Source organism: Peromyscus eremicus, chromosome 3, assembly GCF_949786415.1.
Source record: "Peromyscus eremicus chromosome 3, PerEre_H2_v1, whole genome shotgun sequence".
Classification (NCBI taxonomy): Eukaryota; Metazoa; Chordata; class Mammalia; order Rodentia; family Cricetidae; genus Peromyscus; species Peromyscus eremicus.
The window spans coordinates 138,649,784-138,793,962 of record NC_081418.1 but is presented as its reverse complement, the minus strand read 5'-3'; the positions used below and the strand labels follow the sequence as shown (position 1 = coordinate 138,793,962).

The following is a 144,179-nucleotide window of genomic DNA, read 5'->3' as shown; positions in this document are numbered from 1 at the left end:
GTGCTCAATGCTTGGTGAACTGTTCCGTGGGAGCTTGGAAGATAAGAATGTTGAGGGCAATGCAAAAGATAGAGGCCTGGCTTGTGAAGTCTCAGAGAGAAGTTTAAAGACTCTAACTGGGCCACTTGTTATTTTTTAATTTAGAGTCTGTGGTTCTGGTTAGCTGGGGCTGACGAATCAGCTGTGATTAACAAGATACCAGAACTACTAAAGTGGAACCTTTCCTTTGCTGGGATACTCGATGCTGGTCAGCTGGAGCTGAGAAATTAGCAGTGATTAAGAAGAGACAAGAGGTGAAATGTCCTGGGAAGTGTTTCCTGAGAACACACAGAATCTGTGTTCCAGAGAAGGCCAAGGTTGTACCTTGAGCTGGTACAGCCGAACTTTGTAAGGGTCACCCAGGTGGTTCTGGTTTTGAAGTTCGAAGGGGCCATGGAGAGTAATGGAGGCTTGGCGCTCAGAGAGGTCAGGAAGGGCCCTTGGCGAAGGTGCAGCCTATGGCAGTTGAAGGTCTGGGATTGAAGGGAGGGGTCATGCAGAGAAACTGAGGCTTGGCACCATGAAGAGAGCCCATGAGAGGCTATTGGTGAAGGTACAGCCCAGTTGCAGCAGAAGACCTCAGCGTTTTGGAGATGCCAGGACCATAGATGACCGCCAAGGACAGCTGCAGATGTGGAGTAGAGCTGGTCTGAGCCTGGGAGACCAGCTGTGTGTGCTGCAGAGGACAGAGCAGAAGTGACCCAGGCGCTTTGGAGGAGCCCAGAAGATCATGAGTGAATCCCAGACATTTGACTGTGTTATTTATACTGTTGGGAGTTTGGCTTTGCTTTGGTCCAATTGTAACTATGCCCTGGTTCTTCCCTCTTGACGTAAGAAAGTATTTAACTTAATTTTGATTTTATAGGAGCCCACAGACTTGAGAAACTTTGAATTATAAAAGACTTTGGATTTTAAAAGAAATTGGTTATTTTATAATTTTGGTTGTGAGCCTAGCCTTGGGCCATTTCTCCAGCCTGAGATTAGCCATTTTAAAAAGACTAACTTCTAATGTGTTTTGAGTTTGTAAAGACTATAGGACTTTTGAGTTATTTATATTTTTAACTGATATCTGGGGGATGAACAAGAAAGGAAAAACTCTGGCTTAAGGGTGATGTGTTTGTGTGTCAGGTTGACAGGTCAGTTGTACTGGACTGTTTTATGTCAACTTGATATACGCTAACATCATCCAAGAGGAGGGAAACTCAATTGAAAAAATGTTTTTATAAGATGGGGAGAGGGAGGGCCCAGCCCATGTGGATGGTGCCATCCTCTGGTTGGCAGTCCTGGGTTCTATAAGAAAGCAGACTGAGCCAGCCATGGAGAGCAAGCCAGTAAGCAGCATCCCTCCATGGCCTCTGCATCAGCTCCTTCAGTGTTTGTGTTTCTGTCCTGACTTTCTTTGATGATGAACTGTGATGTGAAAGGAGAAGCCAGATAAGCCCTTCCCTCCCCAAGTTGCTTTGGTCATGGTGTTTCATCACAGCAATGATAACCCTACCTAAGACAAACACACAGTTTTATCACAGCATAGAACAGTACTAAAAGGGACATATGATGTATGTATTTTTCACAGTCCTCATCACCTGGTTAACACATAACTGGGCTACTTTAAAACTAGTTATGTATTTTCCTAAATTAGGATCTATGGCAGTTACCAGTTAACCACAGACAAAAATAGCCCAAATGAATAATAAAGAGAAACAAAAATCTCCAAAAATTGTAGTTAGTATGATCAGAGCAAACAAATCAGTAGCAAATGATTCAAAATGTAATTAATGATTCAAATGTAATTAACAAAATTATCTAATCTGAACTACAAAATCATAATGGCATAAGTACAAATACAGCTGTTCTCTGATGCCCATGACTGTTAAGTTTTACTACATGACTCTCTTCTCAGCATCCAGTGGCTCTGTGTATAAGATGAGATTAGCTGGGAATTTGTGCTCAAGTCTCAGCCTAACCTCACATCTGTGGAACCTTGGTTGGTTGTCTGAGACCTGGCTGCTGTGGGCTGAGCTCCACCACACGTGGGACATGAACTCAGGGACCATGTGGTGGACACACTCATGTCTCCAGTTCTCAGGTGGCTTATTTATGTGGTCACTGGATAGATGTCCACTCAGAACTGTAGCTTGAGTTTTCCTGCCTGGCCCACAGTCAGTCCCCGCCAGTCCCACAGCCTCTCAGACCCGACCAAGTAAACACAGAGACTTATATTGGTTACAAACTGTATGGCCGTGGCAGGCTTCTTGCTAACTGTTCCTACAGCTCAAATCAATCCATTTCCACCAATCTATACCTTGCCACGTGGCTCGTGGCTGACCTGCAACTTCACATGCTGTTTCTCATCGTGGCGGCTGGCAGTGTCTCTCTGACTCAGCCTTTCACTTCCCAGCTTTATTCTCCTCCTTGCCCCGCCTATACTTCCTGCCTAGCCAACGGCCAATCAGTGTTTTATTGATTAATTAGCAACACATTTGCCATACATCCCACAGCACAGAACTCACGCCCCTCACATTCTGTTAGGTAAATCAAGTCAAAAGACCACCCTAGGCTCAAGGGTAGAGAACCTGCTATCTTGGTTTAGGGAAGGAGAGTCAAAGTCACCTTATAATTAGCATGGGTCCATGAGAAGAAGAAGAAGAAGAAGAAGAAGAAGAAGAAGAAGAAGAAGAAGAAGAAGGAGGAGGAGGAGGAGGAGGAGGAGGAGGAGGAGGAAGGAGAAGGAGAAGGAAAAGGAGAAGAAGGAGGAGGAGGAGGAGGAAGAAGGAGAAGGAGAAGGAGGAGGAGGAGGAAGGAGAAGGAGAAGAAGAAGGAGAAGAAGAGGAGGAGGAGGAGGAGGAGGAGGAGGAGGAGGAGAAGAAGAAGAAGAAGAAGAAGAAGAAGAAGAAGAAGAAGAAGAAGAAGAAGAAAAGAAGAAGAAGAAGAAGAAGAAGAAGAAGAAGAAGAAGAAGAAGAAGAAAAGAAGAAGAAGAAGAAGAAGAAGAAGAAGAAGAAGAAGAAGAAGAAGAAGAAGAAGAAGAAGATCCACCACCACAGGCTCCTCGGTAAGGGGTGGAAACCCTCGATCCCAGCTGTGCTGTAACCACAGCTGCTGGGAGTTCGTGAGTGCTGTGGCTGTGTCACGAGTGGAAGACAGTGTTTCGCTCACTCACTGGCTAGACACTGAGTCTTATTCTCAGCTCTTTGACCAGTTACGCATCTCTCTGTTGAGGGCTCTTACTGCACCAAGAGCTTCTCTGACCAAGGCCAAGAGCAGCCCAGGTCTGTGGGTATAAAACATACTTAGGAGGCAATTTGACAGCACAACCACTTAGAACAGTAACAACAGCAGGTTCACACAGGACAAAAGAAGAAGGTCCCGGTGTTTTCTACATTTCAGAATGCTGAATTCACAGCTGCAACTTTGAAAGCGTAGTGTAAGGAAGCAGGCGGGAAGGAGCAAGGTGATCGGGGCGTAGTTCACAGTGTGATTTTCACTAAAGGCCTAGTCTATTTTCCTTTCCAATAAGACTCATGTAACATTTCAATCTTGCCTGTTCAAATCTGCCCTGTCACTGTGGTCTCCTCATTCTTAATCTGTTACTTCACACTGCCTCCTGGTAGGACCCATCACTGCTGTTCAAGGCAGGAGACTCAGAGGCAGGAGAAATAATTGACCCCAAACAGCTGCCTTCTCTGTTACACACACACACACACACACACACACACACACACACACACACACACACACAGAAACTCAGACATTTGATCTTTTCATTGAAATTTTGATTTGATATATAAAACATAAAATCACTCTCTGCTCTTCCGAAGGATCCCAGCATCGATGTGGGGTGACTCACAGCTTCCTGCAACTCCAATTCCAGGGGATCTGATGCACTCTTTTGGCCTCTGTGGGCGCTGCATACACTTGGCACGCACTCATGCAAGTACACACACACACACACACACACACACACACACACACACACACACACACACCTTTAAAAAGACATAAAATTGTACACATTTATAGGATGCTGTCTTTAGATACATGTATTCACTGTATACTGTTTGAAACAGGGTACATGTAGCTACCCTCAAACATTTATCATTTCTTTACAATGAAAACATTCAATCATTCCTTTAGCTTTTTCCCTCTTTTAAGTACTTTATCATTATCTACAGTCACCCCACGGAGCACCAGCACAGGGACCTTGACACTCCTGCCCAACGGCATCCCAGTTCTCACCAACCCACCTCAGTGTAACCAAACAGGAAATACTGGCTCTTCCAAGCAGATGAAAAGCCCCATATCTTCAAAACTGTCTCCTCATGCTGCCTCTCAAAGCTGTATGTCTTGGTAAAGTCACAGCAGGAGAGCCAGGACTTGAACCCAGATCTCTCTCAAGCTACCAACTGTTGCTTCTTAGACTTCCAGCTGATTTACGTGTTAACTACTCACTTGCGAACTTTCTCGGGGCTGCCTGCCTTCTGAGTTACCTCACTCATTTCCTAGATCAGGCAAGGGAGGAAAGTATTTGCTTCTCAATGCAGTTTGGGTTACAGTAATGTTTTCACAAAAATTTAAATGAGAGTCTATCGCCACCTTGTGGCGATAATATACAGCTGCAACGTTGAAAGTGTAGCTCTTTAGGGGCATTTTCACATTTACCCAAATGATGGAGAACTTCAGTGGACACTGGTATCCTCCCCATACAGGCCCAATAATCATTATAGTTCTTTTAAATGTCTTTAACCTCCCTCTTGACTACTTTTTTTCTGAATTATTTGAAAGTTGTGCATAGGGAAAAAAACTGAGACATAAAAAGACCAACCTCACATTCTAAGATACATCTGAATTTTCCAAGTTTTACTAAACTGTTGTTAATATATTTTAGAACCCCGCTCCTCAAACAAGAGTCCTTTCCCAGGTTAGAGTTTGTAGTTGGTTGTTGACCCTTTGGTCTCTTTTAATAAAGAGTGATCCATCCTTCCCTTCCCCACTGGCCTCCGTTGATTGAAGAGTCCAAGACAGGTTCATCACAGAAATTCTGGCATTCTGGATATGTCTGACTGTTTTCTCCTCATTTCATTTTCAATTTTAAAAGTTGGGTCCCAAGTTCTTTGACATTTTCCACAGGGAAGAGTCCACGCTCCAGCTCTAGAACAGGATTAGACCTAATGGGGATGGAGGTGGGGGTGGGGGAGGTGCTGGGTGATACTGCCACACAACTCAAGGAGGCACTGCCGGGTCCTCCTGGGAAGCTTGTTTTTGGATCCCAACAAGAGAAATGAAGCTGCATGTACTGTGCTCTGGCCAACAGTCCCAGGTGAAGTTCAGGGTGACAGGCACCCTTCTTCACTGGCGTGTAAGTCAGGAAAGCCCCCAGCCAGAGCCGCCACCTGTGACTGTGACTCTACTGGAAACTATGAGAAAATCACCCGGTGGAACCCTGTGAGCCCCCCGTGCTAAAACAGACAGCCGTAAAGTAAGATGTTTCAATCTAATACATTTTGGGGGGATTTATTCAGCAGTAGATAGCACTTATTAATGCAACAAATAATAGGAACAAGTTTGTCTTCATTGTCCCTTCAGCTCCAAGTTCTGTTCATGAGGCTGATGGCCCTAGTGATGTTTCAGAATCATAGATTACTTTTCACACACATTAAAAAAGAATGAGATTTTTCCAGTCTAAAGGGACCCCTATCCCAATCATTTAAGCTGTTACAACATTTGATGTTTCCAGCAACTGTTTCGATCATTGAAGTCTCATCTTCCAATGTCTAGGTGAACCCTATTGGCTCTCCAATGTGAGCACCATTTCTTTCTTTTTTTTTTTTTAATTTTTATTTTGCAATACAATTCAGTTCTACATATCAGCCACGGATTCCCTTGTTCTCCCCCCACCCGCCCCCCTCCCCCCTCACCTTCCCCCCAGCCCGCCCCCCATTCCCATCTCCTCCAGGGCAAAGCCTTCCCTACAGACTGAGATCAACCTGGTGGACTCAGTCCAGGTAGGTCCAGTCCCTCCTCCCAGGCCGAGCCAAGTGACCCTGCATAGGCCCCAGGTTTCAAACAGCCAACTCATGCAATGAGCACAGGACCCGGTCCCACTGCCTGGATGCCTCCCAAACAGATCAGGCCAATCAACTGTCTCACCCACTCAGAGGGCCTGATCCAGTTGGTGATCCCTCAGCCATTGGTTCATAGTTCATGTGTTTCCGTTTGTTTGGCTATTTGTCTCTGTGCTTTATCCAACCTTGGTCTCAACAATTCTCGCTCATATAAACCTTCCTCATTCTCGCTAATTGGACTCCCAGAGATCCACCTGGGGCCTAGTCATGGATCTCTGCATCCAGATCCCTCAGTAGTTGGATGAGGTTTCTAGCACGACAATTAGGGTGTTTGGCCATCCCATCACCAGAGCAGGTCAGTTCGGGCTGTCTCTCGACCATTGCCAGCAGTCTGTTGTGGGGGTATCTTTGTGGATTTCTGTGGGCCTCTCTAGCACTTTGCTTCTTCCTATTCTCATGTGGTCTTCATTTACCATGGTCTCCTATTCCTTGTTCTCCCTCTCTGTTGTTGATCCAGCTGGGATCTCCTGCTCCCCCAAGCTCTCTTTCCCTCGACCCTCGCCCTTCACTACCCCCACTCATGTCCAGGCTGTTTATGTAGATCTCATTCCATTTCTCTGTCATTGGGCGATCCTCGTGTCTTTCTTGGGGTCCTGTTTTCCAGGTAGCCTCCCTGGTGATGTGAGTAGCAGTCCAGTCATCCTTGTTCCACATCTAGTATCCTGCTATGAGTGAGTACATACCATGTTTGTCTTTCTGAGTCTGGGTTACCTCACTCAGGATGATTTTTTTCTAGATCCATCCATTTGTCTGCAAACCTCATGATGTCATTGTTTTTCTCTGCTGAGTAGTATTCCATTGTGTATATGTACCACATTTTGTTTATCCATTCTTCAGTTGAAGGGCATCTAGGTTGTTTCCATGTTCTGGCTATTACAAACAATGCTGATATGAACATAGCTGAACAAGTGCTCTTGTGGTGTGGTTGAGCATTCCTTGGGTATATGCCCAAGAGTGGTATAGCTGGATCTTGGGGGAGATGGATTCCCAATTTTCTAAGAAAGCGCCATATTGATTTCCAAGGTGGTTGTACAAGCTTGCATTCCCACCAGCAGTGGAGGAGAGTTCCCCTAGCTCCACATCCTCTCCAGCATAAGGGAGCACCATTTCTTATTTCACTCTTTGTGCTTGCTGTAGGGACAAGGAAGAAGCTGTGACAGCTGTTACTTCTTTTTTCTAAAAAAAAAAAAAAAAAAAAAAAAAAGCCTCCTCCTTTTATGCATCCTGTATATACAGCCCTTGCAATAGAAGATTCTCTGGACCGAGGTCCTAATTCAGCCACCCAAGTTGGCTGATCCTTAATAAGCCATTGGTTGTCTTAGATGTCTAATTTACTCATCAATAATAAGAAAATCCAACGCAGTGATGATCTCTCTGAGGAAGATCTGGTTCCGTCCCATGTATGCATATATACAATGCCATCAGTATCGTTTATTATAAACATTCTGCTAGAAAAACTGTAATGTATATTTTAAATACTCCACAGTTTCTGTGCTGCTGATAGCAGTAGTAATAAGGTCCCTTCCTTCAAAGGATGGTGGTGGCTTTTGTTTTCGTGGTGTCTCTCTAGGAAAAGTAAATTCCCATGTTCAAGTCATGAAGGGCTGACTTGGGTGATTATTGCAGAAAAGTTGTTTCTACATGTTTAATGATAAGACTGTGTCAATAGTATTGATCTAGCATTGATCAATCTAGTTTTGATTTTAGATATTGTCATATCTAGTCACACTTGTTTTCCATAGGGATGTACCCTAAATACGGAGGTGTGGAGTTTTTCTCACCAATTTATGCAATAACTTCCTTTTAGGACATAGAAGATCTATAGGTTCTGAAACTTTGTTAACTTTGTTTTATGGTTTTGAGTTCTATTTTCTGCTGAATACTAGACATTGTTTTCATAAAGGATAAATTTTTTATAAAGTTATGTAGAGAGCCATGCACGGCCGTGCCTCAAAGATGGTGCCGGCATCCGGCTTCCGCCTTCCCGATGGCAGGTGCTCCTTATTTGGCTAAGGCTAGGATCTGGCTTGCTTCTGCACACCTGGACCTAATCTGGCTTGCTTGCATATGTCTGACCCTAGCGGCATTGATCATGTGGCACCACGGGGTTGATTTGCCCAGTGGCTATAAAGGACGGGGGCTGGCTTTTGAGGGCGCGAGAGTGAGTGAGAGAGAGAGAGAGAGAGAGAGAGAGAGAGAGAGAGAGAGAGAGAGAAAATGAGTGAGAGTGAGAGAGAAGAAGAAGATGGCTTTCCCCAGGGTCAGAAGATTGTTCAAGGTTCTTGAATAAACTGCTTGGAAAAGAGCCTGGCGTCGCGTCTTCCTTGCTGGTCGAGGCGGACGCGACAAAGTTATTTAGTAATATTTCCAGTGGAAAGCCATTTTCCAAGTGAGCGAGCAACAACCTAAAAAAAAAAAAAAAACTGAACACACCTCTATTTGTACAAAGGATGACCTTTCCCTTTTAGCCTGGAAATGTGGGGGAGGATATTAAATCAGTCACACAGACTGACTTGAATTCAGAGAGAAGATCATGTTTCCGGATTAAATTTGAATCTGTAATTGAATAGCCTCCTTGATACTTTAAATATGTTTTGTTTTTAAATCTATACTGTTATTAAATAAAATGAAATCAGTATTATTTGAAAGAACCTACAAAGGACCTGTGTAAAGACTAGGTACTTTTCTAATAAAGGTTAAACACTGGGAGCTTTTCTTAAGCAGGGTCAAGCACTCGGTGGGTTACAGTGGTAAGTAGTAGTGTGTGAAGACAGAAAAGATGTAAGAACCTTAATATCACTACAGGGTCATTACTTTAGTCCCAAAGAATAACATTTAAAATCCTAGAAATGAAACCTTTTGTGAAAAAGTCATATAGAAACTTATTATTTTATGGGATAATTTAAAATATACTTTTAAAAGGAGATTGAAATGGAGGATCCCTGCATGGGTGGATAATGCTGCTCCCAGAGTCATGGGTTTTAAAATTCAAATCCCAATGCCATGTGCAAAATACCACCCTGTGAATTTTTGGCCAGAGAGGCCTCCAAGGGTCCTCAAATAATACAAGCTAGTGTCATTATTCTTGGTTGGCCCCCAGAATCACATGGTAAGACCCTATTGCTGAAGACACCACATACTTTGGTTACAGGATACACAGAAATTTACCCAGAACAAAGCTAGTTGCTCCTTACTTTCTGGTGACCATAAATTTGTGCCAAAAGTTAATGGAAAAGCAGACTCATCAGTGATCTTACCCAGCTGTAGACTCAGCATGGTATAGATCTGACCTGCCAGGCAAGAGATGCCCACTGGTACAGTAATGGCGTGAGTGTTTAGGGGGTAACCAACTGCTTTCCAATTGGATTTGAGGCCTCTACAGGAAGGCACACATGCACGATCCTGTAAGCCTTGCCAAAATGGTAAATAGATATGCTGTCAAATTGCCTTCTCTTATACCCATAGGCTAGTGGAGCTTTCAGCTTTGCACAGAGAATCTTTTTTGCAGCAGGCAATGATTCATGCAGAGGCTTATTATTTGGCCAAAGTATTGAGAATAAGTGATAGTTGTGTGCTCAGCTGTAATAGGACATCGTGAAGAAAAAAAAACAGGATGTAAGAACTGGAGGGTGGGGAGGACTACCGTAAACACTGCCGTCTGGTTGTGCCAGGGCTGTACTGATCATGAGCAAACAGCAGCCAAGGATGCCTGCACAGGATTAGGCCCTTCAACATCCGTATGCATGGGGGAGGTGCCATGAGGCCCCACCCTTCTGTGAGGAGGTCGTTTTCTTCAGTGGTGTTGCTGCTGTAAGTTGCTCACACTCCTACAAACAACCCCCTATCCATGATCTTACAAGCAACCCTAATAAACTCAGTGAGTCAAAGAAAGGAAAGGGAAAAGAACGGAGGCACAAAAACAGAAGGGAAATTAGTTAGGTGGAAGATGTAATTCAAAGGAATAAAGGATAAGAGAGGGTAATGGAGGGTTAAATATAATCATAATATATTGTATTATGAAACTGTCCAAGAATAAGAAAATAATAAAAAGAACTCTCCATCCTTAACAACATCAGATAAAATTATTTTCTTCTGAGTTGACTTGTATAATGTACGAGTAAAATGATAAGATGGTTTGCCAATTGTGTAAAAATATTTAATATTAGACAGACAGACAGACAGTGTTATCTTTTGGATCAAGTACCTCATTTTATTCACTGAACTACTTAGGATTTATGATTTCCAGTGACTCAGGATTCATATTTTGTTTTGAATGAGTAAGAGACGGTATTGAGTGTTGTGAAAAACTTTAGTAAGTTGTGTTTAATGTGTAATTCAAGTTGATGGGAATGATTATTAAGCCAAGAGTCTTGTATATTATCATATGGCCAGCCTTAATAATATATTTCCCGGGGACTCAGAAGAAAAACTACGACAGTGAGAATTCTTTTCAGGAAATGAAGCTAAGCTCTTAGTCCATCTACTTTAATCCTCTAGGATAAAATCCTATCTACACAGCTTCAGTTCTGTTCTCATGCCTAGCTCCTTTCTTGCCTGATTTCTCTCTACCTTTATCTACTGTTCCCTCTAAGTTCTATCTTAATTCTCTCATCTTAGTTCTGCCTCAACTAGGTTCTTCTCATCTCTTTCTTACCCATCTAGTACTTCCCCATCTGGCTCTTCCTCATCTTCCATCTCATCCTCAAGTTCTCCATCTAGGTCTCCCATTCTCTTCTCTCTTCTCCATCTCCTCGTTCTCTGAAAATAAAACTGCCTTTTTATCCCTTTGACCCTTATCTCTCCAAGCTCTCTCTGCTCCTGCTGTTTCTGGTGAGTGTGCTCGGTCACTAGGCAACTTCCGTCACAGCTGGATGTACCTGTAAGTTGGAACCCTTAGTTCTGAGTTAATTGTTAAGGGTGGACCTAAAACTAGAGATAAGACTTTGGAAAGGAGAAAGTTAAGCTTAATTGGCACATCTGCCAGACCTTCTCAAACAGGTAGTCTGGACACTTAAGTCTCTTCTTAGAGAGTACAGAGGTATCTCTGATAAGGTACTTTTCTCCATCTGGGGATGGACCTGGCCAGATGCTGCCAATGACGATAATTACAGGGAGGCTTGAACTGGGGTTCTGGCTGTGCACAGCTGTCAGCGCACAAGGTTGTCTAAATATTCCATTAGTAAAGGGGAAATGGTGTCCAATAAATGATAGAAAAGCTACAATAGCACATGAGAAATTCATAGTAGGAAACGGCTGATAGTCAAAAGCCAATATCGCCAAGACTCTGTGACCTCAGCTTGACCTCTGGAAGGCCCTTGGCTTCTTCCAGGTATTAGCTTGTCATAATCAGCTGAGATCCTACTTCATATATTTTTGCGGCTTGCAGCACAGGAGTATGGTTAGAGAGCCATACTCCAGTTATAGAAGGTGAATGAAAGCATAACACAAGATGATTATGTAACTACAACATAAAGAATATTTGAAAACTAATCTATATTGGCAACATGTCACATTCTTCTTTCATTTTATTTGTTTTTTTTTTTTTTTTTTTTTGAGACTGGCTTTCTCTGTGTAGCCCTGACTGTCATGGAACTTGCTCTGTAGACCAGGCTGGCCTTGAACCCAGAGATCTGCCTGTCTAAAGGTGTGTGCCACCACTGCCTTTGGAACCCATCTCATACTCTGTATTTTTAAATTGAACTTAATCTGAAAAGAATAAGTCATTGTGGTTCTGCTCAAAGTCAATATCCTCTCTTCTCTCTCTGTCTCTGTCTGTGTCTCTCTGTCTCTCTTTGTCTCTCTGTCTCTCTCTCCTCTCTTCTCTCTTTTCTCTCAAAGGAAACACTGACCTAACATGATGAGATGTGCTACAGATACTTCAAAACTATACACTAAAACTCAGGGTAAAACTATGTATGAACTTTCGGCTAAAGTTATATTTGATCATGCATCAAAAACACTTGAGAATTTCCAGGGAGTCTGCCTCTTCCTAAAGTCCGTAAGCTCTAATTTTATGTGTTTTTAAGATAAATACAGTGGTGGCTGTTGGTTATCTCACAAGACTCTGACTGGCTCTGGTTGGCTAGTGCTCAGTAACTAAGTGGCAATAATGCCCAAATATCTCAAATTCAAAAGAAAAATTTGAGTGTGCTGCAGGAGTGTTTTTTAGACTGCTGTCTACAGCCTAAGGCAGTAGGTTTTGTTTTTGTCCATTAATTTATTATTGGTACAGAGGCTTGAGTAGAACATTGTTACCTCAAACTCCCTATGTAGTTTGAATGACTTGAACTCCCAATTCTTCCTCTCCCACCTCTTCAGTACTGAGTACTTGGATTTCAGGTGTGTGCCACCAAGCCTGGAAAATCCATATCTGTAGGCTTCATCTCTTCTCAACACTTCAGACCAATCCATTCAATTGCCTAGTTGACTGTGCTATAATATTTTAAAAGGTGTTTTTATTTTATGCATAGTGTGAATAAAGTAAGATTCTTAATAATTGGCTCATTAACATGCCACCCTATTCATTCAGCACCACAATCAATAACAAAGCATTAATTTCAGACTCCTGACCTTTCTTCCAGAGGACCTGGGTTCAATTGCCAGCATCCATATATCAGCTCACAACCATCTGTGTGACGGCTGTTCTTGGTTGTCAACTTGACTACATCTGAAATGAATTACAATCCAGAATTGGAGGACACACCTGTGAGAGATTTTTTTTTTTGGCTTGGTTTGAAGTGGATGAATCCACTTTGAGATGGGAAGATACATGCCCTTAATCCAGATCTTGATATAGGAAGACACACGTTTAATCTGGGCCACACCTTTTGCTGGAAGTCTAGATAAGGACATAAAAAGGGAAGCTTTTGTTCTTTGCCTGCTTGCCTACCCTTTCCTTGCCAGCACATCCATTCCTTCGCTGGCATTAGAGCCAACTTCTTCAGGACTCCAGCATATACTGAAGCTGAGACATCAGGTTTGTGGACTGAGCAATTACTGGAATCTTGAACTTTCCATTCACAGTGAGCAGTTGTTGGTTTAGCTGGACTGCATCCTGTAAGTCATTCTAGTAAATCCCCTTTTATAGTCAGAGGAAGAGTCATTCTATAAAATCTGTTACTCTAGAAAACCTTGACTAATGTAATCTGTAACTCCAATCCCAGGGAATCTGACATCCTCTTCTGGCCTCCTTGGCACTGCTAGCATGTGGTGCACAGACATGCACGCAGGCAAAACATCAATACGCATAAAAATAAAATTAATTTAAAGCTATTCTTACTGAAGAAGCTAAAGCAGTTATTTGAAAAATAAACTTTGTTCATAACTAGTAATTGAATAATTCACATCTGGTCAGTTTCTCCATAATATTAATATAAATAGCCATTTTTGTATAAATACATACTGAACAGTTGTCCTGTGCTTAGAAACAGAAAGTAGAAAAAGAAAAGTTTTGCTTTCTGCTATTAAGAAGAGGAAACAAATAAGGAATTAGCAATGTCAGAAGCAATATGGATGAAAAATCATAAGTGTGTCAAAGAGAATGAAAACAGAGGTGCTGAGGGAAGGACTTCTCCAGGTTGGCATTGTGCTCACCAGTACTGTCGTATGCCTTGGCTCAAAGGTACAGGCTTCCTAGGAAATGAGGGGTTAGATCATTTTGTGCACAGATCTTGATATGGGCAAAAAACTCTTGATAACAAAGTATCAAGTATTTGAAGTATTTGAGGAAGCCCACTGGGTCTGAAATAGGGAACACATTTTTAAATATTTGCTCTTGTTTCAGAAGTTGTTGGGTTCTGTGATTGTGAAACAGGGATTGAAAAGACAAAGATATGGAAATTGTGCATTAGTCTAAAGCTGGGTGAACGGAGCCCTTGTGAGGCAGACCACCCGGTCTTCATGACCTTCACGAGGCCTCCTCCTGCTTGTTCTGAAGCGGGACTTCCATAAACTCCACAGGCCTCACACAGGGTCAGCACGTCCTGGCCAACCCTGCTCAATTCAGAACTGACATTGGTCGTGCCATTTAAGTACTAAAGCAAATAGCCCAACATCCTGTGAGTCAGAAGCACGAAAATAGGAATCCAAATCTTTTTAATAAAAACTTATTTATTGTTCTTATTATATTACTCTTACTATTATTGTTTTGTTGTTGTTTTGGGGTTTTGTTTTGTTATTTGAGATAGAGCCTCTCTATGTAGCCCTGGCTATCCTGGAACTCACTATGTAGACCAGGCTGGCTTAAACTTACAGAGTTCCCCATGCCTCAGCCTCCTCAGTGCTGGGATTAAAGCAGCACACCACTAGCCTGCCTGGCTTATTTTTATTTTATGTGTATATATTTGCCTGCATGTATGTTTGTACGCCTGCATGTATGTTTGTACACCTCATGCTTGACAGAAGAGGGTGTCAGAGCTCCTGGAACTAGAGTTACAGACAGTTGTGAGCTGTCATAGGGGTGCTGGGATTTGAACTCTGGTCCTCTGTAAGAGCAACCAGTGCTCTTAACCACTGAGCCATCTCTCCAGCCCCAGATTCAATTTAATCTTAAGGACAAGTGTCTCTGATTCCCCTTCTGAGAGGCATACAAACTAGTGAATCTCATAGAAAAGAGAGTGGAATGGAGGGGGGAGGGATGGGGAGTTGCTGTCGATAGGTATAAAAATGTGATTATATGAGATGATAAATTCTAGAAATCTGCTATGCAACACTGCTAAATGAATGATATTGAATTCTGCACTTAAAACTTGTGAAGATGGCAGATTTCGTGTCAAGTGTTCACATCATAATAAAAAAAGGAGTTCAAGAAAAAGTAGGTTCAAATATGAGAAAATTGATTAGATTTCTTTATTAGATGTACAGAGGACTTATTTCTAATCTTACTGGTGTAATGGGATAGAACTCTGGGGCAGCAGAAAGAGCCACGTGTATCTGGACTCCACAAATGTCTTGTTATCTGAGGCATTAGTTTGTGTGGTTGCACAATTTCTTCAAAACCAAAATTACATGCTTTTATTTACATCATTTTAGTCAGGGCTATCTTGCATAATAATCATTTTACCTGAAGAATTAAAACCTCCATTTTTTAGAACATTTCCCTTTGACACGGGACGATGACATCCGTAGAGTCTCCCTGTACTTCTAATACTTAAAGGTATCACAGGTCAGTGTACAAAGGGAAGCTGGACACAGCTCAGATCATAAAAGGTTTAACAAAGACATTAGCACTACGTGGCCGCTCTAATATTTTCTAATCCCAAATAAGAACTTCCTTATTTATACTAAAAGAAAATGCTTGGCCTTTGAAAGATCTGAGTGACACTTAGATTTTTATTTTGGGGGAGGGGGTCGTTATAGAGTTTTTGTTCGTTTTTTTCAGTCTCTGCACCCCACCCCTCCCAAACTTTTGAGTCCTGGAAGACAAGGGAAGCGTGGAAGAATGTCTCTGTGCTTGGGGTGGAGTGAATTAACCAAACATTGTTGTAATCATTTGCACAGTGACAGATCAATTAGGCAGAGTCCAGGGCACAGCAAAATATTTATGGTCCTCCTTCTTCCTGGAACAGTGCGCACCACTGCCTGGCAGCCAGCAAGCAACCGCTCACTTTTCTAAGCAAACTGACCTTTTCTTTGGCTAGAAATTTCAGTTAAGCTAGCCACAGAGTAGGCTGTATAAGTCTGAATGGAACCATAGAGACAGAACAGTGTGCAGTGGTCACATTCTACAACAGCCAAAAGATCACCACGTCCAAGGTTGGCTTTAGGCACAAATTCTTTACCTATTCACCAATCCTGGGATTTATTGAGTTCCTGCAGCAGGCCAAGCCTCATTCTAAATATTTTGTCTTGAATGATTCATTTGATCTTTATTTAACACCCATGTTGTGGATACTGTTGTTTTTCTCATTTGACAGACAAAAACATCAGTTTTGCAAGAGGCTTCAACTTGCCCGATGACACTCAGTTTTACCCCTAAAATGAGCAGCAAATAGTTCTTTACAAATTTTATACTATAATATCCTATCATCTTTTCTAGTGAATAAATACTAACTAATCTTAATTTGCAATGAGTAATCTCCACCTTTTGAGACAGTTATAAAACTCCAGCTTCTTATTTGAATTTTTCAAGATGACCTTCTCCATGCTGGTACAGAGGGCACTCAGTCAATACAGTGAACTAATGAAGCCAGGGAAAGGGAACACTCAGGCAGTATCTGAGTCAGAGTTGCCTCCTGTGAAGTTATAATCTGGAAGTGTAATTCCCCAAAACAGAAATGGAAAGTATATGGGAGAAACCACTGCTGTTTTAAGATACAGGTAGATCATTGCATGCCTAGAAAACTCAAAATACCTTCAAATGCTTCTATGCAACATGGCAGTAAGATATGGAGAGAATATGCAGGACTTGGGACAAGTAGAACCAAAGCAAAATGCAATCCCCCTGTCCATTGTCTCTGTGCCCCCAGAGTCCATGTCTTCTGTGCGAGAATTCATGGACCAGGCAAACTAACTCATGAAGGATAACTCAGACTAATTTGCATGAAGGATAAAAATCTGATCATAGCTTTAAGATCTATGGAAATGAGATGCCCACCAAAGCATAGCTTTCTGGGAGACAAAGACCTACCCATGGGCCAGGGTGGGAGGCATAGGAAGACTTCCTGGGGTCTGTGGTGAATGATATCACCCAAGCAGCAGGTAGGAGTGCCAGGTGGTGAGGACAAAAAGTGCCCTCCGCTGAAGGACCTATTAGTGAGGTCAAGAGGGAAGACATCGGAATCCATCTATACAGTGGGGACCTGGGGAGTCCTCCTGGAAGCAGGCAGGGTACTGAGGCAGGGGAGGAGAGTCAGGCAGGAGCACCGTCAAGGGGGAGGGGGACTTGCAGATGGAGGGATGTCTTGGGGAAGTTTGAAGATTTATCGGACTGCAAATAATTAAATTGGTTGAGTCAATAAATAAAGGCATTGTTGATCATGAGAGTCACATTGCATTTTAATGGAAAATGCACTTGTAAACATGTCAAGTCAGTAGTCCAGAATAATTCTAAAGTATTAGATTAGAATCAGTGTGAACTAGAGAACAGATAGATATGTCCTTACCTTTTCTTGTTATCCTTTGTTTTTTGAGATAGGCTGACCTAGAATTCACCAGGCAGCCCAGGCTGACCTCAAACTCATGGCAATTCTCCTGCTTTAGCCTTTCAAGTGCTAAGATAATACGTGTGAGCCACCACACTGCATTGGCTTTTTTTCCCCACTCCCCTTCATTCTTTCTCTCTTTTCTCCTTCCTTGCTCTCATTAATCTGTCATCTAGTAGCTCGAAACAATGGTACTCCATTAGTCGTAACAGTAAAATCACCCCAAACTTGACGGCCAACATCTAAAGAAACCATAAGCTGAGCTGGAGCCTGGCTCAGTGGCTAAGAGCACTGACTGCTCTTCCAGAAGACCCACATGGCACTCATAAGGTTCTGTACCTGCAGTTCCAAGGGCTCTGACATCCTTTCTAGTCTCTAAGACATCTAAACACACAGCCAAAACACCCATACATCTAATTTTTTTAAGTTAACATTTCACTTTTCACTCCCAGAGTTTAAAGAGTTTCTTAATCACACGTGCACTTCTTTATAATCCCTAGGCCAACCACAATGAAGAAAACACGCAGAGAATGAACAGTGGGGCATAAATGAAAAGTGTCCCTGACTCAGGGGCCCACATTCTTTGAGAACCATTTTTCAAGCAACAAAATTTACATTTACTTATTACTTCAATTAACATACACTTATTGCAGTCTTGCTACGTTTAAGGCATTGTGTTCTTCCCTGGCACAATGTCCTGGTGATGAATTGTATTGATTCTGTCCCTGTAAGAAACAGCACAGTGAACAATTACTAAATAAAGGTATTCCAGTATAAATCTGTTGTAGAATATTAAGAGGGGTTACATTTGTTTAGGCTGTGGAACATTTGTTTAATGATGCAAAGATGTGTTGCATTCTTTTATGTTGCATTTGTTTAACTCTGTGAAGCTGTGTTACTTTGCCTGTCTAAAAAACCTAATTGGTCTAATAAAGAGCTGAATAGCCAATAGCAAGGCAGGAGAAAGGATAGGTGGGGCTGGCAGGCAGAGAGAATAAATGGAGAAATCTGGGAGGAGCAAGAGAACAAGGAGAGGAAGACACAAGGGCCAGCCACTCAGCCACACAACCAGCCACTCAGCCACACAACCAGCTACTTAGCCACACAACCAGCCACAGAGTAAGAGTGAAAGAAAGGTATATAGAAATAGAAAAAGATAAAAGCCCAGAGGCAAAAGATAGATGGGGTAATTTAAGAAAAGCTGGTTAGAAACAAGCCAAGCCAAGGCTGGGCATTTATAAATAATAATAAGACTCCATGTAGATTTATTCGGGAGCTGGGTGGTGGGCCCCCAAAAGAACTAAAGAGCAAAAGAGTAAAAAGAATAAAACAACCAACAACATAAATCTCCAGTGTTTTCTAAAGCAAAATATGTATCTTGTAATATAAGCATTGATAAGATACTGATAGGAATTTGAAATGCCCCAGCTATCCAAGGTGGATCCAAGCTCAGAGTCCCTGTCATGCAGTGGGCCAAGTGTCCTTTTAACTTGCACAGTGTCCAAATGTAATGTGTGGAGCTGGTGAAGTTCTGAGTGAATGTGTATAGTTGACATGGGCACAGCCATGTCAAGGACCTCAATGCCTCAGACCCATGGAAATGGCAAAGCCTTCCCCTGGTCCATGTGCCAATGTTAACAATGTATGCAGAAAGTGTAGACCACTGTTCCCTTCTCTAGGACTTCTACAGTCTGAGACTGCTCCCCTGCAGAGACCCCCTACTAAGATTAGTAAATCCTACTCTTACAATAAACCCACTTCCTCCATTCTAAAGTACAAAATAAGCATAGTGAGTTTCCAGTTGTGATTACATCTCCATCAGAGCACACAGCCCACCTGATCTCAGCCTTTTAGTGTGTGTGTGTGTGTGTGTGTGTGTGTGTGTGTGTGTATCTGCCTGCCTGCCTGTCTGTCATCTATCCTTTCTTCATTCCCTTATCACCCCAGTCATGTCAACCCCTAAAGCCGTGCAGAGCAAGGCAGTAATGCCTGCAAGCGTTTCTTGGATCAGAGGGAGAAAGAACTCCATAGTCAATTTAACCTGTGCAGTCCCAAAGAATGAAAAGCATCGCAGTGATGTACAGTAACATAAAGAAAAGCCAAATCAAATCAAATACTGGAACTGGTTTGTTTTTAATAAATCATGTCATATGGAAATCATTTTGAACTTTTCTACACTTTGGATTTTTTTTCCAAATAGTCAAATTCTTAAATTGCTTCTTCAATTTTTTTTTAAAAATATATTTAATTTTAACATGTATATCTGTACAACATGTGTATGCCTAGTGCTCTGAAAGGTCAGGAGAGGACATCGAATCACCTGGAACTGTAGTGACAGACAATTGTAAGCCACCATGTGGGTGCTGGGACTTGAACCTAGGCCCTCTGGAAAAATAATTGGTGCTCTTAACTAGTGAGCCACTCCCTACCCCCTGCTTCTTGAATCTTAAAGAACAAAATACCTAAAGTGTATTAAAATATGTGCTGTATAAACAAATTTACTTTGGCAATGATTTTTAGAACTTGAGTTAGAAATTGCTTCATCTAATAAGAGTCAAGGGCTGGAAGCTTTAGCAGTTTTGCTAACCAGTGGTGAGCACAGAAAACAGAACTCAAATGACCCTGACTGTCTGTCCAGTCCTTTCTTCTGTGCACACACAGCCCCTGAGGCTCTTGGCAGACTCTGGATTGAGAGCTGCAGAGGCCTGAGGCTTGAGACAGCAGGCTTTTCACACACAGTCCAGACTGCAGGTCTGGGAACTACAATTTCAACAGAGAATATTAAATAATACTAAAAGTCACTGTAGGGGTAAGTGGGTCTGACTATTAGTCTTTAATACTGATCTATGGAATTAAGTCAAATAACTGGTTCACTGCTATTTGCATCGAGATGTGGACAATTTGGTGAAAAAGAGTTTTACAGCCTCAGAGATTGATTGATTCATGTGTTGTTGTGCTAGAGGTGGGACTCAGCCTTCTGCATGCTAGACAGGCACTCTGACTCTGAGCTACAACCTCAGCCTTTGGTGCTTTTTGTAACAGGGTCTTGCTATTCGGCTTAGGCTGACCTAATACTGACAGGCACCCTGCCTCAGCCTTACATGTGCTGGTGTTGTACATATGAGTCACCAAGTCCGGCTAGAAATTTAAAAATCATCTATTACAGCACATATAAATGGAATGGAACGTCAAAGACTTTAAAAGGTAACTATATTCTTGCATCCAGAAAACTTGGTTAGTAAATAATAAATAGAAACACTAAACATTAGATAAGAAACACTAAATGTGTGTGTGTGTGTGTGAGAGAGAGAGAGAGAGAGAGAGAGAGAGAGAGAGACAGAGACAGAGACAGAGACAGAGACAGAGAGACAGAGAGAGAGGTGGGATGCTGGGGCTCAAACTCTGGGCCTTGGATGTGCAAAACAAACCCTCTGTCACTGAGTTCTATCTCAATTCTGGTTCAACAGTGTGACACTATGTAACATAGACTGGCCATGAACCTGTGCCTTATGGCTTTACCTTCCACTGGGGATTAAGGCCTCGCACATACTAGACAAGCACTCTACCACTTGGCTACATCCCCCAGGCCTTAGCTGGATTACAGGTGTATATAACCATGCCTGGCCTTCATCAATGTTTCAGTTACAGAAAATGTGGAAATCAAAATCAATGCTAGCAGAGCATTTAAAGCACCAAGAAGAGAAAACTTAAAGTGTACTTATCATTAAATGAAAATAGATGAAATAAATTGACCCAAAGGCTCAGAAACTATGCCTCTGCTCTCCTGAACAGGCTATACCTTGGCATCAACCTGAAAGAAAATATTCTTTCTTCACAAGAAGATGGGCAGAAGCCTTGGCTCCGTGAACGCCTAGAAGGATGCTCTCTGGGCTTCTGATGGTCACATTTACAACCTGGCTATGTTATGAGGACAAAGATCCCCTCTACCCAGTCAAAGGCCCCATTCTTGTCCATGTGTTGAATAGTCACTGTAGTCACTGTGCTTTTGAAGCCTCTTTTGAGCTATCTAATGAAACCACTTTTGACCAAGGGAGATTGTTAAAGGCCTCAGAGCAAGGTCTGTCCTCCATGAGCAAACAACAGCTTTTCCAAGGTGTCAATCCAAGGAATAAGCGAATGTTTGTGCAGTGAAGAGATTGGAAGGAGGGGGTGAATGTGCAAACCGAAGACTTGGCACAGTGAAGATATGGTTCCACTGGCCAAGCCAAGAACAGCGTATCTATGCTTTGTCCAGGTTCTTAGATAGTATAGACATGGCAGGTTGACACCAGCCACTTGTTCACGTGTCTGAATGCTCTTGTCCACGTTGTGTAGTGCGGTGGAACACACCGGGCACTTAAAGGACAGGCATGTTCTATGAGCTTTATTTAAATTATATTGGAAACTATTAGAGGCTAATACTCTAATTTTTTTTAAAAAAAGTAAATTTTGAATACTATGAAGACTATGAAAACCACAAGGTATTCATTTACTGAGAAGATGAACTAAATTTTCCTTTTAGGTTTTCTACAGAAATTTTCTACAGAAATCACTTCATAGGTCTCACCTTAAGAGAAAATTAGTGTAATTAATTCAATGTTGTTCTTCTGACACAAAATAACCCTATAGTTTTGTGTATCTAAAATCCTCACTGCTAGAAATGCTTTAATTTTGACTTCCAAGTATTTTCAATATTTACTTATTTTATGTTAAAATGCATTTAACTATCAAATAGCTGATGCCTTGGCCATTATGATCAGGTCAACTTACAAATGACCAAATGGGGACCTTTAGAGGAGGGTAGGATGGAACTATGATGTTCTAGGTCAAACAGTGCTATTTCCTATTGAATCAGAATTATCTGTGTATTTCTTTCAACATTTAAGGGCATTCATTTTTTGGAGAGATAGCTGTGAAATTACCTCTAAGATAATTATACAATACAATAATATAACATAAAAACTGGGAAATCAACAAAAGAGGCCTAACTTCCAATTCCTCCAAGTTAAGAAAAAAAATCTTTTGAAGAAAAGCCAGGAAGATGGCTGAGGGGGTACAGCACTTCTCAGTAGGACACGGGAAAGAAGACAGCTTTTATCTACAGGGAGTGTGCGCTTCTTCCTCACTCTAAGTAAGAAAAAGATTTCAATTGGTGGCTGAACAAAACCTTCCCCTCCCTCCATGTGTGGGGGCCACATCCAATCAACTGAGACCTCACAGAGCAAAAAGGCCAGGTTCTGCCTGACTTTTGAGCTGAGAGGTCAGGTTGTGTCTGCCTTGCCCTTGGATGAAAGCATCGCGGTCTTCGGATCTGAGGTGCTGGAATCGGGACTGGAGATAACCTCATCGGCTGTCATGCCCCTCGGGCCATTGAGCTTGGAATGGGACCCTGTACCAGCTCCCTGGGGCTCCAGCTCCCTGACTGCAGATCTTAGGTTTAAACCTCTCATTCTTTCTTTCAAATACATAACCAACCAAGCAAACAAATAACAACAGAGAGGGCGTGGCTGTTACTCTCACACCTAAAAACACTTTAATGGAGTCAAGTCACTATTAGTATAAAGTGAGAAGCAAGTGACCCCACCATTTGGTATCTCGGTTTGCTCACTGCATCCTACTCATTCCGCACGCTAGCCATTTTAGCTATGTGGGTTCCTTGCACTTGAGAGACTTGCTAATGAAAGTCTGCACAGGTTCACCTTCGCTACCTTTTTCTCCGGCAGCCGTCCCTGCTGGTACCAACGTCCATCCACCCTGCTCCGCACCTGGCTTTTAAAATGCCTCATGTTAGGTTGAAGAGCCTCAGAGTGGGAATAATATTTGTCTTGTTAATTAATGATTGAATACTCACTACCTTTGACAATGAATGACAGATTACTGTACAGGAATTATCCTGCTAGGTTTTATCCTTGCCCAGTTAATTTATCTGATGGGCTTTCAAAGTAATATTTACATGATAGGCATTGACAAGAAGCCAAAGATAAGAGGAATTAGTGACTTTGTGTTATCAGAACTTTATGGTCAGCAACAAAAGAATTGTAGAGCCATTGAAACTGATTGTAAATGATATCTTATTTTATACAACAGTCATAGCAGTTTGGCTGAACAAATCTGATATTTACTGTTGCAGGAATATGTCAGAATTGGTGGAAATTAGAACCAGCCGGTGGCAAACTCAGACTGAGCAAGAGAGTGTGTCCCCCTTAAACATATTATCACTGTGCCACAGTGATACGATACAGAGTGGTGGAAAGATCGGTGTGTTCAACACAAGTCACAGTTAAATGTAACCTTTCAAATATCACCAGAGAAATCGCAGTGAACTTAGCACCCAGGCTTGAAGGGTGATCAGGCCTATCTGAGACTGCCCAGACCCACCCAGCTAAGAATATTTCAATTTATTTTAGTTTTTTTTTTCATGTAGAAAGAAATAGAAAAGATAAACAGGAAATAGGACACAACTTCTCAGTATCTCTCCTGTCCTTCAAAGTATTAAAACTCAGTTTTATAATCTGGGAATTGATATGGAAAGAGTCTTACTCAGGGATCTCACTCTCATCTTATATACAGAGAGAAAGAGTCACACCTTTTCCTTCAAACTAATACACAGGCTCTGAGTTCAGCTTGTTTGTGGCCTTTGAGCGTCATTATATTATTTTCCTTACTTCTACCCAATCTCAACTTCTGAAATTCATATCTCGATGTGTCTTTGAGCCAACAAATAAGTCTGTGTTGAGAGGGCGGTGTTAGCTGAAGGTGAGTGTTTTGCTGAGTCTGTGTTTCTGTCGATCAAATTTGCAGCTTCCTGTGGAAGGATGGAGGTTTAGAAGATGAACTGCATGTTATAAATGATTCCTTATGTTTTCATGGTTCACAAACATAATTTCTCCAACTTGTGTATCCACTGCTCCAAGCTCTTGTTATTTTCTCTAGTGTAAAACCAAGGTTAGAGATTCAACATGTCTTCACTGATGTATTGTTGGGCATCTTTAATAAGGTTCCATTTCACATTTGTTGGTCTGCCTGGGTGGAGCGATACTTTGGATTAGGGCATGCTTGGCAAATGGAAGGGTTAAAAACTTGAACTTTGTTTATGAACTTGGGAAGCACTTGGCTCTGCACAAGCAGCCAGGTGGATGTACTTGACCTGCCTTGGAAGCACCTGTTTCTCCCCCAGTTACCTCTCTTCAATCACTTGTCCACAGTTGCACATCATGCCCGGAAATTTCTTGTCAACAATGATGAAGTGATGTGAGAGTTAAGCATCTGGGAGCAAAGGGGCACCTCGACTTGTAAAACAGCTTATTGTTCAAGAAGGAAAGGACTAGTTCCCTTTCAAAGGATTGCCACATGAGGAACTGAATAGTTTTGTTTAGTTTGAAGCATAATTAGCTGCCTATAGGTTACTGGTCTTGGGCAATACTGCAGTTGTGTTGACTTTACCATTTCATAAAGGGGAACTTGAAATTCAATGTTCTCAGGAATGCCAGGATAAACATCTATTTTCACTCTTAAAATGGACTGTGATTAATTATGCTGCTGGGAACACCAACAAAAGTTTTAAAGCAGGTAATTCCAGGACCACTTTGTGGTGCCTTGCTCACATTCACAGTGGCCAGGGAAACACACACATGCTCCCCTAGGCCTGCAGCTCTGACCAGCCAACTGATGACGCAGACTTCCCCATTCTCTATTCCTTTTCTAAATGGATGCATTATGCAATTATATCAATGCCATTGATGCTAATATCACCCACATGTTATAATGATTCCTGAATTTCTGTCTACATCTCTGTTCCCACTCACGTGTCTTGTTATGCATGTGGCCTACTGACGATAAATTCACCTCCTACTTTCTATGGACCCTAAGTCCTCTTTGTCTATTTTGGTCCTTGTCTTGCTGCACTAAGTGCAGTAGCATTCCCCTCAGTGCCTGCTTGACTTCCTCCTCTCTTCAATCCCTATCAGAACAGCTTCAATTCTAAGAAGTAGGATGAAAACCAAAGAGCAATTGCCCATGTTGAGGCCCTTGACCTTGCCAGCCAGGATTGTCTTTGAGCAGTTTCTGTGGTTTGAGGTTTTTTTCCCCCCACCATTCTAAGTCTAGCTTCCTGTTTTCTGTGGAATATAGGAATTATTATACTCATGACCTTTTTTTTTTTTTTAACATGGTCTTACTGTATATCCTGGATTGGTCTTGATTTTCTTTTCTACCTGCAAAATTTCTAATCATTCCAACATTTCCAATTCCAAAACACCTCCTTATTAAACTCTTTAGTAATGTTCTCATTCATACCATTAATGTGATTCCACAGAACACTGATTATAGTTCCAAAACAAATTATTGTTTGTATCAATTGGCATTGACATCTATGTTTGCATATTCCTCTGAATAGACAGCGAGTTATTCTTGGTATTGTTCATGGGGTTGTCACAATAATTTGATACAGCCCTAAAACCCTCACAACACGCATTCTCTCATACCCTGGAGTTATTTTTCTGCTACATCACTTATACTGGTTACAATCACTTATACTGGTTACCTGTGTGCTTAGCTATTAAATCTTTGTCTTTCTGGTAAGATGATTGCTTCAGCCATTTATATTTCCCTATTCATATCTACCACCTACCATAACACTAGTAGATTAGCAGATTAGTGTGCATTCAATAAAAAGCACCCTGAGTAAGTACAGCTGTGGAACACCAATGACCCTCATAGTATTGAATCTGTCAGGTGATTATAGGGACAGAAATTTGTACTACTGTCCTCACTGACTGTAGAGTCACAGTCAACACTTCTAAAACAAAAGACAGGCTGAGAAGAAGCATACATAACAGACGTACTCAACAACGTTATATATGACATGAGCGAGCTCAGAGATTGAGACCCAAAGGCCCTGAACTGCCCCTTTTAATGCTTAGATATGATGAGCGATGAACACAGAAATGGGACTGGACCAAATGTATGTGACCTCATGCTAACAGAGGAGATAACACAGCAAAGCCTGTGTGTGGTTCTTCTTTGTCTCTTTGTGTGATATAACTGGCTCCTAAGAACAAAGCAAGAATCCTAGAATGAGATCCTTAGGTCTACTATCCGTTGAGGTGAATCACAGGATTTTTTTTATAGCCAATGATTAGTCAGCTTTGCATCACTACCAAAAAATACCTAAGGCAGTGAATTTTATGAAGAGAAAGGGTTTATTTAGTTCTTAAGAGCGTCAAAGTTCATTGGTTTGACCACTGGTAATGACAGCACTCATTGAATATTCACCACACCAAGGCTGAGGTGCTTGTGTGTGGAAGATCTTAGATTTCCAAATAGGAAATCAAAGAGAGATATTGGTATTTCACAATCCCTTCTAAGGGGTATCTCCAAAACATAAGGACCTCCCACTGGGTCTTACCCAGCAAAGGTCCGCCATCTCCCAACAGCACCACCTTGTGGGCCAAGCGTTAGTTATAATGGACCCTTGGGAGACTGCTCACATTCAAACCAAAGCAGCCAGCCCTGAAAGCTTCAGGGCTGCCTTTTCGGAAGAGGGGCTCTCATTTCTATGACTCCTGTCAAGAGACAAGAGCCCTTAGATTGTATGGCCCTCTTTGGTGAGAAAAGGGAGCAAGAAAATGGAAGACAGCATTTGCGGGCCTGTGCTGTCCGGAGTGCGGTCATTCGGGACAGATTGCTGAGACTCAATGTGACAGGGTGTATCTGACTTTGTTCTTTTTCTTGTACATCCTTAGGCTCAACAGAACCCACTGAGAATACAAGCATGCTGCATAGTGCCCTTTCCTATGTTTATTTTAGGTATCATAGATACTTTATTTTATGTTAACTGAAAGTAAGAAGTTTGCATTCACCTCCTGATAACTTGGTGTAGTATAAAGGCCATTAACTCAAGAATCTATTCCTGAATGAAACACCTCCCTACCTCCCTCTTCTTTCCTTCCTTCCTTATCCCCTTTCTTATTTATTTCCACCTTCTCTTCTTTTCTCCACTCTTTCCTTCCTTCTTTCTGTGTTTATTTCTTTCTTAGTATTTGATTCATTATGCCTTTAAATACAGAAAATTGAACCCTATTTATAAATGATTTTCTTTTACGTTATGAGATTATAAAAGAATAACTTAGCACATTCAGTTATCCATAAAGTGAGTCTGTATTAAGATGTGTGATCCCCGAACACATTTTCCCTTTGAAAATCCGTACTGAGATAGTGTTTTGCAGAGATATTTTCTTCCAAGTGTTCCTCCCTCAGTAGTGCTGCATTGCAACTGCTGTCAGCCCCGCGTGCAGGATTTAAACAGTATGAACTCCTGCGTGTCACACAACTGCTTTCTTTGTTTTTCTCTTCTTCCTGTCCAACTTGCCCAGCCGACTCCACACGGCCAGCATCCAGCGCACTTTAGCAGGAAGTTACCCTGAGGTAACAGGAGAGGCAATGTAAAGTGATCAGTCTCCAAAAGGTAATTGATCTTCTATTCTATGAGACTATAAAAGCAACGACAGAGTTAGCACAAGAGGAAGGAAGGAAAGCGGAGCACCTAGGTAGCTGACTTCTGGTGAGAGGAGGAGAGAATGCTTCGTTTAGAGTTACCGGTCAGGCGCTGGGACAAAATGGTGCCTACCATTTTGCTCAGTGCCCTTCTGCTTCATCTCACTGATGCTGTGGCTTCAGAACCGTAAGGGAATTCTAAACTCTCTGTATCAAAGTACTGGCAATGCCGTCTCATTAAATAGATTCCACGTTAAAATCTGGTTGGTTCATTATTCTATTTCAACTTTAGTGAGTGTGGTTTTGCCCTTCAAGTGTTGAGCAAAAACCAAGTGTTGAGAATGGATGCCCTTAAGACACCATTGTGAGCATCCGTTTAATCATAATCCTGCCTGTGAAAACTGTACAGTTTGGGAACTCCTTCAATAGCTCAAGTTGCTGTTTGTGGGCGGTCGACTTGACAGAGTGCTGACTGTTCTCTTTGTGCAGGCAGTACGTCCTGTGGGTTTCTTCTGTGGTACAGCGCTTTTCCCCAGAAACAGCCTGCCTTCATCTTTCGAACCTCAACGAGTCCGTGTCCTTGAGCGTCATCCTGGAATATGATGGATCCACTACTACTATTTTTGACCAGTCCATGGAAGCGGGGAACTTCTACGCTTGCACAAATTTCAAAGTGAGGCACCAAATTTAATGCAGCAGGAGTGAAAGTGGGAATGTGAACTTACTCTCTTAAAGTTGCTTCTCAATAACTTTCAAATAACAAATTTGAAGTGATTTGCAAAATCTAGGGGGGAAATGTGAAAATTTCAAGAGAAACAAAAAAAAGGAAAAATTTTAATGTGCAGCATATATTGCTGCTGTTGTTGACAATTTTCTATTATAGGAAATGATAAGGTGATTGCTGTTTTAGAGAATGAATGTGTTTCATGGAGTCTAAAAGGAAAATGAAGGTTAGGGGTGAAGGGCTTTGGTTCAGGACAACATGAAAAGAAAATAGACAGCAAGAAGGCAGGAACCTGGATTTATTTTAAAATACCCTTATACTGAGTTAATAATTTTCAACAGGTGATCAATGAGGTTTTTGTTAGGAAGTAAGGAGTTTACAAGGCTTGGACTGTCTGACCATCTAAATTAAGACACACAATCTTCCCATCTCTGCTCTTCTACATAAACAGGTGTCTCAGACATCCTCGGAGCAGTTGGCCTTTGTGACATTACTTGCTCAGGGAAACACTCTTAAAATCTCGGAAAGGAGAGCTGTAGCAATTGCTGCTGAGGAGAATGCAACTTTTGTGCAGACAGACACACCCATCTACAAACCTGGAGACACCGGTAATTCCCTTTAAAAACACATTCTCCAAATTAACATATAAAATTTAGTGAAGCTCGTCTTTAATACCATTGACTGCTGCACTCCCATCATCTCTGGATCAGGAGCTGATGTTCATAAATTGTATACAGACCCTACTGACGAGGCTTCATGGTACAGTGGTTACCAGCACAGAATGCAATGTGCAATTGTTTCATCTAAACCACTGGTCCATAACATGCCTATTTGACAAGCTTGTTCATTTTCTTTTTCAAGACAATTATTTCATCCTTGGAGTAGAGATAATGAAAGTTTCTTGGGACTTTCAGGGAATAAATGAGAATCGTTGTATGAACAGTGCCAATCACAACAAAGCTCTCACCAGCAACATTTATGAGTTCTATTGTTGTATTTTTTATATTCATTGATATAACATGTGAAAGTTAGACCGAGCCTTTCTGCTTTCTTTACAATTGTTCCAAGCAGAATGTGGCATTCAGAACACCAAGCTATAATTCAAAGCAGCTTGCTTCAAATCTTGGCTCTGTTAATCAATGATTGACTTTTGACAAGTAAATTCTGATCTTTGAGATTTAATTTCTTCATTTGTAAAATTAAGGGTTTAGAGATGAAACCACCTGTGTATTGTCCTGATTTAAAAAAAATAGCTGAAAATAGACTTTATTTGTGCTTAAACAACAGACATTTATTTCTGGCAGTTGTAGAACCTACTGATGCGACAGTGTCAGAAGTGGTTTCCTCCAAGGAGTCTCTACTGGGCTCTCACTGACATGACCATGTCTGGGGCAGGGGAATTCCTCCAAGGACTCTCTACTGTGCTCTGACTGACGTGGCTGTGTCTGGGGCAGGGGAGTTCCTCCAAGGACTCTCTACTGTGCTCTGAATGGCCAGCTTATGCAGACTTCTTTCACTTTTTTTTATAATTAATTTTAAGTCGGCACATAGAACAGTGAATTTTATTATGACATTTTCACATATAATATGGCAAAGATAATCCTTAAAGGATTTTCACTTCCTGATATCCACTGTACTGCTCTTATTAAAATACTAGAATGAGTGGTACATTCACAAGAGCCAACATCTTTCATTTGTAGTTCTGTTAAAATAACTTAATTTTGCTAGCATCGTCTTCAAAGAAAATTATACTTATCCCCTCCCATAAATGTTTCATAGCTGTGCTTCTGTGGATTATTCTGTCACTAAGTCTGTTCCAAGATATCCCAGTCTTACATCTTATGGCCAATAGGGTAAAAGTTTCTAATGGTAGCTGGTGTCAGCATTGGAGACAACAGGAATCATTAACAAAGGGACAATAAACACAATAAGAGATTTTCCCCCATGGACTCCTAACTTCAAAGGGTCAAACGAGAGCTAGGGAGAAGGGGATGAAGTATTCTGTGATGGAAAAGCAATTAATGAAGTACGTATTTAAAAGCAATCATGGCTGTAAGGTGGGAATCACAAGAAGAACACTTTATGGCCTTGCCTTCTGTCCTTTTAGTTCGCTTTCGCATTGTGACACTGAACACCTGGCTCAAACCTGTTGACGACGTGGTGAGTCCATGATTTCTGATGGTACAATGAAATTCAAATCTATTAATCAAATCCATTGCTATACAACAGATGCCTGAACATCCATGCTTATTCCTGTACTATTCACGATAGCCAAGGTACGGAACCAGCCTAGACGTCCATCAGCTGACAGGTGGATAAAGCTGATGTGGTGTATGTACATGATGGAGTTTTATTCAGCCATAAAGAATGGAATTAGTCATTTGCAGAAAAATGAATGGAACTAGAGTTCATTGTGTTAGGTCAAATTAGCCAGACTCAAAAGATAAATACCATGTTTTCTTTCATATGCAGAGTTATATCCAAAACACACACACACACACACACACACACACACACACACACACACACTCACACACACGAAACAGGATATCATGAAGGTAGAGAAACGGTTCTAAAGGGAGAAGGGACAGAGAGAGTAGGGGAGAGAGGAGGAGAAAATACCGTGATTTCTCTCATATGGGAATCTAGACTTAGCTATCTATTTACACACACACACACACACACACACACACACACACACACAAGCAAGGGGGGAGGTGGACAGACAGGAGAGGGTATAATGAAGTGAACCCAAGCTCACTGGTTATATACATGTACATACAATGATATACATGTGTGAAAACATCATAACCAAGCCCATTGTTTTATACACTCACTAAAACAAAATAATTTAAAAAATAAACCTTGGGAGCAATACTATTTGGCAAAAGAATATCTCACTAAAGTGTTAATCTGTGTTTTTTCTTTCAGTACCCTTCAATCACCTTTCAGGTAAGACATCTACCTTCCATATCCAGTTTAAAACATCCAGATTAGGAATGGCATGATTTCAGTTTTTAGTTTTATGTAACTAAAAGTTAAGATGACTGAACCAATGGTTAGAAGTAGGTTTAAAATATAATTTTAAAAACCCTGAAGATACCTAGGAATACTGATTTCTTGTCTATGAATCCTGAAGAGTAATGTGCCAGGAATTTGAAAACAAAAATTTGTTTATTTTTCCCCACTGTATGTTATGGTTCTAAATCGTATCATCATTGATGAATAAACATATTTTGTTGATTTTTTATTAATGTCTTGCACTTATTATTTAATTGGTTGTGCTTACAGCTTGCTTGTAAATAGCAATCAATCCCTGTATTTTTTTTCTCTGCGTACAGTATGTACTGCCATTAATAGTTAATTCTGGAGGTTAATATGGAATCTAGGCTCATAATTCACAGTAATGTGGGCAAACACAGATACTCACAAACTTCCAACTGACCTATCTAATATTTAGATGCCTTAAGCTTTTCATATTGGTAACATCCTTAAAATAACATGAATCCCAGGTTAGCCAGTCTCCTGTTCTCTGAATTACTCAATAGTTTGCTTTAGCACCTGATCCGGCTACCGCTGTGTTCTGTTGAAAGAAACACAAAGCTCGATTAACGTTGACTTAGATGAGTAAACATTCACCATTCACGAGTCACAACATGTCCGTGTGGGCACTCAGAGCAGCATCCGTGTTACCGAGTGTGGTGGACTGTGGTGTTTTAGCCACAATGCACATGAAGTCTGGTGGTTTAAAAGTAATTTATTCTTCTCTGTGACATCCACTCACATCTAAGCCAGTGTGGGGTCTGGTGGACAGCCCTGAAGGAAAAAGAGGTCTAGGATATTGAATATTCCAAACTCTAAAGTGGAAGAAAACAATTCATTAAAACCTTTGAAATAGTCTGTGACAGTTTTGTTTCCTTACATAATCTGTTAAACACGATCTCTTTAAAGAAATCTTTTGAACATCCTTAATTAGAGTTGGAAAATGTAAAATATTTTTGGAAGTAAACTTGTGTGTGTGGCAAGGTGCTCACAGCAAATGAAGAGGATTGCATTCTGATAACTGTCCCTGCTTTTTAAAATCATAGAAATTCCACATGGTTGTTATTAGATAATCCATGACCAACTGTCCAGACCAGGTAGAAATTTCTGACAAAAATAATTTTCAATTTTATTTTTAATTAATTAAAAAATAATATTGTAATCAAATTAATTAAAATTGGTGGTTAATAAAGTTAATAATTGATAATATATTGATTTAACTGCATGGGTATTTTGCTGGCATGTATGTAGTTGCACTACATGCATGCAATACCTGTAGACGCCAAAAGGTGGCGTCCGATTCCCTAGAACTGGAGTCACAGATGGTTATGAGACACCACGAAGGTGCTGATAATAGAACCTAGGTCTTCTAGAAGAACAACTAGTGCTCTTAACCACTGAGCCATCTCTCTAGCCCCTGTGAGAGTCATCTGAAATGTTTGTTAGGATTAGTGTCCCCTTATATACTCATTGATTATGAGTCCACTCTGCTTTGGGAAGCACTGTTCTGGACTAAGTATGTTGAATTTTTAATTCCTTGATTATACTACTCTACTTTGGAAACATAAAAATCATAGGTGTCAGTTATAAATTACTTTTCATATGAATTTTAGTTTTAAGAGAAACATCGATAGAATTTGGATATGTTGGAGTAGTTACATGGATTTGAGGTCATTAATTAAGCATTATAGTAGTTCATTCCTTACTTCCAATAGCTATGAAGAACATTCACAATAAGGAAAGCATAATTTTCACACAAAACCTCTGATTGTCCTTTATTCACTGTTTTCAAGGATCCCGAAAACAATGTGATTTTTCAATGGAAAAACGTGACCACTGTCAGAAACATCACCCAGCTCTCTTTCCACCTGAGTCCAGAGCCAATGTTTGGGGAGTACACAATCATCATAAGAAAGCAATCAGGAATGACAGTGGCGCATCAATTCACCGTTAATCAAGATGGTAACCGAGTACTGCTTCTGGTTCTCCTACAGACGAGTTCAAAGCAACAGAACAAAACTTTTTGGACCCGGGAGAAAGTAGCTGAAGCCACATTGGGTCTCTGCTGCTTGCTTTTCTGTCACATCCTCAGTCTTTTTGCCCAGGTCTTGACTCTAATCCTCGCTTAAGGAATATCTCATTTTCTGAGATTCAGATACTCTCTAGAAAAGATCGAAGAGCTAAAACATAAAAAAGAATGAAGTTTTGAGGCTAGCCAAAATAAACAAAAATAAACAAGCCACCACCAAAGACAAACAAACAAACAAAACCCACAGAATAGTTGATCTTTAATGAGGTACCGTCACAGACCCCGGTGCGCCTCAGGGCTCGTGGAGGAAAGCAGCATGCATGGAAACAGTTTGCTCTAGATGCAGGAGCTTTGCTGTCCAGGGACTGTCAGCTGAAGTGTGTTTCTTTGTTTTCAGTACTGCCCAAATTTGAAGTTGAGGTCAGTGCGCCGGGGACAATAACTATTGCAGACGATCAATTTCAAGTGGCTGCATGTGCGAAGTAAGTGTTCACTCAGATTTATTCCCACAGGGTAAACTAATGTAAGTTTAATCATGAAATGCTAGTTATACACTTAGAGTAAACTTTTTGTAGAAAATTTTAAATTTTTGATAAATATAAAGAAAAGCCTAAAAACAAACTACAGTATATTTTACCAATTTCTATCATATTATAGCTGACTTTCCTCTAGTACTTTGTGAAAATTTCCCCCAGTTATATTTATTCTTTTCTTTCAAATTTATCTAATATTTAAAAAACACATGTCTCCACGTTTTGCTAGTCTATCTATTCCAGTTCCTTGCCTTGTAAGCATATCTTCGTATGCAAATGGCAATTTTACTTAATTATTGTTCTACTGTATAACATGTAATCTGTTACATTGTGCTTTCTAGTAATTAAAACATTGGTTGTAGCTGGAGAATTTCTCTCCAGCTCCCACCACCAAGTCCCGCCAGTCCCAGAGCCCACTTATAAAATAAACACACAAACTCTTATATTATTTAAACTGCTTGGCCATTAGCTCAGGCCTGTTATTGTCTAGCTCTTACTCTTATATTTAGCCCATTTCTATTAATCTTTACTTTGCCACATGGCTCATGGCTTACTGGTACCTTACATCTTCCTTGTCCTGATGGCGGCTGGCAGTGTCTCTCCCTCAGCCTTCCACTTCCCAGAATTCTTTTCCTTGTCCCGCCTATACTTCCTGCCTAGCCAATGGCCAATCAGTGATTTATTTACTGACCAGTCAGCAACACACTTGACATACAGACCATCCCACAGCACTTCCCCTTTTCTTTTCTTAAAAAGGAAGGTTTTAACTTTAACATAGTAAAATTACATATAACAAAACAATTATCAAGCAAGAATAACAGTTACAATATTAAAGAAGAGATCCTATCTATCTTATATTTGTAAGTTTAAGGTTTTATATCTAAGTTATCTTTTATTATAACTAAGGAAAATTGTAAGTATCTAGTCTTTAACCACATCAAAGACCTCAGAAGGATATAAATATTACCTGAGAAATGGAGAAGGATATAAGCAACTTTTAGGAGTCTTGTAGGGTAGACAGAGACAGCTGGCAGCCTGGACAGTCATTTAAAGTTCTCTTGTAAAGTTGGGGCATCTGTCTTCAGCCCACAGGCCTAGAGTCTCTTATTCACTTTTTTCTGTGTCCTGTAGAATGTCTCACAGTTTTCTCTGCAAAGCAGGAACCTGAAGGACCATTTTGTCAAGCAAAGTTCAGTGGTCACCTTTGTATGGGTCCTGCATGTCCAGTTGATCAGGCAGTCCAGGCAAGAACAGTTTCTTGCCCAAATGGCTATTTTTGTGAAGGTGAAGATAAACTCCGTATGGAGTGTCTTCGATGCCCATCCTCCTCTCTGAAGTAAATCGGTGCTGTCAGGAGCAGACATGTCTCATTGTCCAGAAAGTCTAAATTTTTAAAACATTTTAAATGCCATATTCTGTAGGTCTTTGAAGTGTTTGAAGACTACCTATCTATCTGAAATATATCTATGTATACCTAGAAGACTTAACTAACATGGCTACAAATATTATCATAGATGACTAACTATTAATCTATTTTTTAATTATCCATTACAATTTTAAATGAGTTACATAAACATAATACCTCAAACAAGAATAGAAATATATATACAGTATAACAAAATTAAGTTTAAATTTGTATCAATAAACTAAAATCTATAGCAATGTAAAACATTTTAAACAAGTTGTTACTCTTTAAAAGTAGGTTCATTAATCTACCCTTTCATCCTATCATATCTAAACTATCCCCCTTTTTGTTTTAGAAAGAGATTGTATTTATAATCAACCTGATTTAAATAAAAATATTGGTTTTTCTCTGTCCCACACCAGAGGGCTCTTCTGATTTGGGACACAAGAATCTCTTAACCATTTTTTTTTTTAAGCAATATGTCTGGGTTTAGAGGGGGAGTGAGCCAATTCCATCTCTAAAGCCAGCTTGGTATATTTGGGAATTTGGGCGTAGCTTCTCTTACTACTTCCTGCTGGAGGGGGGCGCTGTATCTTATGGAGACAGAAAGAAAATTTTAGGATCATGGAGTAGTCCGTGAGGCTGTATATCTGAGCCAGTTGACTTGAAACCATTCTGGATGTTGAATCATCTGGGCCATGGTGTCATTGGAGACCTTTCAGGGGGTCTTGGCTGGTCAAACCTGATGTATCTTAATCTGGAACAAATCCATAGTCTCTGGCTTTCTGTGGAAACAAAAGCAGAGACTCTTTTCCAAAGCAACATATCCTTATATCCAAATTTTGAAGTCAAGGTACCTTTAAAATATACATTTTGGCATAACTCAACAGCTTTTGTAATCAAATGTTTTTCTTCAATTACGAATATCAAAGAGAACATAATCCAGATTCTCTGTGTGGTAGCCATCTTTACGTGGTTTTTTTTTTTTATATATTAGCTTGAGCCTATTGCTTTAAACTGCAGCCTTCTAAGCCTGAAACGGCGCTGGCGCAGTGGCTGCTGGCTCCGCCCACTTCAGCTTCCCAAAATGGAGGCAGTACGTTTTCCGCCAGCTCTGGGAGCCATCAACTCTCAGAAATAGTGGGTCTACACTTTTACCAAAGTAGCGTGTAGCCCAGAAACCTCTTTTTTTGTTTTGTACTAGCAAAGGCTAAATCCACCACACAGTTTAATGTGCTACTTGCAGAGGTCTCATTCCCACCAAACTGCAGGTCGAGAGTGCACGCTAGGAACCCGCCAGTAGCTCAAACCAGCAGCTGCCGCTTATTTGAGAGAGACAATTAGGAAGCTGTTTTTAGGTCCGTTTTAGAATCTTTTTTCTAAGTTTTTAGGTGGAAACTCTTGCCCCACGTTGGGCGCCATTTGTAGCTGGAGAATTTCTCTCCAGCTCCCACCACCAAGTCCCGCCAGTCCCAGAGCCCACTTATAAAATAAACACACAAACTCTTATATTATTTAAACTGCTTGGCCATTAGCTCAGGCCTGTTATTGTCTAGCTCTTACTCTTATATTTAGCCCATTTCTATTAATCTTTACTTTGCCACATGGCTCATGGCTTACTGGTACCTTACATCTTCCTTGTCCTGATGGCGGCTGGCAGTGTCTCTCCCTCAGCCTTCCACTTCCCAGAATTCTTTTCCTTGTCCCGCCTATACTTCCTGCCTAGCCAATGGCCAATCAGTGATTTATTTACTGACCAGTCAGCAACACACTTGACATACAGACCATCCCACAGCAATTGGTAGTAGATGTCTTCTGAAAAATTCTGTAATAGCCTGATTTAGAACTGAAAATTGTTTACTTAAGAAGGATTTCACTAAAGGTAATTACCAAGTCAAAATGTATACTGTTCTTTTAGTCTTTTAAATGTCATGTTGCTTACCTAACTCCAGCTACTGGTATGAAAGAACGTACTGGCTTCACTGAATCTTTACCATCATTGAGTGTTCTCATATTTAAAAAGGAAGGGAGGGAGGAAGGAAAGAAAATTAGCTATCAAAATTTCATAGAAATAAAGAAGTTTATAATTTAGTTTGAATATATTTGAGTTCCCTAACATAAAAACATCTTATCTGCTCATGGGAACATTTACCCTCTCTTTGGGAAATTATTTCTGGCACTCTTTATCCTTTTTGTGATATCTTTTTTTAAAATTTATAACAATAATGTAAAACAGCTAATATTTATTAGGTGTCAGCTACAAAAATTATTCCCACAATGTCATGAGATGGGGATTGTCATCAACTCATTTTTATAGCGAAAGATAAGCCATGAGTATTGGGATAACATCAGCTTTGTGAATCTTCTGATGACCAGATAGTTACACCTGGGCACTTTAGCTTCACAGTTATTCTGTCGATTGGTAACTGCGCCATCCTATGAACACACACCTGGTGAGAGTTGTTGACTGCTTTAACAGGTGACATAGAAATACTAACCTTTGGATATTTTTTAATATATTGAAGTTGCAGTCTGGAAAGGGCTACCTGGTGAACACATGAGGGGGTTCTTCATAATCTCCCCCAAGGAATCTTGGAATCAGGTCTGTCTCTCTCAGAGAAGGATCATAACATTTCTGAGTTTCAGTGCAGAGTGTTCCAGAAAGCTCATTTTCCAATACTTCTGACAGATTAAATATACTTTAAATTTTTTTTTTCTTTGTTGGGTTTTATTTTTTTACTTTTTTTTTTTTCTTTTTAAGATTTATTTATTTATTATGTATACAGCATGTATGACTGCACGCCAGAAGAGGGCACCAGATCTCATTATAGATGGCTGTGAGCCACCATGTGGTTGCTGGGAATTGAACTCAGGACGTCTGGAAGAACAGTCAGTGCTCTTAACCTCTGAGCCATCTCTCCAGCCCTACTTTAAATTTTTACTCATTAAGTTTTTCTTCACTGATATTTTAAATCATCTAAAACTGAATGTAACTGTGAATTTGGTTTTGTTTGTTTGTATGTTTGTTTGTTTGTTTCAAAAATCAGTCATGTCCTCTTCATAAATCAAATGCCCAATTTTGCCTAAATTCTGTGGAGAAAATAGCCTCATAGCTGATTAGATGGAAGCACTCAGTTTCAAGGCTTCACGTGTGATTTCTGATGAAGTCCGTACATGTCACTATGATACTGCCCATTTGTGATCATGGATGCACATTTTCTCACTAGGTACACCTATGGCCAGTCTGTGCAGGGAAAAGCCCAGATCCGAGTGTGCAGAGAATTTTCCTCCTCTGGGTATTGCGAGAGTGATAATAAGGAAATATGTGAGCAGTTCACTGCACAGGTACAGTCCATGGGCTTGCTCCACAGGGACGTTCTCACTTCGCTTCTCAGAGTGATTTTATTCCTCTTACAAAAAGATTCACAGCACTTTCCTGTGTGGCTAGCGGAGGTTAGAGCTAAGTGAGGTGAAGAACATGGAGATAATGCAATGTTCAAAATAATGCCGTGGCTTCTGGGTGCTTTTACCTCTAAGTTTTTAGACCCACAAAGGAGCTCGTTGGTTTCCTTACATTCTGTACTATCTGGATGGTCTCCACAATCTTTCCTTGGAGGATCCTTTCTCAGGCAGTTCATTTGGAAACAGCTGCAATCCAGGGTGTTCTGTGTGCATAGACCTCTGTTCTCCTCCATTCTAAACCCTGTTTATGAAAACCTCACCTATTCTCCCAGGTTTTATCATCATTAATATATTTTTGTGCATGTCTATAAGTCATTGACCTTAATTTTCATCTTTTAAATTCTTTTTTAAAATATATTTTTTATCCATGTGCATGCATATGTCTACATGATGGATGCAATAATACTGCCTAGACCAAGTGATAGTTTTGAGGGTCAAATGAGTTGGTATACCCTTCTCATGTCTAAACTCTGAAGTTAGTACATATTTCTTATTTTAAAAAAATAACTAAATTTACAGTTTTCTAATTATTGTTGTTAGTAGTGAAAAAGTACATTTCCCCTATTTCAAATAATAGACCTTAACAAGTGTTGATGTCCTTCATTTAAAGGGTGTTAGTCGATCTGGTGTTAGTGTTTCTTCTGGGGTTGGGGGCTTCTTAATTCTTAGGATATGGTTAGCTTTATTCTCCTCCTTTAATTGTTTCATGCCTACGTTGCTTTGAGAAGAATGTCCTTGAGTCTGTAAAGCATGGATAGCTCCCTCCTCTTGATTACATCTTCTCCCACTCTGTCTTCCTGCTTTAACTCTTTTTTTATTGGTTCAGTAACTTAACTGAGGGAGACCTGGGTGTGCAGGGATGGGATGTACCCGTGCTGAAATTCCATGAGACTCTTGGATCCCTAACTTTTTTCATTATAACTCTTTTTTCAGCTGAAAGATGGCTGTATTTCTCAAATTGTCAATACAAAAGTCTTCCAACTGTACCGCTCTGGATTTTTCATGGCATTTAATGTTAATGTAATGGTTACAGAACTTGGAACAGGTAATGATAGTATTTTATGGACAACTTGGGAATACATGGTGGCCCACTGAGAAAAAAATATGGAGTTAATAACATCATTTATTAATTATGAATTAATTACTGCTCAAAACGGTAAAAAGAAGCGTCTTTAAAGGTGACTTTGTGGGGAATGGAACCACTGAATCCACAGCCTCACATCTGCTTAGGCAGCAAGCATTCTACCACTAAGATATATGCCCTGCCCTGACGGGGTTTGTGCAAATGATTAATTCCTTCCTGACACTATGTTTCATCATTTCTTACAGGTGTGCAGATCAGTAAAACACACCCTGTTTTTATTACATCAGTGCTTGGCAGCGTGAGCTTTGAGAACATGGACTTTTTCTACAGGAGAGGGATCACTTATTTTGGAACCGTAGGTTTGACTAGACTTTTAAGAGGACCTTGTTTGGTTTTCTTTGTCCACAGATTATCCCTTGAAATTTTCTAGACACTCTTTTCTAGGCTCACAATCCACTTTTAACATTACTATGTCTGGTATGTTTGGAAAGTTCTAGGCTAAACGAAAGCCGTGTATAAAATGGCAGCTTCTCCTGTTTCGTATGTAAACACATCTACATCATTGGTTGATGGATATTTCTAGTCACTGTAATTTCTGTTGAGTGATCACTATCATGAATTGAAATTTTCCTGTAGAAATGAGAAGTTTTGTGTCATAAGAGTATTAACTTTTCTGCTTTTGTACAGCTTAGATTTTCTGGTCCTGATAATACACCAATGGTGAGCAAGGTTTTGCAACTGGAGCTCAACGGCAAATTTCTAGGAAATTATACCACAGATGGGAATGGGGAAGCTCGATTTTCCATTAACACTTCAGAGATATTCGATGCACAGATCAGCCTGAAAGTAAGACATCCAAGGGTGGGCAGAGACTGTGAGGAATCCCGCAGAGGCGCAATGCTGGGGACTCAGAGCCTGAGAAGGCTCTTAGAGGGTAGGGTATTTTCTGTAACTTGCTTGTCCCTTACTGAAGGGACTTGGTAAGAGCAGAGTTCAGACAGTGAGATACTAGTGTTCTCTTACAGTGACTCTATCATGACCAACATTTCTGCTGTGGAATTAGAAGCAGCATGTAAGAAGAACTGGTCTTTTCCCTTACATAATTCTGTGCATAGATGGGAGATGCTATGAGACCTCCTTCCTTGAAACTTCCACAGAAGTTTGCAGTTAAACAGTTTGTCAGGGTTTATGTACAGGTGGAGGATACAGAACTTATGCCTAATTCTCTGACTAATTAAAAGTAAAAAGCCAGAACATAGTAGTGATGCCTGTAATTAAAAGTAAAAAGCCAGAATGTGGTAGTGATGCCTGTAATTCTAGCACCCAAGATGCTGAGACAGGAGAATCTCGAGTTGCAGGCCACACTGGGCTACATAGTCCATCATCCCCCAACCCTCCAGCATATGCGCATACAAAATACAAAACCTAACAGTTCACTGTTGGTCCAATTAGACAGTCACATAACCATGGTCATTTTTTATATACAAGAAAGAGAGAATGGCATTATTTCTTACTTTGCATGAGTCAGTTCTCTCCTTCCACCAGAATGGCCCCACAAATCAAGCTTGGATGGTCACGCTTGGTAGCAAGTGCCCTTGCATGCTGAGCCATCAACCAGTCTCCCCAGTAACAGCTATGAGCCAGGTTCCTTCCTGCTCTGAAGAGATGAGAAGCCTTGCTTGCTGAAGTATACCCCTGTCTTTGGAAGTGTCCGTCATTCTAAAGTCTTTCCTTTGTTCCTGTCATGTCAGGCCATATATGTCCGACCGAGAACCTGCCATCATCCCAGCTGGTTGGACCCTGAGTATTCGGACGGCTACTTCTCGGTCTCTCGCTTTTACTCCCAAACCAACAGCTTCCTGAAGATTGTTGCTGAGTCAAAGCAGCTCCCGTGTAATCAAGAGAAGATGGTTTCAGTACTTTACTCCCTAAACCCTGAGGCCTACAAGGATGACTCAGGTGTAAACTTCTTCTATTTGGTAAGTCTCAGCTGGTGGATCTGTCTACTCAGCACAATCTGGTTGAGGAGGTGAAATCTCAGGCCCTGTTAATCTGAGTGAGCTCTATCTACCCACTTTGCTGTTAAATACTCCTGGCTCCAAGAACACAGGAACAGGCTTGCAAAATAGTCCCAGGCAATCTGGGACTCATATTGCAGCACTTGTTTCTTCAACCAGTCCGGTATACTTCACATCAATTATTTATGAGCATGTGTGAGGGTGAGTAACATGGAAAGTTCAAAACGATGAACAGTAAAGGAGGCTGTTCTCATTTCCTCTCGTCAAGGCTTCCCAGAGAGAGAAACCATGCTTGGAAACTAAGACATCCCTACTTCCATCCCCCCACTCTCTCCATGTCAAGCATGTATGTTCACCTTGGACACGTTGTTCAGACTCTCTAAGCCCTGGTGTTCTCAGCTGTATATTCCTAACTGGAAACAATAGTGGAATCAATTAGACTCACCAACTAGAGTAGCAGGCTTGAGGCACTGTTAAAGAGTTTCATGTGTATCAAGTCACCTGGTCAGCCTTATGGGCATTCCTTCACAGCATGGAACAGCGGCAAATGGATAGTCAATGGGCAGGCTAAATCACCAGCTGCATATGAATTAGATGGCTTCACAAAGTTTCTGGTATTTTCTCTGTTCCAGCCCAAGATGTATGAAGTTCCCTTTTAATATTTGTTAGTGGAAGCTGCCTTGTTACAGGACAGAACAGTCACTAGATCAGTCCACGATGACATGATATGATGTTAGCTGCAATATTCACATGAAGTCAGTCCACGATGACGTGATATGAAGTTAGTGGCATACTCACACAGGGTCAGTCCATGATGACATATGTGTTGTTAGCTGCAATACTCACCCAGAGTCAGTCCATGATGACGTGATATGAAGTTAGTGGCATACTCACACAGGGTCAGTCCATGATGACATATGTGTTGTTAGCTGCAATACTCACCCAGGGTCAGTCCATGATGACGTGATATGATATTAGTGGCATACTCACACAGGGTCAGTCCACGATGACATGATACGATATTACAGCAATACTCACAGGGGGTTTTCTTTGTCTGGTACAGGTGATGGCGAGAGGAAGGATCTTCCTCAGTGGACAGAAAGAAGTCAGAAGCCAAGGTAGATACAATGTACTTGCTTTGAAATATGCATCTTATCTTCATGCTTTTTTCTAGAAGTTAGGAAGGGCATGTATTTCCACTTGCAGTTGGAGGGTAGTAGATAGCATGGCTTGAGATAACATACAGAATAGTTTGAACAAGGAGATTGCTACCTTTCTATCATTGTTCTAGTTTGCTTGCTGTTGCTGTGATAAAACACTGACCAAAAGAAACTTGGAAAGGAAACTTATATGTCCATCATGGAGGGAATTGGGGGCAGGAACTCAAGGCAGGAACTTGGGGCAGGAATTGGAGCAGAGACCATGGAAGAACACTGCTTACTGACTTGCCCAGCCTGCTTTCTTATACCTCCCAACTCTACCTATTCAGAACTGGCACAAACCGGAGTGAACTGGGCCCTCCCACATCAATCATTAGTCAAGAAAATGCCCCTACAGATATGCCCACAGGCCAATCAGATGAAGGCAATTCCTTAATTGGCTTCCTCTTCCCAGGTGACTCTAGTTTGTGTCAAGTGGACTAGAATTAGCCGGTACCATTTCTATCAGTTAATCGTGTATGTTATAGAGTGACGTCTAAGACTTTCCTATTGTAATATTGTCTTCGTCTGCGTATAAGTCCCCGAGTCTTATCTGCATTTGAAGAAGGCCCAGTTTACTTTTTCTGTCCACAAACCATTCTCTTTCATCTAAGCAAACTCAGAGATGTGAGTTAGAGCCAACACCATGTCGTCTGTGAATTGCCTGTTTCCACAGCCTGGAGTGGAAACTTCTCTTTCCCAATCAGCATCAGTGCTGATCTGGCACCAGAGGCTGTCCTCTTCGTCTACACCCTCCACCCCGGTGGGGAAATCGTTGCAGACAGTGTCAGACTCCAGATTGACAAGTGCTTTAAAAACAAGGTGATGCTTCTTATATCAGCAGGGTGAGCATTTTGCTTCCTGCCACCTCCTTTGTAACATTGGTCTTTACATTAATTTGCTTATTGAGTGTGTATGTGTGTGTGTGTGCATGCACACATGCATGCGTGCCCACGAAGTGAGCGTGTGGAGGACAGGGGACAATTTGCAGGACTCCGTTCTCTCCTTCCGCTGTGTGGCTTCCAGAGATCAACCTCAAGCTACTAATAGAGCTTGGTAGCAAGCACTCTTACCTACTGAGCCGTTTTGACAGCCCTGTCTCTGTCTGACCACCTCATAATCTTTACACAGTAACCTCATGGTTAAATTACTGAAGGATGGGCGTCGTGAATAGTTATCTTGAAGATGACTGATCATGAGAAGCTGGGGCATGGTGGAAGGAGATATTCCTACAGGGAAATGAGAATGGACAGGAAAACGTCAGGATTTGTTTGGAAACGGCAAGATTTATTCGCATTTTCTTCATGGGTAATGATCTCTATCCTCACCGCTTTCCTTCCTCTACCCCAGGTTAGCATCAAATTCTCAAAGGAGCAGGACCTGCCCGGCTCCACCACCCTTCTACGTCTTCAAGCAGCCCCCGACTCCTTCTGTGCACTGCGAGCAGTGGACAAAAGTGTCCTTCTACTGAAACCTGAACAAGAATTGTCACCTGAAACTGTAAGCACCCTCATTCCTCAGTGTCCCCGAGCTGTGTGGATGCATGCCTTGCCCTTCATAGGATACCTTTACTTGTGATGGGACATCCTGAAAGCATCAGTCTTTGCTTCTATGCTCCTTCCTCAGTTACTAGCATAGGTCATTAACTACGCGAGTTTCCTGTCTAGCATTCACAGTAATGCAGAACACTATAGATGATTATAACAGGTTAAGAGTTCTAGCCGGGCGGTGGTGGCGCACGCCTTTAATCCCAGCACTCGGGAGGCAGAGCCAGGCGGATCTCTGTGAGTTCGAGGCCAGCCTGGGCTACCAAGTGAGTTCTAGGAAAGGCACAAAGCTACACAGAGAAACCCTGTCTCCAAAAACCAAAAAAAAAAAAGAACTGTTTTCTTTTATTTTCTGGGAGCCCTGGTTCTTTGAATATGAAATATTTGTCTAGTTCATCTTTTTTTAGGTAAAATATATCCAGTTGACATATTATCTCTGCTCAAGTGACATGAGACATGGCCCTGGACTGCATTTCTATTTATTATGTTTATTTCTCAGTTTTACATTCCATTCCACTGGTTTCTCCTTTCCTATGTAGTCCCACAGCTTTAATGATAAAGATTAATTTTTCAGTAGGAATCAACTCCTTTGGCCAGGGAACTCCAAGCATCTCAACTCCAGGCTGCCCCTTGCTATCTAGTTGATTTTTAATGTCAACTTACTTCTAACTTCTCTGGCTCAAGGAGGGAACGCTGACTGGTATTTTCCTGGGATTGCCTGGGATTTACAAGTTAACTTCAGCATTGCCCCCTGATAGTCTAACTCAGAATTTGGCTTTTTATTTTTCCAAGTATGTTTTTTTCTGTCACTTATGAACTAAATTTTAAATAGTTTCCTTATGTAAATTCTTTGTTTATTCATAAGGGTGTCATAACGACTCTGTTGCTGTTGTAAAAAGGTTTTCTTCTACTACATATTCTATTGTTACTTATGTGCCCAGCAGCTGTTCTGAATAATAATTTACATTTTGCTAAATTGCTAAATTCCTTTATTAATTGAATTATATTTTCATTGGTTCTCTGTTTCTGTGTATTACATTGCCATCAAGTAGAAAGTTTTCTTTTTCTCACACTCCCTCCCTTTTCCTTCTTTCCTTCCTTCTTTTCTTCCTCCCTCCCTTCCTTTCTTCCTTCCTTCCTTCCTTCCTTCCTTCCTTCCTTCCTTTCCACACCTCCTTGCACAATTCCAGCACAGTATTCCATGGTGGGGACAGCAGCATCCTTTCCTCATTCTTACCTAAGTAGAAACCACAGTGGAACTTGAGCTCCTAGTGACTTATGTCACTTATTCACAACTTTCCATGCTTGTTTTATAAAAGTTGGTTTTGTTGAAAATGAAGGAAGTCTTTATGACTTAAGAAATATGTTCTCGCCGGGCGGTGGTGGCGCACGCCTTTAATCCCAGCACTCGGGAGGCAGAGCCAGGCGGATCTCTGTGAGTTCGAGGCCAGCCTGGGCTACCAAGTGAGTTCCAGGAAAGGCACAAAGCTACACAGAGAAACCCTGTCTCGAAAAAAAACCAAAAAAAAAAAAAAAAAAAAAAAAAGAAATATGTTCTCTGTATCAACAGTTATGTTCCTTTATGTTTAATTATATTTTTATACTTTTTTCCTTGTTACTGGCTGGCCCATTATTTGCTGAGTTACCAGCTACATGTAAAGTGGATTTTGTAGGGGGTTTGTTTGGTTTGAGTTTTGATGCTCTGCCACATTATTCTTACTTATATTTTGTTGTTGCTGTTTTTAACCAGGATTTTAAAAATCTATCGCTTGCATTAATGTAGTAAAGCAGGTTAGATGTCTAAGCCTTTTTCTCCGCTATCATTGTCTGTCTGTTGTTCGCTGTGGTGGTGGGATTGGAGCCAGAATGGTGCATGCAGAGCAAGGACTTCATCACTAAACTTCGTTCCTAGCCCTGTTCCCCACCTTCAACTCCCCTGGAGACCCCAATGTGTAGTGATTGCTCCATTTTTGTTTTTCAGAAATTTCTTTTTCTTCTGTTTACAGTTACGCTTTTATGCCAAAAATTCACATACTGGGACTTTGTAATTACATGTAAAAGACAATTTATCTTGGATTACTCTGTTATTTCAGGTTATACTGCTTCATGTTCAGTAATATTTCTATTTTATAAAACCTCCAGTGTATTGCTCTGCTCAGATATAAGTTTTGAAATGTTTATGTGTGTTAAGAAGATGTCATTCCCGCCGGGCGGTGGTGGCGTACACCTTTAATCCCAGCACTCGGGAGGCAGAGGCAGGTGGATCTCTGTGAGTTGGAGGCCAGCCTGGTCTACAAAGCGAGTTCCAGGAAAGGAACAAAGCTACACAGAGAAACCCTGTCTTGAAAAACCAAAAAAAAGGGGTGTCATTCCTATTATCAGCTTATTTTATACCTATGATATATGAATATATGTATGTAATGTGTATATATATGTATATATGAGAGAGTCTCACTATGCAGCCCTGGCTATCCTAAAACTGGCTATGTAGACCAGGCTGGCCTCAAACTCACAGAGATCCACCTGCCTCTGCCTCTGAGTGCTGGGATTAGAGGTGTGGGCCATCCCGCCCAGCTTTGAAGTTTTATTGTAACAACTTTCTCAAGAATAGTATGGCTTCACTTTTTTCTTGTTTAACCTTGAAACCCAGCCAGTCATTCCAAGTAACAGCCACTGACTGCCACCAGTGACCAGCTCAACCATCAATAGTCTTGACAGCTTCCTTCTTTCCTTTTCTCACATCTTAAAGTTGTATCTTTCCTTCCTTGGAGAACATATCATGCTTAGAACTTTGTTTCTCTCTTGTTCCCTGGGCTATCCCAATTTCCAAGTCATCTTTTGGTTACCTACATTGTATTCTCTGCTAGCTCCCTCAGAAGGGCACATGAATTCCGTGACACTGTATTCCTCAGAATCACTCTTCTAACACCTTGACATAGAAAGAAGATGGGCATGGTGGTGAACACCTGTGACCTCAGCACATGGGAGGTAGAAGCAGGAGGATCGGGAGATGAGGGCCAACCTCAGCTACTTGAGGCCTGTCTCAAAAAACAAAACAAACAGAAACTTTTAAAAATAAAGAACAATGCCTTACTATGTGAAAGACAGGCTAAGGGACTATGTGCTTTTCTTTAGGGTTCCTGAGAACCCTGCCCCGCTATACCTCACTGTGAACATTGTTTTAAGGAATTGTGCATTCAGACTAACTTATTTTCTGTGGTAGATTATTTGATTTTTTTGCCTGGGGGCCTTGGAGGGCTTCCACCCACCCTTTTATAAATTTTAGTAAAATATCACTGAGGATTTATTGTGTGAGGAAAATCCAAAGCTTAGCCTGAGTTATGACTTTAAAATTAAGCTTTTTTTAATTCTTCCCTGTCTTGAAATTTTTCACTCATGTGTTGGCTCTTTTTTATGTGCTCTCATGCTCTTGTGTTGGCCTGTGACCTGCTTTGATTCTCTCTTTTTTCTTTTGTTTTCTATCTCTCTTCTATCAGCTTGGTGTGCTGGGTGTGGTGGTGCGCATCTGTATCCTCTTTATTTGGGAGACAGACACAGGCATTCACAGCCACTCAGAAAACAGAAGCAAATAAACAATGGATGATTTCTGTCAGTCGTTTTTTTCCTTGGGGTCTTTAGTCTTTAGAGTTCATGTCTGATGTTTTTGTCATTTCTAAGTTCATCCTCAATTATTTCTTCCTTGCTTTTGCCCACTTTTACCCTTTCTTTGTTGAATTTCACATTCATGATCTTTTAAAATACCTTGCGTGTCAATTTGGGAATATTTCCTTTATTCTGAAATATCTGAGGAATGCTTGTCTCTATTTGTTAATCATTTGGGCTGAGAAGTTTCCTTAGCTACAGTGTGTCCTCTGTTTTATCCTGTTCCATCCTTCCTTCCCTTCAGCACCAGCTCTGAGGGCCAGGGCTCTCCTCTGCTCACACCACTGTTCTCCATCAGTTATACCCACCTGATAGCCGCCACCCGTCAGTCATGCATTTCAGTGAATGGAAGCTGCCCCTTCACTCCAGGTCCTTCCCATTTACTAGGAGCTATTGTGTCCAGGGAAGATGGTTCATATTGTGACACAAGCTGTTCGAGTATTTGTTGTTGTTGTTGTTGTTGTTGTTGTTGTTGTTGTTGTTGTTTTCAGAGCTGAGGACCAAACCCAGAGCCTTGTGCTTGCTAGGCAAGTGCTCTACCACTGAGCTAAATCCCCAACCCCGAGTATTTTTTAACCAGAGTTAATTTGGTATGTGTTTCTTCTCATTTCTTTGTGTCATTCTCCCTTTGTGCACGTAGTTTCTTAAACTTTCCTCCAGTTTTACATACCCTCAATTTTTTTCAGTCTTTCAGAACATGGCATGCATAATTCTACCAACAACTAGAAGATTGCAGGGATAGTCACCATCCCTCATAATGGCAAAAGTATAAGTCGTTTATCTCACTCCTTGTTCACTTTTTTATTGGTGCATATTTGTTGCACATAGCACCGGGCTTCATAAGAATATTTTCATACTGGTATATAAAGTACTTTGACTGCTTGTTCATTCCTTTCATTCCTTGATGCTGTATTTCAGCTGGATGGTTTTAATATGTTAATACTTGGATTCAAGCAGCTGACATCACCCTCCAGGTCTGAGAGCTCTACTATTACAACTTCAGGTAGTTATCTGTGTGCTAGGCTTTGGAACAACCAAGAGTTCTCCAAGACCTCATTCTTATTTGCTATCCCAAATCCTGCACCATCAGCCAGAAAAGCTTGCAAATAACATTGACTACGTAAAACAAAATTAGTCTCCTCATTTGAATTTTTGGAAAGTTGACTCAGAAATAAACGATTATGACACAAATTTTTCCAATCTCACAATTATGCAAGGGATGCTTAAAATCACCAAGGACCATATCTTCCTCTCCTAGGTATACAACCTGCTCCCAAATATCTATCAATATGGTTACTTCTACCATGGTCTCAACCTGGATGATGATAAAGTAGATCCATGCATCCCTCAGAAGGATTTGTTCCACAATGGACTGTATTATACACCTGCAAGCAATGTTTGGGATGGAGACACTGCTAATCTTCTTAGGGTAAGATCACACAGATGAGTCTGCAGAACATCCCTATGGTAGCTTTAGTGGTCAGCCCCCCCCCCATGTCTCTCTCACTGTGCAGATTCTTTCTATACTGTGCTGATAGAGTACTCATAAAAAAGACATGCTAGTCCCGTTGGCTTTTTTCTGTTTGCTAGAAAGAAATTATGTGGCAAAAAATCATGGAACCCAAGATGAGAAGCAATGAGATGGTATTTAATGTATCGCAATACCTCTCATGAATCATAGTTAAAACAAGAAGATAACTCACAGTCTGTATTCCACATAAACAGAGACTGTCAGCTACATGTGCTCAGGGGTCATCCAGGATCTTTATGATCAGAATCCTAGGGTTTAAGAAGAGCACACTGAGTCAGACAGGCTTTAGTTCCAAGTCTCAATTCTGCTGTTTACTGCGTGTGTACTGTGTATAGACATGCATGTGCATGTGTGCATGCGTGTTTGCTGTTAATTAAGACAGTAGTGGTGCTGATTTCTTGTATTCCCTTAAGCATAAGTGGAGAAAAATGAAAATATTAGCACATTAATAATAATAAAAATAATAGTGATTATTGGTTTTCTTCCAAATTATGAATTTTTCTGTAAGTCAAATTAAGGAGACTTATTTCTATGGCACTGGATCATGGCTAACACAGAAAATATTATATTTATTGTCTGTTTGCTGTGACTGTAGGCCTTTCATGGTTTCCCAGGAAAGGAATGTATAACTTTTCGTTTCTTTCTCTGAAAGGACATAGGTCTGAAAATCTTTACTAATTTCCATTACCGGAAACCGGAAGTGTGTTCATCCCAGGAAAACCTGCACTTGCCGAGGACATTTGATGACCCAAGAGAACCGGTGATGATGTACGGCGGAGGCGCTCTGGCTGCTTCTGCCTGTGGGTAATCTAGAATTTCCTGTTGGAGTAACATTCAGTAGAATTCTTTGGATTGGGTCTATATAAGATAAAACCATGTCAAACACAGATCTTGTAGATGATTTATGATAGTTTGGAGCAGGGACTAGAATGACCACTATTCAACAAGACAGACTGGAAATAATTTTGGCCATAAAGAATAATTAGCTTCTGACAGAAGAAGAAGAAGAAGAAGAAGAAGAAGAAGAAGAAGAAGAAGAAGAAGAAGAAGAAGAAGAAGAAAATGGCTTCTGCCCTTTTTTTCCAAGACATGGTTTCTCTGTGTAGCCCTGGCTATCCTAGAACTCGCTCTGTAGAGGAGACTGGCCTCGAACTCACAGAGATCTGCCTGCCTCTGCCTCCTGAGTGCTGGGATTAAAGGCGTGCGCCATTGCCGCCCAGCTCATTACCTCTTTAAATTTTTGTTTGTTTGTTTCTTAAGATAGGGTCTTTCTCTGTAGCCCAGGCTGGCCTCAAAATAGCCATGAAGACAACTATACAGGGTAACACAGGCACCAGCTAGACACGGTGTAAGACAGCTCAACAACACTTACTTGTTTGTATTGAGAAAGGGTCTCACATAGCCCAGGCCGGCCTCAAACTTGTTATGTAGTCAGGGATGACCTTGAACCTCTTGACTATCCTGACTCCACCTCTCAAACACTGGGGTTCACAAGCATATACCACCATGCCCAGCTCTATAGTGGCTATTTTGATGTAAAAACACTGACTAAGTGCATCATACTCAGCCTACAGGCCACTCTTGTAAAGGAAAATGTTCTGGAGAATTAGCACTATTAATACCACTGAAAAATTTCCACAAAAATAATGTCAGTGGGCAGAGTTGGCAGGTACTGGCATGTCAGCCAAGAGTCAGGGCAGAGATTTAATTCATCCAGATTTGGCTCTAGGTGATTTGTTGTTTGGTGTAGCTTTTAAACAAATACAGAAATTTGACCATCAAAATAGCTGATATTTGATTTTATCAGTATTAAGCCCTAGGAACAAATTTCTGTATCACCTCATGTTATGATATACTAGGCCTGATCTAGTTAAGAGGTCAACTCCAGGGCCTGGGAGATGGCTCAGCAGCTAAAGTGCCTGCTGTGCAGTCCTGAGGACCTGAGTTCAATCCCTAGCACCCACATAAATGCCAGCCATTCCAGTGCACATCTGTCAATCACCCTAGTGCTCCAGTGCACATCTGTCAGTCACCCTAGTGCTCAGGAGCAGAGATGGGTAGTCTTCAGGGATTATTGGCCAGCCAGTCTAGCTGACACTCTAAGTGCAGGTTTATTGAGACCCTGCCTCAGAAGTCAAGAGAGAAAAGCAAGTGAGGAAATCAACCTGTCCACTGGCACCTTCACAGGTGGTCATACTACACACACACACACACACACACACACACACACACACACACACACACAGCTTAATTAGGCATGTGGCACTGAAGTCCAGCACATAGTTTTGCTCTTTCTACATAGGACATTTCTTTGCATCTCTCGTTTTAGCTCGTGACGCCGTAGACAGCATCAACCACGCAGAACTGGCCATCAAAGAGACAGTCAGGACACACTTCCCCAAGACCTGGATATGGGACCTCGTCAGTGTAGAGTGAGTTTTATTTTTCTGTTACTTCTTAGTGTTTTTATTAAACAGATTTTTCCCCTGTATGCCTCTATCTCTTTTTCTTCTCTTGATTTGTCAACTTTTATTCCTGGGCAATAAAGTAGTGAAGTATTTTTTTTTTTAAAAAAGTCATTCATATGTACATCCTGATCATATGTTTGATGGTTTGTTTGCTTATTTGTTCTATAAAACTTTACTTTTTCACCAAAACTTCACTCCTATAAATTTTATGCAGGTAGATATATGCTACCTCAAATTTTTAAAAAAGATATTTATAGAAACATGACATTTCTAAGGTTCTACAGACACTTGGACTAGGGCTATGTAACGGTGCCTTATCTAAACACCTGAAATCATTTTCCAAACCTTCAGTCACCGTGTTTGTGTGTGTCCAGCATAAACTCGGGTTCTCACTTAGAGGACATATGTCATCCACAGCCTATCTTTTCAGTTCCTCAGGTTCAGCAAACGTCTCATTCCTTGTCCCCGATACTATAACCCAATGGGAGGCCAGCGCCTTCTGTGTGAACGGTGACGCTGGGTTTGGCATTTCACCCAAAGCATATCTACAGATCTCCCGGCCCTTCTTTGTTGAAATCGCCTCACCCTTTTCTGTCGTTCGAAATGAACAGAGTGACGTGGTAGTCACTGTCTTCAGCTACCTGACCACGTGTGTAGAGGTAAGTCACCTCCTTTAATCTGGAGACAAAAATCCAGCAAGCTAAATTATTCACTAATTTTTTTCATTAAATATCACCACAGTCTATTGACAAATGAAAATTCATACTATAAGGAAGTCATTTCTTTCCATAATCTTTAGAAATAATTATTTAAATTTCTAATTTTATGTTCTGAGTATGATTGTTGTGCCTACATGTATGCACACGCACCATGTGCATTTCTGGTGCCCACAGAGGTCAGAAAAGGACATCAGATCCCCTCAAATTGATGTTATTGGCTGTTGTGAGCTGCCACATGGATGCTGAGAACTGAACCCATGTCATTTGCAAAAACAACAAGTGCTCTCACCTGCTGGGTGAACTCTGCAGCCCCAGAAATAATTGTTTTACATCACAACAATGACTTGAAATTTTAGTGAGAATGACATTTTGTGATGATCCACATTCTACTATTTTGTGAACTTGTGAATGAGTCCTTGGGCATCTTTTCATTTTGCTAAGTTAAAATAAAGAAAACCTTACAATGAAAAATGTCAGGTTCTTTGAAGATGTTGAAGAAACCATTGTGCGATAAACTGTAGAATTTCAGGCAAAGGAGAGCGAAAACTTAAAGTGCTACCCTTGTGGCCATTATTCTGTTCTCAGATTTCTGTTCAGCTAGAATCATCTGAGGATTATGAAGCAAATAGCAACACCCTGAATACCAATGGCAGTGATGTTCTCCAGGCTGGAGAACGGAAAACGTATATCTGGACCATTATACCAAAAACACTGGGTAAGCAGCAGTCCTTCATGGATTGACCCACATTTTATCAACCTATGTTTTTCTTAGATTTTCTAAAGAAACATGATTTTCTTCAGCATCATATTTTTAATTTCCTTTATTCATTTCTCTATATTCAAAATTCTTATAATTTGTTTAAAAGTATTTTTATTTTCTGTGTGTATATATGTGCCTGCATGTATATATGTGCGCCATGTACGTGTAGGTGCCTAGGGAATCGGGAACAGGGTGTTCCGTTAGAACCTGATGGTTGTGAGCTGCCTTATGCGGGGTGCTGGGAACAAACCCAGGTCCTTTGCAAGAGCAGCAAGTGCCCTTAGACACCGAGCCCTCCCTCCAGCCCTACAGCTCCGCGTCGCTACTACTCTGTGGAACAAAACTCCATTCATTCACATAAAAAGTATAATACGATTAAAATATGGTACAAATGCTAATTTGTGTGATTTATCAAATCCGCATATCATATTCCCAAATAAAGACCATATCTCTTTAAGGCTACCCTGATTCTGGCATTCGCTGCTTTTCCTAACAATCACATGAAATGCCACTTTTATTCCACAAAATGCCATAAAAATTTCTCCTCAGCCACCATCATCAATTATAAGAGCCACTGTTTTTTTTTTTCTAACTAAATGTACTAAATAGGTCACCAACTACTAAAATCCAACCATCAGATCAAATACTGAGAACTTTGCTCTATTGCCTGGCAGTTTAGGAAAGTAACTTTAGAAGTCTCTTGCTAGTGACACGGGAGAAGAAGAAAATTAATAGTTTAGTGAACCAGAAATACAAAATGTAGATGATTCTTAGTTTGAGAAGACTTTTAAAAATTATGTTATTAAAATTCTTTTATTCATTTTCTTGTATTATTATGTCAGTGGAGAATATAAGATGTTTTTAAATTCAGCTGTGATATTGATTCACCTCAGACCATTTTTCTATTAGATTTAAACTTTAACTCTTATGCTATGTAAGATCTTCAAATATTTTGCTCTGGAAAGTGGGGCAGAATAGTGCACTTGCTACTATGTCTTTGTGGTGTTCAACAGCTGTGCAAAGCAAAGAAAGAAATGAGCAGAACTCACAACAAAGAAACAAAAACAATATGTTGGTTATGTTTATAGCACACGGGTGATATTAAGCCTTGTGAGTAGCTTTCCCAATCCTCCAATTTCTACAAACAAGGAAACTGGAGATCAGTTTTGATTACATACTGATACCACAGAAATTAAAATCAACGGATTTCTTGCCAGCATTCAGTTTATATCTGGTGGCCCTTGTGCTGTATCATATTTTACTGTTTTTCTTTTATCTTAGAAAGCATTAGAAACCCCAGTTATTACCAGGTGTGGTGGTATTTTTCTTTGATCCTGGGAAACATTAGAAGCCCTAGTTATTGCCAGGAATGGTGATGCAGGCCTTTAGTCCCAGCCCTAGGAAGGAAGAGGTGGGCAGATCTCTGTGAATTCTAGGCTTGGTCAATGTAGTGAGCTCCAGGTCAGCCAGGACTACACGGTGAGAACCTATCTCAAAAAAAGAAAGAGAGAGGAAGGGATGGGAAGGGAGAGGAAGAGAGGGGAGGGAGAGGAAGAGGGAGAGAGAGAGAGAGAGAGAGAGAGAGAGAGAGAGAGAGAGAGAGAGAGAGAGAAGAAGAAGAGGAGGAGGAGGAGGAGGAGGAGGAGGAGGAGGAGGAGAGAAGAGAGGAGAGGAGAAGAGAAGAGAAGAGAAGAAGAAGAAGAAGAAGAAGAAGAAGAAGAGAAGAGGAGAGGAGAGGAGAGGAGAGGAGAGGAGAGGAGAGGAGAGGAGAAGAGAAGAGAAGAGAAGAGAAGAGAAGAGAAGAGAAGAGAAGAGAAGAGAAGAGAAGAGAAGAGAAGAGAAGAGAAGAGAAGAGAAGAAAGAGAAGAGAAGAAGAAAGTAAAGTAAAAAAGAAAGAAAGAGAATGCCCAGGTATCTGATGTTATATCGTCCAATGTCATCTTTATAAACAATATCAAGGTGGTGGCACAGGTTCATAGAATGTTACCTTTCTTACAACTTTAAGTTGGCCGCTGGCTGTTGCTGCGTCAGGGTCAGCTGTGAGGTCGGCATTCGGTGCTCTATTGTTGGCTGGCCGCTTGGCCGTTGGCACTCCTCCATCTGGGGCGGCCATGGCAGGGTTTGCAGGGCTAGTGCGGAAAGCTCATGAATATGTAAAAACCAAGGAGTTCCGGGATTACATAACCAGCACCCACTTCTGGGGTCCGGTGGCCAACTGGGGCCTTCCACTGGCCGCCTTCAAGGATATGAAGGCGCCTCCTGACATCATCAGCGGCCGCATGACGACGGCGCTCATCTTCTACTCCATGGCTTTCATGCGCTTTGCCTACCGAGTCCAGCCTCGAAATTACCTGCTGTTGGCATGCCATCTCACCAACGTGGTGGCTCAGACCATTCAGGGTGGCCGTTACGTGAATCACTACTTCTTTGGTGGGGCCAAGGCCAGCAAACCTTTGGCCAAACAAGCTTGATGACTGGGGGATGGGAGGAGTAGCCTAACCCAGACTGTTGAGCACTGGACTCTATTCCTCCTAAAGAAAATACCAAGGAAAACGTTGGTTCGGACTCTAAAACAGTGCAACCCCAATTGAAACCTGAAGTTTGATTAATTAATTAAAAAAAAATAAAAAAAAACTTTTGTAAGTTCTAAGGGAGTAAATGAGTGACTTACTATAGGGAATCTTGAAATAAGTAGAACAAGACATATTTCTTGCCTTATCTCCAGGCAGAAGAAGCGGGTAGTTTGATCTAAACTTCAGTGTGATGGTAGAGTTTGGTGTATCCCATTCAAGACAAGACTGACAGGCCTGAAGCATCTCCCATTGGAGAAAGTGTCAGTATTCTTTATCTCATGCTTGGCAATGTTTTCCAGGCAAAGTGAATATTACCATAGTGGCTACGTCCAAACAAAGCAGGGGCTGCCCAAACGATGCCAGTAAGCAGCAAGATGTCAACTGGAAAGACACCGTGGTCAAAAGCTTACTGGTAGAGGTATGTACATATGAAATCCCAAGTTCCTCCTGATGGGAAACAGTGTCTAACAGATAAACTAGGACATTCTTCTTGCAAATGCTTAACTGACCAAAGTTATTTTTGACACAAACCTTCTGCTTTGAACAAATTACGATATTATACATCCATCAATACCTCAGGCCTTCCCATAGGCCTCAATGAGAAAATATTCACCTAGCTGTGCAAGGCCCTGGGTTCTATTCTCAACAGCTCTTAACCCAACCAACCAAACAGAGCCTCACCAAAGATGATGAGCCCCCTTGAAACATGCTTTACGCTTTCTGGACTCCCTTCTTGATGTGAAGCACCCTATAGATCTCCCCACCCCTTTTTTCAACTAATCCCAAAGTTCAAGAGTCAAATCCATTTGCTCTATGCTCATGAGCAGTTCCTGTTATCATCAATAAAAAATAAATATCAATAGAGCAGTTGAAAGTGTCACTCAATGACACAGGATTATCTTTGCAGAGCCTATGGGAGCCAAGGGCTTGAAGGAGTGTTGGTACTGTACAGAGACTTCCACATAATAAGGACAGGGACAATGAATGGTTCCAAGAAAAACCCTGAGTCAGCCATGCCTCTGGTAACTGAGGTTTGGTCTCTTTTTCTTCATGGAAAAATGATCCAACTTACTATTCTGTTCTTGGTTTTGTTTACAATCTAACAGCCTGAAGGTATTGAAAAAGAAACAAGCCAGAGTTTCCTTATCTGCACAAAAGGTAAGAGGGCTCTCCACGTGGTCAGTTGGTCCTAGAGAAATCTGTAAGTAGGGCAGATTTACTTCCTTGACCTATGCACAAGCCACAAGCCACGAGCCCACTTGCCATGCGGATGCATTTTGAGTTCCTCTTGGTGGTTTTACTTTATTTCATGTTTTATCTTCATTGATATATAATTTTTAGCAAACAAATGTGTATTAATGAATTACATTTATTTATTTGTCTAATAAGATTAGTCTACCTTTGCCTTTTTCTCCATCTTATATATTTTGATTTCTTTGTTCATAAGACTGCCTCACAATCTTGATCAATGGAAAACTTGGGATTTTCAAATTAACACTAGCATAGTGGTTGCTTTTATATTCTTGGTACGAAATAGTCTCTGAGGAGCCCCCATGGTACTGGACTAGGCCCTCTGGATAAGTGAGACAGTTGTTTAGCTTGAACTGTTTAGGGGGTCCCCAGGCAGTGGGACCAGGACCTGTCCTTAGTGCATGAGCTGGCTTTTTGGAACCTAGTACCTATGCTGAGACACTTTGCTCAGCCTTGGTGCAGGGAGGAGGGGCTTGGACCTGCCTCAACTGAATGTACCAGGCTCTGCTGACTCCCCAGGGGAGACCCTGCCTTGGAGGAAGTGGGAATGGGGGGTGAGTTGGGGAAAAGGCTGGGAGGTGGGAGGAGGGAGGACAGGGGAATCTGTAAAATGAGTAGAAAATCTCTTAATAAAAAAATATAAAAAGAAATTTTAAAAAAACACGAAATAGTCTGTTACCTGATTTGTGGTCATCCTGAGTATTGTTTTAGCTGGTTATCGGTAATCTGATTTTAATGTTTACTCAGTCTTTGAGAATTCCTTCTATGAGCCTATCTTCCATTTTTTTTCATACACAGTTTAAGTACTGGACTGATAGAAAATGAAGATCACTGTCGAAGACAAAGTATACATCATTTTCTGAATGGACTGTTATTCTAAACTAGCTCAAATCCTCAGTTTATTTTAAAAACCTTTATTGCATTTATTTGTGTGTGTGTGTGTGCACTGCATGTCACTGGGGGAGTGTGGAAGTCAGAGGACAGCCTTCAGGAGTTCCTTCTCTCCTCCTACCCGGTGAGTCCCAGGCATTGAACTCAGACCACCAGGTTTGGTGGCACATGCCATTACCCTCTGAACCATCTCACTGTCCCCAATTCACAATTTCATTTTGTCCAATAGGCAAAACTAACCAATGGCCTTTTCTCCTTAATACAGCTATTCCAAAACTCTGCTGCTGTAACTTATAGAGGGAAGTCTTTGCATTATCTGTATGGGTATTTTCTTTCAGGTACCAAAGCCTCAAAGCAAATACTTCTGGAATTGCCACATGATGTAGTGGAAGGGTCAGCCAGATCCTTTGTCACGGTTGTGGGTGAGTTTATCAAATTCTGTGTCGTGGTGATTTGAAAATCTTCATTGAGGTTGTCTACAAAAAGTCCTAAAATAACTGAATGGAGATAATTTTCTTAAGCCATCGGGGCAGGAAGTGTGTTCAGACCACCTTTTCTGCCTTTTTCCATGTGGGATCTGAAGGCGTGGGAGTTTCCAGACCTGAATCTCTATGAGGCACTCACACTGGTGGGTAATGGTAGATGCTCAGGAAATGGGAGACCCTGTTATGACATGTAAATATGAATGCTAAATTAGCCTCTTGGAGATTATGATATGTTGTGATACTGGGAATTTTCTTGGTTAAAAAAAAAAGATATGTTTCCTAAAATAAAGTCATTTGTCTATCATCAACTTTCAAGCCTGAGGTAGAGGGATGGGTTATAGTTTGTATTTCATTGGGTCAATATCTAAAACCACAGAGTAGAAGCAAGCCAGTAAGGAGCACACTTCCTAAGCATCCACTTTACTGTGGGATGAAATTTTCAGGAACATTTCATACTCAAAGCCCCTCTAATTCCACACTGCCTTAGATTCCCTCTAAGAAACTTGGACTTGTTTACAGTTTTATTTATTTTGTTTTAAATTATGTGTATAGGGGGCAGTATGTGCACATAAGTGCAGTGCCCAAAGAGGCTAAAGGCATTGATTCCCCAGGAAGGGAAGTTAGAGACAGATGTGAGCCACCTGATCTGGGTGCTGGAAACTGAGTTCAGGCCTGCTTCCAGAGCAGCATGGGCTCTTAACCACTGAGCCACCTCTCCAGCCTCCTGTTTATACTTCTTAGAGCCAACTTTAAATGTTTTCTGCCCCACCATGCATTAACAACCACAAGTTATAATGCTGGGGCAGCAGCTCGGCATGAGCGTGAGTGAATGACTCTCCTTTTCTGTCTTTAGGAGACATTCTCGGAATCGCAATGCAGAATCTAGACAGCCTTCTCCATACGCCCTATGGGTGTGGCGAGCAGAACATTGCTCAACTAGTGTCTGACACTTACATTCTTGACTACCTGAACGCTACCCAACAGCTGACAGAAGAAGTCAAATCCAAGGCTCTACTGCTCTTAACTGATGGTGAGTGGATAAGGAGTTTCTGCCAACAGAGATGAAATCAATTGCAACTGATGTTAAACATGGTCAACCTTACTCTGTGGTCCCCTGGTGAGACAAAAGTGAACCTTTTAGGTACTCTGGGTCCTAGCTGTATGCTCCTTTTTAACTTTAAAATCTGTGTCCGCTGGGCAGTGGTGGTGCACGCCTTTAATCCCAGCACTCGGGAGGCAGAGGCAGGTGGATCGCTGTGAGTCAGCCTAGTCTACAGAGTGAGTTCCAGGACAGCCAGAACTGTAACACAGAGAAACGCTGTTGTGAAAATAAATAATAATATGTATCTATCATTTAACCTTATGATATAGAACTGTTGTTTCAAATTGTAAACTCATTTTTATTTTAAATGTTCTTTTTTTTTTTTTTTTTTTTTTTGGTTTTTCGAGACAGGGTTTCTCTGTGTAGCTTTGCGCCTTTCCTGGGACTCACTTGGTAGCCCAGGCTGGCCTCGAACTCACAGAGATCCGCCTGGCTCTGCCTCCCAAGTGCTGGGATTAAAGGCGTGCGCCACCACCGCCCAAAATGTTCTTTATTCATATGCGCATACAACAAAATATGGTCATATCCATCCCTACATCTCCCCTTCAACTCCCACCTCACCCTCTCCAACATGCTGCCTCTCATCTTCATGTCTTTTTTTTTTTAAAATATAACCCACCAAGTCCAGTTAGCACAGCCCATATGTGCATGGGCGTAGGGCCCTCCCCTGGAATAGGAGACACCTACCAAGTGGCCACACCCTCAATAAAGAATGAGTCTTCCACCTGCAGCAGCTACTCACTGCCAGTAGCTCCTTAGTATAGAACTGAGTCTGGAGATCAACTACCCCATCTATGCCAGGAATTTGACTGGCTTGATCTTATGTAGATCTTGTACAGGTAACCACAGCCGATGGGAGCTCACAGTTGTAACAGCTGCATCATGCTCTGAAGACAGCATTCCACAGCACTCCTCCCTACCCTCTGGCTCTTGCATTCTTTCTGTCTCCTCTTCCAAGATATTCCCTGGACCTTGGTGGTAATGGAGTTAGCATCAATGAACTCATTTGTAAATTCATCATAGTTACCATAATATCTTACTTGTTTTGGTTGTGAATAGCGGCTGAAAATGATTCATCTGTCAGCTCCTAGACCTGCTTGCTTGGCTGTGCTCCAATGCAGGGAGGTGATTGGATCTGAATGTTCAAAGACATTATACAAGCAACATAAAAATGTGATATTGAGGACAGGTCCAGGAGGAAATGCAATTTGGGTTTTCTTCTTAGGAAGGTAAAACTGAGTGAAGTAAAATAACTTAAGGGAAAGGTACTGATCGGTGAGCACAGCTTTTAAATAAGGCATTCTCTGTCTACACAGAGGTGGACAACCTGAAGTTTCAGGAACCAAAGTTGAAGTGATCATGATAGCACATCCCAGGGCTTACATTCACCCAGTCTACGCCATTCTTTTCCTTCTCTCTCAGGCTAAAAATCAGCTTCCTCCTGTGTTGTGTTTTAGGTTACCAGAAGCACTTGTCTTTCAAAAACTATGATGGTTCATACAGCATGTTCTGCCAGAGCAATCAGAAAGGAAGCATATGGTGAGAGATAAAAACTTCGTTTTCAATAGTATAGGGTTTTTTTCTAAGCATGACTTGCAAGAAGGTGAGAGCAGCTAGTGCTCAGTGGCGGATTTCCAGCCAAGTGAGTTTCAAAGTGGATTTACAGAGACTAAAACAAACCCAAAAATATATTGTTTGCAACAATATCCCCATAGTCTCATGCAACTTGCTCGGTTGTGTGATCATTTAGTGATGGCTCCCTGTGATGTCACAGCTCATCAGCTCCATGGCAAGTGTCACATCTTACTCTGTGCCTCTCAGTCTCATTTAGATGTCAGGAAAGGAAGCTAGAAGGCCCCATAGCATCGGGTTATAGATCATACCAGTCCTGTTTCTGGGTATGTGCATCAAATGGACTATACAGCCAGAACTTTGGGTGGCGAAAATCCACCTGCTCTAATTTCTGCAGATTTGCTCTCCATCGTGTTTTACTGACCCCAACGAAAGGGCTACTGCCAATCAAGACTAGTAACTGTCGACATGGACAAGTTATATGAATGCATTACCCAAAGGGAACATCACCGATGAACCCGACATCAACTTTCCCCCTAACTTCTGCTTTGATGATCCCCATTACAGGCTTAGTGCCCTTACTTTCAAGACATTTGAGAGAATGAAGGAATATATTTTCATTGAAGAGTCGGTCCCCAAACAGACCTTAATCTGGCTTTCAAGCAAACAGAGACCAAATGGATGCTTTAGAAGGGACGATGAGCCTGTCAACGCTGGGGAGGTAAGGGACTGACAATGAGTCGTTCTTTCGTTTCTCTGTGGCATCTGCCTCCATTGCCTCCCTCGTCTGGGGCGCTTCATCCTTGTGAATGTCGTGCCTTTTGAGTCTGCTCTAGTCACAGGTCCCCTGCATCCTCTCCATGAGCATCAGTCCTGTTTCATGAATGTTTAACCAGAGCCTAGACATAACCCTACATGAGTCTTGTTTGCCTTCTTCAGCTTTTAGTCTTTCTACAGAGCCAGGCTTCTGCAATTATTAAACCGGGAAGAGGAGAAAAAAAAACAGGAATCAGCTGAGAAAGCTTCCGGGAATTTGGAGTCAGACAGGAGGGAGTCTTGAGTGTGTGGGGAATTCCTTTCTGTGCCTTAACCCTAAGGTTTAAATCCCAGTCTCAAGGTAGGAATGCAGCTAGCTCAGTTGGTAGAGTGTGTCAACACAAAAACACAGCTCTCACCCCAAAGAGAATGAGCGAGAATTTATTCTGAAGCCAAGCATGAGTGACCATGGTCCAGGAACACAGATTGAGGTTACTCAAACTTCCATCTTCCAACTCTGTAACAATTTGATTTAGTTTTTAAGTAACAGAACAAAGCAAGCCATAACTCAGAGAACTTTTCAAATACAGTGGGAACACTGATGAGGCGGTCACAGCAAAGCAGGGAAAACTCGGTGACCCCAGGACTCAGATGCTGTCTGATGACACTCTTAGCTGTTTGTTGGTGGAAGCTATGGATTTGTTAAGTCAATATATTCCAAACAGTTTTTATCTGTTAGTCACAGGATGTTAGGTCAGACACAGAGGTGCGCAAGGAATGACTATTTAGGAGGTTAAAGAAAGCTGAACAGGGTTCTGGAACTGCTACATTCCAACCTCTCCACGACCACTGATGGTTTAATCAGTTAATGATCCCTGTAGAAAGTTCTGTGGCAGGTGTGACTTCCTTCTGGGGACTTTGTTCACAAATGCTTGCAGTGTGCATGAAGCCCTGGATTCAACCCCTCGTCCCACACAGATCCTACCAGGCACACACCAGATTTGGTGGCACATCCCTGTAATCACAGCATTTGAGAAATTTGGAGAGACAGGAGGGGCAGAAGTTCAAGGTTATCCTCAACTAACAAGTAAACTACCTGAGAGTCTGTTTCAAAAAAATAAAAGTAAGGCATGGCGGCCTACACCTTAAATACCAACACTGAAGAGGCAGAGGCAGATGGATATCTGTGAGGTTGAGGCCAGCCTTATCTGCTAGGGAGCTCCTGGCCAGCCAAGGCTACATAGCAAGACCCTGTCTAAAAAATAACAGCACAGCAAAAACAAAAACCAACCAAACTGCAACAACAAAAACATCAAAGTCATGGTTTGTTTAATGCTGATTTTCTCCAGGGCTTTTTATGCATGATCAGTGTACAATTCATGCATTTTTAATTCTTTTCTAATTTGCACTATACTCATATGAGTCCTAATAACCTGTACTGGCTAGTTTTATGCCAACTTGACACAAGCTAGAGTCATTTGGGAAGAAGGAAACTCAACTGAGAAAATGCCCCCACCAGATTGGCCTGTGGGCAAGTCTGTGGTGCATTTTCTTAACTAGTGATTGATGTGGGAGAACTCAGACCTTTGTGACTAATGCCACCTCAGGGCAGGCCGGGCAAGTTTGGGGGAAATAAGCCAGTGAGCAGCATTCCTCCATGGCCTCTGCTTCAGCCTGGAGTTTCTGCCCTAACCTCTGGGACTACAGTCTGTGAGTTAAAATAAGCCCTTTCCTCCCCAAGCTGCTCTTGGTCATTGTCTTGTCTTAGAGTTTCTATTGCTGTGAAGAGACACCTTGACCACGGCAACTCTTATTAAAGGAAAATATTTCATTGGGGTGGCAGCTTACAGTTTCAGAGGTTCGGTCCATTATCATCATGGCAGGCAGTGTACAAGCAGACATGGTACTGGAGAAAGAGCTGAGAGTTCTATATCTTCATCCACAGGCAACAGGAAGTGAACTGTCTACACTGAGTGTAGCTTGAACATAGGAGACCTCAAAGCCCACCCCCACAGTGACACATTTCCTCCAACAAGGCCATACCTACTCTAACAAAGCCACCTAATACTGCCATCCCCTATGGGCTTATGGAGGTCAATAACATGCGAGCTACAACAGTCATAGTGTTAATCACAGCAGTAGAGCCCCAGTAAGATGCCACTGTAAATGACTTGGCAGGAGTTTCCACGAAGTCTTTCATCTCCTTTCTGTCCAACCGCATCAGCAAAATGTTTCTTTGCTTTCTTCAAATTAATACCAAAAGAGCCATGTGAGCTGCTCAGAATTCAGGCCAAACACCGGGACACATAATACCATATACTTATGCACAATTCACATATGTTTAACATTCTTATGTTTTATCTAATTACTCCATTGAGTGTTAATGGAATCTCACTCAGATAGCACGACTATGATTTTTCTAACTTAAAAACTATGTGTTAGTGTTTTTGTGAATAACAATGTTTGTTCAAGCATTTTTTCCTAGTTAATCTCAATTCAGAAACAGCTGTTCTTTTGTGTTCTGCTATCCTGTCTGGCTCACTGTTCCTTCATTTTCAGGGCAGTGATGAAGAGGATGTTGTGCTCACTGCATATGTCGTCGGGGCGTTCCTTGAAGTTGGATTCGATTCCAGTGTATGAATTCCCATCATCTCTCGCTTCACTTAGCTGAAAGCACCTTAAATAGAACCTGGATTCAGAATGACTTGAAATTTGTAGACAGGATAAGATACCAAGACAATATGTAATCCATTACCATCCTTTAAACTGATGATACTCAAAATTCTTTTGATGTACTGATAGGATTGAGGTCTCTCCCAGGTTGGATACAGTCATGAAAAAAATACTTTATCATAAGATCTCAGGTATTTATATGCTCCCTGAACTGCAGCCATGGACTTCAGATTATGAACCTCTGCTGTGGTTCATAATCTCGAGTGTTCATAAAATCAAGGCAAAAGGATCACAGTGTTTGAGGCCAGTCTAGCCTATGTAGCAAGAATCAAAAGCAAAGGCAACTATCAATGAAAACGAACGTCTGCCCTCAGTAAATCCATGGTCTAGAAGTCTGTTTTCAAGTCACAGAAGCATTTTCAATATGGTTTCAGTCCACAGACTATCCATTTACAAAATCTGTTCCTGAAAGAGATACTATGTGTTTTCAGGGTGGTTAGTGTATCTTGAAATACAAACCTCTATTTAAAGCATGAAAGTAAAACATTTTAGGTCTAAAAGAACTGTGTGTGATCTGGGGAGATCACTCAGTAAACTACCTGCCTCACATGCGTGAGGAAGACCTGAGCTCTGTTCCTAGAATCTGTGTACAAATGCAGGTTAACATGGTGGCATATGCCTGTAATCCTATTTCTGAGGAGACAGAGAATGGCGGGGATCCTTGGGACTCTCTAGCCATTGTCTCAAATGAGGTAATTGGTGGTCTTCAGGTTGGCACCCAAATCCATCCTCTGACCACCATGACACATACACAACACGGATACACACACACATCCACACACATACAGTTGTATGTTTTGAGACATGAAAGAAGTTTATATTATAGGTAAAACATCGCCGATCTAATATCAAGACTCACTTTATTCCTTAAATTTTGTTTCCCCCATACTAACAATAGTCCAAATTAATTTTTCTGATGCTTAATAAAGATAGATCATGTGAATACATGATATTTTTGTAAGTAAAAGTAGAGTATGTGAATAGATATGATAGGTTTGTATGTAAAATGTGCTTTGGGGATATACAATGTACATTGTAAACTGCATTATAAGCAGGGGTTAGCTTAAGTATTCAGCAAACTCATGAACTGTTCAGGTGTCATTTACGAGCATCTCTTCCTTCCCGCCAGTTTCCCGCCCTCCGCAATGGTCTCTATTGCCTGGAGGAGGCATTTTCAAATGGTGTCACCAATGGCGACACACAAGCTATTCTGGCTCACGTGTTTGCACTGGCTGGAAAAGAGCAGCAAGTGAAATCCTTACTCCAGAGCCTGGATCAATCTGCCACAAAAATCAGTAAGTCTTATTCCATGTGGCTTGGCAGGGGAGAAACGACTGAAAAGGAAGCGTGATTCTCGCTGAGGGCTCAGATCAGAGCCCTCCCTCCACCAAGGAGCCTCTGCTTCTCCTGCAGAGCGCGTCAGCAGCACCGTGTCTTAAAGAGTGTCAGATATTTAATTTCTCTCTTTCTCTTTTCCACCATTTTTTTCTCAAACTGATGAAGTAAAGGAAATTAAGCATGCTGCAGACAATAATTACTTCTGAAACCACTTATGACCCTAAGGAGACACCGTACTTATTCCCAGGGTCTGTATGGAAAAATACCACAGCCTGGCTAACTTAAACCTCAGAATGCTTTTTCTCTCTTAGAGGGTAAAAGTCTAAGATCCAAATAGCAGGAAGTGTGGGGACTTTGCCCTTTGCCTTCATGTGGTGTTTCCTCTGTATGTGGACAGCCTTAGCACCCTTTTGTATGTCCATATTTCCTCTTCTCATAATCACCATCAAACTGGATCATGTAGCACCTTAGAAAACTCATTTTAACTTTATCTCTTTAAAGATCCTATCCCAAAATCCAATCACATTCTGAGGTAAAGACTTCAGTATATGAATTTAAAATTCAGGCTACAACAAGAATCCAAAGACTAGAACCTGTCCCCTCTGAATGGGTAACTTATAGGAGCTTGTTCTAAGGACTGTGAAAATTCTTTTTATAGAGACCCATTTCTCCGTTTTCTCAGATAATATGATACATTGGGAGAAAGAAGAGAAACACGAAACAGAAAGTTCTCCATCGTTCATTCCTTCGGCACTTTCTGGTGAGACAGAGAAGACGTGCTATGTGCTGTTGGCTGTCATTTCTCAGGTCGCTCGAGACCTTGATTATGCTAGTCAGATTGTTCAGTGGCTCGCCCAGCAGATGAACTCCCACGGAGGCTTCTCTGCCATACAGGTGATTAGCCTGATACGAGGTGAATGTGTTTAATGCGGAAGATGCCACTCTAGATGACAACAATAACGGTCATGCAAACATAGATTCTGGGATGAAGAACGTTTGATATTCTCTGTAAAGATTTATTTATTTTGCTTTATGTGTATGAATGTTTCCTATGCATGTGTGTGCACCACATACATGCCTGCTAGATTACCTTGATCTGGAGTTGGTTGTGAGGCACCATGTGGGTTCTGGGAATCAAACCTAGGTCCTCTGCAGGAGCAACAGTGCTCTTAACCTCTGAGCTCTGGATGAGGACAAAGAGGCCTCCAGTCTGAGGAAACAAGACCAGCTGAGGATCCGGCGAGGTGAGGTAGCTGTGGCTTGTTCTGTCTCTCTGACCTTCCAGTGTTCACCCCAATACCTGGCTCAGGTTTGATTTTATTAATAAGAACTTTTAAGATTCCTGCTACACTGAGCCATCTCTCCAGCCTCCACACTTGATATTCTGAATCCTGTTTTATTTAGTCATGGGCTCATCATTGTGTTTCAGACACTCTTTCAAGGAGATTCTATTTTAGATGATGCATGAGACCCTCCCTTTAAGGAATTCAGGCTGTCTGTCTCTCCACTGCACAGAGGAATGTTAGTCTAGAAGAGATTTCCTGTGTAAGAACAGAGTCTTGGTACAGTTGATATCTGATGGTACTATGGTTAAACCACATGTCAGTTAGGAATAAAGATCTTTCCTTGCTTCTGTGGTCCCCACATCAGAAAAAAGAAAAAAGAGGGAAAATGAGTGGCCATGAAGCAGTGGATGCTTCCTTCCCTAACAGGAAGAATTGAAAGTCAGGGGAGTTGCAGGTTCATTGCATGAGTTTCCCTTCTCTCTCCTTTAAGGCTGAGTCCCCATGAGATGGCAGGCTGAGGAATTTCCAAAGACCTCTTCTGACTTTGGTCCCTCTTTAAGTCATCATATTGTACCACACCTTTACTTTCTGACTACACGTTACATGATTTTCCCCAGTGGGGATGGTTATTTATCTTTAGAAAACTAAAATCAAATTAAGTTTTGCTAAAGAAAATGAATTGGCAGCAACTCACACGTGTAAACATTCTCTATTGTTCGGGGCATCATTTCCTGTCCTATCTCCAGCTTCAGGAATGTTTGTAGGAACTGGCTGGAAGTCCATGGTCAACCATGACTGACCTTGCACCACTGTTCTGTGCAGGACACCACGGTGTGCCTTCTCGCCCTAACTCGATACATGAAGTTAACTGGCTCTAACTCACAAAACACCGTCACCGTGAACACTGAAGAATCTGAGGAGGTTTTCACTGTTGACAATGATAACCGCCTTGTGGTACAGCGCTCAAAATTATCCAAAGGGCACGGACAGTACATGGTGGCTGTAGAAGGAGAAGGCTGTGCGTTTATCCAGGTAATGGAAGCCCTCCTCAGAGGGAGAACTGAGCTTGCCTGTAAGAATTCAGATCCCTGTTCAGTTACATGTGAAGTGTTTTGTCATTTTGACTCTTCCTGTAACTATCTCTACTTCCCTCACGTTTTTATAATCAATAGCAGAAAATACAAGCTATGTTATATAGAAGTTATTGACATTTTTATTCATTTTAAAGTTAAGACACAGAGGGACTAGAGGATGATTCAGTGATTAAGAGTACTGGCTACTCTTGTAGAGGACACTGAGTTTGATTCTCAGCGCCTACGGTTACGACTCCAGTTCCAGGAGATCTGATGCCCTCTGCTGGCAGCCTTGGGCACTGCACATAAGTGGTGCATAGATGCAGGCAAAACACCCGTACACATGAAATAAAACAAATAAGTCTTTAAAAAATAATAAAGTTGGCATGCAGAGTAATAGGTTTCATGATAGCACTTTCATGCATGTTTTGTTCTTATTTGTCTTTCTTCTCTTTTATGTCATATGTACTCCATTATCCCCTCCCAAACAAGAGCTCTCCTCTCCATTTCATGATCCTCTTTCTAGTCTCCTCTCTCCCTCCGTCTTTCTCTCTCCATACACATGTACACTCACATAAGCACAGATATACAAATTAAACCATTTCATGATCCTCTTTCTAGTTTTTTCTCTCTCTCCCCCTCCCTCTCTCCATCCCTCTCTCTCACTATACACATATACATTCATATAAGCACAGATATGCAAATTAAACATTTTTATGAATTAAATTCGTTCTTAGTTTTGCATAAGCACAGCTATCTAACAAGTTTCTTGAGGAATCCTGCTGGTAGGAAGTATTCCATCCTCATCAAATTACATCATCATGCTGTGTCTCATGAAAACTACATTTAGTTTATCCTGGTCCCCTGATGGTAGCGATGTAAAGCACATTAGTAATGGAGTTAGATATTCAACAGGTCCTTCGGTTCTTAATACAGATTCTGTGTAAAATGTTATCCTTTCCAGGCCACCCTCAGGTACAATGTGCCACTTCCTAAGAAGGCATCAGGATTTTCCCTTTCTTTGAAAATGGGGGAAAGCAACTCTTCAGATGTAATCCAGACTAAGTTTGACGTCACAGTGACCCTCGAGTAAGTATAACATCTTGATATCCACTTCTAGGTTAGAGAATTACATCAAAGAATTATTTCAAGTAGGACTGAAGAAAAACAAGTTTGAATGATGGTAACTATGGTGAGTCACATGTTGACGGGTGATATTCTACACCACAGTTACTTCACTCCTGGTTCAGTAGCAGATCTTCAGCAAGGTCCATCTATGCATTTGTGGTTCACACTCCTCAGCTACAACCTGGGAGCTGTTACCTTGCTGACAGATCAACAGTGTGGAAGATCTCCTCCGGTATTGGGCAAATCTAAAGCTGACAGGAACCTACATAACATAAACATGGAAATTTTGTCTGTAAATTCCGACTTTGCGAGATTGAGCAAACTTTGTGTCCACAGACTTCATCTGTACCAGCTAATCTCAGGTCATACACTTGCCATCTCGTCCACTGTGATGCAGCTGTGATTATTCTTTGACATTGGAGAATGAAGTTTTCCAGTTCCTTCCCTTCCAGCCTTTCCCAGCTCTCCAGACACCATGCTTATTGGTGTATCTGTCAGCCTGCCACCCTCACTGAGAGAGCTCATGTTTCTAAATCCATGTAGAAATGTGTTTGCTTTTTCGTTCCAGATATACAGGAACTCATGAAAGCTCCGATATGGTCCTTGTGGATGTGAAGATGCTCTCTGGGTTCACTCCTGTCCTCTCATCCATCCAGGAGGTAAATAAGAGTGGCCCTGTTCACTAGCACAGAGAAAATGGGAATACATAAGAAAAAAATCAAACTAAATAATGGAATCCTTCATCCAAGCATATGTCTTCAAATTTCACATGTGTCTTTTGTCTGTACTGGAAGAGGAGAAACTATATTCTCCCCCCCTCCCCCGACAGGGTTTCTCTGTGTAGCTTTGCACCTTTCCTGGAACTCGCTTTGTAGACCAGGCTGGCCTTAAACTCACAGAGATCCACCTGGCTCTGACTCCCGAGTGCTGGGATTAAAGGCATGCGAACTATATTCTTATTCTGCAGTAATGTACAGTCATTATGCCCATGGTTCATCATGTATTTCCTTACCCAGTTCCCTCATATACTCACAGAAACACTGAGGTACCAAGGGACATTTCCCTAAATAGAAGATGCAGTGTTCATTTCTAGAGGGGGACTCTCAGGTATTCTAATGCCTGATCCTTATCCCTTCCTGTCAATCTCTTCAAAGCTTAAACACAACGGCCAAGTAACGAAGACAGACATAAAGAAAGGCCACGTTCTTCTCTACTTGAAAGATGTAAGTTCAGCAGCAATAGTTTTTTCTTTCATGCTTTGTCTCTGAGTTTTATTTCATTGTCTTCTGAAGGATGTTTGAAAACTTCTATTTATCATAGCTGTGTGTGAAAGAGTGTATTGTTTTAATGAGACATTGAGTATAGTCAGTGTTCTGTCTCGCTAATCATGTCCTTTGTATTAACCAGTTATTTCATGTAAGCATGGTTGCCTGACTAGATAGTTCTCATATTTAGAGGCATCTTCATTCCTTACAGAATGTAATGGAGTCATTTACACAGACAAATAATTAATTCTTCTACAGCTTGAACTCCAATGAAGGATAACATCATTTTTTTATTGTTTAAACTGTGTATATTTAAAATGTATACTGTGACATTTTGATATACATATGCATTTCAGATTATTATAAACAAGCAAACAACCCTCTCTTCATATAATTATCTTTTTAGTATAATACTTTACAATTTATTCTTACTGAGTTCCATACACATATACAACATATTTTAATCATAGTCACTCTTTATTCCCCACACCACCTCCCAGGAACCTTACACACACACACACACACACACACACACACACACACACACACACACTCCCTCCAAACTTCATGTCCTTTTTTTAATAACCCATGGGTCTAATTAGTGCTACTCATATGCACATGGGTATGGAACATGCATATTGTAGCATGGTCAACCTACCAGAGACCATACCCCTAAAAAAACTGACTCTCCCTGACCTAGCAGAATTCCTTTGTCAATAGTGAAAGGTGTTCTTCTTCTAACATGCCAAATAATTTCCTATTGTATGCATACCACAGTTTCTATATCCACCAATCTGTTGATAAACAGACGTGGGTTATTTCAGGTTATTTCTATACCTTGGCAATTGTGACCAATGTTGAAGTGAGCATGGCAGTGCCTTTTCAAGATAATAATCTAATTTATCTTGGATACATCCTCACAAATAGGCTTTCTGAGTCATATAGTAATTCTTCTTTTATTTTGGGGGTTGAGGAACTCCAAACCGTGATGTGAATTTTAGAGCCTTCCTTTTTATGCACACATCATTCCTACTCACACAAGCTGACAATTCTCTAACGTGTTCACCTAGGCAGTGTGACTTAAGTGTTTACATGATTTAATGTCAGCTGACTCGCTATTTTGCTATTCTATAAGATAGTGATGGGCTTTCTGGTTTTAATTAGGTAAGTCATGAGCTTGTGGAGTAAGTTTCTCAGTGACTTTGTTTGTTCAGACCTACTAGGACTTGCTTATCATTCATGTCTTTTTAGCTTCCCAGGGCACCAATCAGTTTCACCTTCTCTGTTGAGCAAACCAACATTGTGTCCAACATCCAGCCAGCCCCAGTCACGGTCCAAAGTTATGAGAAAGGTAAGCAACCATGTCACAGCTGTACATGTCTGTAGCTCACACTCTAAGCCACTGCGTTCCCCCAAATCATCACTGTCTGTCTTCAAAAAGTGAACAAGTGATGTTTTCCTGTTGTGTAACATTTTTTTAATTCCATGAAGTGGATTCCGACTGTGCCAGTTCCCAAGGTATCCTAACACTTGGCATCTCTTTGATGAATTGTGAAGACTCACCCTTCACTTGAAATATAAACGATGCTAACCTTCTAAGCCTTTCTCTGTTGTCATTACTGGATCAAAGATTGACTATTGCATGCGGCTTCTCTGGTTTTGACTTAAGAATGGAAGTGAAAACCTTAACAGAAAAAAATATATTGGATTATGTTTCAAAACACTTAGTGTGTTGTGGAGACCATGACACGTCCCCTGGAAGGTCAGCTCGGAAAAATCTGTCAAGGAGTAGATAACACACTCTGTCCTTGCTAACTTAATGGATTCCATTACAGAACTTACCTCAGGAGAATATTTAAGGATTGACAAATGCATGAGGGATTACTTCTCTTGAAAAAGTATTGGAAAGATACAATTTAACGTATTTGTATGCCCTGCCACAGTCTAGTTACACACAGTTGGAGACTTGATAAAGACAGATACTCTTCTTATTTTTCAGATGAATATGCCCTTGATTCTTACAGCATCGATAACACTTCGGATTCCCAATAAGACAAAGCAGAGCATAGAGAAAAGTAAGGATATTGTGTTGAAGCCTTCACAGCGATGCATATGCTTCTTAAAAATCTCTCATTTTATGAATAATTTGACAGGTCATAAATATATATGTACACATACTTATATATCAGCATGCATGTTATATTTATAGATTCATATATATGTATGTATGTACATATAGAGACATATACATTTGTGTATTTATTGTTAAAACTCTCTTAAATTCCAGGTAGGAAACTATTTCTTTGAATAAACTATTCTTCTGGTCACCATCCTGAAAGAGAGCCATGACCAAGCACCTCACATCCTGAAGAGTCTTCAATCACAGTGACTTCCTGACAACTTCAGTTCCTTTCTTCCCATTAAATGACATCATTTCAAGTCTGGGGCCATTGTTTTCTGTTCTTCCTACTTTTCATTATGGAAATCTCAGGGCTTTGTGAGTGCCACTGAATAATCTACTTCATTTTTTTTTTCAGCTTTAAACTCAAGTTTGGGCACCTCAACTATACAGAAATAGACTCCTCCAAAACCCAAAGAGGGAGAGGACTAGGTAGAAGTGGAGGTGGGGAGATTCGGTTAAAGTTAAAAAGGACTCTGTCAGCTCGACACAGAAACACACACAATAAAACGTTCTCTGGGAATGATCAGAAATCAGGACAGGTGGGAAGCAGAGAAGAATCCCGAATTAAGTGATTTATTGAGTACAGGATTGAGAGGCTAACTGTAGGGCATTTTGTCATTTTAAAAACTGTTGTAAGGCTTCAAGCGTAACACTTGTACCAGGAAAGTGATACTGTATGTCTACTCTTGGTCTGACTTAGTGTTCCTGCTGTGGTAATAGATTTCAGGTGAGGACAAGAAGGTGGGAAGAAGCTGGAGAAAATGCTAGAAACAAAAAGTTTCTGTATCAACTTTAACATGGGGTTCTGGATTCACTAAGATTCTTTACAGACGAGAGTAAGCTACCAAGTTCTGCAGTTGTGCAGTTAAAGATTTGGAACCAAGATCTCCTAGAGCAGAGGTCCTCAACCTTCCCAATGCTGCGACACTTTAACACAGCTCCTCATGCTGTGCTGACCCCCAACCATAAAATTATTTTGTTGCTACTTTATAACATCATAGTTTGCTGTAGTCATCAATTGTAATGTAAATATCTGTGTTTTCTTATTTTTTTAAAGATTCCCTTTTTGTTTGTCTGTTGTTTTTCGAGACAGGGTTTCTCTGTTGTTTTTCGAGACAGGGTTTCTCTGTATAGCCCTGGCTGTCCTGGAACTCACTATGTAGACCAGGCTGGTCTCAAACTCAGAGATCCACTTGCCTCTGCCTCCCAAGTGCTGTGACTAAATGTGTGCACCACCATGTCCGGCTAATGTCTGTGTTTTCTGATAGGTTTGGGCCACCCCTGTGAAAGGGTGGCTTGACACCCTCCAGGGAACCATGACCCACAGGTTGAGAACAACTGTCCTAGACTACCAGGATACAACAAAATTTGAAAATACAAAGTATTTAGGCAGTTAGCTGTGCTTCTTCGTGTAGTTCCTCTGCTCAGGGTATCATGGTCACAGTACATTTAACCTACACACATTTAACCATGTGCCCGTTGACTGCCATCACAGTGAGCACTTGCCCCCAACTGTGTAAGAGATTAAGCTTATTCCACTTAGTTAAGATTCGGTTCTTCTATTTTATCAAACACAGCAAGTCTAGCATGTAAGCAGGCCATCAGCACTCATAAAAATATCAAAACAAATAAACACAGTCTGCTTGAATACTCAAAGATTCCACTCAAGGAAAATATACCTCTTATAACATTTCCAAGAAAATTTAGGCATTTTGCTTTTTGTTGTTTTGATATGTTTATGGGAAACTTCTTTTTTTTCCTAAACGAAGGTCAGTTCTCAGTGTATTTGTGTATTCAGTAGTTACATCGGACATCCAATAGAGTGGTTTCTCAAATCAGAGGCATGGAAGGAGGGCCCAGTGATGGCAATAGACAGCTGGCCAATTGTTGATCTGCCTCCTGAAGGCTGATGGAGGGCTCTCTGCTTTTGTTGACCATGTCATGCTGACCTAGTTACAGAGTCCTAGTCTTGAGTATTGACAGTGGATGAACACTCCCTTGATGTAACATGAATTGCTAAAAGGTCTTATTAATAAAAAAAAATTCAGAGCCAAATATTGGGGTTAAAACCTGAGAGATCAGAGGAATAGGAAAAGCCATGCCAACCTCACCTTACCAGCCCTCAGTCTCCAAAGAGACCTACTTCCTGTATACCCATGCCTATATGCCTTTCTGTTCTGCCATCTCATTTCCTCTCTCTGCTCAGCTACATCACTTCCTCTTTCTGCCCAGCTCTGTCACCTTGATGTGTGACAGTCAATGAAAGCATAGGAACAGCCACCCCTGTAGTCTTACCTTCTGATGGGAAAGATAAACAGTATGTTTATAATGTAATCAAACAATGCACACAGACATAATGGATAAACATAATAGAGATATGAGAAAGTGATAAATGTTGTGGGAGATGTAAAGAGTCAGAGGATCCAGAACAGGGAGCTGGGGACAGGAAAGACTAGAATTTAGGGATAAACATTTGAGATGCGACTTTAGGGATAATCTCATGCAGCAACGACATTCAAGCAAGGGCCTGGAGTAGGAAAGGGACCTCATGACCTAGATATCTCAGGAAACATTATTCCTGGTTATAAGATTCCAGGAAAAGAAACAGACTCACAAGGTAGAGATGTGCTCTGTGGTCAAGGAAGAGCAACTAAGTGTGAACAGAGCAACAGAAGAAATCAAGGATGGGCACCAGATGCCAGACCACTTAGGGGACTGAGGGTCATCGCTAAGACTTTAGCTTTCTCTCTGTAAAAAGCTGTAACTCATTGCAGGGTTTTAGAGAGAAGAAGTACCTGACTGGTTGTTCTAATATGATCACCTCACCACAGTTATTGAGGACAACCTGTAGAATCACAACAATTTGGAGGGAATATTACTTACACATTGTGTGTGTAGTGTGTGTGTGTGTGTGTAGTGTGTGTGTGTGTGTGAATGTATTCAATAGATACATATATACATATATACATCTATATGTATATATATGAACACATCTAAAGAGTATGAAAGACATGTACAATGGAAACTTTAAGACTGTATTACATGGTATTTTCCTTCTCCAAATTGAAACAGTCCTTCCAGTATAGAAAGGAAGGCTCATGAGCCTCAGAAGGGAAACAAAAGTTCACATCTCCAAGAAAGCAAAAACTTAAAAGATTTTTGAGGTCCCTACCCAGCAATGCAAAATGAATAAAAAATTTCTGGGGGGTGGAAACTCCAACATCTGTGGAAAGAAAAGATTGTGGTGGTATTTTGTGAATGCTCTGATAAATAAAGCTTGCCTGAAGATCAGAGGGCAAAGCTAGCCACTAGTTAGGCATAGAGGCCAGGCAGTGGTGGCTCACACCTTTAATCCCAGCACTTGAGAGGAAGAAGCTGAAATATCAGGAGTTCAAGGCCACTCTGAACTACACAAGATTGATCCAGTCTAAAAGAGAAACAGAGCCAGGCAGTGGTGGCTCACTCCTTTAATCCTAGCACTAAGGATCCCATACCTTTGCTCCCAGTTCTTGGAAGGCACACACGCCTTTAATCCCAGCACTAGGGAGGTTGAGACAGGAAGTGATGAGGCTGAGTGGAGAAAAGGAATGTAAGCAGGGAGGAGACAGGAGCTCAGTCTCTTTTTGGCTGAGGAGTTGGTGAGGTGAGAGGTGGCTGTGGCTTGTTCCTTTGTCTCTCTGATCTTTCAGCATTTACCCTGATATCAGGCCCTGGGTTTTTATTATGACTGATTAAGATTTGTGCTACAAAAGATGTTAAGCCCTGTGCCTGCGGGTGTGTAAAGAGCTCCAGGGATACAGTGTTTAGGAGCTGTCACATGAGGGTGGCCTTTGTAGAGAGACAGCTACTTTTGAATTATCCCTCTCCCTGGAAGCAACCCCTCACCTATATCCTGTTAATAACCCCAATAAAAAACTCATTTGTGGTGATTTAAATAAGAATACCCCCGTACGGGCTCATTATAAAAAAGCTTCCGTCGCCAGGGAGTGGAACTCTTTGATAGAATTAAAAGGATTAAGATGTATGGCCTTTGTTGAAGAAAGTGTGTCACAGAGTGGCCCCCACCCACCTCAGTCAATCTCTCTCTCTCTCTCTCTCTCTCTCTCTCTCTCTCTCTCTCTCTCTCTCTCCCTCCCTCCCTCCTCTCTCCTCTCTCTCTCTCTCTCCCTTCCTCCCTCTCTCTCTCTTCTCTCTCCTCTCTCTCTCCTCTCTCTCTCTTCTCTCTCTCTCTCTCTCTCTCTCTCTCTCTCTCTCTCTCTCTCTCTTTCTCTCTTTCCCTTGTGGGTTAGAATGTAGCTGTCAACTACTTCTTCAGTGTCATATGCGCTGACACACTCCCTGCCATGATGATAATGAACTAAACCTCTGAAACTGTAAGCAAGCCCCCTAGTTAAATGCTTTCTTTTATAAGAAATAAACTAGTGACTAATAGTTTGGAACCAGGGACTGGGGTGTTGCTGTGACAGGCCTGCTCCTGCTGTTTGGTGGAGGAATGTGGAAGACTGTGGGACTAGTGGACTAGAAAAGTGCTTGGAAGCCTTAAGTGGGGCTTAATGGGCCTTCCTCGTAAGAGCATGGGAGACAGTGCAGAGTGTAATTTGAACTGTGTGGGCCCAGCTCAAGAGGTTTCACAGGGAAAGAATATTAGTAAGTGACCTAGAGATTGTTCTTGTGATATTTTGGTGAAATATGGCTGTTTTCTGCCCCTGCCCAAAAAAGTCTGCCTGAGGTTAAATTGAAGAGTTTTAGATTAGTGATACAGCAAAGGAGACTTCAGGAAAACCAGATATTGACTGTGTCATGTGGTTATTAGCAATCCCTTTCATGCTGATCTATAATAACGGAAAGGAGCAAGTTGGACAAAGAGAAAGACAAGCTATACAATTTGAGAAGAAAAGGAGCACCAGGAAGTGCAATAAAGCTAAGTCCAGTGCTCAAAAAGATGAAAATTTTCAAGAAAAACCTGGTGCTAAATGGAATAAAGGGAGTGGTGACCTCCAAGCAAGACCAAGCTAAGCTTCCAACTTGTGAAAGCAAACTAAAGAAAGACTTGAGCAATGAAGGAAACCACTGTCTTAGGGTTACTACTGCTGTGATGAAACACCATGACCAAAGCAACTTAGGGAGGAAAGAGTTTATTTGGCTTACACTTCCACATCACTGTTTCTCATTGAATGAAGTCAGGACAGGAACTCAAACAGGACAGGAACCTAGAGGCAGGAGCTGATGCAGAGGCAATGGAGGGGTGCTGCTTACTGGCTTGCTCATCCTGGCTTGTTCAGCCTGCTTTCTTACAGAACTCAGGATCATCAGCCCAAGGATGGCACCACCCGAAATGGACTGGGCCCTCCTCCATCAATCACTAATTAAGAAAATGCGCTGTAGCGATATCTTATGGAGGCATTTGCTCAATTGAGGTTCCCTCCTTTCAGATAACTCTAGCTTCTGTCAAGTTGACATAAAACTAGTCAGCACAGCCATCACCATCAAGACCTGGTGCAAATGTAATTAAAGGAGGGGACCATGTTCCAGCCCCAGCAAGCAGCTGTACTTGGTAGTTTGGGCTACTGAGTTTAGCCAAAGTGGTTTGGCTTTAGAGTCAGTGATACAAGGAAGGGATTATGGAATCTTCCTCCTCAGCTAAGGAAAGCCACTGAGGTCAGGCGTGTGTCAGGGCTGTCCCAGTATGAAGCCCCAGAGAGAACATTTTGTGAAGCTGTGAAGATGAAGCCTGGATTTCGTTGAAGACCCCATGATGTTGGAGATACCAGTGCCATATGATACCTGCCAAGAGGAGTTACAGGGTGTGGAACCAGCCCAAGATCGAGAAGTATGTTGCAGTCAACAAAGCTGAAAGGAGTTGGACATCTGAAGAGCGCTTTGACATCAGACATGGAGATGCAGAATTTGGAGTCTGTTCTACTGGTTTTAGGTCTAGCCTTGGCCCAATGTTTCCTCACTATGTTCTCTTTTCTCCCCCTTTGGAATGGTAATATATACCCTGTGCCATTGTATGTTAGAAGTAGGTGATCTGCTTTTTTATTTGATTTTACAGAGGGTTACAGTTAAGAGAATGCCATGAATCCCAGAGACTATGAACTTTGAACTTTTAAACAGTGTTGAGACTGTGATAGATGATGGGGACTTTTGAAATTGGAATGAATGTACTTTTGCATTAATTATATGGCTACAAACCTACAGGGGCCAGGGAGTAGAATATGGTGACTTGGATAAGAGTGGCCCCCACAAGATTGTATATTTGAATGCTTAGTCACCAGGGAGTGGAACTCTTTGATTAGATTAGAAGGATTAGGAGATGTGGCCTTGTTGGAGGAAGTGTGTCACTGGGTGTGGACTTTGAGGTATCAAAAGGCCATGGTAGGCCAAGTCTATGTCTCTGCCTACAGATCATGTTGTAGCTCTCAATTACTTCTACAGCACCCTACCTGCCATGGCTGCTGCCATGTTTCCTTCCATGATAATGGACTAACCTTCTGAAACCATAAGCAAGTCCCCATTTAAATGCTTACTTTTGTAAGAGTTACCTTGGTTGTGGTGATGCCATGCCCAGATCACAGAGACCCCCAAAAGACCACCATGGAGACTGAATCCCATATGTAAAAGCAAAGAGCCTTTATTTTTCAAGCTCTGAGCTTGGTCTCTCTGTCTGACACAGAGAGCCCTGAGCTCAGGTGGGGTGGGGTTTTTTTCATAGCAGAGGTTAGAGTGAGGAGATTTACAGGGTTCAGGACCCTGATTGGCTGACATTTGTCTAGAGGTATAAGGAATGTTTGGAATGTCAGGTATTTCCCCTTAGATGCCCCAACAGCACACATTGAAGAAAGGACAACACCTTCAACAAATCATACTGATCAAACTGAATGACTATGTGTAGGAAAATGAAATCAGATCTTTATGTCCTACCCTGCACAAAACTCTGTGGTGATATTGTGTTCCCCAATATATTGTGCACCCTAATAAACTTATCTGGGGTCAGAGAACAGAACAGCCACTAGACAGACATAGAGGCCAGAAAATGGTGGCACACACACACCTTTAATCCTAGCATTCCAGAGGCAGAGATCCCTCTGGATCTCTGTGAGTTCAAGGCCACACTGCAAACAGCCAGGCGTGGTAACAAGAGCCTTTAATCCCAGGAAGTGATGGCAGGAAGCAGAAAGGTATATAAGGCATGAGGACTAGGAACTAGAGCCTGGTTAAGCTTTTAGGCTTCTAGCAGCAGTTCAGCTGAGATTCATTTTGGATGAGGACTCAGAGGCTTCCAGTCTGAGGAAACAGAATCAGCTGAGGGATTGGTGAAGTGAGGAAACTGTGGCTTGTTCTGCTTCTCTGATCTTCCAGCTTTAACCCAATACCAGGCACCAGGTTTGTTTTTTATTAATAAGACCATCTAACAATTCATGCTACAAAACTCAATGGACCAAGAACCTCAACATAAGACCTGGAAACCCAATCCTAATTAACATGGGAGAAAGCAGGAGATATACTCGAACTCATTGGTACAGGAAAGGACTTCCTGAGCAAGACCCTGGCAATGTAGACATTAAGACCAATAACTGATAAATGGGACCTAATGAAACTAAAAAGTTTCTGAATAGAAAAGGACACCATTACTTAAGTGAAGCAGCAGCCTACTGAATGGGAAAAAAATCTTTACCAGCTTTATATATGACGGGGAGTTACTATCTAGAATATGCAAAGGACTCAGAAAACTAAACACCAAGAAAACAATAACCCAATTTAAAATTGTAGCATAGAACTAAACATAAAGTCCTCAAAAATGAAATAAAAATAGCTGAGAAACATTTTTTTCCTGTTCAACAGCCTTAGCCATCAGAGAAATGCAGACTAAACTACTTTGAGATTTCATCTTACCCCAGTCAGAAGATTAATTTTCTACAAGGGCATTTTCATCATTTGTATAGGGGGTGGGGAATGTCATTGTAGTCTTGCAAAAAGACAGAATGGATGAGTCCTGTCTCCCTTGACAATCCTGAGTTGATCTCTGAATGCTGACACCGTGTAACATAAAGCATGTGTCTTTGCAAAATAAAAATAGCACATCCCTCATGTCCTGTTTGTCTTCCCCCCCCCCCCCCCCCCCGCCCAGATTCTGCTCAGGAGCACCCACTGAGGGCTGCAAGGTGGAAATACATTGTGTAATCCTCTCACTTTCCCACTCTGTCCTCTGCCAGAGCAAGACTCACAACGGGAGAAAACACACCAAGTTATGGTGCTGGATGAGTTGTGGCAATGATTATTCCCCCTTCTGTTTTTTCCTTAGAACCCATGTCTGTAATGCCGTGTACTCATATGAGCTTCCGTTTATGTCTCAAAATGCCAGTAATTCAAAAGGTAGCTCCCCCAGTGTACACTGACATGGGGAGGACACTGGCATTCTCAGCCCACTCACAATTGCTCAACACTGCAAACACACGTCTCAGGAAGTGACATTGGGTTAGGACTATGTCCAAAGGTAATGATGTTTTCCACAGTTTTTTTTAAGTAGTTTTACTCTGATGGTTTAAAATATTTGTTGTTTAATTAACATACCCAAATTATCAGCAATGAAGACATCAACTCCTGTAACCCTTGTTGCTATAAATATTTAATGGTATAATTCAGACACAGTTTTGCTTTTCATTCACAAAAGCAATTTGTCATTGCCATTAAAACTTTGGTGGTTAGTAGAATATGAATTTGCTAATCTTTTTTTTTTTTTTGGTTTTTCGAGACAGGATTTCTCTGTGTAGCTTTGCGCCTTTCCTGGGACTCACTTGGTAGCCCAGGCTGGCCTCGAACTCACGTGGCACATGCCTTTAATCCCAGCACTCGGGAGGCAGAGCCAGGAGAATTTGCTAATCTTGATGAATGTATAGGAGTTGTTGGAATGCCACAGGATTTATCATCTACACACTGATTTGTTTATCTTGTGGGGTTGGACACACGCCACAGAGCACAGGCAAGGGCCAGAGCACAGCGTCAAGGATTACTTATCTCTTACCGTGTGAGTCCTGAAGCTCAAACTCAGGTTGTCAGGTTTGGACACGGGTGCCTTGACCTGCCCAGCCATCTCATGGGCTCCACAAGGTTTGTGTTTGACATCTGGTAAAAATCTGCCATTCAGAGTCAACTTTGGCCTCAGTCTATTTCAACATCATTTCTGGAATCCTTGAAATTGTGTGTGATCACTAATCTTATGATTGTGCAGCCATCACTGTCCGACAGTTGAGCCTAGACACGACTCGTGCGTTATTTTAGTGTGTGAAGACCCTCTTCCCAGTGTCGCGTGTGTTTTAGATGTGCCCTAGAGAGAAGACCTTCCTTCTAGGTTCTTACAAAAAAGACAACTTAAAACATCAATATTTGTGTAAACTCTTATAATCAAGGAATCTTCAGCTTGTCTTAAGCTTCAAACACCCATTTCACTCAAATTTATTTCTGGTATGAGAAAATAATGACATTAGAAATTAGTTCTTCTTGCTCATTCTGGGATTTTCTATACTCATGTATAAATGACCATTCTGGCTTAAAAATACTCTTTTGCCTTTTCTAGTTGCTATCTACTTTGTGCTGAGAACTGTAGTACATGAGCATGGGAAAAACTGAAGGTGAGGATGTCTTACACTTAGACAGTAGCTCTCCAACTTGATTGCTTAGCCTAGAACTGAGAAGTACAAGAATTACCCTAAATACAGGAGTTCATTAAAAGAAAAACTAATTTAACAAGTACTAAACTGGAATCTAGGTTATTAGCAGAGGTGGTTTGTATATATAATGGGCTAAAGTGTAGACCATGGTTCTGATCAACTAAAAGTTGGAGTACTATATTAACAAAAATCTATTTATACTTGTGTTACATCAAAAAAAAAACAAGCTAATATTTCAATTTATTCAGATTTGCTAAGTACATTGGGTTCAAAACTGTGTCTTTAATTAAGAAGGTGGCAGTCAGTAGCCATTCCTAAGTCCCTGTAAGCCTTTAGGTGTGAGTGTAAAAATGACTCAACAGACAGATTTCCAGACTCTTACAACTGACTGACGTACAGATCCATGCTTTCAAAAGAATAAATGAAGGTATAGTTAGTGTATCTATTAAATTAAAATTTAAAATTAATTTTATCGAAGATCATAATGTGACCTCTGTCTTCCAAACTTGACACATAAATGATCAAATGGCATTGTTGAAAAGGAGCCTCTCCCTTTTCTCTTTTCAGAAGAACAAGTTTCCTTATTGCTCTATCTACACAGCAGGAAACAGGATAGAAAAAGACAGGTAAAAAATAGACTGCCAAAATTTGTCTCAAACTAGCAATGATCAATATCCATCCAAAGATACACAGTCTCATCAAGGGAGCCAAATGCAATATACATTTAATTTCATTAAAAAATAATTTTCAAACAAAATTCTCTCCTGAACCTCACACATGACAGGAAACACATGATCATTGAGTAAAAGTTCAGTACTTTTGTTTTTTGTTTTGGTTTGGTTTGGTTTTTTGTTTGTTTCTTTCGAGACAGGGTTTCTCTCTGCAGCTTTGGAGCCTTTCCTAGAACTTGCTCTGTAGACCAGGCTGGCCTCGAACTCACAGAGATCTGCCTGCCTCTGCCTCCTGAGTGCTGGGATTAAAGGCGTGCACCACCACCACCACCTAGCTCAGTACTTTTTATTTAATCTGAGAGAGGATTTCACTGTGTTTCCCTGGCTGGCCTAGAACTCATTGTATAAAACACCCTGGCCTTGAAATGGCAAGCAATCCCTTGCTTCTGCCACACAAGTGCTGGGATTACAGACATGTGCCACCACACCTGGCCCCAGCCTGCTCTTTACTTCTTATTTTGAGACAGGATCAACAAATTGCTCAGACTGAGCTTAAACTCACTCCTGCTCCCAGGCTAACCTTGAAGTTATATCCTCCTGCTTCAGTCTCATGAGTACCAGGGTCACAGACATGTGACCTTATTGCCATGGCCCTGTCAAATTGATTCTAACACTCATATCTTAAAAAGCAAAGAGGACAATGAATCAATACTGATAAAAGTGTTTTATTTCATCCTAGAAAAATTAAATATGAATGCTTATCAAATATAAATTATTTTCTTATAGAATAATCAATCTTTTTTATTTCCTTGATATTTAGTGATTTGTTAAATATGTTTTTATGGCTTAGGTCCAACTGAACTGTCATTTTCTTTATAATAAATGAAGATAAGGAGAACCATAAGAAAATAAGAGTCAAACATCTACACATTGGATGGTGGGCTGGGGAGGTAGTTGAGTCAGCAAAATGCTTCCTGTGCAAGCATCAGGACCTAAGTTTGTATCCCAGCATTCATTCACATAAAAGGCCAGGCATGGAGGTATACATCTGTGTTCATTTGCATAAAAGGCCAGCTGTGGAGGTGTGCACCTGGTTTAATTCACATACAAGGCCAGGAATGGGGGTATGCACCTGGTTTCATTCACATACAAGGCCAGGAATGGGGGTATGCACCTATGTTCATTCACATACAAGACCAGGCATGGAGGTGTGCACCTGTGTTCATTCACATAAAAGGCCAGGTGTGGAGGTGTGCACCTGTGTTCATTCACATACAAGGCCAGGCATGGGGGTGTGCACCTGTGCTCATTCACATACAAGGCCAGGCATGGAGGTATTCACCTGTGCTCATTCACATACAAGGCCAGCCATGGAGGTGTGCACCTGTGTTCATTCACATAAAAGGCCAGGTGTAGAAGTGTGCACCTGTGGTCCCAGGCCCATGAGGCAGAGATGGGACGATCACAGCAGCTCTCTGGCCAGCCAGTCTAGCCAACTGGTAAGCTCTAGGACCAGTGAGAGATGGCTACCTCAAAAATAAAATGAGGAGCAATAGGGAAGTTTCCAAATGACAGCCTCTGACCTCCACACTTGCATGCATCCTCAGACACACACACACCCCTGTAGTGTCAGACTTTCCCTGGGGAGGCCTGACACAAACGTCTATTCACCTCAGATAAGGAAACAATGACAGACCGAAGTCATGATTAAACTACCAAAGTTTAACTTGGCTTTATTTTTTTTCAATTCTTTTTTTTTTTAATTTTTATTTTGCAATACAATTCAGTTCTACATATCAGCCACAGATTCCCTTGTTCTTCCCCCTCCCGCACCCCTCACCTTCCCCCCAGCCCGCCCCCCATTCCCATCTCCTCCAGGGCAAAGCCTTCCCCACAGACTGAGATCAACCTGGTGGACTCAGTCCAGGTAGGTCCAGTCCCCTCCTCCCAGGCCGAGCCAAGCGACCCTGCATAGGCCCCAGGTTTCAAACAGCCGACTCATGCAATGAGCACAGGACCCGGTGCCACTGCCTGGATGCCTCCCAAACAGATCAGGCCAATCAACTGTCTCTAACTTGGCTTTATTTTTTTTCAATTTCTTAAAAAAAAAAAAAAAAAAAAGACTTGGAAGCACATACCTCCAAACTTACCTTATCTGACATTCTAAGGTAAATTTCATTTATGTCATGAGTGAAGGCAATGCTCCCTGAATTACCAAGAGGATATATTATATATTTGCATTTATTGTCCTTTGTAAAAAAATGTCAAGCATATTGATAGATTTCATCAAACCATGTGATTTATTTTATTTTTATTTAAAAATTGTTTAAAGTGCTAAGTATTAACCTGAGTTAGTGGCAGCTTCTAAGCACCATTTTTAAACATTTGGGTAACTTCAAAAAGTCGATAAAAGAATAGAGACAGTCCTGGAAATTATCTGGAATTGATTTTTTAATAGTGAAGTAGTTAATATGTTACAAAAATAAATGGTTGGCAGTTTACTCTCACTGGCCATCAGATAAAATAAAAACCAGTGGACCTGGACAACGATCAGAGTTCAAGGGGCTGAGGGCTCAGACCCACTATTCTTTCCTGGCCCTCTCCACCATGAGGGGAAACCACCAGCCCACACTGGTCTCGCTTTTACTGTTTCTGCTTCTTCCCAGAGATGCCACAGCTACTGCAAAACCGTAAGCAATTCTTACTTCAGAAAATTCTGTTGTGTCCTTCCTTCCTACCCTGTTATCTCCTTCCTGGTTTCCTATGCAGTTATCTGTTATCAAAGAACTTGGAAGAACCAGTAAGTTGTTATGGCTCATGTAGAAGATCTACTCCTGTTCTAGAGACCTCTGAGATATACAGGGAAGTAATCTTGTCAAACAGCACCAGATAATATAGAATTCCTACCAAAAAAAAAGGATAAACTGTTTATCATAACGGTTCTCAATTTTCCTAATACTTCGACCCTTTAATACAGTTCTTCATGTTGTGGTGACCCCAACCATAAAATTATTTTCATTGCTACTTCATAACTGAAATATTGCTACTGTTATGAATTATAATGTAAATATCTGTTATGTAACATGTATGATATGTAATCCCTGTGAAATGGTCATTCATCCCCCTCCCCAAAGAGGTCACAACCCACAGGTTGAGAACCACTGGTTTACCGATTCATAAACGCCCTGCAGTGTCCTGGTGTTTGGAAGTAACTCAGTCTCTGTTTCCCTAAGTTGAGAAGCACCCAAGACAAATGGGTGAGAGACTATGTGAGTCTCTTTGCTGAAGCCTTCAGAAAACATTTATGGACTGCTAGCAGATTTTAAAAAACATGTTAACAAAATTCAGACCCTTCCTGAAATATCTCACAATATGGAAAGAGATATGGTGCACACAAAAAAAGAGAGAAAGAAGTAAAGATGGAGAGCCTTCAGATAGAAACAGCCATTGCAGAGGCCTCTGAGAGCACCCACAAAGAAAGCCTTAGACTTCATAGGACCTGATATAAGGAAGGGTCTTGTCAAGTTTGACAAGTTCTTTTGAAATTTTTTTTTTTTTTTTTTTTGGTTTTTCGAGACAGGGTTTATCTGTGTAGCTTTGCACCTTTCCTGGATCTCGCTCTGTAGACCAGGCTGGCCTCGAACTCACAAAGATCTGCCTGCCTCTGCCTCCCGAGTGCAGGGATTAAAGGTGTGCGCCACCACTGCCCGGCTTTGAAATAGGTTTTATGGGATAAAAATTTTCAGGACAGAGAGACACTTTGGAGGTGAGAAGCCATGTGAAACATACAACCTTGCAGAGGGCTACACGTTTGGGTGCCTGACAGTGACCAGCAAGGATGTGCCGGGAGAGGTGTGTTCTCCTCTTGGCAGTGTCTGGTGACGTCTGCTGATTAACCTAGCTTGGTTTGGCGTGGCCTGCATCACCAGACAGTGAGGGGAAGAAGGGAGCTGAGGTTGCTTCTTAAACTGGATTGAAAAGCAATTCAGCTTCTCCCCATGTGTTACATGTTAGTGTCTAGTGTTTCCTTGGTGAAAGAGTTGTGGTATTCCTATGGAAGCTGAGGCCACGTGCAGTTGGGTTTTTAAGGCTTCCAGTGATGAACCACTAACTCGTTCATAGTTTGGAAATTTGGAGTTTCTAACTATAATATATAATAGCTGTCACATCAGATGATGTGTGTGTGTGTGTGTGTGTGTGTGTGTGTGTGTGTGTGTGTAAACCTGGCACAAATGTCTACCCACCCCAGATAGGGAACCAACAATAGACCAAAATAGTGATTTTTCCAAAGTCCAACTTGGTGAACTAATGCATTTATTGGGGTTACCTATAAGAATATGAGTCAGGGATTGCTTACAGGAGCATGAATAATTCAAAGACAACTACATAACCAAAAGTCTCACCTCTGTCTGGGTGAAAGCTGCATCCCTGGAGCTCTCCACATGACTTACAGGTAGTTCTGCTGGTAGGAGAGTCTCTTAGAGGCAACTCGGCCTCTTCTGTCCTCTCCTCTCCTACTGCTTCTGTAACCATGGAGAGACCTCATCAGTTCTGTTAGCCTCAACTCCCCTGAACTCCTAAGATTTACTTCCTGAGTCTTGTGTACTTCCCTCCTCCCTCCAAGAAGGAATGTTTCAATTTGGAGAAAATTGCTACACAGCAATAACTTTTTTTCAATTTATAGGAAATTGCTACACAGCAATAACTTGAATTGATTGCCCAAGGTCTCTAATACACTGTGGGTGAACATTTACAGAACACCAGAGAATCGCGTCAGTGTTTAATCTGGGGTTTATATGGTGACCTCTGGGGAACCCAATCTTGCTGAAACCGATGGCTAATGGCAATATAAAATACACTAGAAAAAAGCCACAGTAATGATGTCTTTTGAATCCTTCATGGTTGATCCTCTTCTCCACAGACAATATGTGGTGCTGGTCCCATCACAGCTCTATGCAGGAGTTTCTGAAAAGGCCTGTGTCAACCTCCACCACCTGAATGAGACTGTGACACTCAACATAATTCTAGAGTATGAAACCCAGATCACAAGCCTCCTCACAGGCCAGGCAGTGGAGAAGGACTCCTTCTACTGCAGCGCTTTCACGGTCAGTGTCCTTCCTGGGATGTGTGGTTCTGCTAGAGAAAGAGTAATTAAGTTGAACTCTATGTTCTCATCCATCAAAAAAAACATATCTTAAGAAAAAACCGAGTACAAAGTAAACTTAAAATTTCTTTTTATGATACTTACAAACAGATCTAACGAAGTGCTTGAAAGGTTACCAAAGCTGTAGGAAAGATTTAATTTTACCTTAAAATGAACTTCTAAGGTAAATACTATTTATACTTTTTTTTTTGGTTTTGAAATTTTATATTTTAATTTTCATTACTCGGGTATATTCTTTGAAGCTATTTTTATGCAGATACTCTATAATGACAAGGATATAATGTATGGGGTTGCTGGAGAAATTGATAGGGGTGCTGGAGAGAATGCTCAGTGGTTTAGAGTACTTGATCTTGCAGGGTACCTGGATTTGATTACCAGCACTCACGTGGTGGCTCACAACCATCCCAAGCTCCAGTTACAGGGGATCTGATAACCTCTTCTGACCTCCACAGGCGCTAGGCAAGCATGTGGTACACAAACATGTGCAGACAAAATATTCATACGCATAAATACATCAAAATTAATATAAATATATATTTAATATAAATATATATAATATAAATAGGGTTTCTTAAAACATTGATAAAATTTTTCCAAACTTGCAGGTTATATGAAGGCAAAGAAAACCATCTTTAAAGCATGATCTCCTGAAGATTAATTGGAAATAAAATTACAAAAATCACAATTCTGTATAGTGCATTGGTTGGTGTAGGGTTTGAGTCTAGTTGACCTGGATTCAGTGCCCCCATGTGCCACTTCTATGCTTTAGAGAACTTTCATGGCTCTCCAGGAAGGAAAGTGTATTTATACCTAGGCTAGGGATCTTCTGAACATGTCGACATGTTGAAATGCCTTCCATATGCCTAGTATTTAATGATTGGTGGCGATTGTTAATTTGAACTCTTTCGAGATAACTTCCATCTTCACTTGTAGCAGTGCAGGGTTTATTAAAATTTGTCCATGTTGCCGGGCGATGGTGGCGCACGCCTTTAATCCCAGCACTCGGGAGGCAGAGCCAGGCGGATCTCTGTGAGTTCTAGGCCAGCCTGGGCTACCAAGTGAGTCCCAGGAAAGGCGCAAAGCTATACAGAGAAACCCTGTCTCGAAAAACCAAAAAAAAAAAAAAAAAAAAAAAAAAAAAAAAAAAAAAATTTGTCCATGCTGTCAGGCGGTGGTGGTGCACGCCTCTAATCCCAGCACTCGGGAGGCAGAGGTAGGCGGATTTTTTTTTTAATTTTTTTAATTTTTATTTTGCAATACAATTCAGTTCTACATATCAGCCACAGATTCCCTTGTTCTCCCCCCTCCCGCCCCCCCTCACCTTCCCCCCAGCCCAGCCCCCATTCCCACCTCCTCCAGGGCAAAGCCTCCCCCACGGACTGAGATCAACCTGGTAGACTCAGTCCAGGTAGGTCCAGTCTCCTCCTCCCAGGCCGAGCCAAGCGATCCTGCATAGGCCCCAGGTTTCAAACAGCCGACTCATGCAATGAGCACAGGACCCGGTCCCACTGCCTGGATGCCTCCCAAACAGATCAAGCCAATCAACTGTCTCACCCATTCAGAGGGCCTGATCCAATTGGTGACCCCTCAGCCATTGGTTCATAGTTCATGTGTTTCCATTCGTTTGGCTATTTGTCCCTGTGCTTTATCCAACCTTGGTCTCAACAATTCTCGCTCATATAAACCCTCCTCATTCTCGCTAATTGGACTCCCAGAGATCCACCTGGGGCCTAGCCGTGGATCTCTGCATCCAGATCCCTCAGTAGTTGGATGAGGTTTCTAGCACAACAATTAGGGTGTTTGGCCATCCCATCACCAGAGCAGGTCAGTTCGGGCTGTATCTCGACCATTGCCAGCAGTCTGTTGTGGGGGTATCTTTGTGGATTTCTGTGGGCCTCTCTAGCACTTTGCTTCTTCCTATTCTCATGTGGTCTTCATTTACCATGGTCTCCTATTCCTTGTTCTCCCTCTCTGTTGTTGATCCAGCTGGGATCTCCTGCTCCCCCAAGCTCTCTTTCCCTCGACCCTCGCCCTTCACTACCCCCACTCATGTCCAGGCTGTTCATGTAGATCTCATTCCATTCAATGACTATTTATACTTTTACAGATATAAGTATTGAGATTCTTTTTTAAGATTTATTTTCACTTTATGTGTCTCTGTGTATGTGCACATGAGTGCAGGTAACCACTGAGGACAGAAGAGGGCACCCTTGAACTAGAGCTGTGGACAGTTGTGAGCCTCCTGACATGGATGTGGCACCATAATTCCTCTGCAAGAGCAGTGTGTGCTCTTAACTGCTGAGTCATCTCTCCAGCCCTTGAACACAGATTCTTAAAAGTCAAGCTACTTATGTAAGACAGATGGCTAATGCTGGCCTTGGAAAGTGGAATATGATATTATTTTTAATACCAAGACTTTGCTGTGAAAATGTGAAGACATCATCTCATTCACTGTCCTGACTGCATTGAAGAATGGTCCATTGTCTTCACCCTCAATACAAGTGTGAATTGTTAACATCACATTACACAATCATAGTAGTCTATGGATGTAACAGGAAACTGAGTCCTTGACATTCCCTTGCCAGCTCTCAAGGATTCACAAAGAGACCAGACACCTGTAGAAGCTGAGCACTCGGAAGTGGGCCTGAGCATACTCTTCCCACGCTTCTGTCTTGCAGATCTCAGGTTTGCCGTCATCCTCAGCATTCATTACGGTGCAGATACAGGGGCCAACCCAGAACTTCACAAAGAGGAAGCCAATGCAGATAACAAAAGCGGACAGCCTAGTCTTTGTCCAGACAGACAAACCCATATACAAACCAGGACAAACAGGTATAAGGAACTAACTGAGCAAGGACAGCTGTGGTGCTGCTAGTGGGTGGTATTCTTTATGACTGAACTGCAGTCATGGGATCTCTGGCCCTGGGTTCCCACTTGGGGGCATCTCACAGAAAAAAAAAATCTCTGTTTCAGTGAAATTCCGTGTTGTCTCTGTGGACATCAGTTTTCACCCATTGAATGAAACGGTGAGTCTCCTTTCGGTGGGTGAATTCAAATAAGCAAACATTTAAGTCTGATTCATTTAAAAAAAAAAAAAAACCTGAAACTCATGAAAGAGATACCTAAATCTACCACAGGAGACTGCCCAAGAGTATCCATGCCAGAAGCATATGCAGTGGTAGCGTTCAGACACTTCACCAACTGTATTCTTAAGGTAGATAAAGCATTCAAAATCAAGCGGGGCCTGGTGATGCATGCTTCTAATCTCAGGATAGAGGAAGCTGAGCTGAAGGATCACAAGGCCCTGGCCTGCCTGGACCACACAGTAAGATGCTGTCTTAAAAATAGCAACAAAAAGATATTCAGTTGAAAATGTTCTCTTAAAAGATTTCAGCCACTTCTAGGAGTGTATTTGGTTTCTCTTAAGCAAATATCATTTGCAAAATAATAATATATTTATTATTCAGATCTTTCATCCATATAGATTTCCTCAGATGTATGCTAGTCATAAAAGGAAATCTGTGAATTCTTAAGAGATTTATGTCCCACACTCAGGAGGCAGAGGCAGGTGAATCTCTGTGAGTTTGAGGCCAGCCTGTCTACAGAGCGAGTTCCAGGACAGCCAGGGCTATACATAGAAACCCTGTCTTGGAAAAACGAGAAAGAGAGAGAGAGAGAGAGAGAGAGAGAGAGAGAGAGAGAGAGAGAGAGAGAGAGATTGATTTATGTCCCAAACTAAACATGTAAAAAGCTATGGATCAAACAGGGGACCTCTCCTAGTTTAGATGAGAAAAACAGAGACTTTGTCGTCTGTGCTATAGGCTTTATCTCCTGATGTGGTGATTGTCTCTGATGCCCATGAATATGTGGAACTTGATGGGCAAAAAAGAAAAGGAAGGCATGAAGTTGGGTGGGTAGAGAAGAGGGTTTGGATCTGGGAGGAGTGTGGGAGGGGTGAATATGGTCAAAACTCATGGTAAAAATTCTCAAAGAACTAATTAAAAAGGAAAATGGTATGGAACAAAGAAATAAATCACGGATGGTATGAAAAGGGAAGCAATTAAGTTCAGTAATATTTTTAGTCTGTAATTTTTAAAAAGATGATCTCTTTCTGAATTCCAACCCACACTCATACTATTTTTTTCTTTTCAGTTCCCTGTCATTTATATTGAGGTAAGTAACAATGTGTACATCCAAGTTAGAATGAGGGCACCCTACAAGTCGCATCAGATTTCTTTTCTCCTTTTGCATGCCACCTCAACTAAACAAATACTTTTTTTTTCCTAACTCAAGTTCTTTGGCAAAGTAAAACTTAAAGGATTGCAGTTCTTTAGAGTGGTGTGATTTCATGACTCTTCAAATATGGCCAAAATAAACATGTATATCAAAAAGATGTTTATTTTGACACACATAGGCAGGGTCTCCCTTCTAACCTGCTCGGCTTCCAAGACCAGACAAGATGGAAGCATCTGGGATGCCATGGCTATAAGATTGACAGGATCCCACAGCTAGGGACCACACTGTCTAGTTCAGTCTGGAATTCTTTTTAAAAGTGGGTTAACAATTTTAGCACTAATTCAACAACCACTTATTCAATTCCCAGTGTTATTATTACCTGAAAAGCTGACCTCTAATCAAACTATATGTTTCAATTGTTTACTGTAGAATCCTAAGAGGAACCGAATATTTCAATGGCAAAACATCGATCTACTGGTAGGACTCCACCAGCTCTCTTTCCCACTGTCAGATGAGCCAGCTCTAGGTAACTACAAGGTTGTAGTGCAGAAGGACTCGGGGAAGAAAATAGAGCACTCCTTTAAAGTGGATGAATACGGTAAGAATTCTCCAAGTATCAGGCACTTATGACAGTGGAATCTTTTAGGTTACTTTTGTGTATATATGTGAGGTGTATGCATATATGTGCGTGTTGAGAGTGGTATGTTCTCACTCTGTGTGTGCATATGTGGATGGTAAAAGTCAATATCAGAAAGCCAAACCAAAAAAAAAAAATCACTCTCAAAGCTCCCCAGAGCTGCTCTGTCAATCACATAATAAGGTAAATGGCAAATCATAGAACATGACTAACAAGTTCTGAAGTGGGCATGGGTCAGAGCATTAAGGGAGTTGGGGTGGGAGAAGGTGAACATCTTCAGCTGCCAGAGTGGAAGATTCATGGGAACCAGTGGAAGAGTCTGCAGAAAGCTGTCACCTCTGATATTTCTCCATTAAGTAGATCTACAGCTAGGTGTCTGGTGGGGAACTGGAGATGTCTGGCACAATAGCTAGCGTTTGGTAAAAATGAGAGAGGAGGGTAGGGAGAGGAAGGGAAAGAAGGAGGGGGAGGGAGGTAAAGAGGGAGAGGGGAGAGAGAGAGAGAGAGAGAGAGAGAGAGAGCGAGCATACTTGAACCCACTGGCCCTCTGTTCCTCCATCTAACTGTGGTAGTCTGCAGACTCAGGGACGATCCACCTGCCTTTGAAATCTTGCACAAAATCCGAGAAGAGGAGTCTGGGAAGGACAGTCCCAACTTCACCAAGTTAGCACTCTACAAACTGCTCACAGTAATGAACGACAGCATCTCTGTCCTTGTGTCGACACTGGTGTTTCTCCAGTGACTCTGTGTCATAGATTCCTCTAAGGAATCCATTGGTAATATTTATGAGGTCTCCTACCTACTCTCACCTCCTTTTTTCCTCTATTCAAAACAGTTTTACCCAAATTTGAGGTGCAAGTAAAAATGCCCAAGACCATTGCTTTCCTGGAAGAGGAATTTGTTGTATCTGCCTGCGGCTTGTGAGTTACATTGTTTTCATCTTATTGTGATGTCCATATTCTATTTGAGAGGATATATTTTAAATAATATTTAGTGATGCATTACTTCTCAGCACAGACAAGCGTTAGAAGGGGTATGCAAGATGAAAGCTATGGCCGTAAGGCTAAACCTCACCAACCTCACAGCTAGCCTAAGGGGAGATTTTCAGACATTGTTCTACATCAGCTGTATGGGAGAAGCTTAATGAAAATTAGAATCCCTGACCCCTACGTACAGAAATTCTAGCTACAAATCTAAGGCAAAGAGTTAAGAATCCTCCACCATAACATGAGTCACAGGCCGTTCTAAAACAGCAAACTAATTCCAGCCTTGCACCATGCCCTCCCATCATATGCAGCTGAAACGAACTGAGTCATCAGGGTATTATTAATAACTCATGTTTTTATTTTGTAGCCACTGCTTTCCCAAATAATCTTCTCACTTACTATTTTAAAATACTTAGAAATATAGTCTTTATAAATATCTTTCTCTCATTTTTTTTACCTAAAATAATTTTGGTAATCTGACAGCAGAGACAGTCAGGTTTTAATTATTATGTGAGTATGTGGACATGTGCCATGTACATGGACAGGTGCCTAAGAAGGCCAGAGGTATCAGATCCACTGAAGCACTGAAGCTGGAGTTGCACGCAGTTGTTAGCCACCAGACACGGGTGCTGGGAACAGAACTCAGGTCCTCTGGAAGGGCAGGAAGCACTCTTTTTTATGTGTAGGGGGTTTTGCCCACAGGTATGTCAATCCATGTACACGCTTGCCTGATGCATGCAAAAGCCAGAAAGGGGCATCAGATTCCCAGGAACTAGAGCTACAGACAGTTCTGGACTACCAGGTGGATGCTGGAAATCAAACCTGGGTCCTCTAGAAGAGCAACAGGTGCTCTTAACTGCTGAGCATCTCTCCAGTGCACAGGACAGTCTTAATAGTAAAACCTCAACTGAAAGGAGAGAAAAGGCTGGGTGTGGTGGCCTTTAATCCCAGCACTCAGGAGACAGAGGCAGGCAGATCTCTGAGTTTACACCAGCCTGGTCTACACAGTGAGTTCCAACCCATCCAGAGCTACATAATGAGACCCTGTCTCAAAAAAAAACAAAGAAAAGAAAGAAGGAAAGAGGAAGGAGGAAGGAAGGAGGGAGGGAGGGAGGGAAGGAGGGAAAGAATCTTAGAAAAATACTAAATCAGTATCTTTCCACTTAGAGGCATTTTCAAATGGTTCATAGGCTCGTTTGTCTTACAACTATAGGTATACTTCCATCCCCACTTAGATGTCAGGATACAGCCTGCATCACAAGCAGTTCTAGAGTGCAGACACCAGGGACATAACAGGTGCCTTAGGTGAATGCAATGGACCAGTAAATGGGTTGGGTGAAGAGACATCTGTATCACTCACACTCAATGGCATTTGGAATGATCATTTTATTGTTCTAGATACACATACGGAAAGCCCGTTCCCGGTCTGGTGACAATTAGCGTGTGCAGAATGTATTCACGATACCGCTCTAACTGCCATGGCCAAAATTCACAAAGTATCTGTGAAGAATTCAGCAAACAAGTATGTATGAACTACTCTCTAGTTCTTACTTTCTCCTGAGCTACAGTGCTAAATGAAACACGACTAGGGATGCATTTGAAATGTTGGGGTAGGGGGAGAAATGTGAGAATGGCTGATTGTGGTAGGAGCCCAGGTGGAGATGGAGCTCATGAATCTGTGATTGCATGCATTTGGCCAATTCTGTGATTTTTCTTGCCAATAGCAATCAACATGCCAAGTTCTAAAAGAATAAAAAAGTGTTCAAAGCTGGCTTTTGTCACAGAATAGGTCAGGTGTTAAGAACTGCGATAGCGTGAGGATCCAGTAGCATGTCATTTCCAAATGATAAAGGGAAAATAATGAACAGTGAATGAACATCTGGCCCAGAAGGGGAAGACCTAGAAAATAGCAATTAGAGGACCTATTATGTCACAGAGGATGGTTAATGAGAACAATTAAGAAAAACAATTGAGAGTAGAATATGTCGCATTGAAAACATTTGATGTAGCTGAGTGTGGAGGCTCACACCTATAATCCTAATAATTGAGAATCAATGGCAAGAACAGGAATTCAAGGTCAACTTTGGCTATATAATGAGGTCGAAGCCAGTGTGGGCTGAAAGAGTATCTCTCTCAAAAAATACTGGTGGGCCTAGAGAGATGGCTCAGTGGTTAAGAGTACTGGCTGCTCTTGCTGAGGATCTAGGTTCAATTCCCAACACCCACATGTAACTCCCATTCCAGGAGTATCCAACACCCTTTTCTGAAAATGTCCTGATAAAACCCACTACCATATACAATGAATATCAACTAGTATATATAAATATATTATATTAAAAAAAAACACACATCCCATAGTCAATGTTGAGCTACAGGTAGTTATGGAAGCCTCTTAGAAAATGTTATGCCTGAGATGAGTTTTGAGAAGCAAGGACTGTGGACCAAGGGAAGAATGGAGAGTAGAATATTATCATTTGAGGAGCAACACATGCAAAGAGCTATAATTACAAAATATGATGGCACACTTGGAAACTCTAGGACAGTTGATGTAGTAGAAAGAGGATCCATTTTTGGAAGAGAGGGGAGGCAAAGGCTGGCTATAAATAACCCAGAGATTAACAAAGAAACCATTCATCCTTGGAGTTGGGCAAGGATACACATCAAATTATTGTGGAATATTAGTTTAAGATGTGTTACATTCATTTGTGCTGTGGAATATTTGTTTAATGATGCAAAGATATGTTGCATTCTTTTATGTTGCATTTGTTTAACTCTGTAAAGCTGTGTTACTTTGCCTGCCTAAAACACCTAATAAAGAGCTGATGTCCAATAGCCAGGCAGGAGAAAGAAATAGGTGGGGCTGGTGGGCAGAGGGAATAAATAGGAGGAGAAATCTAGGGAAGAGAGGAGGAAGGAGTGAAAAAAGGAGAGGACACCAGGGGCCAACCACACAGCCACCCAGCCACACAGCCACACAGCCACACAGCCACACAGCTACACAGCCACCCAACCACACAGCCACCCAACCACACAGCCACACAGCCACGTAGCCACACAGCCATGCAGCCATGTAGCCACACAGCCACACAGCCACCCAACCACACAGCCACACAGCCACACAGCCACCCAGCCACACAGCCACACAGCCACACAGCCACCCAACCACACAGCTACCCAGCCACACAGCCACACAGCCACACAGCCACCCAGCCACACAGCCACACAGCCACCCAGCCACACAGCCACACAGCCACCCAACCACACAGCCACACAGCCACCCAACCACACAGCCACACAGCCACCCAACCACCCAGCCACACAGCCACACAGCCACACAGCCACCCAACCACACAGCCACACAGCCACCCAACCACACACTCACACAGCCACACAGCCACACAACCAGACATGGAGTAAGAAGAAAAGAAAGATATATAGAATAAAGAAAGGTTAAAAGCCCAGATGCAAAACATAGTTAAAGAGAAGTGGGATAACTTAAGTTAAATTAGAAAAGCTTGCTAGAAACAAGCCAAGCTAAGGCCGGGCATTCATGAGTAAGAATAAGTCTCCCTGTGTTTACTGGGGAGCTGGGTGGTGGGCCCCCAAAGAGTAAAAAAGCCAACTCCGCCAAATAGGTATGTGAATGCTTAAAGTGTTTTTGTAAACTTATAACTGGCATTTTGACGGCAAATCAGAGAACTTGGGAACTCTCTCCCCTTCTCTTCAGGCAGATGATAAAGGATGTTTCAGACAAGTTATAAAAACCAAAGTATTTCAGCCAAGACAGAAGGGCTATGACATGACAATAGAAGTGGAAGCCAAAGTCAAAGAGGAGGGAACAGGTCTGTATGGTTCTTAATAAATTTCAATTAAGTGGGAAAATATCAGACTTCCGTTCCTTTTGGAATACCTTATAGATTCTGCATATTATGAAAATGACAGGTCACTGATCTCATAAATTTAATATATGTGTGTTTGTGTGTATGTGTAGAGCTGTGATCTAATTCCCATAAGGAATGTGGAATGTAAGGGAAAAGTGGATTTGAAGAGTAGTTAATTCTAATGCAGACAGAAGGGGGCTCTTAAGGTCAAATTTGATGCACTTTGTGGAGTATGAGCGACATTTTGAAAGATTAACAATGAGCAGGAAAGCACACCAGCACACTCATTCTCAGAATGGAGGAAATTGAGCCAGACAATGAGGAGCTTACACTTGGTTCTGAAAATCATGGCTAGCTTCAGATATATTTGATAATGGCCTAAATAAACTGATTTTTTTAATAAGGCTAACAGAAGATACAGGATAAATAAAAATGTATTGGATATGATGCCTCATAAAATTATTCAAAGATTACTGTGGCATCCTGTAATAATGGAGGAGAGCTGAGGTAGAGGTAGAAGGTGAGTTTGGGATACACAGAACTGAATTCTCTCTCTCTTTTTTTTTTCAGGAATGGAACTATCTGGTTATGGATCTTGTGAAATAACAAATACCTTAAGCAAACTGACATTTACTAAAGTGGATACATATTACAGGCCTGGACTACCTTTCTTTGGTCAGGTAAAATATTTTCCCCCATAATCACACTTAGGGGCATGAAATATTCCTATGTGCATACATTTGCATGGTGGTGGTGGTGGTACATATAAATGTGTATACATCTTTACATGAGTGCAGGCACACATGTACTATGTGGGTACAGGTGTGCTTGTCTTGTATGTGTAGGGAGGCTCAAGGTTAACATCAGTCTTCCTCAGGCGTTCTCCACCTTATTCATCAAGGCAAGGTCTCTCACTTGAGCTCAAAGCTTGACAATTCTGGCTAGTCTAGCTAGCCAACCTACTTCAGGCCTCTGCTCTCTCAACAGTCCAAGCTCTGGAATCACAGGCAGGCTGTCATGTCACTCAGCATTTATGCTGTGCTGAGAATCTGAATCCTCATGCACGCTTAAGAAGCATTTCATCCACTGAGCCATCTGTCCAACCCCAGGCATAAGACTTCTAAGAAAAAAAAAATTTGATTGCAAAATCAAAATATTGCTGGGTGGTGGTGGTGGTGATGGTGGTGGTGGTGGTGGCGGCGGCGGCGGCGGCGGCGGTGGCGGCGGCGGCAGCGGTGGTCTTTAATCCCAGCACTCGGGAGGCAGAGCCAGGCTGATCTCTGTGAGTTTGAGACCAGCCTGGTCTACAGAGTGAGTTCCAGGAAAGGCGCAAAGCTACACAGAGAAACCCTGTCTCGAAAAACCAGATGTATATATACAACAATTATTTAGAATAAAGAAATTATAGCAAATTTCACATTTCTCATGGATAATGAAATGTTGGAAGACAAAGCAAAAAAAAAATTTGTTTTGGTTTTTCAATACAGGGTTTCTCTGTGTAGTTTTGGTGCCTGTCCTGTAACTCGCTCTGTAGACCAAGCTGGCCTTGAACTCACAGAGATCTGCCTGTCTCTTTCTCCCAAGTGCTGGGATTAAAGGCATGCGCAACCACTGCCCAGCTAACAAAGCAAATTTTTAAACAACTTCCTTTCACAAATCTGTAATACATTTTTTTCTGTGTGGTTTGGCTGTGTTCTCTTTGATTCCCTCTTTATAAAGAAGGCTTTTCTAATGCAGTTTCCCATAGAAATAATTTTCAAAAAGTAGTTGTGTTAGCTTTCCATTACTATAACATGATACCTGAAACCATTAACTTATAAAGGTAAAAAGTTTATTTGGGCCCAGAATCTTGAAAGTCTCAGTCCATTATGAGTTGTGTCTGTGGTGGCACCACCCACTACAGTGGAAGCATAAAGAAAGACAAATTCTCCCGAGAGAGAGAGAGAGAGAGAGAGAGAGAGAGAGAGAGACAGAGAGAGAGAGAGAGAGAGAGCGCCAAGATTCCAGCCTCCTTTGACAACAAACTCCCAATGACCCAAGGATTTCAAACCCAGCCCCTCCTACCTATAACACTACACTGGGGTTCAAGACTTCAGGAGACATTTAACATTCAAAAGATATCAACAATCTTTTGTCTAGATGATAAAATTTTTAATTACTGAAAACTGTTAAAGACTTCTTTTTCAGTGTTAAAGCAATGTTTTGTCACAGCAAGGCTGGTAAACTTTAGGACAGATAACACAATTGTGTAAACTGCTTGTTTCCTTTTACATAATATAGCTAAGATTTTAGGCATTTCTCAAATTTGCCTTCATAGCAAATAATATTTGGACTAAGTTTATAAGCAATTTCCTCATTCATGTTTTGAATTTTATATCTGAATTTGACTTTTACACTTTCTTTATTCATTTTAATATTTCATAGCAAGTTGGAAAAGACATTGATAAGCATGTTGTGGTTTGGCAAGGCCATCACAGGTAGAGAGAAAATCATGAGAAAACTGATTTTCTAGAAATTCAGGATAGGAAGGAGGATGGTGGCCGACCAGCTGGGGGAAGTCAGGGCAAGAACTCAAGGCAGGAACCTGGAGGTAAGAACAGAAGCAGAGGATGTGGAGGAGTGCTGCTCACTGGCTTGCTCCTTATGGTTTGATCCGTTTACTTTTTAAGGCAACCCAGGACCACCTGTCCAGGGGTGGGCCCACTCACAATGGACCAAGCCCTCCCAAATCATCAAAAATGAACCACAGACTTGCCCACAGGCCAATCTGCTGGGAGCCATTTTCTCAGTTCAGGTTCCCTCTCCTAAAAGGACTCTAGCTTGTGTCACACTGACATAAAACTAACCAGCACACAGAGTTGGGGAGATGGCTCAGTGGTCTTCCTGCGGACCTGAGTTCAATTCCCAGCACCCACATAAGGCAGATTACAACTACCTGTAACTCCAGCCCCAGGGGGATCTGACACCTCTGACCTCTGAGAACTTGCATTTATGTGCATATACTCATACACACACACACACATATACACATAATTAAAATAATTAAAAAAATAAATCTAAAAACAAAAAACTAACCAGTACAAACCTTATCTTATTAAAAAAAAAAAAGCTATGTTGGATAGGTTCATTAACTACATATAATCATTCTACTTTACATGAAGTTATCAAGACATAACATCATATTGCACTCTAAAATTGTACATTATTGTTTTTCAATTAAAAATGATAAAATAAGGTGCTGGAGAGATGTCTCAGTGGCTAAGAACACTAACTGCACTTTCAGAGGACCCAGGGTCAATTTCCAGCCCCCATATGGCAACTCACAACTACTTCGAACTAAGGGGATCTGATGTCCTCTTCTGAATTCCGAGGGCACCAGGCACACACATGGCACACAGACATCCATGCAGACCAAACACCCATACACATAAAATAAAATGTAAATAAAATCAATTTAAAAATGAACTATCAGTTTTCAATATCATGAGGAATACTTAAAAGAAACATCACAGTTTAAGACTCAGAAAGTGTCTCATTTGCAGATGCAAAGATCTTAAGTAAAGGACAGGGACAGAGCAAGAGCAAAGACATAAACAGAATGGACTGGAAAGATGGGGTGGTTATCTTGCCTTTGTAACCAGCTATTGCTTTCCTGTTTCTAGCTTCTTCTTGTTGACGAGAAGGATCAGCCAATGCCCAACAAAAACATATCTGTCCGAGTGGATCTAGCTAGGTACCAGTCCACGTTTACTACTGATGAGCATGGCTTGGTCAACATTGTCATTGACACTTCCAACTTCACATCTTCATTCATAGGTTTCTTGGTAAGTGGAAATGGGAATGTGAAGCTGAAAAGGATTAGGTCATGGGACTACACAACTTAAGGATGTGTGAGAGGACCATGAACTCTAGGGACAAAAGAAAATGTGATAGGAACTGAGCAATGTGGGAACTTCAATCATGAAGGCCAGAAAGTTCTGTGTCAGGGACACTTACAGTGTAGTCTGCCTTCAGGAACACTGGAAAGATCATCCTTGTATTGACTTGAAGTTTTTAATATTTTCATAGTTCTATTACCAGTTAGATTGTCCCTGATTCCTTTAGCATAATAGAATTTTTGTTTGTGCTTGAACATTCAAATACTCTTAAGCAATAAAACCATAAGAAGACACAGCAGTAGCCACCTACACAAGACCTCTACACAACTGGGCCTATCAACACTTCATAATAGATGGGAGAGCGGCTCATAAGGCCCCACCCTGCTGGAGGAGCTGATTGTTAAAGGTTTCAGGGGGAGGGGAACCATATTCCTCGGTGAGGTAGCCATTAGTACATTACCCCTACTCAATCAAATAACCCCCAAGTGGGTCACACATAAAAAATTCACAAAACTAGGAGAGAGGCTCGGGAAGAAGAGACTTAGTGGGATGGCTAATGGGATAAGAAAGAATAATATGATGGAGGACTTGATCAAAGAATATATGCATGAAATTATAAAAGAATAAATACGTAAAAGAAAATAATTGCTCTGACATGCAAATAATGAAATAAATCTATACAGAAAAAATTATACATGAGCCTTGCAAGCATAGTGAGCATTTCTTCCTTCCTCCCTCCTTCCCTCCCTTTCTCTCTCCCTCTCTCCCTCCCTTCTTCCTTTCTTTCTTTCTTTTTGGGAGAAGGGGTTTCAAGACAGCCCTGGCTGTTCTGGAACTCACTCTGTAGACCAGGCTGGCCTCGAGCTCACAGAGATCCACCTGCCTCTGCCTCCTGAGTGCTGGGATTAAAGGTGTGTGCCACCATGCCCGGCTCAAGGTGAGCATTTCTTAATCCCAGCACTCAGGAGACAGAAGTAAGAAGACTGTGAGTATTAAAGCCAACCTGAGATACAAAAGCTTAAATAATCTTAGGAGGGAAGTGGGAAAACAGTTATTGAACAGCCTTTTTACAAAAAGATAGCATATAGGTAGGTAGGTAGGTGGATGGATGGATAGATAGATAGATGATAGATAGATAGATAGATAGATAGATAGATAGATAGATAGATAGATGACAGACAGTTAGATTGATTGATTGGTTGATAGAAGATAGATAGATAGATAGATAGATAGATAGATAGATAGATAGATAGATAGATAGATACAGACAGACAGATAGATAGATAGATAGATAGATAGATAGATAGATAGATAGATGGACACTAAATACAAATGTGTAATTTGTTTTTCCTCTAGGCCGTCTATAAGGAAAATAATATGTGTTATGATAACTGGTGGCTTGACGAATTTCACACACAAGCACATCATTCTGCAAATCGTATCTTTTCCCCAAGCAAGAGTTATGTTCATCTTGAACTTGCTTTTGGTACTTTGGCCTGTGGGCAAACTCAAGAGATTCGGACACACTACATCTTGAACAGAGATATCCTGGGGGATGAAAAAGACTTAACCTTTTACTATCTGGTAAGGATGAGAGTCGCTGCATCTCTTCCTAATTGTATAGACTACAAATTTACTAGGTTCCTCTCAGAATAACATCATTGTTAATATTGAAGTTTTTGTTTTTTATATGGGAAGATAAACTGCTTCCTATGAAATTATTTATGCTTTAGTTTGTCATTTGTCCTACTCACCACTGAAATATTGACTCTAACATTTCTTTATTTCTATGAAAAAGTAACAAATTTATAATAGTTATAATTTCCATTTCATCCTTTCATGGTTCTGGGACCTTGGATACTTTACTAGATTTCATCCTCAAAAATGAGTAACAGTTATCTCACCTGAACACTAGAAACAGTAGTCCACATAATTATTATACAAATTGAATTATTCAGATTACTTTATTTCAAAGTCAGGCACACAGAGAATGAGCTTTGTTTATATTAAAATAAGATGCTTTTTGCTTATTTTAAGATAAGAGTACAGAGGATATTCATATTTTACATTTGTCTCCACTGTATACCTCACATACAGTAGGTGCTAAAAATAGATACATATCTACTTTTCACACATTCCTAGGAATAGTAAACACTGAACAAAATAAAACTCAAAATTATATGCTTGTTATTTAAAACATCTATATGTACATATAGGAAATGGTAGGAGCGAAAAATAGTGATAAAAATAACTTCTGAGTTGCAGTAACATGATAATTATATATCATGAGTATGTTGAAGATGGGCAGACAGACCTTCCAATGGTAATGAGTGAGTTTCCTTCTGCCTTTAGATCAAAGCAAGGGGAAGCATCTTCAGCTCAGGAAGCCACGTGTTGTCACTTGAACAAGGAGGTAAGCATCTTCCCCTTTCTTATGTTCTCTCATCTGGCCAAACCCTGAACCACGGGGCAAGCTAGAGCCTCTCTCACATTACAGGAAGTACATGGCAGCTCTCAGTGATCCAGTGAGGAAGCTGTTCTGAACACGTCTACATTTTTAGGTTTTATTCCTGCAATAAAATATATTAATTTGTAACTATTTTCAAAAAGCAAAAAAAAAAATCCAAATGTAAAAAAACAAAATGACCAAGGAAAACTTTTCTTCATGTCTTTGTGCATCAGATCCCTATTGCTGCCCTGACGGGTTACCACAGATGTCCCAGCATATAACACATTTCTGTTCAGAAGTCTCACTGGGCTCAAGTCATTGTGTTGGCAGGACTGCCTTAGATCTGCTAGAGAAGACCCAATGTCCTTGCCTCTCCTACGTGCCTCTACTATGCCTTGATTAGTGGTCCCTGCCTTTGCCTTTAAAGCCAGCAGCGCTCCATCTTCAAATCTCATCTGCTTTAGATAACCTCCCTTTTATAACCATGCTTATAATGACCTTGACTCCATCTGGATAATCCAAACCAATTTCCACATCTCAAGGTCCTGGTTTAGCACCTGCAAAGGCTTTACTGCCACTTAAAATAACATACTCAAAGATTTCCGGAATCCGATATCCAGGGTTAAAATTCTGCTTACCACAATCATTCCAAAATCCACAAATACATCCAACAAGTCAAATTCAATCTCTCCATCAACAAATGCCTCAATCCATTTGCAGCCTTTATGTGAGCCCCCAAATCTCATATATCATACACAGCAAAACAGCAAATCTTCTAAATAAAGCATAAGGTCTTGGATACAATCCATGCCAACAAAAAAAATCATCTATCTGGAGCAGCGTTTTTCAACCTTTGGGTCACAACCCCTTTGGGGGTCACATATCAGCTATCCTGTATGTCAGATATTTACATTATGATTCATAACAGTAGCAAATTACAGTTATGGAGCAGCAATGAAATAATGTTATAATTGGGGGTCACCACAACATGAGGAACTAGATTAAAGGGTCACAGCATCAGGAAAGTTGAGAACTGCCCATCTGCAGAGATATGAAATCCACCCAGACAAACAGCCCCAGATTCCAACACAAACCAGTTCTCTTTGGTTGGTGTCTCTGTCCTCTTAACTTGACTCTTAACTTGCAACCAGCCCTTCTTTTCCACTAAGGACAGCATGTGCCTGCAGCTGGTTTGTGTCCTGTACATAGAGGGATCAATGTTCTCCTTCCGTTTACCCTCTCTGTCCCTTTCATGACAGTGTCTCTTTTAGGATAAATCCTTCAGGAATCATGTCATCCTCCTGTGTGCCACAACAACATTATATATCCTGCTAGACAAAAGGTTTCTCCATAGATTTTTCCTGGATAATTCCAGCTCTCATTCTGGCTTTTACTGCTGAGATGGAATGGGGAATCTGTGAGTCATGCATATAATCTCTTCAAAGGAACTTGGAAGAGCTTTGTGACTGAACATGGCGGCATTTTCACTTTTCTATGACATTAGCAAGAAGCTGCCCGTCATGTGGTTTCTCTCTCTCTAGAGGGTAATTTCCAGAAATCGCTCTGCGTTCTTTAGAAGCTGGATAACATGAGAGTTTCCAGAAACTATTCTTCTTATCAAATCCTGCTTGCTTCATGGTGAACAACCATCTTTCCACTTTCCCACCAAATTTTACTGCACGTAGCAGGAAGAAGCCAGGTTGGGCACCAGTGCTTCTCTCGAAACACTTTTCCTCTTTCAATTCTTTCTTTACATTTGTTTTCCACATAACTTCAGGACACAGTTCCGCTAGAATTTCTGCCATTGTACATCAAGAATCCCCCTCCTCTATAGTCCTCACTGGCAGCCGTCTTTCTAATTCTTTCTTCATTATAGTCATCAGTATTTATTGGTCACACAAAGTAATGGTTTTACAGTGATGTCTCCATGCCTGTGTGGATCATACTTTGGCCTCCATTCTTTTGCCCATGCTCCTCTCCCCTTCACCTTCCTGGACTCTTCTTACAGTTTTGAGTCATTAGTTTTTCCCATATAAGAGAAACAAACTGCACAAAACTAATCTCTTTGTCTGGCTTGTTTTGTTTAACATAATGTCCTCCAGTTCCACCTATTTTCCTGACAATGACATAATTTCATTATTCTTGGTGACTGAATAATACCCCACTCTCTGTATGGGCCACATTTTCTTGCCTGTTCATCTGTTGATGGACGCTTAAGTTGACCCCATATACTGGTGGTAGTGAATAGAGCTACTGTAAGTTTTGATATTTTCCCAGGCGGTGGTGCACGCCTGTAATCCCAGCACTCGGGAGGCAGAGGCAGGTGGATCTCTGTGAGTTCGAGGCCAGCCTGGTCTACAGAGCTAGTCCAGGACAGGCTCCAAAGCTACAGAGAAACCCTGTCTCGAAAAACCAAAAGAAAGAAAAGAAAAGTGTGGATAGTTAGGTGTCTCTTGAATGCTGATTTCATGTCCGTTTGATAAACACTCAAGAGTGGTACAGCTGCTTCATGTGATTGCTCTGTTTTCATTTTGTTGAGGATCCTGCACGCTGTTTACCACTAACTTAAAGGTTCCTTCTCCTCCACATCTTTGCTAGCATTCCGGTTGTTTATGTTTTGTTTTGTTTTGTTTTGTTTGCCATTCTGACTGGAATGAAATGGGATCTCAATGTAAATATGACTTGCATTTCCCTGCCTCCTGAGTAGGCTGTGTCTTCACTTCTGAACTTAGAATGCTTCTACAGTCTTCCACCTCTGAAAGCAGTTGCTCTCTGGTTAATTTGATTTTCCCTCTGCTGGAGTAGTGATTGATGGCTGCCTCCAGCCACCGTCTCGGATCTTCAAACACCCAGCACCGCTTTTAATTTCTGTGTTTTTCCTAACCGTCTGTTTACACCATGTTACATCTTCGCTAAAATGTCTACTGGACCATGGCTCTCGCTCTGCACACTTCCTAGAGGACTTTTAGCATCATGATTCTACCAGTCCAGTAAAGATGCAGCATCCTCCACTCTAAAGCCAGGCTCAGCAAGGGGTCTTCTTAGGTCTATAGCAACTCTTCATTCTCTGCAGTCTCACTACAGTTGGTTATCAGTGTTTGTGACATAAACATAAGGCTGAAGAGATGGAACAGTGGCTAAGAGCACTGGCTGCTCTCTGAAATGGGATCTCAGGTTCAATTCCTAGCACCCACATGGTGGCTCAAAACCATCTGTAACTCCAGTTCCACGGAAATCTGATACCTTCTTCTGGTCTTTGTGGGTACTACACACATATGCTGCACAGACATGCATGAAGGCAAAACACTCATACACATAAAATAAAATATAAAAACCTTTAGAAATAGAGCCATAGACTAAATGGGTTTTCCTGCTTAACTGGGGACAGAATTAAAGCTGGACCTATAAAAATGTCACTTGTCCAGCATGCATTTATCAAGCACCACTCTGTGCAAAGTGGTAAAAGTACAAATCCTTCTAACGTGATCCAAACACGAATTCTTAACTATTCTAAGAACTGTTCTGATATAAAATTGAGACTCCACTCCTAATCCATAATCTTGAATCTTCTTCATTCTCCAGCCAAAGGAACGTTTTCCTTCCCAGTTCAAGTGGAGCCAGGCATGGCTCCCATGGCTCAGCTGCTCATTTATGCGATTTTACCTGATGGGGAAATTGTCGTCGATACTCAGAAACTCCAAATCGAAAACTGCTTTGCCAATAAGGTGGGTGGTTATGTCTAAGCATGATCCTTTCGTTCTATCCTTTATAAGTGTGGGCAATAAATAAGTAATATCTATTTTTGTTTTGAGACAGGGCCTCTTGATGTAGCCCTAGATGTCCAGGAACTTACTAGGTAGATCAGGTTGACCTTGAACTCACAGAGATCCACCTGCCTCTGCCTTCCAAGTGTTGGGATTAAAATGGCTTAATATCTACTTTAAAGCCATCATGGGGGGCTCTTAAACTTCCCCCCAGGAATCTCTCAAGTTAGTGAGAGGAATCACATCTTAACCGTCTAGTGGCACTGCCCAAAGCATGTGGCCACAGGTAGAATTTTTTTGATTTAAGAGACTCAAGTGAATTTCAAAATCTATTCTACAGCAAACTTTAAATATATATATATGCATATATATTGTTGTTTTATTTTATGCTTATGGTGTCTTGCCCAGATGTATGTCTGTGCACCATGTGCGTGCTTGTTACCTCTGAAGGCCAAAAGAGGCCATGGGATCTCCTGGAACTGAAGTTACAGATAGCTGTGAGCTGTCATGTGGGTGCTGGGAGGTAAAGCCAGGTCCTCTGGAAAAGCAGCCAGTGCTCTTGCCTGCTGAGCCATCTCTCCAGGCCCCATCTCAAACTTGTAAATTATTTTGAAATATTTTGTTACCAATTTTCCATTGAAAATGCTGTTTCACCAAGCTGTGTAATACCTTGTTCCACTGACCCTCTGGCACGCCTCCATCCCATTCCCTGCAGAAGAATGTGTGTTTTCACTTAACGTGAATTCCTCAATATAGACAGGAAAGTATACAGGGTTAAAAATATAAAAAAAAAAAACTTGTCAATGAGATCTTTTATTATTTTTAAAAATTACAAAGCTGTAGTGTGAGTCCCACTAAGCTATAAGTAAGTTTTATCCGAGCAGAATTAGCACTGGTTATCTGACCTTTTACTATTCTGGTAGCGTAGTCTTTGAATTATCAACCAGAAGGGCTCTGTCAGCTTCAGCCACTTTTTGTTTTTCAAAACCATAACTAGGAAGATAATGTCTATTTACAGCAAGTAGGCATTTCTGCTGTGGCAACTGTATTCACATTACATACATACATACATATATACACATACATACATACATACATACATACATACATACATACATACATTACATATGCAGTGATCTAAGCAAAAGACAGTGTGGATTGCTATATAAATCTTCACTTCCATCTAAGGAACGCCATTAAAGCTGGGCATTGTGTCAGGAGCACAGTGTAGGTTCTGTTTGGGTCTTCTGTGAATTTCGTATCAAGTGAGCCTCCTGCATCAGCCTCTAGGGTCTTCTGCTGTGAGTTGTGTGCAGTTGCATGAGAAATCTTGGGAGAGCTAAGCTTTGGCTCACCCCACTTTAGCAGTGGGCAACAGTCGCTAGCCAGTGAGTTAGTCTTATCTCTTCACACTCCAGACTTGAAACTGACAGCATATAATTGACAGAAAAAAAAATTACTTTCTACTCAGAATCAAATCTGAAAAATGCCTCTGACTCCGCAAAGCATTGGAAAATCTCTGTGTAACACCACAAAAATTCTTTATAGAAGTTAAAGGCTATTCAAAGTTACAGTCACTTCAGATCAAATGCCTTTTAACGTACCATTGATCAAAGACAAAAGAAAGCATAAACAATCACACAAAGGAAGACTCACACAGCACCCACAAGAACGCTGACTGCCACAAAAATGCCAGAACGGGTCTAGTGGAGTTACCAGTTTAGGCCCCTGACAGGATCGTGAGCAAAGAGAGGCCTTGAGAGAGTGAGAGAGGACCTGGGTTCAAACAAGGATGCGTCTCTTCAAACCAGTGTATTTTTTCAATATTTTATTGGACAGAGAAAAACTTTTCTATTTAAAACATCTTCCCCTTAAGACATTAAATATGTATTAGCTTAAATTGTTTTTCTGGCAGCCAGCCCTGCAAATGTTTGCCTGTAGTGGAGAGATAAGTAAGAGGAAACAACACAGGTCAGGCGTGGTGGACACATGCCTCTGATCCGAGCACTTGGGGGCTTCAGCAGGATCCTTGAGGTACATAGTGAGTTCAAAGCCAACCTGGGATATGTGCAAGATCCTTTCTCAAATTCATTTAAAAATAAGTCAAATGAAAGAGAGAGAAAGAGAGAGAGAGAGAGAAACGGTTTTGAGTCCAGTGCTGGAAACTGCTCAGTCCTTGGAATGAACAGCTACGATATTAGTTTTCTTCTTCCTCTGCTATGGAGTCACATACCTCCACGGGAGATGGTTTTCCATGTGGCTCAGGTGGAATGGCAAATGCCTCAAAGTGGCACATTGAGGTCTTCAGTTCAGATGTGATGATGGCCCTGTGGTCTAATCTGCATTCACGCAAGTCCTTTCTCTCAAAAAACACAAAGCAAAAGTTCTTGTGTGTCACATCATCAGTATTTGGGGCATTTTGCATCACATAATTCCATTATAATAAAGGTATAAGTAATTCTTTTCCTTTGAGACCTCACCCCAAGTTTTTGACTATTAATCTCAGCTAGATGTAACTATTCATTAAGGACAACACTGATTATCATATCTAGTACAGCTTCCTTCAAGATACACGTTAAGTTTCTCTTCTGGTTCTTGTATCAGTAAGCAATTTTGCAGTTTCCTGACATGCCCACTTCTTGGCAAATAATATTTTCAGTTGGTCATAATCTCAAATAACTAACTTGTTCATTTGATATAGACATGAACTTATTTTAATGAACTTAAATTTTCTAAAAAATAAGAAGATACTCCGAAGTCTCCACAAGCGATGTTTTCATAACAGGTTGATTTGGAGATATGCAGATGTTCACCTCATGACAACATGATTTCAAACCACCCCTTTGTTGCAGTGAAATTCACTGGCCCAAGTAATTTCACTGAGCATACTGACATTTGAGTTAGAAAACAAACAGGCTTCTGAGGGAAAAATAACAAAATAAAATAAGATAAAACAAAAACTAACACACTAGAATAAACCAAAACAAAGAAGCAGGAGGAAAGGAAATTTAAGAAATACCTTCATCAATGGAAGAAACCAACAACTCCCCCACCCATTAACAAAATTCTGTACAATTTCCCATTGTTCTGCTCTTCTGTACTAAGCCTTCAGATGCTTTTTAATTTTTATAAACGTGTTAACTTCCCAACATACGTCTTAAAATACATATTGGATATTTAATTTTTGGTGGCCCGGTCAATCCTGAGTGGCCATTAGCCCCGCCCTATTTTAGAATATCACATGACCATGACTGGAGGAAGTTAGGTGTTGGATCTCACACAGATAGGTCAGCCACCAAAGGTTTGTGTCTTCCTTCTCAGGAATGTTTTCAATACCATACTGGATTCTATTTCAGTGGGATCAACATCAACTCTCCACCAGTTACAAAAAGAAAGAAAACCAAGTAAGCCCGAGCCACACTTCCATGCTGAATGGAGAGTTCCTAGAAAAGTCCCTGCTGTAAACCTGCTATAAGATAGAGAAAGAAAGAGGAAGTGAAAAACTCAGCATGGGCTGGAGCAGAGTCAAGACTGTAATGTTCATTTTTTTTAAGAGATTGCTATAATCATACGCTCTTTGCAGGTACATCTGAGTTTCTCACCAGCGCAGAGCCTCCCAGCCTCTGATGCCCACCTGAAGGTCACAGCCACGCCCTTGTCCCTCTGCGCCCTTCGTGCGGTAGACCAGAGCGTGCTGCTACTGAAGCCGGAAGCCGAGCTCTCACCTCAGACAGTGAGTCCCATTGCGGTCTTGGGTGGCACAGAATGCTGACATGATAAGACCAGTTGGTAAACCGTAACCACAAAGGATAAGATCCTCAGAGTGATAAGTGTGATGTAACTCCCTGACAGTCTCTGAGCAAAGTGCTTTACAGAATCATCTCATTTCACCCTGGCATTTCTTAAGTGAGTAATAATTTGGGATAGGTCTTATAACTTCATGTTATGGATAATAAAACACAAGTAGAATGTGTTAATTATGAAAAGAGTATGCTACGATACGTTTTAGAGAAATTAAATTTCTTCCAATCCACTTGCCAACCTATCACAACTCAAGGATTATGTAACATGCCACACCTTTCTGCTTTCCCTAAGATCAAGCACTTACTGATCTTAAAGGTGGACAAAAACAGTTTCTTTTCAAACATGTCTTTAAAACATCTTTGCGTTTTCAAAGAAGCATCCCTGCTTACTGGCTTTGTGGTATCTTTATCAGTTTTACAGTTATCCTCTGTTTCTTGCCTCCGGGTCCAGCACTACTGAGACCAGGATAACTGGTCAGAAGTGATCCGGTTGTCTCTGTGTGCCTATTATCCACCCTCCCTCTGTACCATTAACCGGAAAACTGACAGCCTCCAGCTCTCTTCTTCATATTCTTCTACATCAGATCAGTTTTAATAAATTCACTTCATTTTTTTTTTAGAAAGAGTCTCATATGGCCCAGGCTGACATTGAACTCATAAGACAGCTAAGGATGACCTTGAGTTTTTGATCCTCATACCCCCACCTCCAAAGTGCTGGGATTACAGACCTGCACCAGCATGCCTGGTTTGTGCAGTGCTGGGGAGGAAGTCCAAGGCTTCCTGCCTGTTAGTTACATAAGCATTCTACCAGTTGAGCTATATCTCTGTCCTTTCATCCCTTTAAATACTGTATTTGTGCACAAGAGGATTAAAATCTTTGACGTTCAGTCTCTTTCTATGGTTCTCTGCTTCTCCCCTTATATCATACACATAGCAAGGGTGAATAAAACCACAGTGGTTTAAATTCTATATTGAGCATTATCACATTTAAAATTCTTTAAACAGTAGAACCAGAAACAGTGTCCCTTTGTTCTCCTCCAATGCACAGATCTATAATTTGCTGCCCGTGAAGTCTCCCCAGGGTGTTCAGTACGGTGGCCCAATGTATGGGTACAGTGAAAATTGCATCAAAGCACCCGAAATCACTCACAATGGGATTGTGTACATACCGAAGCAGGACCTGAGCAATGATGATGCCAACAGCGTTTTTGAGGTAATCCCTCCTGAAACTCACCAGAGCTGATTTATTAGTCTGTGTTGAGATGTAAAATCCAGGAGCTTCTAAACACTGCAATCTGATCCTTCCCTCTCTAACAAAATAATAATCAACAGAAAAGAATCACAAAGGCGTGGGTTTATCACTTTGTACACATGCATATCTACCAGGATTTCTCTAGCACTTTAAGTAACAAGTGGTTTACTGTTTCTCTCTCTATCTACATACATTATATATGTATATCTTAGAGATTAATATATGAGTACTTTCTTGGCAGCCACAACAGAAGTCATTTGCACAATTAATTCTTTAGAGTTTCTAAAGTGTCTGTGTGTACATTGTTGGTTGATCATATTCCCCAAGTATTGCCTCACCCTCCCTTTCCACACCCCCTCCTACTTCCTATGAGTCCCCTTTGTCCCTCAGACCATTTTGCTTCTACTTTCATTAACATATGTAGACAGAACTTTGTGTATCTTTATAAAGTCTGGGATCCACAAATGAATGAGAACACAGTCATTAAAAACATGTAATATTTTTCTTTCTGAGACTGGTGTAGCTCACTTAATATGATTATCTCCAGTTGCATATATTTTCCTGAAACTCACATGGCTTCATTGTTCTTTATAGCTGAAAAATTCGTGTGTGTGTGTGTGTGTGTGTGTGTGTGTGTGTGTGTGTGTATGTGTGTGTGTGTGTGTGTGTGTTTCCTTATCCATGCCTCTGTTTTTGGACACCTAAGTTGGTTCCATAAGTTAGCTATTTCAAACAGTGATTAAATAAACACGAAATGCAACTGTCTCTGGGATAGGCCGGTTTGCAGAGCTTTGGGTAAAGGGGTAGTGTGGTCATATGGAACGTCTAGCTCCTTTTAGTCTATTGAGAAGCCTCCAGACTTCCACCATAGCTGGACTAGATAACCCTCCACCAGCAGTGTATAAGGGATTCCTGGTGACCTTTTCCTCATCAGTATTTGCTGCTGTGGCTGCCATTCTGACTGGACTAATATGGAATCTCAATATGGTTTTGATTTCCATTTCTCTAATGGCTAGGGAAGTTGAACATGTTTCATACATTTATTGACCACTTATATGTCATCTCTTGAGAACTGTCTATCTGTTCATTTTATTAACCTGTTTCCTTATCAGGTTGATTTCTTGTTGTTTAGGGTTTTTTTTTTTTAGTTATTTGTATATTATAGATATTAGTGCTCTGTCAGACGTACAGTTAGCCAAGATTTTCTCCCCTTCTGTAGACAGTGCCTTCATGATCAAGTGACTGGTTCCTTTGGTTGGCAAAGCTTTTTAATCTCATAACATCCCATTTGTCAATGGTTGGTCTTATTAATAAAATCTATTTTAGAAGTATCAGCTGCTTTGAATGTATATTTTTTAAGATTAACTACAGCTAAGCTGAGCTATGAGAATTAGGTATATCCAGATTGTGAATTAGATTTTTTTTTTTTTTCGAGACAGGGTTTCTCTGTGTAGCTTTGGAGCCTGTCCTGGACTAGCCTGTCCTGTAGACCAGGCTGGCCTTGAACTCACAAAGATCCGCCTGCCTCTACCTCCCAAGTGCTGGGATTAAAGGTGTGCACCACCACCACCACCCAGCATGAATTAGATTTTATCATATCAAAATAGACTAAAATCTCTTATTTTTACCTTTAAAACATATATAATTCTTCCTATAGAGGTGTGCAGCTCAGAACAATTTAAATCCCCTCTCTGGAGTTTCCAGTATGCTTTAACATGTAATATTTCTTTCCAGTCTGTAGGATTAAATATTTTTACGAACTCCAAAATCCACAAACCACACTTTTGCTATCTGCCTCAAGCCTATGCAGGAGTGCCCGGGGCCTATGGAGGTAAAGGTGTAATTTCTTTGTGTGCTAGAATAACAGGAGTAAAAATGATGCTTCACTGGGGTAGGGTAGGAGTTTAAAGAATACTTTTATACATACTGGCTTATACATATATGTACATATACATACACATCACATACATATACATCTTAGGCTCCACCCAACTCATTTGGCAATATATTCACAAGTCACATCCTCTGCCAAAAATAGAATTCAGATGAGATTACTGTTCCTCTCCCTCCCATGTCCTTTCCCCTCCCCACCTCTCTCTTCCCCCTTCCCTCCCCTTTCTCCCTTCTCTTGTCAAGATTGGCTTTTTTTATCCTAGACGTCAATCATCTCGCTTCTTCATATCCCCTCTGTCCTCTGTAGACACCACACCTAAGTCAGTCATGACAGCACCTGAGGCTTCAGTCCACAGCCAGCACCCCATCTCAGTGGCTGAACCACACCCAAGTCAGCCATGACAGCCTCTGAGGTGTGAGTCTACAGCCAGCACCCCATCTCAGTGGCTGAACCACACCTAAGTCAGCCATGACAGCCTCGAGGTGTGAGCCTACAGCCAGCACTCCATCTCAGTGGCTGAACCACACCTAAGTCAGCCATGACAGCCTCTGAGGCTTCAGTCCACAGCCAGCACCCCATCTCAGTGGCTGAGCTTCACATTGCTCATCTTTATGCTCACACAGAAGCTGTTTGTGAATCTATTTCTTATGTCTCACTGAATCTTGCCTTAAAAGACGTCTTTATCCTAACTTCCATGGTGTTTTATTCTATACTTACACTTATGATTTGCTTGACTATGATAAGCACACTCCTGAAATATACATTCCACCCTAGAGGGACTTTTCATTAACCTCTGAAAGTGCCTTCCCACCTTTGTGAATACATGTGTACAGCTGTTTCCCTGGAATTCTTACCCTTTCCTTGGCTTCCCATCAACTAATGACCACCTTAAGTTCCACATGGTGAAGTCTTGAGAACCAGCTGTAGTGAAGATTATAGCTGATCCCCACAGTGTATAACGGACTTGTTAAACTCTGTGCACTTGTAACCTCTTTTCAAATATAACCCCAGCATGTAGTTGTATCAAATAGCTATGAATATAAAATGTTTAATTGTAGACGGAAGTTTCTGTGGCCAGTCCTGTGGCCATTCAGTCCCAAATAAACACACGGAGGCTTATATTAATCATAAACTGTTTGGCCTATTTCTCAGGCTTATAACTAACTAGCTATTACACTTAAATTAACCCATAATTCTTGTCTATGTTTAACTACCTAGCTTGGTACCTTTTCTCAGTCCAACATTCTCATCTTACTTCCTCTGCATCTGGCTTTTGACTCCCTCTGTACCTCTCCTCTTCCCAGCCTTCTCCTAGTCTGGTCACCCAGCCTACACTTCCTGCCCGGCTGTTGGCCAATCAGCATTTTATTAAACCAGTAGGAGTGACAAATCTTTACAGTATACAAGAGCATTCTCCCACAGCATTTAATGACAGTGAATGATAATGAAATTTATTTTAAAGCAATTCTTTGGTACACCTATGCGTTCACCATTTACTAAAAACAAAAGCAAATTTGCATGTCAGTGAGATGAATATGCTTGTCTATCTTGCATAAAGAATTAAATTATGGATGCATATTAGATACTATAAGTTCTAAAGCATCCTCAGTGTTTTTCAGCCTTAGTTGATATATTAACTTTATACTCATCAGTGCTGAAAATGGCACTTCACATAAATACACAATAAAAATAGTAGATGCATGTTTGTGGCCATTTCAGAAATTATTGGAAGTTCTGCATGAATTCCACACTAAAATTCATTGAACCGTTTTTATCAAGTCAACAACTCAAACAGCAGTAGTTGTTAGAACTAGGACGTTCTACATGATTAAGCTGATGCCTATAAGCTAGAAGGAAAATATTACAACTCTTTATTTTTGTAATTAAGCCATTATGCTTCTATGAGAGCAGAAGCCTTTATGTGGAGATAAAACTGCTGCGGTTCACAGCACACAACACTCAGGAATCTGAGCCAGGGTATTTCAAGCAGTGATGGGCAGTGCAAAGTGCACAGGCTGTGTGCTCAGATCCAAGGTTACATCGAAATCGATGATGCAGTCTGAGAACACCTCAGATTCGTTGCGCCTTTGATTGTGGGTTAGTTTTTGCTTGTGACATGTTCAGAGACCTTTTTACTGTTGCCAATGTTTTCCCAACCTCCATACTTGATTACACAGCCCCATATGGAGCTGTGAACCCTTTCCAAGGCTAGGGTATGTAGCACACACATTCCAGGATCCTGCTGTTTACTGGTTGTGTCTCTGTCTCGTTCACTGGTAAATGAGTCATATTTCTGAAATCTTGCTACAGCTAATTTCCTTTCCTGACCTTTGGTGTTCACTGCCAGCGCCAGTGGGAGACATGACTATCATTTCAGGAAACCAGCCATCTTAGAGAAAGCTCCACTGGCTTTAGAAAGAAAAATATACTCACCTCTATGCCATGAAGCAATAGAACAAATGTATAAAATATATGAAGTAATAAACAAATAAATAAAAAATATGAAAAAGTGACTACTGGGTAGATGGCCCTCTTCTACTTAAGAAGCAACCATTCAAAATCAGTTGTGAGAACGTGGGGCTCACATGTTGTCTTCTCACATAGCACCTCAAGCCTTACCTATGGCGTCAGTAGCAGGGGGAAGCTTCAGAACAATGAGCTACTCAGTCCCACTCAGCATGAGTGAAGATCTTCAAGAGGTGCAAGTCAGAGAGACAGTGCGGAAGTTTTTCCCAGAAACCTGGATCTGGGACATGGTGCCACTGGAGTGAGTTGAATGCTCCCTGGGGCTTAGCGTAGGTGAGGGTGTGAGTCCTGCTCTGGGACTTCGGTGTCGTCCATTCACGATCCTTCCAGTTCTGATTCACTTATCTCACAGCAAACACTTTTCTCCCCCTTAGTGGTTCCCAGTTCACAGAAGTGACAGGAAACTGGAAGCTGTCTTCCTCGGGGGGGGGGGGGGGGGGCATGAGTAAATCGAAAGAGAATGGGGGGAGGAGAGAGAGGGAAGGGGAGGGAAGGGGAGGACTTCCAGAGACCCCACAACAGAGGCATCAAGCCTCTAGATTTAGCCCCACATCTGCAGCACTTGATTTCTGAGTTACCACATTCTGTTTTTGTCCTCTCCTTCCCTCCACACCAGCGTATCGGGCGGCAGTGAGCTGGCAGTGAAGGTCCCTGACACCATCACAGAGTGGAAAGCCAGCGCATTCTGCCTGTCTGGAGCTACTGGCCTTGGTCTCTCCCCCACCATCTCTCTTCAAGTCTTCCAGCCCTTCTTCCTGGAACTCACCCTCCCCTACTCTGTGGTGCGGGGAGAAGCCTTCACCCTCAAAGCCACAGTGTTCAATTACATGTCTCGCTGCATTCGGGTAAGGGCACTTCTCTGGAAGTGAGTGTGAACCCCATCACCCCCGTTACCTAGGGCTCCCCAGACCCCTTCTAGAGCTGTGTGTGCTGTGCCCTGGTTTCAGAAAGGAGCAAGTACTCAGAGAAAAGCTCTGAGGTGACACGCTGTTTTCATTCACTACTCTCTGTAAATGTTCCTAAATTCAGATATGGTTTCTACATGATTACTCTTTCCTTCTTTGGATTTTTTTTTTTTTTTGAGACAGATCGTCTCACTGTGCACAAGGCCCAGGCTGACCTAAAAATTCCCACCTTCCTGCCTCAACCAGCAATGTGCTGGAATTACAGGAACATGCCACCATGCCCAACTAAATTACTTTGTATTTAAAGTCTGTCTAAAGAAACATCTCTTTCTCCACTGGCACAGAGAAATCCCAGGCATTTACACCATTCCTATGTTGCAAACATCTAAACTTCAAAGCACGTGCTAGGATTTACCCATTCTGACACATCTCAGAGCCTCTGGCCTCGACCGCGCTCTCAGCTTCTCATCATTCCTCCTGACTCTCTCTGCCTGTCTGGGTTTGGGAACAGATCCGTGTGGACCTGGAGATCTCTCCTGACTTCCTGGCAGTCCCAGTAGGGGACCACAAAGACTCCCACTGCATCTGTGGAAATGGAAGGAAAACTGTGTCCTGGGCTGTGACCCCAAAGTCACTGGGTGAGTGGCAAAGCTGTTGACTGATTTCATGCTTTGTGTCGCAATGGTTTGCTCTGGCTGTGAGCCCAGTGCGTGCTTTTCCGACTCTTGAATTTAAAACTGGTCACCCAAGCAGAAAAGCACTGTGTACACTGGGAGAAAGCCTGTAACACAGTATAACGGTGTTTTTCTGAATTTTCAAATACGTTTATTTGCTCTGTGTGTGTGAGTGTGTGTGTGTGTGTGTGTGTGTGTGTGTGTGTGTGTGTGTACCACAATGCACATGTGGAGGTCAGAACGTGTCAGGAGTTGGTTCTCTGTTTCTACCATGTGGGTCCCAGGGATCAAACCCGGGGTGTCAGTCTTGGCACCAAGCATCTTCAGCTGCCGGGTCATCGCACTGGCCCGAGTATCACCATTTAAAACCTTCGAAACTGTATCTCCCAGGGGAGGTGAACTTCACAGCTACCGCAGAAGCTCTGCAGTCTCCAGAATTGTGTGGCAACGAGGTGGCAGAAGTACCAGACCTTGTTCGGAAGGACACTGTGGTCAAGCCCTTAATAGTTGAGGTGTGTGAGTACCGTGGGTCTGTCGTGTGGCATTGTGTTTGTAATCTGGGTGACTGTATCTCATTTCCGAATTGTGCATGGGTCTACAGCTCAGGTTTTTCCTAATACTTCAAAGTGATTGGTTTGGGGTTTTGTTTGTTTGTTTCTTTTGTTTTGTATTTGTTATGTTATGTATCATTTTACCTTTTTTTTTTTCAATGCTAAGCCTGAAGGAATTGAGAAGGAGCAAACATTCAACACACTGTTATGTGCATCAGGTATGTGTAACAAAACACAAAATTCTCAAGCTAAGCCATTTAGTAGAATTTATAGCTGTGGAAAAACCATCTCAGAGATATGGCTTACTCTGAAGGAAAACTAAAGCAAAAACTTGTATGCTCTTTCCATGGAAACCTAAAGACATTTCATGAAGAGAAGTCCTTTCTTGATGAAGATCTCTCAAAATATGCTCAATTTCCCCAGGGGACTAAAGGATGAATACTATTGAGGATATTATCATTATTATTATAATTATTGTCATATTTTAAGGATAAAGAAGAGATGTAGTGAAAACGTTGCCAGAAAGCTCCTGGTTAGTTATAAAAACTAAAAGCCTTGACCTGGGGCAAGATTCTTTCTAATACATCTACGCCTGTAAAACTTCTCCTCAGACTATGTTGAGGACATTGAAGGATCTGTGTGGCATTGTTCGGGTGTACTGTTACATTAGTAATTTAAATATATCTATGCTTGTGATTTGATTGACATTATCTCTAGTGCGCTGACATAGACCCCAAAACATTATTTGACTGATACTGTTAGTATGGTCATATAAAGATCTCCATCAAAAAAGTTGTGTGCCATCTAGAGTGATTCTCAAGGTGAGGCTTTGCCTACAAGCCCATTCCCTATGCAGATGCCCTTCAGCTTACAAAGGGGTTGCAACCTATTAAGTCCATCACAAACTGAAAATACTACGAGCCAAAAATCCATTTAATATACCTAACCTATGGGATGTCGTAGATTAGCAACACAATTGTTTGCTCTTATAGTCCCGCCCTGGCTTAAAGCCGAGGGCAGCTGCTGCTGCCCAGCATCACTAGAGAGTGTTGCATTCCATATCACTAGTCCAGGAAAAGGGTGATGTTCAGAATTCAAGGTGCTTATGGTTTCTACTGACTATGCCTCACATTCACACTATAGTGACTGGAACCATCATAAGTTAGAGACCATTCATCTAAATATCTTTGATAGTCTCATCTACATAGTGTGTGTGTGTGTGTGTGTGTGTGTGTGTGTGTGTGTGTGTGTGTTCCTGTGGAGGATGTATGTACGTGTATGTGCATATAGGGGACAAGGTCAACTTTAGGCATTGTACCTTGGGTGCTATCCACCTTATTTTTGTAAAACAAGGTCTCTCACTAACCTAGCAAGTAAGGTAAGCCAGCTAGCCAGCAAACCCAATGGCCCTCCCTGTCTCTGCATCCCCAGAGCTAAGATTACAAATACACACTACCATGTCTGGCTTTGTCTTCCCACACAGGTTCTGGGTATCAAACTCAGGTCCTCGTGTTACAAGGCAAACATTTTACAGACTAAGCCACCTCCCCAGACCTAGACACATAAATTTCATAACAATCAAGTACCAGAGCCCACACATTTATGTGCATCATTGGTGCATATCTCCTTTCTGAACTCAGATTCCTGTATTTAGTCATCATCTGTGCTTACAGGCTTGTAGGTCTAACCGGTACCTCAGAACTACTCTGCCAGCAAAGGGAAGCCCTGCTGGCCCCACAGACCTGCTCCTCCCAACTTCCTTCATCTCATAGTGTGGTAGTTTCATTCTTCCACACGCCAGGCATAAAACATTTTAATCTGCCTTTATCGTGTTATTTCTCTTCTTCTCCACCCCAATCCATTCACAAATGTAGCTGGCTCCACTCTCAAGTTATATCAGAATTCACCCACTTCTCACCGTATCTACTTCTACTGTAGTCCCTTCTCTGGCTGGCCTATTTCAATGACTTCCTAACTGAGCGGTACATGGTGCCACATGCTGGAAACTCTAGCCATTAGGAAAATGAGACAGGAACAAAACAAGTTCGAGGCCAAGCTAGGCTAGACAGTAAGACCATGACTCAAAAAAAAATGCCTTCAGCAGTTTTCTCACTGACCTTCTGACCATCCCCTCTTGTGCCTGTACAGCAAGAGGGTTCCTTCAAGAACATGTCAAATCAGTCAGAACGTGTCCTTCCTCTGCTCACACCTTTCACAGCTTTCCCACATTCCACAGTACTAAAACCCTTACCCTCAAGCCCTCCCTGTCCCTAAACCTCATGGCCCGCTGCTCTGTCTCTCACTCGTTGAGAGCCAGCCCCAGCAGCCTTCTTCCTCTTGGAGCATGTTTACCACACTCAGTCTCTAAAGTCTTTTTACTTTGGGTTCATTTTTCCTCGGAGTATCTTTCTGACAGTATCTGTAAATCTTACTCCATGACTTACTGATGGTCTCTGAACACAAATGACTTTATTGATGACTCTTTCCACGGTGAGTCACCTCCCCGGCCTCCCACTTTACTAGTTCAGTCCATAAACCAGCCTCTTTCAATTTTCTCCATTACCCACCAATGTCTGTCTCACTAAATACACCTTCACTTGTTTACCTAACACTTCTAATAAAAGTAAGAGCTCTCAAACGTCAGGAAATGAGTTCTGAAAGTCACCACCCACAGCACAGAAGACAGAACTCAGCACATACCACATATTTAATGTACATGCGTGGGGTAAATGCCTGTGTGAAAACATTAGCAATGATGGGAATTGTAGCTGGGAAGATGGCTGAGTAGGGAGGTAAAGGGCTTGCTAGGCAAGCATGAGGACCTGAATTTGGATCCACAGCCATCATATAAAAGCTGAGCAAGACAGTGTACACCTGTAATCCCAGTCAGCACTGGGGGGCTGAGGAACAGGGGCAAGAGGACAAGAGGACCCCAGAGCACCACTGGCCAGCCAGTCTAGCCGAAACAGCAAGTTCTAGATTCAATGAGAGATCCTGCCTCATGGGTGCATACACACACACACACACACACACACACACACACACACACACACACACACACGGAATTAATATAATCCATGAGGAAAAAGAAGGAAGTCTTGTAACATATATGCTTATAAGGAAAGCTGTAGACAGATAGTACAAATACATAACAAATATGAACTTTGCCATGGGATGAGTGGTGGCTTTGGGAGAAACTAAACTGCACCAAGAAACTGCTTAAGGGTCCAAGAGAAACAAAAAGGTTGCATCTAGATGGTGTTGCGGAAAGATATTTACGACAAACGTGGAGCATTGCTTTCTTCCCCTCCCCCCACACCATAATTGTCTAACGTCTGGTTTGTCTCCTTTCATTAGATGCTGAACTACTTAACCGGTGGTCGCTGGACCTCCCACCCAACGTGGTTGAAGGATCTGCTAGGGCTACATACTCTGTTTTGGGTAAGTCTCTCAGCACCAGCCATAACAGCTGTTCCTCTCTGTGATCCCAGTACGCATGGGACCTCACCATGCAAGACTAATGAAGTCCCTGAGCACCAGATGCTGGACTGAGAAAGGAGCCACCAGCTGCCCTGTGCAAGAGTGAGAAGCAAGTTTACCAGATGCTGTTCTACACAGTATGCTTTGGTTAACTCTGCCAGTTAATAAGAGCTGTGTCCTCCTCTTCAAGAGGTAAACTGGATGACGGTGTATCCTGGCCAATATAAAAATGATAGTTCCGTTTTCCCAGACATTATAGCCCATCAGAAAAGATGTTATCTCTTGCCGTTCAGGTTCTTCCCTGCTTCCTGTTTTTCTCATTTTTTATGTATAATTTTTTATCTTTCATTCCATTAATAATGTGGCCTCTAGGTTATATTTTCCTACTCCAATACAAACCATCTCTATATTCCTCTAATTTGCAATAACCTTTCACTCCTCAGGTGATATACTAGGCTCTGCAATGCAAAACCTCCAAAATCTTCTCCAGATGCCCTACGGCTGTGGAGAACAAAATATGGTCCTTTTTGTCCCTAACATCTATGTTCTAAACTATCTGAACGAGACACAACAGTTGACGGAGACCATCAAGTCCAAAGCCATTAGCTACCTCATCAGTGGTGAGCAGTTTTACCTGAACTCCTAAATGCCTTCTGTTTGGATAAGATTTGGTAATCATTATTGCTGTGATTTCCAATCAAATGCCCTTCTGTAGAATAATGACTCCCAATAGTGTCAACACGCTTAGAAACATGTGAGTAAAAAAATGCTTACTCAATGATTCTTTGATAGGGTTAAAATAAATGAATAATAACAACTGTCTCATGTCGCTCATACATAACTGAATTTCCCTCTCCAGGGTATCAGAGGCAGCTAAACTATCAGCACAGTGATGGCTCATACAGCACATTTGGGGGTCATGGTGGGAACAGCCAGGGAAATACTTGGTAAGATGAAATTGTGTCTTCATGCTCCACTAATCTGAGGCATTTCAGGAAATTGCTGTTCTCTGACACCTGGTATTCTTTTCTGGAAGGTTTATTTATTCTTAAAACTCCAAATGTCATCTCTACTGACCTCTAAAAATCCATCCGCTCCACCAGCACAGCTGATAATAGAGAAACAAAGAAATAGAGGTGGAAGACAAGAAGGGCAGTTGTCCACAGTGATGGGGAAAGCTTTCCCGCTGCCCTTTAGAAGAGGCAAGGTAGAGAGCAGAGAAAGTGATGGAGAGCGGTACAGTTGGAAGTCATTTGGGAAATGCAGTTTTGATGCGAGGGTGCTGTGACAGTCCAAATAAGATATATTTTATAAGACCAAAGACTGAAAACTACCAGCTAAGACCCTCCACAATGACCTCCACTGACCTATCAGTGTCTGCAGACAACACATGATGAGCTTTAAAAGTGAGGTGGCCCTGCTTCTCGGTCTCTTTTCTGCTGAACAGGCTCACTGCATTTGTGCTCAAGGCCTTTGCTCAAGCTCAGTCACACATCTTTGTAGAGAAGACACACATCACGAAAGCTCTCAACTGGCTCTCAGGGAAACAGAAGGAAACGGGTTGTTTCCAACAGTCCGGATCCCTGCTCAACAACGCTATGAAGGTAATGCCCTGATTCTGTAAGAGCTCTCCAGTCCTCAGGGATGGAGAGATGACTCTGTGATTAAGAGTGTTTAGTGCTATTGCAGAGGACCAGTTTGGTTCCCAGCATCCTCCGTAATCAGTTCACAACTACCTGTACCTACAGCTCCAGATGACCCAATGCCCTCTTCTGGCCTCCATGGGTACTTCACTCATGCACAAACTGAACATTATATACCCATGATTTTTAAAATCTTTAAAAGAGAAAAAAAGAGTTCTCCAGTCCTGATGACATAACTAGGAGAGTCTAAATGTTCCAGTGAATGCTGGAGTATGTAAGAGTTCTCCCTCTGTCCTTCCAGGGTGGCGTGGACGATGAAGTGACACTCTCTGCCTACATCACCATTGCTCTGCTGGAGATTCCACTGGCTGTCAGTGTATGTACACACCCATCACCATAACTCCTTCACAAATGGGAGGCATTAAAAAAAAAATCACAGAACTAGAATCCCCTGAGGAAAACTCCAATTTTTGTAGTCTTTGATTTTGGTACATTTCACTGTGACATGAATAAGTCCTTTTTAAAAGATTAAGAGGAAACTCCTCCCTGGTATAAACTCTAATGCTGGGTTGTCACAGTGTGGCTCTCAACCTGGGGTTAGCCTGGGGGTAGTTCCTTAGCCTGGTTCTGTTTTGAAGTTGGCTTTCATTTTCTTTTATAGCACAGTATTGTCCGCAATGCTCTATTTTGCCTGGAAACAGCCTGGGCCTCCATCTCAGAGAGCCAAGGAAGTCACATCTATACCAAGGCATTGTTGGCCTATGCCTTCGCACTGGCAGGAAACCAAGCCAAGCGAAATGAGCTGCTTGAATCATTAAACAGAGAGGCTGTGAAAGAAGGTAGGAACCTCTATTGCAAAGGGTATCCAACTAAAAGTCACTAGTGATGCAAAGGCACAGTCACTTTTGTCCCACCTTAACTAGAAAGACAGCAAGAGAAACTGTCATTGACCCAACACTTAAGTGATAGGAACCATTTTATTGACACACACATTACTGATGTTATAAGATCCAACCACTGGTGCTACACAAGTATGTAAAGAGACCCAAAGATCATCAGGGAGCTTGATGTGCTTTTTGGTAAAGATTTGCTTGTTACCAAGCAGGGTGACTCATGCCTTTAATCCCAGCACTTAGGAGGCAGAGACAGGTGGATCTCTGAGTTGGAGTTCAAGGCCAGCCTAGTCTAGATAGTGAGAACCTATCTCAAAAAAAATAAATGAATAAATAAATAAAAGTCTGCTTGTGATTGTTCTAAAGCATCCATTCATTTCATGTGTTCCAATTCATTAGCTGAACTAATCATCACTTACGGGCTAGATTTTAAAAACTATGTTTTAAGCTTAAAATTTTATCTTTTCCATTTGAAAGAGGATTCGATCCACTGGCGACGTCCTGGGAATGTTCAGGAAGTGAAGACGCCCTATTATCAACCGCGGGCCCCTTCTGCTGAGGTGGAAATGACAGCTTACGTGCTTCTTGCCTATCTTACGGCTTTGCCTTCCCCATCTTCAGAGGACCTGTCTTCAGCATCCCAAATTGTGAAATGGATCATCAGGCAGCAGAACTCCCATGGGGGATTCTCCTCCACTCAGGTCTGTGGAGAGACCCTATGAGGGAAAGATAACTCAACTAATCCATATATGAACACTAAACGTATTCTAGGGATTAGACAGCGGCATCATCATTTCTAACGCACACTTTCTCTGTTCCTCCATCACCCAGTCCCAGCCTAATTCACACATGGACCACTGCTCTGTCCTCCTTCCATTCTCATTCTCCTTTCCTCAAAGCAGGTTCTCAGCATCGCCAGGGGTCGGTTTCCCAAAGCAATATTTTTGTGGAATTACTTCCATGAGAAAATAAACCTTATTTTCATCCACAGACTAAAATTCCCTAATTCTGCCTGAGCCATTTCCTGTCTGCAGTAAATGTGTGTGCACCCAGCTGATTAAGCAAGTCCTTATGATGTTTCTGGAATGGACTTGCTGCTATTTCTGGGACCACTTAAAACATCCCAGCTCTTCCATAATGCTCCTCTCCCCTCTCCATAAGCACTTTTCATTATTCAAAAATTATCTGATTTCTCATCTTTAATCTTCTTTTTCTATCTTAGCCTACATTTTCTTCCCCACTTCAAGTTTCTACAACAAATATTGCTACACAGATTTATAAATTACTAATAATATACGTTCAGTTCATATTTCCATATATATTGTAGTCTGTGTAAATGGTAAAACTTATTCCCCCTGAAATACATAGACTGGGTCACCATTAGTAAGCAGGAATGAACTGTATTGAAATTAAACTAATGAGCTGTGGTTTTGACTAAATGATCCTGAACGGAAGCAGTGTTGACGTTGTACACTCAGCGCGGCCTGCTCTTGCTGTATCCACTGCATTTCTGTACCTCTTTTCCTCAGGATACAGTGGTGGCTCTCCAAGCCCTCTCCAAATATGGAGCGGCCACTTTCACAAGAAGTAAGAAAGAAGCGTTGGTCACCATCAAGTCTTCAGGGACCTTCTCTCAGGAGTTCCATGTTCACAACACCAACCGCCTGCTGCTGCAGGAAGTCAGGCTGCCAGATCTTCCTGGAAATTATGCCACCACAGTGTCAGGGTCAGGATGTGTGTACCTCCAGGTGAGGCCGCCAGGGCCCCGAGAATGGGCACATGGGAGAGAACGTCTCAAGGGTTACATTTTCACTGCAAAATCAAAAAGGAAATCTGTGTTAAGTGAAGAGCTGAGTTACTTAGAAGAGGCTGTGAGCCTCTTTTTCAGCACTGAGACAAAGAATTGTGCTCTTGTTTTCAGACATCTCTAAAATACAACATCCTTCCAAAGACAGACGGGACAGCACCCTTCACTCTTCATGTCGATACTCTCCCCCTAAACGCTGATGATCACAGAACATTCCAGATTCACATCAACATAAGGTAAATCCTAAGGGACAACCAGTCTGCTTATAGGACACGGGGGGGGGGGGGGGGGGAGTGTTAACGTCTGTGAAAGAAATGTATTGTGCAAAGTTAATCTTAACAAAAATGGGGTCTTGTATTTGTAAACCAGGACATTTTCTTAACTCTTACTGAAAGGCCTTAGCATTGAGAATATATCATCTCAGGAATATATATGTGTGTGTGTGTATATATATATATATATATATATATATATATATATATATATATACAGATATATATAGAGATAGATATATATAGATATATAGATATATAGATATATGAAGAGAGGGGAGGAAAATGGTGAAATTTCCAAACAACCACACAGATATGGTAGATAGAGAAACTGAGCAGAAGGTTAGGCTTCTGGCTTCAATCAATCCCGAGGAACCTTGTCAGAAGGACTTATCTCTATGTGTTCCCTTCAGTTACACTGGAGAACGGCCCAGCTCCAACATGGTCATTGTTGATGTGAAGATGGTATCAGGCTTCATACCCGTGAAGCCGTCTGTGAAAAAGGTAAACCCTACGCCATCAGCAGAAAAGGCTAAACACTAAACCGTTGGTGGAAAGGGTTAACACCAGCTCTTTGCAGGTGGCAGTGCCATACTGTTTGTCTATTTGATTTTATTGATGTAGTTTTCAAAAGGCTTACTCCTGCAAACCTGCCTCTCCAGAGTATGGTTACATCATTTATTACTGTTTATACTGGTTATAGTGTGTTGGGTATGAGGCCTAAGTTCTAGTCTATACCCAATTCTAGCAAGCCATTAGCTATCAGGTTTGTGGACACACTTTCAAAAAATGTATATATGCACACACACACATATATATGTGTATCTCTTTATAAATTTCTAGTATATGTATCTATATACACACATATGAATAGAAAGGATTCAATAAATATTGTCATTATGACTAGTGTTCCTAAAGAAATAAAAAAAATCAATAGTTTAGATTCTTCAGAGAAACCTTTTATATGAAAAAAATGCCTGAAAACTGCTCCTAGCGTAAACCTTCCTCACTCCATAATTCTGGGTTATCAACAGCTCCAAACCCAGCCTAACATTCAGAGGACTGAAGTGAACACCAACCATGTTCTGGTCTACATTGAAAAGGTAAGACTTTGTGACTCTGGGGTCTGTAAGAATTGCTGCAGTGTTTAACCAGACCATCAAGATTCCAAAGATCAGTCTCCACCACCCCTTTATCACACACACACACACACACACACACACACACACACACACACACACACAGGGACAAATAGCTACAAAGGAAAATGGGACCAGGACTGGTCAGCAAAGCTGCTTATGACACTTGACTATCCACAGAACTTTTGTTCTTTCATCTTTTGTTAGTTATGTTATAGAGAGCGAAACGTCCCATTCTCTTCTAGGCTATGAGACAGGAGACAGCACACTCCTGTAGCTTAGCATATCTTAAGAAAAGAAGATGGTGAGCAACGACTAAGTTAATCATTGAGTCCAATCTGTTCTCTCATCTCTCCAGCTAACCAACCAAATCCTGAGTTTCTCCTTCTTGGTGGAACAAGACATCCCAGTAAAGAACTTAAAACCAGCGCCAATAAAAGTCTACGATTATTACGAGACAGGTAAGTGGAACCCAGATACGCCAAGTTTTGATAGGAAATGGTGCCTAGTCTAATTAAAGGTTATTTTAAAGAAAACAAAATTCCACAACCTCTTACTGGAAGAAAAAGTGAGTTTATGGTCACTTATAATTATGTTTTTGTTTATTAATTTCTTGGGTGCACTTACACAAGCCTTAGGGCCACTCTAGTGGAGACATCGTGAAACAATTGGTCAAGAGTTCTACCTAAATTTCCCTTTAAAGTTGCCTGCTCTAGGCTGGATTATTCTGGAAAGGTAAGAATAGCAATTTTTTTTAAACCACATCTTACTACTGATGTGTGACATAGAACCTACCATTTGATGTATTTTTTAATATAAACCCCACAAAATGGGAGGAGACTAGATAGAGCAGGAAATTCTTCCGTTTGTTCCCGACTTTGAACTTGAAACTTGCCGGCATTATACCATGTTAACAGAATGAAACGATGTCTCCTCGTTAAATTCAGGAAAGGCGCAGAGAAGAAGGCACAGTGCTAGCAGGGAAGCACAGCCATGGGAAGGGACTGAGTCCTGTGGGTACACACAGGCACAGCAAGCCTGCAGCCCACCCCTCCATTCTGTTCCAGAGCCCTGGTTCTCTTAGTCTCCAGCCCCAATCAAAATAACTCAGTATACAACTTATTTTCATTGATTCTGTAGCTGTGATTTATGCTTTCATTCTTCACTTACAGGGTTTACTCACAATTAACTGCTTTCTGCCCAATTATTTCTGTGTTCTAGATGAATTCGCCATTGAAGAATACAGTGCCCCTTTCAGCACTGGTACGGTATAAATAGTCAAATCTAATACCAATTTAAAGAAAATAAATGAGCACCCGCTTAAGTTCTCCATACTAGGATTTTTTTTAATATAACATTTTATATTATATAAAATTTAATGTATCATCAATTAATTGGACTGTATCAGACACATTGTAGAATTTTTAATAGAAATATGCTAGTGAAATATAATTACTAGTACCTGGGAGTGAGTTATTTTTAACTAAATTTAAGAATTAGAGAGAGAGAGAACATGAAGTTGCGTAGGGAGGAAGATCTGGGAGGAGTTGGGGGAAGGGAAATAATATGATCAAAATACATATAATTTCTCAAATTAAAAATATATATAAAAGAATTTTTAAGGCATAAAAATTAAATCAACTAATGTTTACATTCTATACCCAGTGGCCACCCACATTTTTTAAGACTGGTTAAATTCAGTGTCCCTACAATTAGCCATAGAGAGCTTACAACAGCATGAGAGAGCTCATCTATAAGACATTCCTTTAGGTTGATTCGCAGTGTTGGTCTTTCACAATGAATCATTTTCTATGGCACCTTTGGCTCTGTTTTTAAACATGGAAGGAAATCTGAGAGCAGTTTCCTCGTTAAAAATAATTAAATTTAAAGATTTAGAATTAAATATTAAAATTAGTCCTTTTAGTAGGTTTTTTACTTCCTTAGATATTTCTGTTCTTCTGTTTAGATTCTGAACAAGGAAATGCTTAAAACTGGGAACCTGTAGATCTCATCGTTGGACTTCTCCAGACATGAAGAACCAAGAGCTGTTAGAAGAAAGGACAGTGAAATAAATGGAAGGGAACTAGAGACACATTATATATTGAATAAAGTTATGACATTTATAACTACATTTTCTTTTCTTTGTGTACTTCTATCATTATGTTTATTTTCTGAAATACTTTTTTTTTTCCTCCACGGCACTTTAACAGTACCTAAAGAAGTTACAAAAAGAGATACGCTAGAAAACACTATGATGGGGAATTTTTTTAAAGTGTTTGGTTAGCCCACAAGAACACAGGGGAAATGGACCCGTGTTTCCTAACATTGGAAAACAGCCCAAATGCTCAATTGGCCGATGACGGTCTAACAAACTGTGGTATGTTCACATCAGGGGTGCCATTGCACAATATTACATGCTGCACACCTGCCTAAGTGTGTCTGTGAGTAAACTAAAAGAATTCCAGACAAAGAGAGAAAGGGGTGATATCAGGAGTGAGAGTAACCAGGTTGGTTTTTCTTTTCCAGTTTATTTTAAAAAACTTTCTAACTTTAATATGTAATTTCATTTGATCTATCTCTTAAGAACACTTAACGTGCTTACAAATGAAGAAAACCAACAGGCCTCCATTTTATTTGCATATTTTTATGTTGAATTTGTTCCCATGCCATGAGTTGTTGTGTCTTGGTTTCTTCTGAAATACCTTTTTTTTTTTTTCTGCACAGCCTCCTCCTCTGGCTTTGGAACAACTTGTTCATTTTCAGTGAGGATCATCTCAGTGTGGCGGGCCAGGGGAGCTCATTCATGGGTTAATGGATGTGTTTAGTGACTAGAGAATCTATATCTAAACCCTTGAGTTCTGTGTTGCTCTCTGCATTTCTTTTTCTTTTTTTTTTTTTTTTTTTTTTTTTTTTGGTTTTTCGAGACAGGGTTTCCCTGTGTAGCTTTGCGCCTTTCCTGGAACTCACTTGGTAGACCAGGCTGGCCTCGAACTCACAGAGATCCTCCTGGCTCTGCCTCCCGAGTGCTGGGATTAAAGGCGTGCGCCACCACCGCCCGGCTCTTTTTCTTTTTTTAAAAATATTTTATGTATGAGTGCTCTGCATGTATACCTGCATGAGGGCATCAGATCCTATTATAGATGGTTGTGAGCCACCATATGGTTGCTGGGAACTGAACTCAGGACCTCTGGAAGAGCAGCCAGTAACCCCTGTGCCATCTCTCTAGCCCCATTCCCCCACTCCACCCCACCCCTGCTCTCTGCATTTCTAAGCATGTGCAGCAGTGTCAAAAGAACATCAGTTCTCCCATCAGTGTTCAGACAGAGCTGGCCTCTGCCCCAGGAGACGGCACATCTTGCACTGAACATTGGCCCTGCCTGCTCTATGTTCTCTTGTCTTCAGACTGACCTGTCTTTTGGTTCTCAGGTTCCTTGTCTCATTAATGTTCACTCCCAGAAATTACTGCCCAACTCTAAGGTGACATCACCCATAGCTACTCAGACTGAGGCATGGATAGACACTTGTTTCCAATGAAATCCACACCCATGGGCTACAGAGCCCCACAGATGGACCAGCCAGAATGTGGAGAGACAGTTCTGAGTGTGTCTGTTCATCCTCTGATATTTCCACAATGTTGTAAGCATCAGATGAGTGAGTAGCAGCAGATCAGTCGCTCATGATTTGTGAGCTCAATCTGATCTGAGGCTGGAAATCAAGACATGGAAACTTCTGTACATACTTTAAACTCTGTTGTGTAGGTCGTGTGCTATCTTCCAGAATGTGATAGAGCACTAGGCACAGCATAGATCTACAGTGAGATACTGTCTGGTGACATCATTTGTCTGGGCAGGCATTTAATAACCAAGAGTCTTTTTGTGGTGCCCCAATGCCATCTAACCCACCTAGTCCAGAATCGCAAAATAGGCTTGGCTTCTCGGTTTGTGTGCTTGTTAGGGGATAGTATGATTTGATTTGATTTAGGGGTTTTAGAGGGGCTTTGGAGGGTGAGCAGTTTGGGGTTTGGGTTTTTTGGTTTTTTGGGGGGGTTGGTTTTGGTTTTATGAGACATAATCTTGCTGTGTATTACAAGCTAGCCTCAAACTCAAAATCCTCCTGCCTCAGCCTCCCAAGTGCTGGGATTACAGATATATGAAACTCAACCTGGATATATAATATATTCTTTTTTATATATTTATTCTTCTCTCATACATTACATCCTGAGTGCAGTTTATTCTTAATGGAAGCAAAGCATAGAAGATTCCCCATGAAAGTTTTGATAAGAACGTCTCTAGAGATGGAGAGACTGTCTGGGAAATGTTAAAATTGTATCTTCACCCGGATCTGTAGGAGGCACCAGGGAGAGATCATTACCATGTTAAGATATGATAACCTAATTCCTAAATTCAACAAAAATGCTGATGCTGTAATCCAAAGAATTAGCTACAACTGAACACTAGAAAGTACCTCTTAAATAAGCCTTCATGTTTCACAGCATTGAATTTTCTTGAGTTGCTTTTGAACTCGATACTCGTGTGTGTGTGTGTGTGTGTGTGTGTGTGTGTGTGTGTGTGTTGCATACATGTGACTATAAAGTTGTGTGTGTGCAACCACACAAGCAGAGGCCTGAGGAAGACATTGGTATCCTCTTCTGTTGGTCTCAATCTGACTCCCTTGTGACAGGATCCCTCAGTGAACCAGGAGCTGGCTATGTAGGCTGGCCAGTGAGCTCCTAGGAACCACCTGTCTCCTCATTCCAGTAGCAGGGTTACAGGCACATGCAGCCATGCTCAGCTTTTTTTATGTGCATGCTGGGAATTCAAACCCAGGTCCTCACGCTTGCATAGCAAGTGCTTTTACCCACTGAGCCATCTTCACAGATTCAGATACTATTTTTTTTAATTATAGGTTGGCTTAACTACCTTTACAATGCTAGGTATTGAACCCAGGGTCTCACGAAGACCAGAAGAGCACTCAACACTGACCCACGCCCCAGCTATGAAACCGAAGTGTTTTGTGAAGTAGGTAGACACTTAACACGTATAAAGGCACAGGCCAGAATAGAAAGAAACACAAATAGAGTGTTAAGAGGTCACCTGACAGTCTGTGCTGCCTGATGGGTAAGTAGGGAAGATGGAGCAGGGCCTAACGTCTCATTGAAGGGTTCTTGCTATGGCTAGACTATTTCAGGAAATCTACCCTCAAGAAAGAAAGAAAGAAAGAAAGAAAGAAAGAAAGAAAGAAAGAAAGAAAGAAAGAAAGAAAGAAGAGAGAGAGAGAGGGAAGGAGGGAGGGAGGGAAGGAGGAAGGGAGGGAGGGAGGGAGGAAGGAAAGAAGGAAGGAAGGAAGGAAGGAAGGAAGGAAGGAAGGAAGGAAGGAAGGAAGGAAGAAAAAAGAGGCAGAATGGACCCTGTTATGTTTATACTCTAACCACATTGGAAACCTGCTATGCTGTATCGTCTCGGGTCACGGACAGTTGAAGCACATCCATTTGCCCAATATTGACTTTCTGATTTAGAGTCATTTCTGGGAAGTGTGGACAGCTGGGTGTTTTTGTAGAGCAATCTGGGTGGTGCTCTCGGGCGCCACCTAGTGGCAGTGTATGGAAGGACAGGAAACCTGGGCACTGCCGCTCAGGTGGCGTGTGGGTCCTGTCTTAGCCAGAACGTGCTTTACCACAGTGAGGACTCTGATAGCAGCAGAGGTAGGATGCTCAGATAACAACTGACAGGGAAGGATGTGGGGACGAAAGGCCAGAGCCCACAGAGCCCTCCTTTCTCTACTTCGTGTTGGTCTTGGAGGGGCCTGAAGGAGGTGCAGTGGGTGCAGAGACCAGGAGAGAAGCTGTATACTGTATCCTAGAGTCTTGGAGGGAGTGAGAGGTGTGGGGACTGCCTTCAAATGTCAGGAGTCATGGACACTTGAGAACTAGGAAGAACAGAGTCCAGCTATGATCCTGGAAGAGATTCAGATGCCTGTATCAGGCTCTCCACTAACGCCACGGTCTTCAGACACCACACTGAGCACTAGGCACGTGCCAGCCCCCAAGAATGCTTTTCCTTGGCCGTTATCAGCTGCTACCTTCTACCTAACTGAGGGTACAGGAGTGTGGTACTGCAAAGTTCCAGGTCCTCTGTGTTCACAAACCAACATGTCAACTTTCCTGTGGGATTCACTGTCTGAAAATGAACTGACCCAGTGAAGTCCCCTACAGGGAATAGACCGCAGAGGAAACCTGTTCAAATGCCCCATTGTCACTATATAATATATAAATGCCTTGGTCACTATAAAGAAGGCGTGTATTGAAAAGGAAAATAATTCTTGCCTTCGGGTCCCAGGCATCTGTGTAACGTGGCTGGTAGGATGTCCCCGCCGTAGCTCCACAGTGGAATATGCCATCTTTGAGATCCCAGTGGGAAGCTGTTGTTGTACCCGTTTCTCGAAACCCCCAGAGACCACCAAGGAGCCGGTTTCTGATGCAAGCACAGAAGGGTCCTTTTATTCAGGTTCAATCTGGGCCACCGCACGGCAGATGGAAGGAAATGTGGCGGCGGCCACGAGCCCAGGTGTAGAGAGTTTTTATAGGGAAAAACCACAAACAGGGAATTGGCAACTTGGGTTTGGGCAGAAGGGATATGGGGCAAGGTGATTTTTTTTAAACTACTGGTCTAGACTTTAGGCACGAAACCACCTCTGAAACCATTGGTTTAAACTTGGCGGGGAACCACAACCCGCTGAACAGGATTGTCTGGACTGCTCAGCAGGATTATCTAGATATCTTCAAGGGCCATAAACCGCAGACAGGATGTCTGCAGGAGGACACTGCTCTGTATCTGTTCGAGTTGTCATGGCACATTCCTGAGGTCCTTCCTGGAACTGAGTACCGCAGGTGGTCTGAGATGGTGGCTCTTTCCCTAAGACGGAGCCTGTACAGTCAAGTCTAGACCTTCACACTGTTAGCCACAGTGCCTAAGATCAGCTAGGCCGGTCTCACCCAGGCTCTGTCCACACAGCTGCCTCCTTCTGCAGCTCTCTCCTGCTCAACTCTGAAGTCTGATAAACCAACAGGAACGAGAGACCGACCGTGTCTCTGATAAAGACCACCAGTGGATCAACAGCTGCGAGGGGCCTGCTCTGTCCAGTGGGGAAAGCTTGTCAAAGGGAGTAGGAGTGAACAAGGGCTGGGCAGTGGGAAGAAGACCTGGTCACCAGCACCCCCTGCTGGCTGAGTGACCCTGCCCCCACGGCATGTGTTGCTACAGCCCGTGACAAAAGCCTGTGCTCTTCGATCCTGCAGGTGCGTCCACAGGGACAGCTCTCCTCTGCCACTGACTTTTCACGTAAAGGGATGATGGAGTCACAGGTGCCTGTCATCCAGAATGCCAGAAACACCCAGAGGCTGCTGCTGTGGGCAAGAGGCCTGGCCCGCCTGCCACCCTGCTGTGCTTGCTAACATAGGTGTGGCCCACTGCGGCCCACTGGAGGCCTGGCCATCCGTGAACTCTGAAGGCCTGTAGATAAGATGGGGGATAAAACTTTGAAGGAACCCTCCCCCACATCGTGTTTCCATTGTTTGTCTGTCTGCTCTGGGGGAAAATTCCTGAAGGAACCGCAAGACCGAGAAACATTCTTCCAGCGGCACCCCTGCTGTGGGCCCTGCCTGCCATCCAAGCGGGCAGCCAGCAGAGGGCGCAAGAGCCATTCTGTGTTCTCGTCCCTGGCTCCCTCCCCCTCCACCAAGAGGAAATCAGCCGCGGGGGAGAGCTGCGGGGAGAATGCCTCAGTGGAGTCTCTTTGCTGGAAATTAATTCCATTCAGATCGGAAAAACAGGGCCCTGAAAAACATATCATAGGCGAGTACCTCCTTCACTGACTTCCCAGCCCTGAGCTGATCTTTATTTCACTGAAGGTCTAAGAGTCCGGGTCTGTAGTCTTTGGGCTCCTTTTCCTTAAAACATGTTTCCCTTTTGTAAACCCCCTGCCCACCCGGCGGCCGCTGCGGCCCTCTCTTATCTCACTTTCCCTTTAAGGAAGCTGGTTCTGGAAAAGAAAATAAACAAAGATAAGATGATCAAAAACACCAGAATGTTTGATAATCCACTCTCTGGGATTCTTTTCAAAAAGTGGATGAGGAGGGAGTTTTGGCCTGAACTTGGGGTACTGGGGCATTCATTCCCCAGGATCTTCTGTGTTCACGTGTTTGCATAAAATGCCTTTATTAGAATTAAAAAGCAATAACCCAGGTCATCAGGAACTATTGTCCTCGCTGAGGTCTTTGATATAGACTGTAATTTCAAATAAAGCCTCCAATAAAGGACATGTAAAGCGGAGAGACAGATGACTTTGGGTGTCTCTAGTCCCTCTTTTGCCTGCTCTAAGTCCCCTTACCCACACTCTGGACAAAACCATATGAGTATCAAGTCAGTGTGTCTCAGCTGCTTCAGGTACAAGCAGGGAGCAGGCCCCTTGGCACACTGACCTTAAGCCAAGGGAAGGACAGTCTCTGAAGATGTGCCTATCACCTGAGACAGGGGACAGTGATTCTCAGAACGACCCCCACCCCACCCCATCCCAGAAATCATTGCTCAGCCACCTCCTGCTTCACGAGGTGAACACCTTAGGAATTTCCAAGTCACACTGAAGCCTCACCTCAGGTAGAGTCCCCCTGAGGACAGTGAGTCTGGTGGCCTAGGCCCCTCCGTCGTCCAGGCTCCTCCGATCAATTACTCGGTTTTGTAAATCATTTTGTATTTACGCTTTTTGTATCTCTTTTCTAAACATGATCCCCCAAATTGAGTAAATATCCCTTCCTCAAAACATTACTCTTTGGTTTTAGGCTGGGAAAGGAAACAGGGTTCAAGAGAGATTAGCTGCGTTAGATCATCCTTTAGTCAACAGCTGTACTAACAACAGGCTGTACAGCAGGGGCCCTGACTCCCACCAAGCATCCAAAGCAAAGTGTCTACTGTTGACACAGGGGAGGGGCTTGCATCAAGGGAAACAGTTAATATGTGACCTATGCTACAGACCAAGGTAGGGGAATAGGGCATTCTCGGATCACATGACAGGGGTCACTCTGTCTGGGGAAGGGAATTGGGTCTGGTTAATGTGTGAGCCGTATTACGTGACAGTAGGCAGGCTGCCTCTGATCCCTGAGTAGCAGGAGTGGGAGACTGGGTGTGTTCTTGCTCTCTTGTAGCCCTCTCTGCTTATGGCCTGGTAACCTGGAGGACTTGGGTTCCCTAACATTTTCAGCCGTGTGTGTGTGTGTGTGTGTGTGTGTGTGTGTGTGTGTGTGTGTGTATAAACAGATTATTTTATAGAAATGGTGAGATCCTAGAGATTATCGAGCATATCGAGTTATGAAGTGGTCTGCTTCCTGCTGAACTGGGGCAGCATTGCATTAGGAGGGTTCCTTGTCTGGTGGTGGGTAGTCAGGAGAGGATCCTGAGTCAGAGACTGGCATCTGAATTCACACATCAGGAGGACATTGTCACGTGTGAAACCATTCGGAGTTGGATTTGTTGGATTCTGGGAGAAATGAATGGCAGAAGTTTATGGGGGAAGGTCAAGGATAAGTACAGGAGCTACCCACCAAAGGGGCACCATCAGAGGAAGCGGTATCCACACCACCTCCAGGTTTTTACGCAACTTCCTGAAAGATGTATTTGTCATTTTGTTGAACTTTTTCTGATTTGTTCAAAAGAGTGAGTCAGACTGTTTGTAAGGTGAGTTAGAGGAGTTTGTGGGAAGACAACACAGAGAAAAGGAAGTTTTTTTATGGGGTTTTCATCGTTGTCTGCAACAGTGATTAGCCAGCTTCTGAGTTTGAACCAGGAAAACAGATTGGCAGGGATTAGCAGTTCAAGTCTGGAGCTGATAGCCACCAAGACAGAGGACCAGAAAAACTAGTCTTGTGCACTTCTCTGGAAGGAGGAGTTTGCCAAAGTCCAACATTGTATTTCCCGGAGTATTCTTAAAGCAAGTTCTAATTTAGGTTTGAACTCCCCCAGTCCCCACCTCCTAAATATAACAGGCACGGGGCATCTCTCCCACCTTGTGACTTTCAGCATCCCGGCTCCCAGAGGTGTAATAGGCACAAGTGAGCAATGTGGCATCTCAAACCTGAGTGATCGTTAATCTTCATAATCAGTTTAACTGGATTTAGAGTCACCTAGGAGATGGGGGGGGGGCCGAGAGTGTACCAGTGAGAAGTAACGGAGGAGGGAAGACCACCCCAAATGTGGACAGCTCCAAACCGTAAGTCCCAGACTGGATAAAAAAGGGAAGAAAGGGACCAGTTGTGTCTTGTTTTGCCATGTTTGGTTGCTGTTTCTTGGAAGCCTGCTCCTTTCTGAAGAGAAAGAGGTTGAGAGTGGATCTGGGAGAGAGGGGAGATAAAAGAGAAGTGGGAGAAATGAAGGGAAGCTGAGGTAGGGATGTACTGTACGAGAGAAGACTATCTCCAATTAAAAAGAGAAAAAGAAAAACTGAAAATATTTTCATGTAAGACTCTCGCTGTGGCATAGATAGCCATCTGTGCCTACCAGTTACACTGTGACTGTAGCAACATTTTTTACTCTCTGTACAACAGCAGGAAAAGGCTTTATAAATAAAATCTGAACATGTTGGGCCTCTTTAAAAAAAATTAAAGGTCGCCGGGCGGTGGTGGCGCACGCCTTTAATCCCAGCACTCGGGAGGCAGAGCCAGGCGGATCTCTGTGAGTTCGAGGCCAGCCTGGACTACCAAGTGAGTTCCAGGAAAGGCGCAAAACTACACAGAGAAACCCTGTCTCGAAAAACCAAAAAAAAAATAAAATAAAATAAAGGTCAATTGAATGCAAGCATTCATCTCTGTCTGCTTCATGGTCTGTGCAGATGAGCAGTGTCCCAGCCACACACTCTGGCCACTAGGAATTCTCCCAGGCCGTCGCCACCATGATGGACCGCATCCCTCAAACCATGAGCCAAAATGGGCCTCTCCTTCATTTTATCAAAGCAACAGAGAAAAGCAACACTTTGGAAGAAGAAAAATAATAATGTGCCTGAGGAAATATTCCATGTGGATTTGTGAATAAAGTGCCATTGGGTAGAAGGAAAAAAAAAAAAAAAGGTCATTCCAAACCATTATCTTGGAAAACATGTTTATTTTTGCAACAGCTCCCACAGAAAGATCAAACAACTCACACTCAACTCTGCAAAGAACTTCCCATGAAGATCTAAGTGTAGCCTACTTAATGTCCTTCTAATGGCCTTGACAGGAACGACAGGAGAGGACTGGAGCAGAACAGTTACCAGAGTGCACCTCTCCTGCATCTCAGGACCCTGAGAACTGCAGCGCGCTCGCCACTAGGAACTCTCTGTGTCTTACCAGGAGCTTCTTGCTTAACAACACTCCACCTAAGCTCCTGGGGGGAGCAGTACTAAGGAGTGGAAAATATCCCAGAAGCTTAATTCAGTTCCTCAACTAGATGACAGCTCATACTCAGGTTGGGATCCCAGGATTCTGCTGTGAGGTTATCTGGCCCTGGAAAGAACATTTTTATCTCAAAATCCAAAAGAAGGAATTTTCTGGCTCGCTGTCCACCGTGGAAACTGAACTGAGCAGCACCTCACCTCAGCACCTTGACACATGCTTTTTCTCCTACCCCAGAAGCTCCTCCCAGGTTTCTCAAGACTGCCTCCTTCACTTGCTGTCTGTGTACTCAGCAGCATGAAGTTCAGCAACACCCCAAACTAAGGGACCAGACACACAAGGGCTGCATTCCAGGGCCCTGACCACTACCTCTCACGTCTCCAGGGCCTAAGAGATGGACCACATTTTAGAACTGTGCTCTACCTCAATAATGAGAAGCATTAAGCTTTCTAAAGTTTAGTGGAAGAAATAAATAGCATCATTAAGAACCTTCCAGAATCTGAATTCACTAGGCTGGATGTATGTCAAGAGAGAACAGAAAGGCTGTGGCCACTTGGTTCACTGTGGGCTTTGATGTGGTCATGCCTCAATTGCATCACCTCTTGGGTTCTTCTGTTCATGTCTCATGTGGACAGGGCCTGTGGTCACAGAGACACAGACATGGCCAGAGCCTTGCCGTGTCCCCAGGATTATAAACAAGAGTTCCTGTGGCCAGGTTAGCCTAGGCTCAGGCTGGATGTGACCTCTGTCTCCATCTTTTGTCTTCATTTCTCATCCCTCAGTTTCTATACATTAAGCCTTGTCTTGCTCTTGCAAGGGATGCTGGTCTCATTCTGCTTTGGGAGTCCCCCAGATGTGACAGCAGTAATGTTTTCCCCTGTCATTATCTCTGCAAGACCCAAACAATGCCCCGACATCCAGAAGAAAGTGAAGAGATGAATGATGACTCGTTTGGGGGCTGTTTCCTGGATTTGATTTACTTTTTCCTAGTATCTCAAGGTCCAACTCCTGATGATAGGATTTGCAGGGAGGATGATGCCATAGTGTCTTCTCTCAGGCCAGGTCCTTTTAGAATTGTGTTGCACTCTGCTTGGTTCTTCCCTCTCCTCCTTCCCTCCCTCTGCTAATCCTAGTGGATGGAAACAGACTTCCCAGGGAAAATAACACAGCAGTGATTGTTCCTCAGATAACTGTGTGTCAAATGAGTGGCATGCTTTCGTTGCTTCTAGGACACACCATAAAGTAACCAAAACTATTGCAGGCCTCACGGAGCATGCATTGTAGTGGGAGCATGCATATGATACACTCTAACCAAAGAAAAAAGGAACCATTGTTTCAGAAGGTAGCAGACATTATAAAGAAGGTGTTCCAGGAAGCAGGTGCTTTAATACGGTGGCCCATGTACAACACATTGGAGCATGATCGTCAGAAAAAAAAAAATTAAGATCATGAGAAATCTCCCTGAGAATGTCCAAGCCATGATTTTTCCAGGCTGTGGATCCTGCTGCACAGATGCGCTGTGGCAGAAGCATGTCTGTATGTTGTGGATGAATACGGAAGCTAACTACTAGAGCAGAGGCATGGCAGACCTTTTCTCAGTGTGACAGAACCAGAAGACAGTTGCCTCCAGGGAAGTGGGACGAGACTGTTTTCCCTTTCAGAGAAAATGGCCTCACAGTATCTGGGAAGAATGTTGCCTTTCGCTGAGATTTGGGCATTGAGAAAAACCGACTTTGTGCATTATATGCTAGAAAGGAAAGCCACAAAACCGAGAGGCTAAGGGCCACTGCCGGTCTTCTTAGGGCTCAGATGTCTCAGATCTACCAAACCAAATCATGTTGGATCTCCACCCTTGAAATCCCAGGCTTCTAGTCAGAACTACCTGGGGAAGAAGCATCGTCCTGATGTATTCTCCAACTCCACACAGAGTGGAGAAGCAAATGAGGTTGACTAGAGGTGAGTTTTTAACTGAAACAACCACTCTTCACAAGACACAAAGCACACAGGAGACCAAGTGGACAAGAAGCACTCGGCTTTCATCACCCTTTCCCTCAAAGCTCCTGCTTCCCTTGCCTCATCATCAGGGCAGGTACTGGGTGCTGATTTCCACAGGTCTGTTGTTCCAGCTCCTGTTTAACCAGAGAAGGGAAATTGAGGTCCTAGATTCTCCTAGGGCCAGTTAACATTTCTCCTGAGATCCAATAAGCAACCAAAGAGATGGGCTTGCCATCACTGGCCAAAATAGAGATTTAAAGGACCATCACATCTGAAGAACTCCTTGCTAGCTATCTCCCTCACCATGGATCCCTTCTGTGATCACCAACCCCCTGCACACAGATATGCTATTAAGCCAGAGAAGAAGAGTTCTAGCCACACCCAGTCCTCCAGCCAGGACTGAGCCGGCTGTGGGCTGTTTGCATGGGCACTGCAGGGATTCAGAAGAAAGGTGCCCCTCAAATCTGAACAGAGAAGGTCTCCTCCAGTGAGCCCCTCTTGGCTTTGGTTCCCATTGCAGCAGCAGCAGCAGAGCCTGCTCCTCTGCCTGGACAGTGCTGCCCCCACCGTCATCTGCTGGTCCATTGTCTGCCCGTAGTACTCCTGCCCTTGGCTTTAGCCCCTGACCCTCTACCCTGGTCCTGCTGCTGGACCCAGCCCTTTTAAAGCTCTTAAGCCTCTTGGCCAAGCCAGGCTTTCTCATATCTCACTCACCATTTAAATTACTTTGCTATGCAGCTTTCCAAATGTAAATCCTTCGGTGGTGCGATCTTTTTCAGTTAAACCCTCATCCCAACTTCCTGCCAGTTTTATCTCCTTTAAACCGCACCAGTTCCTAATATCCCTAATCACTCAAAACCTGTTTTTTCTCTGTTCCTGAGATAGTCTGGGTATGTCCTTCTGCTCTGACATCCACAAAACCTTCTTCTTTGCCAGAGTCTCCTGACACGGGCATCTTCTCCTGGCTTCGCTTCACGTTGCT

The 144,179-nt window shown here is 41.9% G+C and overlaps 3 protein-coding genes and 1 long non-coding RNA gene across 4 annotated transcripts; 3 read left to right on the top strand and 1 right to left on the bottom strand.

Annotated features, from left to right (window-relative positions):
- The first annotated feature begins 27,916 nt into the window (after nt 1–27,916).
- LOC131907445 (ovostatin homolog) lies at nt 27,917–73,870 on the top strand. The gene is made up of 36 exons (XM_059258678.1): nt 27,917–27,981; nt 28,284–28,467; nt 28,970–29,126; nt 30,626–30,678; nt 31,450–31,470; nt 33,354–33,522; nt 33,987–34,071; nt 38,755–38,872; nt 39,923–40,034; nt 40,319–40,428; nt 40,761–40,919; nt 41,825–42,052; nt 43,155–43,209; nt 43,967–44,112; nt 44,641–44,790; nt 49,759–49,929; nt 50,684–50,831; nt 52,361–52,463; nt 52,930–53,158; nt 53,804–53,933; nt 56,851–56,969; nt 57,658–57,709; nt 59,032–59,115; nt 60,032–60,208; nt 61,738–61,819; nt 62,420–62,573; nt 65,168–65,242; nt 66,471–66,636; nt 67,362–67,573; nt 68,788–68,997; nt 70,003–70,127; nt 70,735–70,825; nt 71,321–71,389; nt 72,683–72,782; nt 73,431–73,506; nt 73,719–73,870. The coding sequence occupies exons 1-35, from the start codon at nt 27,917–27,919 to the stop codon at nt 73,481–73,483; spliced, it is 4,362 nt and encodes a 1,453-aa protein (XP_059114661.1). The 3' UTR covers nt 73,484–73,506; nt 73,719–73,870.
- Nucleotides 33,306–43,257, bottom strand: LOC131907447 (uncharacterized). The gene is made up of 3 exons (XR_009378404.1): nt 43,130–43,257; nt 37,470–37,535; nt 33,306–34,058 (listed from the first exon to the last, which is right to left on the bottom strand). It is a non-coding gene; the product is annotated as an uncharacterized LOC131907447 (long non-coding RNA).
- On the top strand, nt 56,025–56,962 carry LOC131907446 (mitochondrial pyruvate carrier-like protein). Its single transcript, XM_059258679.1, has one exon. The coding sequence runs from the start codon at nt 56,090–56,092 to the stop codon at nt 56,447–56,449; it is 360 nt and encodes a 119-aa protein (XP_059114662.1). The 5' UTR covers nt 56,025–56,089; the 3' UTR covers nt 56,450–56,962.
- Nucleotides 73,871–86,562: 12,692 nt separating the features above from the next.
- Nucleotides 86,563–131,874, top strand: LOC131906130 (pregnancy zone protein-like). The gene is made up of 36 exons (XM_059256922.1): nt 86,563–86,645; nt 88,877–89,060; nt 91,798–91,951; nt 92,093–92,145; nt 93,272–93,292; nt 93,785–93,953; nt 94,828–94,912; nt 96,377–96,500; nt 98,706–98,820; nt 99,430–99,539; nt 102,522–102,683; nt 104,094–104,321; nt 105,090–105,150; nt 108,769–108,911; nt 112,534–112,683; nt 113,802–113,966; nt 115,740–115,842; nt 118,504–118,666; nt 119,042–119,270; nt 119,842–119,968; nt 120,395–120,516; nt 120,722–120,773; nt 123,913–123,996; nt 124,479–124,655; nt 124,895–124,982; nt 125,483–125,639; nt 125,980–126,054; nt 126,340–126,517; nt 127,049–127,272; nt 128,101–128,319; nt 128,493–128,614; nt 129,064–129,154; nt 129,685–129,753; nt 130,148–130,250; nt 131,011–131,052; nt 131,756–131,874. Exons 1-36 carry the CDS (start codon nt 86,563–86,565, stop codon nt 131,776–131,778), a joined length of 4,455 nt encoding a protein of 1,484 aa, XP_059112905.1. The 3' UTR covers nt 131,779–131,874.
- The last annotated feature ends 12,305 nt before the right edge of the window (nt 131,875–144,179 follow it).

Bases quoted from the DNA above. Each gene is read 5' to 3' on its own strand.
- LOC131907445 (XM_059258678.1), top strand. From the start codon at position 27,917: ATGGTGCCTACCATTTTGCTCAGTGCCCTTCTGCTTCATCTCACTGAT. The intron at 50,832-52,360 runs GTGGGTAATCTA...CTCTCGTTTTAG, and splicing joins CGCTCTGGCTGCTTCTGCCT to CTCGTGACGCCGTAGACAGC. The intron at 59,116-60,031 runs GTGAGTTTATCA...TTCTGTCTTTAG, and splicing joins ATCCTTTGTCACGGTTGTGG to GAGACATTCTCGGAATCGCA.
- LOC131907446 (XM_059258679.1), top strand. From the start codon at position 56,090: ATGGCAGGGTTTGCAGGGCTAGTGCGGAAAGCTCATGAATATGTAAAA.
- LOC131906130 (XM_059256922.1), top strand. From the start codon at position 86,563: ATGAGGGGAAACCACCAGCCCACACTGGTCTCGCTTTTACTGTTTCTG. The intron at 99,540-102,521 runs GTAAAATATTTT...TCCTGTTTCTAG, and splicing joins GACTACCTTTCTTTGGTCAG to CTTCTTCTTGTTGACGAGAA. The intron at 113,967-115,739 runs GTAATCCCTCCT...ATTTCTTTCCAG, and splicing joins ATGCCAACAGCGTTTTTGAG to TCTGTAGGATTAAATATTTT.